The 114818-nt window shown below is 50.6% G+C and overlaps 5 protein-coding genes and 1 pseudogene across 7 annotated transcripts; 3 read left to right on the top strand and 3 right to left on the bottom strand.

Moving 5' to 3' along the window:
- Positions 1 to 2544: 2544 nt before the first annotated feature.
- On the top strand, positions 2545 to 25135 carry LOC308530698 (immunoglobulin superfamily member 1-like; the record flags this gene model as incomplete). The annotated part of the gene is made up of 13 exons (XM_081107386.1): positions 2545 to 2601; positions 2859 to 2866; positions 3442 to 3533; positions 5590 to 5886; positions 7395 to 7533; positions 7914 to 8065; positions 16146 to 16445; positions 16763 to 17059; positions 21915 to 22202; positions 22493 to 22789; positions 24035 to 24173; positions 24355 to 24395; positions 24532 to 25135. The coding sequence occupies 12 exons, from the start codon at positions 2545 to 2547 to the stop codon at positions 24359 to 24361; spliced, it is 2073 nt and encodes a 690-aa protein (XP_080963512.1). The 3' UTR covers positions 24362 to 24395; positions 24532 to 25135.
- A 1389-nt stretch (positions 25136 to 26524) lies between these two features.
- LOC308531318 (T-cell-interacting, activating receptor on myeloid cells protein 1-like) lies at positions 26525 to 32845 on the top strand (the record flags this gene model as incomplete). The annotated part of the gene is made up of 7 exons (XM_081108277.1): positions 26525 to 26558; positions 29219 to 29254; positions 29387 to 29689; positions 30008 to 30304; positions 32281 to 32419; positions 32620 to 32656; positions 32810 to 32845. The coding sequence occupies 7 exons, from the start codon at positions 26525 to 26527 to the stop codon at positions 32843 to 32845; spliced, it is 882 nt and encodes a 293-aa protein (XP_080964403.1).
- Positions 32846 to 45945: 13100 nt separating this feature from the next.
- LOC308531544 (T-cell-interacting, activating receptor on myeloid cells protein 1-like) lies at positions 45946 to 63435 on the top strand. Its single transcript, XM_081108504.1, has 11 exons — positions 45946 to 46210; positions 48115 to 48153; positions 50112 to 50402; positions 52034 to 52318; positions 53908 to 54198; positions 56086 to 56124; positions 60644 to 60736; positions 60855 to 60882; positions 61368 to 61405; positions 61516 to 61553; positions 63158 to 63435. The coding sequence occupies exons 1-11, from the start codon at positions 46177 to 46179 to the stop codon at positions 63281 to 63283; spliced, it is 1302 nt and encodes a 433-aa protein (XP_080964630.1). The 5' UTR covers positions 45946 to 46176; the 3' UTR covers positions 63284 to 63435.
- Positions 48373 to 49053, bottom strand: LOC308531366 (large ribosomal subunit protein uL6-like; annotated as a pseudogene). Its single transcript has 2 exons — positions 49040 to 49053; positions 48373 to 48873 (listed from the first exon to the last, which is right to left on the bottom strand). The product of its transcript is annotated as a large ribosomal subunit protein uL6-like (transcript).
- Positions 63436 to 73039: 9604 nt separating the features above from the next.
- CACNG6 (calcium voltage-gated channel auxiliary subunit gamma 6) lies at positions 73040 to 86691 on the bottom strand. The gene is made up of 4 exons (XM_081108631.1): positions 86221 to 86691; positions 81050 to 81124; positions 78990 to 79127; positions 73040 to 74238 (listed from the first exon to the last, which is right to left on the bottom strand). The coding sequence occupies exons 1-4, from the start codon at positions 86546 to 86548 to the stop codon at positions 74000 to 74002; spliced, it is 780 nt and encodes a 259-aa protein (XP_080964757.1). The 5' UTR covers positions 86549 to 86691; the 3' UTR covers positions 73040 to 73999.
- A 2587-nt stretch (positions 86692 to 89278) lies between these two features.
- CACNG8 (calcium voltage-gated channel auxiliary subunit gamma 8) lies at positions 89279 to 114573 on the bottom strand. 2 transcript variants are annotated; one of them, XM_081107699.1, is made up of 5 exons: positions 113859 to 114573; positions 110481 to 110949; positions 99187 to 99270; positions 98034 to 98174; positions 89279 to 95997 (listed from the first exon to the last, which is right to left on the bottom strand). In XM_081107699.1, the coding sequence occupies exons 2-5, from the start codon at positions 110650 to 110652 to the stop codon at positions 95228 to 95230; spliced, it is 1167 nt and encodes a 388-aa protein (XP_080963825.1). In that variant the 5' UTR covers positions 110653 to 110949; positions 113859 to 114573; the 3' UTR covers positions 89279 to 95227. The 2 variants fall into 2 exon arrangements, with proteins under 2 accessions (XP_080963825.1, XP_080963824.1); XM_081107698.1 differs by having other exon boundaries at positions 113887 to 114573.
- Positions 114574 to 114818: the final 245 nt, after the last annotated feature.

Genomic DNA, 114818 nt, shown 5'->3' with positions numbered 1-114818 from the left:
TAGAGTTGAAGAGAGAGGGAGAGAGATATAGAAACATCAATGATGAGAGAGAATCATTGATCACCTGCCTCCTCACACCCCCCACGGGGGATCAAGCCCGCAACTTGGGTATGAACCCTTGGCTAGAATTGAACCCGGGACCCTTCAGTCCGCAGGCTGATGCTCTATCCACTGAGCCAAATCAGCTAGGGCTGAGAGAGAGAAAGGGAAAAGGAGAGGGCGAAATATCAACTTGAAAGAGAAACATTAACATATATATATGTTTCAGGGATATATATATCCTATATAATAAAAGCCCAGTGACGGAATGGCAGAACGACCAGAATGTCCAGTTGACCAGTCGCTATGACATGCACTGACCACCAGGGGGCAGATGCTCAATGCAGAAGAGCTGCTCCCTTGGTGGTCAATGTGCTACCACAGTGGGAGCACCGCTTGGCTGACCGGGATGAGCAGTTGTTCCCACTGTGAAACCCCAGGGCTGACAGGAAGGAACCCGGGCTGCAATTGTCACCTCCTCATTCCCTGCCACCTCCTCCAGATGCCTGCAGGCTGCGCAGAAGCGCGGCAGCCGGGCTCACAGAGCTGACCCCGGAGGCTGGGAGGTGGGTTCGTGGCTGCTGCGGGACTGAGGCCTACTCTGCCGCCTCGCAGTGTTGTTGTCCCTGGGCCTGGCCCTGACTGGGTCCCCTGGAGAGGTGAGTGCTCCAGCTCCACGGAAGATGCCGGACCAGGGACCAGCCACTCAGAGGGCGGGTCCACAGCCACTTGGCTGACCAGGATGAGAGGTGCTCCCACAACAGGCCATGCCCCCGACCAGTGCACGAATCCTGTGCACTTGGCCTCTAGTATATATATTTAATCCTCACCCAAGGGTATTTTTCCCATTGATTTTTAGAGAGAGTGGAAGGGAGGGAGGGAAGGAAAGCGGGAGAAACATAGATTGGTTGCCTCCCACACATGTCCTGACCAGCACTGGGGATTGAACCTGCAACCGAGGTATGTGCCCTTGACTGAAAATTGCACCAGCGACCCTTCCGTGCCTGGGCCGAAGCTCTAACCACTGCTCATGCTAAAATTGGCTCCTGCAATTTTATCACGAAGGCCTGGCAACTTCTCCCTTTTCACTACTAAGACACAAAACCGTTTGGCCCACACAGGGTAAAAAGAGGAAATCTCTTAGAAACACAGGCCTAACCAACATCCGTTGACTTAAATCAATCTTTCTTATAACAATGTTCATAAACAGGCTTGATGTTCATTTGAAAGGTATTTTAGCATCAGGAAAACCTGTGCCCACCACACTGAGCAGGAAGGCTGTGGCTGGTCAGAGATGTCCATAATCACCTTCATTAGGAAGTTTCTTTCTAAGCCGATGGACTGTGAATGTCAGTGTCAATGTTCTCGTCTTAATAAATGTTTTTCTGGGTCCAGTGAAAGCAGTGGTTCTCCATCTCAGCTCAGTATCTGCATCATCTGGGGGATTCTGAAAGTTTGGTGCCCGAGTCCTATTCCAAGCAATTCTGATGCAATGCTTTTGTGATCTGGTCTGCCCGCTGCGATTTCCTTTTTTTAAAAATTGAATTTAATGGGGTTGACGTTGGTTGACAAAGCTATATAGGTTTCAGGGACCCAATTCTACAACACATCGTCTGTATATAGTATTGTGAGTTTACTCCTGCGTTCATCATTCATCCTCCCTCTAGCTTGTCCTGCTGCCTCCCACCCCCTTCCCTCTGGCAATCACCACACTATTACCTGTCTATGAGGTGCGCTTTCTTATTTTTCCTTAACCCTTTCACCTTTTTTATCCCCCTCCCTTCTGACAGTTGTCAGTCTGTCCTCTGTATCCATGAGCCTGTTTCTATTTTGTTCATTCGTTTCTTTTGGTTATTAGATTCCACATATAAGTGAAATCATATGGTATTTGTCTTTCTCTGACTGGCTTATTTCACTTAGCATAATACTCTCCAGGTCCCTCCTTGCTGTCACAAAAGGTAAGGTTCCGTTCTCTTTTATTCACTTTTTAAAATATATATATTTTTTATTGAAGGGAGAGAGCTAGAGAGTAAGAAACATCGATGAGAGAGAAACATCAATCACCTGCCTCCTGCACACCTCCCACTGGGGATGTGCCCGCAACCAAGGCACTGGCCCCCGACCAGAATCGAACCTGGGACCCTTCAATCCGCAGGCCGACGCTCCATCCACTGAGCCAAACCAGCTACGGCTTAAAATATATTTTTATTTATTTCAGAGAGGCAGGGAGAGGGAGAGATAGAAGCATCAATGGTGAATCGTTGATTGGCTACCTCCTGCACACCCCCAATGAGGATCCAGCCTGCAACCTGAGCATGTGCCCTGACCAGGAATTGAACTGTGACCTCTTGGTTCACAGGTTGATGCTCAATCATTGAGCCAAGGCTGCATCTTTTCACACCCTTGTAAAATATCTATAACGTCTTTAAACCGCGGCATCTCATCAGCAGTCAGTGTGCATTTGTTGGGCCCTACTGTGCGCCAGGCGCTGTGGAACACGGGGCCATGTGGCCAACAGCGCTGAGTGCCTGCCTTACGCTGCTCACAGTGACGTCCTGTCTGGTATGAAGTACATAATCTTCCATAAACTCTCTTAAAAATTACCAGCACCCCGGCTTATATATTTAAAATACATTTTTTTAAAAAGATGCAGGCTCACCAGAAGATGACGGGGGCTCAATGCAGGAGCTTCTCTCTCACGGACGATTCCTTTGCAGGGCTGTGTGCTGGCCAAAACCTAAGAAGAGACGGTGAGTGTTTCTAAAGGGAAGCCTTCCTTCTCCTTCACTCCAAATTCCCCTCCCCTTCTCTTTCTTCAGAACAGCAGGTGAGTAAACCAAGTCCAGCCTGGACTCCGCTTCCTTCCAGGGTCACTTCCCAGGCCCTCCCTCCTGCCCTGCCCAGCTCCGTGCTTCCTGCCAACAGTCATGCGACACTGCGATGCTCCACTCCTACTGGGAGGTCAAGTTTGCGCACTCATTTATGGATCATAAAGAACATTATAACCTAATGAACAGAAATAGATGCAGAGGCAGGGAAGCATTAAACAGACTGTCACAGCACAGCAGGAAGGCTGGAGAGTGTTGTGTGTGTGTGTGGGGGGGGAGGGGGCGGTAAGAGATCAATCGAAGGACTTATATGCATGCATATAAGCACAACCAATGGACACAAGACCCTGGGGGGGGGGGGTAAGGGCATGTGCGGGGGGGGGGGGCGGGTAGGGGAGGCCGGGCGAAGGTCAATGGGGAATAAAAAGGAGACATATGTACTACTATTTGTAATACTTTCAACAAGAAAATATAATTAGAGAGAAAAAAAAAGAACAATGCTCCTTTGGAGTCCTCGTCATCTCGATTCCCCAGAGGGCCTGGCGGAATGTCACCTCCCTCACCTACACACCAGGAGCGCTGGGGAGCACGCCTGTGAATCTTATAGGACAGGGAGCCCCACCGTAAGGGCACTGCCCAGTGACGTCCTTCTCCTGCTGGTGACAGGTGAGGACGGGTGCTCAGAATGACACACCATCTCCCTAGGACAGGGATGAGGGGGGATCCAGAGAATGAGAGCGGAGCAGGGGTCTCACCTCCAGTGTACTACGTGTACCAGTTAATAATGCGGATTTCTTCAATAGATGGAGTTACACATATGTTGATATATATGCGATTTGATATGTATGCTATTTTGTTGTATTGACAGCAAGCTTCAAAACTTGATGTGAAGTTTTCTGAAGGTGTTAACATCATAGATATTTTTATGCTTAAAAATGTCGAATTTCGTGCCAAAAAAAGAGCATTTGGGGAAGTTTTAAGTCATTACTTTATTTTGAAGAAAAAGTTATCGTATGCTTCGGGAAGCTTATGGTGAACATGCTCCATCTCAAGATACTTGTGAACGCTGGTCTAAACGCTTTAAAAGTGATGATTTCGATGTGAAAGACAAAGAACGTCAAGGTCAACCGAAAAAGTTTGAAGACCAACAATGACAAGCATTATTGGATGAAGATGCGTGTCAAACTAAAAATCAACTTGCAGAAGGATTAAACATTGCTCAGCAAACAATTTCTGATCGTTTATAAGCAATGGGAAAGATTTTATTTATTTTTTTCTAAATACATTTTATTGATTTTTTGCAGAGAGGAAGGGAGAGGGATAGAGAGTTAGAAACATCGATGAGAGAGAAACATCGATCAGCTGCCTCCTGCACACTCCCCACTGGGGATGTGCCCGCAACCAAGGTACATGCCCTTGACTGGAATCGAACCTGGAACCCTTGAGTCCGCAGGCTGACGCTCTATCCACTGAGCCAAACCGGTTAGGGCAGCAATGGAAAAGATTTTAAAGGAAGGAAAATGGGTGCGACATCAACTGAACGAAAGACAAATGGAAAACCAAAAAGTCATCAGTAAAACGTTGCTTCAACGGCACGAAAGAAAGTCTTTTTTGCATTGAATTGTGACTGGCGATGAAAAGTGGATTTATTGTGAGAATCCCAAATGCACAAAATCATGGGTTGACCCAGGTCAACCATCAACATCGACTGCAAGGCAAAATCGCTTCGGAAAGAAAATGCTCTGCGTTTGGTGGGATCAGGAAGGTGTGGTGTATTATGAGCTTCTAAAACCAGGTGAAACCGTTAATACTGATCACTACCAACAACAAATAATCAATTTGAACCATGCTTTGATCTCAAAAAGACCAGAATGTGCCAGAAGACATGGCAAAGTAATTTTGCTTCATGATAACGCACGATCACACACTTCAAAAACAGTTAAAGACACGTTAAAAGATCTTGCCTGGGAAGTATTAACCCACCCGCGGTATTCACCAGACCTTGCTCCTTCAGAGACCACTTATTCTGATCGATGCCACACGCACTTTCTAAGCAGCACTTCAAAGGGTACGAGGAAGTGGAAAATTGGGTCTCTGAATGGTTTGCCTCAAAACAAGAAAAGTTCTATTGGGACGATATCCACAAATTACCTGAAAGATGGGGGAAATGTGTAACTAGCGATGGACATGACTTTGAATAAAGGACTTTTGATGTTTCTCTTGAAATTATTGTGTTTTCTTTGATTACAAAATCCGCCATTATTAACCGGTACATCTAGTACAGTGGTCGGCAAACTCATTAGTCAACAGAGCCAAATATCAACAGTACTTCTTCAAAATAGACTCGCCCAGGCCGAAAACCGACTTCTGCGCATGGGCCACGAAGTTTCAATTGCACTGTACGTGTGCGCCCGCACATGGTATTTTGTAGAAGAGCCACACTCAAGGGGCCAAAGAGCCGCATGTGGCTCGAGAGCCGCAGTTTGTCGATCACGAACCTAGTAGGTGGGGAGGTGAGATGGAGAAGGACAGGAACAGAGCTGGGGACCTGCCCTCATCCAGGGCTTGTAGGAGGCACATCTCCTTCCTGGAGTCAGAGCAGAAATAGGGTGAGGCCAGGTGTCTGTCACTTCCCATACTCCCTGGGAACCTGCTAGGACAACAAGCCTGAGCGGGGACCCAAGGCTTCTGCCCATGACTTCTGAGCTTCCTTCTCTTACAGGAGAATTACCTAAACCTTCCCTCCACGCCCGCCCAGGGCGCAAGGTGACTGCAGGAGAAAACGTGATTCTGCAGTGCCAGCTACCCAGGCCTGTGATAGAACCTCACACGTTTGCTCTACTGAAGAAAGGAACCTCAACACCCATACAGCTCCAGAGGGCAGTAGGAATTCAGACAGACTTCTCCCTGCCAAGTGTGACCGTCAGTGACACTGGGGCCTACAGCTGTGTGTACTACCAACCAAGGGCTCCTTTCTCGGCCTCAAGGCCCAGTGATGAACTCACGATCTTGGTGACAGGTAAGGTTTCTGCAAGATTTTGTGAACTTCAATTCCCAGTCCGGCCAAATGCCTAGGTTGTGGGCTCAATCCCTACTGGGGGTGTGCGGGAGTTGGCTGAGTGATGATTCTCTCTCATCATTGATGTTGCTACCTCTCTCTCCCTCTCTCTTCCACACTGAAATCAATAAAAAATATGTTTTTAAAAAAGAGAACTTTTTTCTCTTTTAAGCTGATTTGGCTCACTGGATAGAACGTCCGCCTGCGATTGAAGGGTCCCGGGTTCGATTCCAGTCAGGGGCACAAGCCCAAGGCTGTGAGCTCAATTCCCAGTGGGAGGCGTATAGGAGGCAGCCAATCAATGATTCTCTCTCACCACTGATGTTTCTGTCTCTCTCCCTCCCTCCCTCTCTCTCTCTTTCTCTGAAATAAAAATGTTTTAAAAAGAGAACTTATAAAAACATATAAATAGCCCATTTGATCTGTCATCTTCTGCTTCTCACCTCCTAATTTTCACTCCTTTGCCCTTCTTTATTCTGAATTCTTAATTTCTCATGCTGTTCTTCAACTTTATCAGTCCTGCATCACCACCATTCCTTCTACCGTTCTCTGCATCTCTTAACATTTTGGTTGGTTTTAGCGAGAGTATTACCAAGGCTCTCTTTTGTTCTCAGAATGTGGCATTCCACAGCCTCCTGCTTGATGGTGATGGAGGCAATGTCTTTCTTTCTTTTGTTTAATCTCATGATACTTTTGGCAGAATTATCTCTGGTTACCTTCTTTCCTGCTATGGCACACTGTGTGCTAGCTCTGTATGTTGTATTTTCTGCTGATGAATCTTCTAAAGTGGTCGGTGAATGTCTTATAATTAGATCGAGGTCTGTAGGGCCAGCCCTGAGAGGTGCCCAGAGCTCCCCGGTTCCTGGGAAGCAGGGTCGTTACCCATTTCACCCCATGGATCCTGCCTCAGGGAACATTGTCGGTGATGGGTTTAGAGATGAACTTTGCACGAGTTGGGATGAGTGCGATGGGGGATATAAATGCAGACTTCTCTTCAGGAAGGAGGACCAATGACAAGATTGAGCCACTCGTGACTGCAGCTGAACACATGATGTCATGGTGCTTAGCTACTAAGTTCACTGAGCTCGCTGCTGGTGTAAGTTTTGTGCTGTGAGGACTGGTGCTGACGCAGCTGCTGAATTTCAGTGCTGACAGGCAACTCTGATTCTCTGTGCTGCTTGCACACAAATTCTTAACAAAAGGAGGGAGGAGGGGAAAGGAAATGCAGGGAGGTGGAAATGAGATGAAAGCAAATAAATGATGGAAGAGAGGGAAGGCAGAGAAAATATAAAAGAGATGAAGCACTACTCCAGCTCTCCTAACACTCCCCATTTGGTTCCCAGTGACTGGAACTATAATGCAGTACAGCTGAGCACTGCCCAGGACACACATGCGGGCCCGTGAAGGTCACCTCTGCTGGAACCATTGAGAAGCAGGGACATCAGTGGGGATCCTCTTCTCCCTTTCAGATTCCCCTGGTGCCACATCAACAGATTACACCACGGGTAACCTCATCCGACTGGGACTGTCTGCCCTAATTACGGTTCTTATGGTGGCTTTCCTGGTGGAAGCCTGGTGGAGTGAGAGGAGGTCTCCAAGTGGGTCCAGGTAAAACACTGAACACTTCTCTCTGTCATGGGCTGTTGGAGTGATAGGAGGCTCCCCTCCAAACCCACCCATTGCGATTTATGTTGTGCATTACGGCGCAGATGGAATTTTCCTCATCCCGTGTGACCGTTCTGTTCATTGTAAGCACATTTAATATCTCTTTTCCTTTCCTTTCAAACAGCAATTAAAGTGCCAATCATTGTGGAAGAAGCAGAGCAGCAGGTACTACCCACAATTCCTACTGAAACCTCCCTGTACGGAGAGGCTGGGAGAAGGGGTGGTTCTTCCTGGCTGAGAACCTGTGTTTGGAGGCTGTGAGAATCCATATTCTTCCTTCTGGTTCCTCCCTGGGTCCCCGGCCCCACCTCCTCTACCCACAGGCCCTCCAGCTGCCCCGGAGTGGGACGGGGACATGATGAGTGCCTGGTCCAGCAGGACCTGCTGAGTCTTAACAGCTGGAAACCTACATTCCCAGCCAGCCCAGGACAAGACGCTGGCTTCCTGCTTCCTGTGCGCTTCACCGGGCCCGACGGTAGGACTGAGCGGACTCACCTAACACATGTTGGAGGACTTGACAAATATTTAAAACGTCAGCATCTGACCGGGTAGCAAGTAGTTCACGTGTGGGAACTGTTCTTCCTTGAAAACGGGGGAAAGATGGGTTCCTATACAGTATTTATTAGTGTTTCCCTTCCACTCTATCTTCTGTTCTGACCAGCAGTTGGTCAAATGTTGAAACTACTGTATTTATCAAGTCTTTTAAATTTTATTTCATATATTCTCATAATTTTACCTAATTTGGGAGAATTCCAGTCTATATTATAGTGTCAATTTGCTCTTGAGTTGTCCCCAGTATTCCTGGTGCTGGTGTAAAAAGTCATTGAGTATATTTTCATTTTCAAGATCTGTTGTTTCTTGTTTGTTGTCTTGTTCTTTTTCATAAATGCTCATTCTTATTTTAGAACTATTATCTCCTCTCTCATAACTCTGGAGATAGGCTATGAAAATCACATTCTGATGATAATAAAAGTGATTCTCTGAGACAGAAGTTATGTGCTTCCCCTGCTCCCTTCACTGTGTTGGGCCCATCAGATCATGGAGGAGTCAGCTCCTCTCTCACCCTCATTACAGCTGAGTCCCTCTTCTCCTGCTGCTGCACTGTGTGTATGATGAGGTGTGTGTGTGTGGAGGTGGGGGGGGTTCTGCCCTCTGCACTTCTCAGGGTTCTGGGGATGACTGGGACTCCTGGGCTGTGTACCTGTTGCTGGACTTCTCACTGAGGGGCTCTCGGTAACCTCAGGCAGCAGGAGTAGTTTTCTGTTTCTCCCACTCAATTAGTAAAACTCATGCCTCCTGCTGAGAATAAACCCTCTGGCTGCTGTCTGGTCAAGTGCAGTAAAATAAACAGGAGTCAACTTACAGGCAGGAGGGGTGGGGTCTATCCAAGAGACAGCGGTTGCTCAGTCTACAAGCACCTCTTGCTCAGTCTCCACCATGGCCTCTCCTGGAACAGCTTTAGCAAACCCCCCCGCCCCCCCAATGGGTGACTGTGCGTGTTCATTTAGGTTGTGTTTTTCCTCTTCACACATATCCAATTTAAATGTGTCTATTTGGAAATAATTCTAGATTTACAGGAAGTTCTGGAAATAGCACAGATTTCTTCACTCGGTTTCTCCCAATGGTTCCATTACTCACCCATTATAATAAAAAAGGAAGAAGCTGACATGAATACAATATGTGTGCACACTTCTATCATTTTTTTGTCATATGCCCACCAACACAGTCCACAGACTGATCTAGTCCATCACCATGAAGATGTCCCTCATGCTATCTCTTTACAATCACACCCGCCTCTCTTCCTAACACCATTCTTCAACCTTGGCAACCAATGATTTCTTCTCTATCTCCAAAATATTGTCATTTTCAGAATGTTCAATGTGACAATGCCTGGTTTCATTTTAAGTATGTGGTTTCAGCCCTATCTGGTTTGGCTCAGTGGATAGAGCATTAGCCTGTGGACTGAAGGGTCCTGGGTTCAATTCAGGTCAAGGACACATGCCCAAGATGTGTGCTCGATCCTCAGTAGAGGGCATGCAGGGGCACCCAATCAATGATTCTCCCTTATTATTGATGTTTCTCTCTCTCTCCCCCTTTCTCTTCCTGTCTGAAATCAATAAAAAAATATATATTTTTTAAAAAGAATGTGATTTCATTTCAGTAATAAAGGCATCAGTCTATACACCGAAGGCTCACAGGTTTGATTCCCGGTCAAGGGCAGGTACCTGGCTTGCAGGTTTGATCCATGGCCTCGGTCAGAGCCTGTGCAGGAGGCAAACAATCAACGTGTCTCTCGCACACTGATGTTTCTCTCTCTTCTCTCTTCCCCTCCCCTTTCCTTCCACTCTCTCTAAAAACCAAGGCAAAAATATTCTTCAGCGAGGATTAACAATAAAAAGTAATGAATGTGGTTGTGACATCAAACTTGTAGGGTCACATGAAGGGAAGGAAGAAATGGGCTGGAACAAAGATGCCACCACCCCCATCAAGCTGTCCTTCCTCCTGTGGTTGTAAAGCTGAAACAGTCCTTGAATCCAGCGGCAGGCTCAGTATGGTGGCTGAATTCATTTCTCTCCTCTTATTTGGTAAGTTTCTTAGGATTGATATATTGGGATTTAAGATAAGGGTGGATTGACTGATTGAGAGATGTGACGAATACAACAGAGATAACACTGCCTTCTATTCACTGATTGCTTCACACATCAGGACCCATGCTGCAGGCTTTATGGCCACTAACGTATCAAGTGTTTCTCAGTATGGGAATATGTGTATTCCACAGTTATGATGGTGCTCTATGCCTGCAACACCGTCATGTAATGAATAATTTATTGGCCCTGTGTCAATTCTTTTTCTTCAAATCAAATGAATGTATTTATTTGAAATAATGTAGCAAGACTGTAACTACTAAAAAAAAAAGTTACTGTAGTCACTAACCAAAAAAAAAAAGAAAGAAAGGTTACTATAAAAAACAATATAATGGAGAGGTGCAAAATGTTAAGAATTCTAGTCTTTGCTGTTCATTGTCAAGTTTGATCCCATGGAGGAACACTCTCTTTTTTAGGCAGTGTCAGATGTGTGATTCCATACATTAACTTTTCTCCTTGATTTGAACAAAGGGGTTTAGCCCTAGTGGGTGTTGGTCAGTGGTTAGAGCATCGGCCTGAGCACCAAAGAGTTGCAGTTCGGTTCTGTGTCAAAGGCAGGTACCTGGGTTGCGGGTTAGCTTCCGGCCCTCCAGTTCGGGTGCATGTAGGAGACCACCAGCGATGTGCCTCTCACATAGATGTTTCTCTGTCTCACTCTCTCCCTCCCTTCCTCCCACTGTCTCTGAAAAGCAATGGAAAAAATATTCTCATGTGAGGATTAACAACAAAAAAATGGCTTAGTGCAGTGGTTCTCAACCTGTGGGTCGCACCTCCTTTGGCGGTCAAACGACCCTTTCACAGGGGTCACCTAAGACCATCCTGCATATCAGATATTTACATTATGATTCACAACAGTAGCAGCATTACAGTTATGAAGTAGCAACGAAAATAATTTTATGGTTGGGTCACAACATGAGGAACTGTATTTAAAGGGCCAGAAGGTTGAGAACCACTGGCTTAGTGTGATCTGAACGGGAGCCAAGTGTGTGAGGCCGTGACCAGGGCTGTGGATACTGTCACTGGCTCCGCTGACAGCATCCCACAGAGCGCCTGTGCTCCGCAGTCCACACTGCGGGAAACACCTCAGAGCCTTTCAGACAGTCCTGTGTGATGGGAACTGTCCACAGGGGTAAGTGAGGACCCGGAGACAGAGGGGGGTGTCCTGCAGAGAGAGCAGAAAACTCAAATGCAAGTCCAGGCCTGTCTTCCTCCTAAGCTTTACTGTTTCTCTCGGTTTTCCCAAAATGTAAAGGGAAGCAGGTATGGGGTCTTCAGAACTGCCATGGCCTTGGGCTGAGTGAACAGGTGCTGGGCTGGGGGAGTTCTAAGGGCACGACAGGAGCCTGGGTCACCCTGCTAAGTGAACAGCCAATCACAAAGATCACCCCGTGTGATTTCCGTCCAGAAATCTATGGAGACAGAAGGTGCATTAGTGGTTGTTTGGGGCAGGGGTGGGGGAGGCAGGAGAAGAGGGGAGCGATGGCCTGAGGGCATGGGATGTCATCATGAGGCCCTGAACATGTTTTAAAGTTGATGTGAAGTTTGCACACATCGGGGAATACAGGCAAGCCACTGAAACATGCACTGTCAATGGAGATTATATGGTGTGTGAACTGTATCTCAATAACGCTCTTTATTAACGTCCCCGGGTGTGGAGCTGGGTGCATCTCAGGGTGTCTCTGTGACAGGAAACCCAGGTTTGCTCACACAGGGACAGTGTGCGGTTCCTGGCTTGGATGTGGTCACTGTGACCTGATTCTGACATTTGATCACTAGACTCTAGGAGAGCACTTAGGGCTTTCTTTATGTGAGAACCTCATCTGAAGAAAGTGCAGGGTTCCATCCTGAGGCCTTCTGGTTGTTTCCAGGAGGTGAGAGAACCCAGCTCATGTTTGGAGCCTCCCTCCTGCACACAGTGGCTGAGCTGCATTTCACATACAGGATGCGGGGCTGAGCTGACACCCTTATCTGCACAGAGGAGAATTACTACATCTGCAGCGCTATCTTCATGATCAGAATAAGTCTCCTTATTTCCACAGGAATGAGCCCTTTTATCCTCCCATTTCCTCTCCTTGGCTCAGGTGCTATTTCTACTGAAAATTCCCCGCCCCCCAGAGAACTCCCCGTCATCTACAAGTGAGAAAGTATGTCCCTCCCTTCTTTTGTCCCTCAGAGAACTATGTCCCTTTATCAGGTTGTCTGAGAAGGGTCTCCTCTTATCTCTGTGCAGGTGATGTGCAAAGCTGAGATGAGAGGAGACGGTCTGTGGCTGGGCAAGTTTAAGAAAGGCTGGCTCAAAGTCTGTATTTCAACAGCCATGTTCCTCCAACCATGCTGGGCAAAGCCTCAGGCATCAGAGGGACACCCCACTCCCAACACCTCTAATTACCGGCTCCCCGTTCCCCATCAGCAGTGACTTTGGGAGGGTGAGAGGGGCTGATGTTGAAGAGGCAGGAATTGAGGAGCGTCTCAATGTTTTGGAATCTTGCTTGATACTCAGCCAGAGGATGTCACACCAAGAGGATTGGGCTCTGCACTTAAAATTGCTTCATGAGGCTTTATGATCATATCTCTTATCATCTCAGTTTAATTTACAGGTTAACTGGACACACCCCAGTCCTTTTCTCTGCCCTGATCTCCCATCAGCTACAAACTTCAGGAGCCTTCACAGTCGGACTCGCTGACACCAACTCGCTCCCATAGAGATCTCAATCTCACATCCACAGTTGCTCAGTTTGCCGTGTGCGTTCACAAGGGTGGTGTTTGGCACTGGTCTCCCCAGCTGTGCAGCTGTGCTAACATCTGAGGTGGTGCTATACTGCCCGCCCAGCACAGGCCGATCCCTGGGAGAGGCTCTGTTCTGTGGGCCCCACCCCCTCTGCAGAGCTGGGCAGGGGACAAGGTCCAGGCTCCCAGGACTGTGATGCTCGGGACACAGGCTCTCTCTCCAGATGCAGCGTCTGAGCACGTTCAGGTGTCCACAGGCGTCTGCTCTCTCTGCGCTTTTCCTTCATCCATTTTCTGTGGTCACCTTGACGGGACCTTTCCTTCCAGTGTTTGGCACAGTCACTAACTTGCCTTTTTCATACCATAGATTTAATTTTCTTGCTGTATCCATGTGCTTGTGGAGAAAGCCTGGTGCCTTCTCATTTCCCCTCCCCTGAAACACTAAACTGATGCTTCATATGGAACAAAGAGAGAAAATTCCCTTTATTAGCAATACATGCTTAACTAAACTCCTTGTTCAGTTAATATGTTAATTACAATGCTATGACTGCATAGGAATGATATTTTCAGGTAAATTTAACACTCAGAAAAAAGTGTACTACCCTCCATTGCACTTAAGGAAGGATAGCTATGAATGGTCTGAGATGAACACAATCACTTTCGCTTGGAAGTATCTTTTTTTATATATATATATATATTCCATTGATTTTTCTACAGAGAGGAAGGGAGAGAGATAGAGTCAGAAACATCAATGAGAGAGAAACATCGATCAGCTGCCTCCTACACATCTCCCACTGGGGATGTGCCCGCAACCCAGGTACATGCCCTTGACCGGAATCAAACCCGGGACCCTTCAGTCCGCAGGCCGACGCTCTATCCACTGAGCCAAACTGGTTTCGGGGGAAGTGTCTTTTTTTAATACTCAACCAAGGATATTTTTCCCATTGATTGTTAGAGGAAGAGTGGAAGAGAGAAGGGAGGGCAGAGAGAGGGAGGGAAGAAGGGAGGGACAGACAGGCAGACAGACATAGATGTGGGACACATCACTGGTTGCCTCCTGCACATGATCTGACAGGGGCAGGGGATTGAACCTGCAACTGAGGCATGTTCCTTTATCAGGAATCAAATCTGTGACCCTTTGGTCTGCGGGCTGATGCTCTAACCAGTGAGCCAAACCAGCCATGGTTCACTTGGAAGTCTCTTTATCCACCAGTTGCTTTTCAGTATGCTTCACATGCCTGAGCGATGTTTGCCTTGGTTCAGTTACAGCAGTGGTTCCCCTTCTTGGCTACATACTTGTATCACTCAAGGAACAGATGTAAAAAAATACAGATGTCTGAGCCCCATTTGAAAACTTTTTGACTTATTCTACTGTGCTTCGGTCTGACCCTGGGCTTTTTACTAGTCACCAGGGGAGCCCAATGTGCGGGCAAAGTTAAAAACCATTGAGTGAAATATCCTACAAATACAGCTGTATGGGAGACAGGAAAGAAGGTATGCTTTCTTTTTCTGGAATATCCATTTGGATTTTTCAAGGTTTGTTTTAGGACACTAAGCAGTAAACTTTGTCCCATTTAGACATCATGTGATGAAACACACAATGGCAAAGATTGGGTCAGAAACATTATATATATATATATATATATATATATATATATATATATATATATGTTATATAATAATATATATATATTATTGATTTACAGAGAGAAAGGGAGAGGGATAGAGAGTTAGAAACACTGATGAGAGAGACACATCAATCAGTTGCTTCCTGCAAACCCCCCTACTGGGGATGTGCCCACAACCAAGGTACATGCCCTTGACTGGAATCAAACCTGGGACCCTTCAGGCCACAGGCCGATGCTCTATCCACTGAGCCAAACTGGTTAGGGCTGGGTCAGGAACCTTTAAAGAAGGCTGAGGTTGTCACAACTATCACTATCCTAATATAGGGCTTCCTCTGCCTCTCAGCCAATTCCTTGCCCCACTAAATGAATGTGAGTCTCTATGTGTGAGGTTGGGATGGAGTTAAGCTGATGGAAGATAGGAATAGACTATAAGGTCGCCAACTTTCTACATACTGGTAAGATCTCTCAATCATTCTTAACCTGGTGCATCTCATCAGTCAGTCAATGTGCTTTCATAGAGCTCCTACTATGGGCCAGGACCTGTGGAACATTGGGAATAATGTGGTGAACAGCATGAAGTCCCTGCCTTCCACCTGCTCTTGGTGACATCTTGTGTCTCCCATGGTATGAAGTACATAGTCTTCCTTGAACTCTTAAAAATTTCAAGCAGCCCAACTGTGGTGGCTCAGTGGATTGAGTGTCATCCCAAGGACCAAGAGGTCCCAGGTTCATTCCCAGTCTGGGTACAAGCCCAAGTTGTGGGCTCCATCCCCAGTAAAGGGTGTGCAGGAGACAGCCGATCAGTAATTCACTCTCCTCATTGATGTTTCTCTCTCTCCGTCTCTCTTCCTTCCTCTCTGAAATCAATAAAAACTTATTTTTTAAAAACTGGAAGCAAATGTTATGACTTAATTTATATCACCCAAGGCCGCTAGACTTTACTATGGGGGATCTTCTATCACAGATGAAACTGTTGGAAGACACAGGCCTATGTGGGGCCTCAGGTAACAACAAGAGTGAAGACAGGGTTACAGCCAGTCAGCAAGCTTCCCTGATCTTTTTCATGATTACAGTCTCCCACACAAGACTGAGAGATCTAGAAAACATAACACAGACCCTAATAGAAATGGTAACACAAAGAGTGGTTCAGGACAGAAGACTGTGGAATTTTGTGGAATCAGGAAAGATCTTGGAGCCTTGGGGGGCAAGGGCAGCTTGGAGAACCTCTGGGAGGTCGGATGGAGGACCTTGGAGCAGAGCAGAGTCCAGTGTGAGAAAAAGGAGAAATCCCAAATGCATGACTGCCATCATGAACCCCTGAGATGGTCCCTCGGGGACCAGGGCAGAGTGATGGTGTGAGCTCCAGGCAGGAGCTTCTGTCTCACGGACGATTCCTTTGCAGGGCTGTGTGCTGGCCAATTCCTAAGAAGCGATGGTGAGTATTTCTAAAGGAAAGGCTTCCTTCTCCTTCACTCCAAATTCCCCTCACCCCTTCTCTTTCTTCAGAACAGCAGGTGAGTAAATCAAGTCCAGCCTGGACTCTGCTTCCTTCCAGGGTCACTTCCCAGGCCCTCCATCCATGCCTGGCCCAGCTCGGTGATTCCTGCCAACAGTGATGTGACACTGGGATGCTCCACTCCTACTGGGGAGGTCGACTTCAGGGACATAAAGTTTGTTCTCAGAAAGAGCAATGTTCTTTTGAAGGTCTCTCCTGATTCCCCAGAGGGCCTGGTGGAATTTCACCTCACTGACATAATAACTAGTAACGCTGGAGAGTACACCTGTGAATATTACAGGACAGGGAGGCCCAACAGAAGGTCACCGCCCAGTGACGTCCTTCTACTACTGGTGACAGGTGAGGACGGGTGCTCAGAATGACACACCATCTCCCTAGGACAGGGATGAGGGAGGATCCAGAGAATGAGAGAGGAGCAGGGGGTCCCACCTCCAGTGTAGATGGGGAGGTGGATGGAGAAGGACAGGAACAGAGCTGGGGACCCTGCCCTCATCCAGGGCTTGTAGGAGGGACATCTCCTTCCTGGAGTCAGAGCAGAAAGAGGGTGGGGTCAGGTGTCTGTCACTTCCCACATTCCCTGGAACCTGCCAGGACAACAAGCCTGAGCGGGGACCCAAGGCTTCTGCCCATGACTCCCGAGCTTCCTTCTCTTACAGGAAATTTTCCTAAACCTTCCCTTAAAGCCCATCAAAGGGGTGAGGTGACTGCAGGAGAAAATGTGATTCTGCAGTGCCAGCTACCCAGTCACGTGATAGAACCTCACATGTTTGCTCTACTGAAGAAAGAAACCTCAACACCCATAAAGCTCCAGGGTCCAGTAAAAACGGTGACAGACTTCTCCCTTCCAAGTGTGACCATCAATGACACTGGGCACTACAGCTGTGTGTACTACCAACCAAGGACTCCTTTCTACACCTCAGAGCCCAGTGATGAGCTCACAATCTTGGTGACAGGTAAGGTTTTTGCAAGATTTTGAGAACTTGGATTCCCAGTTGGGCCACATGCCGGGTTGGGTCCTGATCCCCAGTGTAGGGAGTGAGGAAGGTGGCTGAGCAATGGTTCTCTCTTTCCCTCTCCCTTCCTCTCTCTGAAATCAATAAAAAAAATTTTTTTTTTAAGAAATCAACTAATGAATGCATAAATAGAATAGATATATATTTTTCTTTCTCCCTTCCTCTCTCTCACTACAAACCAATCAATAAATAAAATTTAAGTCAAAACCGGTTTGGCTCGGTGGATAGAGCGTCGGCCTGCGGACTGAAGGGTCCCAGGTTCGATTCTGGTCAAGGGCATGTGCCTGGGTCGCGGGCACTTCCCCAGTGGGAGATGTGCAGGAGGCAGCTGAACGATGTTTCTCTCTCATCGATGTTTCTAACTCTCTATCTCTCTCCCTTCCTCTCTGTAAAAAAATCAATAAAATATATATTTTTTAAAAATTTAAATAAATAAATAAAATTTAAATATATAAGTACATTCAGAATGTTCTGCAACCATCATCACCCAAAATGTTCTCATTGTACCAAACATCAACTCGATACCCATTATCCAATAACCCATTTTCTCTTTGCCCCCAACCTCTGGTAACCTCTGTTCTACTTCCTGTCTCTATGAATTTGCCTCTCCTAGGTACCTTGAATAAGTGTAATCACACAGTATTTGTCTTTTTGTGTCTGGTTAATTTTATGTGCATAATGTTTTTCCCCCCAAATACGGTTTTATTAATTTTAGAGGAAGGGAAAGGGAGAGAGAAATATCAATGTGAGAGAGAAACAATGATCCGCTGCCTCCTGCATGCCCCCTACTGGGGACTGAGCCTGAAACCTGGGCATGTGCCCTGACTGGAAATCATACCAATGAACTTTCGGTGCATGGGGCAGTGCTCAACCAACTGAGCCACACCGGCCAGGGCCATATGCATGTTTTCAAGGTCCATCTATGTTATAGCATGTGTCACACTTTCATTCCTTCTTATGGCTGAAGAGTATTCTGTGGACTGTGCATTTTATTTATACATTTATTCTTTGATGGACACTTCGAGTCTTTTCACCTTGTGTCTATTTATGACTTTTCCTCAAAAAGCATGAAATGTATTTATCTTCCTAATCCTCACCCAAGGATATTTTTTCCATTGATTTTTAGAGACAGAAGAAGGGAGGGAGGGTAGGAACGGAGGGAGAAACATCGATTGGTTGCCTTCCACACGCGCCCTGGCCAGGACCAGGGAATGAAACTGCAACCAAGGTATGTGCCCTTGACTGGAAATTGAATCAGCGACCCTTCAGTGCGCAGGCTGATGTGCTAACCACTTAGGCACACCAGCCAGGGCTGAAATATACTATTGTTTATTGTCCCATGCAGTTTTAGCATGAAGGCCTGGCAACTTCCCCCTTTTTGCTAAGACACAAAACTGGCCCACCCAGGGTTAAAGAGGAAATCTCTTAGAAACACAGGCCTAACCAACACCCGTTGACTTAAATCAATCTTTCTTATAACAATGTTCATAAACAGGCTTGATGTTAATTTGAAAGGTATTTTAGCATCAGGAAAACCTGTGCCGACCACACTGAGCAGGAAGGCTGTGGCTGGTCAGAGATGTCCATAATCACCTTCATTAGGAAGTTTCTTTCTAAGCCGACTGACTGTGAATGTCAGTGTCAATGTTCTCCGTCTTAATAAACGTTTTTTGGGTTCAGTGAAAGCAGTGGTTCTCCATCGCAGCTCAGTATTTGCATCATCTGGGGGATTCTGAAAGTTTGGTGCCCGAGTCTTATTTGAAGCAATTCTGATTCAAATGTTTTTGCGGTCTGGCCTGCCCGCTGCGATTTTCCTTTCTTCTTTTAAAATTGAATTTAAACGGCTTGACATTGGTTAACAAAATTATATAGGTTTCAGGGATATAATTCTATAATAATCTGTATACTGTATTGTGTGTTTATCACCACAAGTCAAGTCTCATTCCATCACCATTTATCCTTCCTTTTCCTTCTCCTACTTCCCCCCTATCCTCTCCCCTCTGGTAATCGCCATACAATTGTCTAAGAGATGTGTCTTTTTTCCTTAAACCTTTCACATTTTTTACCGCCATCTCTTCCTCCCCCTCCCTTCTGACAGCTGTCAGTCTGTTCTCTGTATCTATGAGTCTGTTTCTATTTTGTTCACTAGTTTCTTTTGTTCATTAGATTCCACATATAAGTGAAATCATATGGTATTTGTCTTTCTCTGACTGGCTTATTTCACATAATCTCTCCAGGTCCATCTTTACTGTCACAAAAGATAAGATTTCTTTCTCGTTTTTTCTTTCTTTCAAAGCAGAGCAGTTTTCCATTGTGTATGTACAACAGCTTTTTTTTTTTTTAAAGAGCTACTTATTTATTTATTAATACATTTTTATTGATTTCAGAGAGGAAGGGAGAGGGAGACAGAAACATCAATGATGACAATCATTGATTGGCTGCCTCTTGCATGCCCCTTAGTGGGGATGGAGCCTGCAACCTGGGCACATGCCCTTGACCATAATTGAACCTGGGACTCTTCAGTCCGCAGGCCAACGCTCTATCCACTGAGCCAAACTGACTAGGGCAAGTACCACAACTTTTTAATCTACTCATCTACTGATGGGCACATGAGCTGCTTTCAAATTTTGGCTATCCTATATAATAAAAGGGTAACATGCAAATAGTCCTCTAAACTATGAGTTTGACTGGAGTTCCACCAGGGGGCAGGGCCGGCCCACCAAGTGCCCAGGGCCCCTCCCCCCCAACCCCTATTGGGGTTGGGCCAGCTGGCTAACCTCCTGCCTTCTTCACATCCCCCCCACCCCCACCCGTTGGCCCGGCCGGATGGCCCGCCCAAATAGGGGTGGGCCGGCTGGACCCTATCCGTGCACGAATTTGTGCCCTGGGCCTCCAGTTGTAAATAATGCTGCAATGAACATAGGGGTGCATATATTTTTGAATAACTGTTTCAAGTTTCTTCGGATATATTCCCAGAAGTGGAATAGCTGGGTCATAAGGCAGTTTCACTTTTAATTTTTTGAGGAAACTCCATACTGCTTTCCACAGTGGCTGCACCCATCTCTCTCCATTGTAATTTTTAAGAGCGCCCTCAGGGAGCCCAGTGTGCAGCCAAAATGAAGAACAGCTGGGCTACAGTGTCTTACAAATGCAGCTGTGTGCCACAGGGGAGGGATGCAAGCTCTCCCCTTCCTGGAGTACCCACTGGGATTCTTTGAGGCTTGTTTTAGGGTACCAAGCAGCAACCTTCGTCATGTTTGGAGAATCAAGAGATGAAAAGAAATAATGGGAAAGATTGGATCAGAAACTTTTCAGATGTAAGGCTGAGACTGACTTAACTAGCCCTCTCCAACAGTAGGGCTCACTCCATCTTTGAGCCAACCCTTACTCACCGGAGAGAACAGGGGTGGGACCCTTTTTCTGCCAAGGGCCATTTGGATATTTATAACATCATTCATGGGCCATACACAATTATCCACTTAAACATTAGTCCGCTATTGGTCAAACATTTAATTAACTCAGCTCTAATGTCTCCGTGGGGCCAGACCACACAATTTCGTGGGCCTTATACGGCCCACAGGCAGAACATTCTCTCCCTTGAGATAGATACTGGTGAGAATTGTGAGGCTTAGAAGTGGACTTATGGTGAGCCTGCATCAATTTTTTAAAATATATTTTTACTGATTTTGGAGAGAAAGGTAGAGGGAGAGAGAGAGAAACATCAATGATGAGAGAGAATCACTGATTGGCTGTCTCTTGCATACCCCCAATGAGGATCGAGCCCATGACCTAGGCATGTGCCCTAACCGGGATCCAACTGTGACCTCCTGGTTCATAGGTTGACACTCAACCACTGAGGCACATGGGTCAGGCGAGCTGGCATTTTTTCACATCCTTGTAAAATCTCTACACCATGTACTTAAACTGGAGGATCTCATCAGTTAGTCCATGTACATTTGTGTAGGCCCTTCTAGGGGCCCGGACCTGTGGAACTCTGGGAATGATGCGGTCAACAGCATGGAGTCCCTGCCTTCCAGCTGCTCACAGACAGTGACACCTTGTGTCCCCTGTGGTATGAAGTCCATAGTCTCCCATGAACTCTCTTAAAAACTGCAAGCAAATGGCTATGATTTAATTTATGTCACCCAAAGCCCCTGGTAGACTTTACTATGGGGGATCTTCTATCGCAGATGAAACTGTTGGAAGACTCAAACCTACTTGGGGCTTCAGGTAATATCAACAGTGAAGACAGGGTTACACCCAGTCACCAAGCTTCCCTAATCTTTCTCATGATTACTGCCTCCCACACAAGACTGAGAGATCTAGAAAACAACACAGACCCTAATAGAAATGATAACACAAAGGGTGGTTCAGGACAGAAGATTTGTGGAATTTTGTGGAACCAGGAAAGATCTTGGAGCCCTGGGAGGTGAGGACAGCTTGGAGAACCTCTGGGAGGTCTGACAGAGGACCCTGGAGCAGAGCAGAGTCCAGCGTGGGAAAAAGGAGAAATCCCAAATGCATGGCTGCCAGGGCTGCCAGGGCTGCAACTCCATCCTGAGCCCCTGAGATGGTCCCTCGGGGATCAGGGCAGAGTGATGATGTGAGCTCCATGCTTCTCTCTCATGGACGATTCCTTTGCAGGGCTTCGTGTTGGCCAAAGAGACAGCAGACGAGATGGTGTTTCTAAAGTAAAGCCTTCCTCCTCCTTCACTCCAAATTCCTCACCCCTTGTCTTTCTTTAGAAGAGCAGGTGAGTACATCTAACCCAGCTCTGGACTCCGCTTCCTTCCAGGGTCACTTCCCAGGCCCTCCATCCGTGCCTGGCCCAGCTGGATGGTTCCTGCCAATAGTCATGTGACACTGCGATGCTCCACTCCTACCCGTGAGGTCAAGTTTACTCTCAGAAAGAATAATGCTCCTTTGGAGTCCTCGCCATCTCCTGATTCCCCAGAGGGCCTTGTGGAATTTCACCTCACTGACCTAGAAACCAGCGACTCTGGAGAGTACACCTGTGAATATTATGGAAGTAGCACAGCCAGAAAGTCACCGCCCAGTGACGTCCTTCTACTACTGGTGACAGGTGAGGATGGGTGCTCAGAATGACACACGACCTTCCTCAGACAGGGATGAGGGAGGATCCAGAGAATGAGAGAGGAGCAGGGGTCTCACCTCCAGTGTAGATGGGGAGGTGGATGGAGAAGGACAGGAACAGAGCTCATCCAGGGCTTGTAGGAGGGACATCTCCTTCCTGGAGTCAGAGCAGAAAGAGGGTGGGGTCAGGTGTCTGTCACTTCCCACATTCCCTGGGAACCTGCCAGGACAACAAGCCTGAGCGGGGACCCAAGGCTTCTGAGCTTCCTTCTCTTACAGGAGCATTACCTAAACCTTCCCTCCAAGCCCATCAAAAAGGTGAGGTGACTGCAGGAGAAAATGTGACTCTGCAGTGCCAGCAGCCCAGTCATGTGACAGAACCTCACATGTTTGCTCTACTGAAGAAAGGAACTTCAACACCCATACAGCTCCAGGGTCCAGTAGGAATGGAGACAGACTTCTACCTTCCAAGTGTGACAAGCAGTGACACTGGAGACTACAGCTGTGTGTACTTCCAACCAAGGGCTCCTGTCCTGGCCTCAGAGCCCAGTGATGAGCTCAGGATCTTGGTGACAGGTAAGGTTTCTGCAAGATTTTGAGAACTTGGATTCCCAGTTGGGCCACATGCCTGGGTTGTGGTCCGATCCCCAGTAGAGGGCTTGTGGAAGGCAGCTGAGCGATGGTTGTCTCTTATCATTCATGTGTCTACCTCTCTCTCTTTCCCTTTCTTACTGAAATCAATAAAAAAATTTATATTAAAAAAAGAACTTTAAGAAGGGATGTCATCTTCTGCTTCTCACTTCCTAATTTCCACTGCTTTGCCCTTCTTTGTTCTGAATTCTTAATTTCTCATGCTGTTCTTCAGAATTACCAGCCCTGCCATTATCACCATTCCTCCCACCATTCTCTGCATCTCATAAAGATTTGGTTGCTTTTAACAAGAGTATTACCCAGAATCCTCTTTTGTTCTCAGAATTGGGCATTCCACAGTCTCCTGCTTGATGGTAATGGATAAAAAGTCTTTCTTTTAAAAAAAAAAAATCTCATATGCTTATGGCAGAATCTGTGGTTACCTTGTTTCCTGCTATGGCACACTGTGTGTTAGCTCTGTATGCTGCGTTTTCTGCTGATGAATCTTCTAAAGTGGTCTGTGAATGTCTTATAATTAGATCAAGGTCTATATGGCCAGCCATGAGAGGTGCCCAGAGCTCTGATTCCTGGGAAGCAGGGTCATTACCCACTTAGCCCCATGGATTCTGCCTTCAGGGAACATTGTTGGTGATGGGTTTAGAGATGAACTTTGCACGAGTTGGGATGAGTGCGATGGGGGGATATAAATGCAGACTTCTCTTCAGGAATGAGGACCAATGACAAGATTGAGCCACTCGTGACTGCAGCTGAACACATGACGTCATGATGCTTAGCTACTAAGTTCACTGAGCTCGCTGCTGGTGTAAGTTTTGTGCTGTGAGGACTGGTGCTGACGCAGCTGCTGAATTTCAGTGCTGACAGGCAACTCTGATTCTCTGTGCTGCTTGCACACAAATTCCTAACAAAAGGAGGGAGGAGGGGAAAGGAAATGCAGGGAGGTGGAAATGAGATGAAAGCAAATAAATGAAGAGAAGGAAGGCAGAGAAAATATAAAAGAGATGACGCACTGCTACAGCTCTCCTAACACTCCCCATTTGGTTCCCAGTGACTGGAACTATAATGCAGTACAGCTGAGCACTGCCCAGGACACACATGCGGGCCCGTGAAGGTCACCTCTGCTAGAACCTTGAGAAGCAGGGACATCAGTGAGGATCCTCTTCTCCCTTTCAGATTCCCCTGGTGCCACATCAACAGATTACACCACGGGTAACCTCATCCGACTGGGACTGTCTGCCCTAATTACGGTTCTTATGGTGGCTTTCCTGGTGGAAGCCTGGTGGAGTGAGAGGAGGTCTCCAAGTGGGTCCAGGTAAAACACTGAGCACTTCTCTCTGTCATGGGCTGTTGGAGTGATAGGAGGCTCCCCTCCAAACCCACCCATTGCGATTTATGTTGTGCATTACGGCGCAGATGGAATTTTCCTCATCCCGTGTGACCGTTCTGTTCACTGTAAGCACATTTAATATCTCTTTTCCTTTCCTTTCAAACAGCAATTAAAGTGCCAATCATTGTGGAAGAAGCAGAGCAGCAGGTACTACCCACAATTCCTACTGAAACCTCCCTGTATGGAGAGGCTGGGGAGAGGGGTGGTTCTTCCTGGCTGAGAACCTGTGTTTGGAGGCTGTGAGGATCCATATTCTTCCTTCTGGTTCCTCCCTGGGTCCCAGGCCCCACCTCCTCTACCCACAGGCCCCCCAGCTGCCCCGGAGTGGGACGGGGAGAAGATGAGTACCTGGTCCAGCAGGACTTGCTGAGTCTTTACAGCTGGAAACCCACATTCCCAGCCAGCCCAGGACAAGACGCTGGCTTCCTGCTTCCTGTGCGCTTCACCGGGCCCGACGGCAGGACTGAGCAGACTCACCTAACACATGTTGGAGGACTTGACACATACTTAAAACGTCAGCATCTGACCGGGTAGCAAGTAGTTCACGTGTGGGAACTGTTCTTCCTTGAAAACGGGGGAAAGATGGGTTCCTATACAGTATTTATTAGTGTTTCCCTTCCACTCTATCTTCTGTTCTGACCAGCAGTTGGTCAAATGTTGAAACTACTGTATTTATCAAGTCTTTTAAATTTTATTTCATATATTCTCATAATTTTACCTAATTTGGGAGAATTCCAGTCTATATTATAGTGTCAATTTGCTCTTGAGTTGTCCCCAGTATTCCTGGTGCTGGTGTAAAAAGTCATTGAGTATATTTTCATTTTCAAGATCTGTTGTTTCTTGTTTGATATCTTGTTCTTTTTCATAAATGCTCATTCTTACTTTAGAACTATTATCTCCTCTCTCATAACTCCGGAGATAGGCTATGAAAATCACATTCTGATGATCATAAAAGTGATTCTCTGAGACAGAAGTTATGTGCTTCCCCTGCTCCCTTCACTGTGTCGGGTCCATCAGATCATGGAGGAGTCAGCTCCTCTCTCACCCTCATTACAGCCGAGTCCCTCCTCTCATGGCAACTGCACTGTGTGTATGATGAGGTGTGTGTGGGGGTGGGGTGGGGAGGGAGTTCTGCCCTCTGCACTTCTCAGGGTGCTGGGGATGACTAGGACAACTTCTGGGCTGTGTACCTGTTGCTGAACTTCTCACTGTGGGGCACTCGATAACTTCAGGCATCAGGAGAAGTTTTCTGTTTCTCCCACTCAATTTCTAAAACTCATGCCTCGTGCTGAGAATAAACCCTTTGGCTACTATCTGGTCAAGTGCCATAAAATAAACAGAAGTCGATTTACAGACAGGACAGGTGGGGTCCATCGAAGAGACAGCGGTTGCTCAGTCTACAAACACCTCTTGCTCAGTCTACACCTTGTTCTCACCTGGAACAGCTTTAGCGATGCTCCCCTCCCCAATGGGTGACTGTGCGTGTTCATTTAGGTTGTGTTTTTCCTCTTCACACATATCCAATTTAAATGTGTCTATTTGGAAATAATTCTAAATTCAGAGGAAGTTACAAAAATAACCCAGATTTCTTCACTTGGTTTCCTTCAATGGTTCCATTACTCACCCATTACAATATCAAACGGAAGAAGTTGACATGAATAGTTCTCTCTCTTTTTATCTTATGTTCAGATTCATGTGACCACCAACACAGTCCACAGACCGATCTAGTCCACCACCATGAAGATGTCCCTCATGCTTTCTCTTTACAATCACACCCACCTCTCATCTTAACACCCTTCTTCAACCCTGGCAACCAATGATTTCTTCTCTATCTCAAACATATTGTCATTTTCAGAATGTTCCATGTGACAATGCCTGGTTTCATTTCAATAATGTGGTTTCATTTTAGAAGTTAGAGCTTCAGCCCATACACCAAAGGGTCATGATTTGATTCCTGGTCAAGGGAAGGTACCATGGCCCCCTCAGGGCTTGTGGCGGAGGCAACTAATCAATGTGTCTCTCTCACATTGATGTTTCTTTCTCTCTCTCTCTTCCCCTCCCACTCCCTTCCACTCTAAAAATCAATGGAAAAATAATCTTGGGTGAGGATTAACAATTTTTAAAAAATGAAAGTGCTTGCGACATCAAACCTGTGGGTTACGAGAAGGGAAGGAAGAAATGGGCTGGAACAAAGGTGCCACCAACCACATCAAGCTGTCCTTCCTCCTGTGGTTTTAAACTGAGAACGGATCCTTGAATCTAGCAGCAGGCTCAGTATGGTGGCTGAATTCCTTTCTCTTCTTTTATTTGGTAAGTTTCTTAGGATTGATATATTGGGATTTGAGACAAGGGTGGATTGACTGATTGAGAGATGTGAAGAGTACAACAGAAATAACATTGCGTTCTATTCATTGATTGCTTCACACATCAGGACCCATGCTGCAGGCTTTATGGCCACTTACATATCAAGTGTTTCTCGGTATGGGAATATGTGTATTCCACAGTCATGATGGTGCTCTATGCCTGCACCACCTTCGTGTAATTAATAATTTATTGGCCCTGTGTCAACTCTTTTCTTCATATCAAATGAATGTATTTATTTGAAATAATGTAGCAAGACTATAATAATGTAGTCACCAAAAAAAAGAATGAAGAGGTGGAAAATGTTAAAAATTCTAGTCTTTGCTGTTCATTGTCAAGTTTGAGCCCATGGAGGAACACTCTCTTTTTCAGTCAGTTACAGAGGTGTGATTCCATACACTAACCTTTTCTCCTCGATTTGAACAAAGGGACTTAGCCCTGGTGGGTGTTTGCTCAGTGGTTAGAGCATCGGCCTGAGCACCAAAGAGTTGCAGTTCGGTTCTCTGTCAAAGGCAGGTACCTGGGTTGCGGGTTAGCTTCCGGCCCTCCAGTCGGGGTGCACGTGGGAGGCAACCCGTCGATGTGCCTCTCACATAGATGTTTGTTTGTCTCCCTCTCTCTTTCCCTCCCATCGTCTCTGAAAAGCAATTATTGTTCATTGTAAGAACATTTAGTATCTCTTTTCTTTTTTGTTGATTTCAGAGATAAAGGGAAGGAGAGAAATAGACACATCAATGATGAGAGAATTATTGATGAGCTACCTCCTGCATTCCCCACACTGGGGATTGAGTCTGCAACGCAGGTATATGCCCTGACTGGATTGAATCCAACCGTGACCTCCTGGTTCATAGGGTGACGCTCAACCACTGAGCCACTCCAGCCAGGTGGAAGTCTCTTTATCAACCCTGGCACCTGACCTCACGCTCTTTCTGCTCTGACTCCAGAAAGGAGATGTCTCTCCTACAAGCCCTGGATGAGGGCAGGGTCCCCAGCCCTTTGATCCTTCGCCCTCAAAGCCCCCACTTTTCCCTGGTTCAGTATCAACCAGTTATACTGAATATGTTTCACATGCCTTGAGCAATGTTTGCCCTGGTTCAGTTATAGCAGCGGTTCCCCTTCCTGGCTACATAGTTGTATCACTGAAGGAACAGATGTTAAAAAGTACAGATGCCTGAGCCCCATTTGAAGACTTTTTGACTTATTCTACTGTGGTTCGGTCTGACCCTGGACTTTTTACTAGCTACCAGGGGAGCCCAATATGCAGGCAAAGTTAAGAACCATTGAGTGAAATATCCTACAAATACAGCTGTATGGGAGACAGGAAAGAAGGTATGCTTTCTCTTTTCTGGAATATCCATTTGGATTTTTCAAGGTTGGTTTTAGGACACTAAGCAGTAAACTTTGTCCCATTTAGACATCATGTGATGAAACACACAATGGCAAAGATAGGGTCAGAAACTTTTAAAGAAGGCTAAGGTTGTCACAACTGGCACTATCCTACCATAGGGCTTCTCTGCCTCTCAGCCAATTCCTTGCCCCACCAAATGAATGTGAGTCTCTATGGTGTGAGGTTGGGATGGAGTGACGCTGATGGAAGACAGGAATAGACTGTAAGGTTGCCAACTTTCTACATCCTGGTAAGATCTCTCAATCATTCTTAACTTCGGGCACCTCACCAGTCAGTCAATGTGCTTTCATAGAGTTCCTACTATGGGCCAGGACCTGTGGAACATTGGGATAATGTGGTGAACAGCATGGACTCCCTGCCTTCCAGCTGGTCACAGACAGTGACATCTTGTGTCTCCCATGGTATGAAGTACATAGTCTTCTATGAAGTCTCTTAAAAATTTCAAGCAGCCCAGCTGTGGTGGCTCAGTGGATTGAGTGTCATCCCATGAACCAAGAGGTCCCAGGTTCGAATCTCAGTCAGGGCACATGCCCTGATTGTGGGCTCAATCCCCAGTAAAGAGTGTGCAGGAGGAAGCCAATCAATGATTCTCCTCATTGATGTTTCTCTCTCTCTCTTCCTCTTCCTTCCTCTCTGAAATCAATAAAAACATATTTTTTTAAAAAATTGCAAGCAAATGTTATGACTTAATTTATATCATCCAAGGACTCTGGTAGACTTTACTATAGGGGTTCTTCTATCACAGATGAAACTGTCAGAAGACTCAGGCCTATGTGGGGTCTCAGGTAACATTAAGAGTAGACAGGGTTACATCCAGTCACCAAGCTTCCCTGATCTTTCTCATGATTACAGTCTCCCACACAAGACTGAGAGATCTAGAAAACATAACACAGACCCTAAACGAAATGTTAAGATAAAAAGTGGTTCAGGACAGAAGATGAGAACAGGCAGATTTGTGGAATTTTGTGGAACCAGGAAAGATCTTGGAGCCCTGGGAAGTGAGGGAAGCTTGGAGAACCTCTGGGAGGTCTGATGGAGGACCTTGGAACAGAGCAGAGCTCAGTGTAGAAAATCCCAAATGCATGTCTGCCAGAGCTACAACTCCATCCTGAGCCCCTGAGATGGTCCCTCAGGGATCAGCGCAGAATGATGATGTGAGTTCCAGGCAGGCACTTAAGTCTCCTGGATGATTACTTTGCAGGGCTGTGTGTTGGCCAAAGAGACATAAGAAGAGATGGTGAGTGTTTCTAAACTTAAACTTTCTTTGATCCTTCACCCTCAAAGCCCCCACTTTTCCCTTTCCCTTCTTTAAATGGGCTTCCAGCAGGTGAGCAAATCAAATCCAGCCCTGGACTCTGCTTCCTTCCAGAGTCATTTCCCAGACCCTCCATCCATGCCTGGCCCAGCTCAATGGTTCCTGCCAATAGTAATGTGACAGTGCGATGCTCCACTACTACCCGGGAGGTCAACTTCAGGGACATCAAGTTTGCTCTCAAAGGGGGAAGAAATGTCATGGAGTCTTTGCCATCTTCTGATTCCCCAGAGGGCCTGGTGGAATTTTACCTCAGTGGTGTAAAAACCAGTGACTCTGGAGAGTACACCTGTGAATACTACAGGACAGGGAGCCGCAACAGGTCACCGCCCAGTGACGTCCTTCTACTACTGGTGACAGGTGAGGACGGGGTGCTCAGGATGACACACCATCTCCCTAGGACAGGGATGGGGGAGGATCCAGAGAATGAGAGAGGAGCAGGGGTCTCACCTCTAGTGTAGATGGGGAGGTGGATGGAGAAGGACAGGAACAGAGCTGGGGACCCTGCCCTCATCCAGGGCTTGTAGGAGGCACATCTCCTTCCTGGAGTCAGAGCAGAAAGAGGGTGAGGTCAGGTGTCTGTCACTTCCCATGTTCCTTGGGAACCTGCCAGGACAACAAGCCTGAGCGGGGACCCAAGGCTTCTGCCCATGACTTCTGAGCTTCCTTCTCTTACAGGAAATTTCCCTAAACCTTCCCTTAAAGCCCATCAAAAAGGTGAGGTGACTGCAGGAGAAAATGTGATTCTGCAGTGCCAGAAGCCCAGGCATGTGATACAACCTCACATGTTTGCTCTACTGAAGAAAGGAACTTCAACACCCATAAAGCTCCAGAGGGCAGTAGGAATGGAGACAGACTTCTCCCTGCCAAGTGTGACAGGCAGTGACACTGGGGCCTACAGCTGTGTGTACTACCAACCAAGGGCTCCTTTCTGGGCCTCAGAGCCCAGTGATCACCTCATGATCTCGGTGACAGGTAAGGTTTTGGGGCAATCGTGGAGCCCCCCCCCCCCGATCACGCCACCAGCTGGTGGCCTGGGCCTCCCTCTTTGGGGTGATCAATAGCAGAGCCCCTCCATTGATTGTCCCACAGAGAGTGGCCTGGGCCTCCTTCTGCAGGGTGATTGTGGGGCGATGGTGGGTCCCCCCTACCAATCGCATTGCACCTGCCTTAGCTGGCCTGGTGTCAGTGCGTGTCATAGCGTGGTCATCCGGAAAGTCGTCCGGACAGTCGTTCTGCTGTTCAGTCTATTTGCACATTACGCTTTTAGTATTATAGATAATATTGTAATAACTATGTATTGTGGAAGGTGGGTACTGGAAATATCAGGAGGAACACTTTGTAAAACTATATGGTTGTCTAACCTGTATGCTGTACACCTAAAACTAATACAGAGTAATAATAAATGTAAACTGTAATTTAAAAATAAATTTTAAAAATATAATTTGCTCATTTGATCTATCATCATCTGATTCTCACTTCCTAATTCCCAACCTTTGCCTTTCTCTGTTCTGCATTTTTGGATAATTATTCTTTTTATATATATATATATTTTATTAATTTTTTTACAGCGAGGAAGGGAGAGGGATAGAGAGTTAGAAACATCGATGAGAGAGAAGCATCGATCAGCTGCCTCCTGCACACTCCCTACTGGGGATATGCCCGCAACCAAGGTACATGCCCTTGACCGGAATCGAACCTGGGACCCTTCAGTCCCCAGGCCGACGCTCTATCCAGTGAGCCAAACCAGCTAGGGCTGGATAATTATTCTTGCTGTTCTTCAAAATTACCTACCCTGCCGTCACCACCATTCCTTCCACCATTCTCTGCATCTCTTAAAGTTTTGGTTGATTTTGACAATAGTGATTTCTTCCCCACAACTATCTTTTGTTCTCAGAATGTGGTGTTCCACAGCCTCTTGTTTCAGGGAAGTGGATGCAATGCCTTTTTAAATTTTAATTTCACAAAACTTACTAGTAAAGTTTGTCTGAGATTATATTTCATTTCCTGCTGTGACACATGCTATGTTACAGCTCTGTACTCTTTTCTGCTGTGCAGTCTTCCCATATGGTCGGTGAATGTCTTATAATTAGATCGAGGTCTGTATGGCCAGCCCTGAGAGGTGCCCAGAGCTCCCTGATTCCTGGGGAAGAAAGGTCATTACCTATATCTCCCCATGGATTCTGCCTTCAGGGAACATTGTCGGTGATGGATTTAGAGATGAACTTTGCACGAGTTGGGATGAGTGAGATGGGGGGATATATATTCAGGCTTCTCTACAAGAATGAGGACCAATGCCAAGATTGAGCCATTTGTGACTGAAGCTGAACACATAACGGTCAAAGTGCTTAGCTACCAAACTCACCCTAGCTACGTTTTGTGCTATGGAGACGTATGCTGATGCAGCTGCTGAATTTCAGTGCTCTGAGGGGGCATTTCTGGCTCTTTGTGTTGCCTGGAAACAGACTCCTAACACATGAGAGAGGGGGAAAGAAAATGCAGGACAGTGGAAATGAGATAAAGAGCAAATGAATGGAGAAAGACAGAATACAAAGAAGATGGAAGAACCACTACTTTCATAAAACTCCACATTTTATATATATATATTTTATTGATTTCAGAGAGGAAGTGAGAGGGAAAGAAAGAAACATCCATGATTAGAGAGACTTATTGGTCAGCTGTCTCCTACACACTCCACACTCGGGATCCAGCCCGCAATCTGGGCATGTACCTTGACCAGGAATCAAACCATGACCTCCTGGTTCATAGGCTGATGCTCAATCACTCAGCCACGCTGGCCTAGAAAAACTCCACATTTTTATTCCAGTGATCACAACTTTAATGAAGGTACATCTGACCTCTGCCCAGGAAACACAGGTGGGCATGTGAGGGTCATCTTTACTAGATCCATTGAGAAGCAGGGACATTAGTGATTCTCTTCTCTCTTTCAGATTCCCCAGGTGCCACATCAACAGATTACACCACGGGTAACCTCATCCGACTTTGTCTGTCAGCCATGATTATGGTTCTAATGGTGGCTTTCCTGGTGGAAGCCTGTTGGAGCCAGAAATGGTCTCCGTGTGGATCCAGGTAAAACACTGAGCACTTCTCTCTCTCATGGGCTGTTGTAGTGATACGGAGTTTCTTTAAACACAAAACTCTGCCACGGGGAATTATATTTTGCAATATGGACACAGATGGAATTTTAGATGGAATTTTAGTTCACCAGGTGTGACGCTTCTGTTCATTGTAAGAACATTTAGTATCTCTTTTCTTTCCCTATTCAACAGCAATGAAGACCCAATTATTGTGGAAGAATTAAAGCAGGTACTGTCCATAATACCATTTCAAACACCCCTATATGGGGAGGATGTGGAGAAGGTGTGAGTCTTCCTGGTTGACACGCTGTGAGAGATTATGAGAAAAAATATCCTTCCTTTGCCTCCCTACCTTGATCTCAGGTCTGTCCTTTATCCACAGGTCCCACAACTGCCTGTGGAAACAATGGGTACTTGATCCGGCTTGATCTGCTGAGTCTTAACAGCTCTGTGAAACCTACATTCTCAGCCAGCCCAGGACAAGATGATGACTTTCTCCTCCCTGTGTTCTTCACCTGGGCCAGATGGCAGGACTGACCACAAAGACTCACCTAACACATTTTGGACGACTTTGAAAAAATACTTAAAGTTCAGCATTGGACAGAGTAGTAGGTACAGTCCCATGAGCAGGAAGTGTTCTTCCATCGGAAACTGGGGGAGCCAGCCAGTGTGGCTCAGTGGTTGAGCATTGACCAATGAACCAGGAGGTTGTGGTTCGATTCCCAGTCAGCGCATGTGCCGAAGTTGTGGGCTCCCATCCCCAGTGTGAGGCATGCAGAGGGCAACCAATCAATGATTTTATCATTGATGCTTCCTTCTCCCTTCCTCCCTCTCTCCCCCCCACCTTTCCTCTCTGAAATCCATAAAAATATATATATTTTTAAAAACTGGGGGAAAGATGGGTTCCTATATAGTATTTATTAGTGATTCCCCTCCACTATTTTCTGCTCTCGACCAATAATTGGTCACATGTTGGAATTTCTGTATTTATCACATATCTTTTACATTTCATTTCATAATTCCAAACATTTTACCTCATTTGGGAGAAGTCTACTCTACATCATATTAACAATTTGCTCTTGAGTTGTCCCCAGTATTTCTGGTGCAGGTATATTATCCATCATATTTTTGTTTTCAAGATCTACTGTTTCTTGTTCAATAAATAATAGTTCTTAACTTAGAACTATTATCTCTCCTCAGTCCAAAGATATGCTTATAGAGAAATCAGGTTCTGAACATTATAGAAATAATTTTGCGACTTAAGTTCATGTCATCTGCTCCTTTCACTGTGTTGGGCCCATCAGATCATGGATGCATCTTGTTGCCTCTCATCATTACAGCCGAGTCCCTCTTCTCATTGCTGCTGTACTGTGTATATGATGAGGTAGAGGAAGGTGTTTCTGCCCACTGCACTTCTCAGGGCACTGGGGGATGACTGGGACTCCTGGGCTGTGTATCTGTTGAACTTCTCAGTGTGGGGGTACCTGTAATCTCAGGCACCAGGAGTTTTCTGTCCCTTCCACTCAATCACTAAAACTCCTGGCTCCTGCTGAGAATAGACACCGTTGTCTGCTATCTGCCAAGAATCGTCAGAATGAAGAGAAGTCTGTATTTATAGTCTGTGGTACATCAAAGAGACACGAGTTGTTTAGTGATGCTCCCACTCCCCAATGTGTGACTGTCCATGTCTATTTTAGATTGTGTTTTTCCTCTTCAATTAGATTCCACTTTTAAATATATATATATATATATATATATATATATATATATATATATTACTGATTTCAGAGAGAAAGGGAGAGGGAGGCAGAAACATCAATGATGACAGAGAATTATTGATTGGCCGCCTCCTGCATGCCTCTCACTGGGGATCGAACCCACAACTGGAGCATGTATCCTGACCGGGAATTGAACCATGACTTCCTGGTTCACAGGTCTATGCTCAACTACTGAGCACACCGGCCAGGCTAGATCCCACTTTTAATATGTTTATTTTTTTTTATTTTAAAAATATATTTATTGACTGATTTCAGAGGAAAGGAGAAGGAGAGGGAGATAGAAATGATGAGAGAGAATCATTGATCGGCTGCCTCCTGCACACCGCTTACTGGGGATCAAGCCCGCAACCCAGGCATGTGCCCTTGGCCGGAATCAAACCTGGGACCCTTCAGTTCGCAGGCTGACGCTCTATCCACTGAGCCAAGCCGGCTAGGGCTTAATATGTTTATTTTCAAATCATTATAGATTCACAGGAAGTTGTAAAAATAATACAGATACTTGTCCCTTCCTTCACCCAGTTTCTCACAATGGTTCCATTACTCACTCATCCATTACAATATTAAAAGGAAGAAGTTGACGTGAATACTAGTACAATGTGCACAGTTCTATGTCATTTGATCACGTTTAGATTTGAGTAGCCATCGACACAGTCCACATACTAATCTAGTCCATCATCATGAAGATGTCCCTCATGTTGCCCTTTTAGAGTAACAGCCACCTCCACCATTGTTCTACAGAAGACTCTATTAAAAGGATGAAACACCAGTCTTCAACCCTGGTAACCAATGATCTCCTTTTTTTTAACCTATGATTTCTTATCCATCTCTATAATTTTGTCACCTTCAGAATGTTATGTTAATGGGATCAGATAGCATGTGAGTTTTTTCTCTTTGTTTAATGTAAAGAGCCAAAGCATGTAAGATTTTGAGAATGGATGTGTGTTTTTCCCACTAAGCCAAATGTCCTTGAGAGCCATTCAAGTTATTTTGTGTGCCAACAGTCTGTTACTTTTTATTCCTGAATAGAATGTATCATAGTTTAACTACTCAGCTGTTGATCTACATTTTGGATGTTTCCAGCATTTGGCTATTGAGAAAAAGGCTGACATGAACATTTATGCACAGAATTTTGTGTGGATAAATGACCAAGATGGAGATTTCTGGGTCATAAGGAAAGTGTGTTTAATTTTATTTAAAAAAAATAAACTACCAAACTATTTTTCAGAATGATTATCATTTTTTTAAAATTTTTTTTATTGATTTCAGAGAGGAAGGGAGAGCGAGAGACAAAAACATCAATGATGAGAGAGAATCATTGATTGACTGCCTCCTGTACACCCCCTACTGGGGATCGAGCCCGCAACCCAGGCCTGGGAATCGAACTGGTGACCTCTTGGTTCCTCGATTGATGCTCAACCGCTGAGCCACACCAGACCTGGTGAATGGCTGTATAATTTAAATTTCCAGAAGCCATGTCTGAGAGACCCACTTTCTCTGCATCTTTGCCACCATCTGATAGTATGATTATTCTTTTTTTAAAAAACACACACATATTTCCATTGATTTCAGAGCAGAAGGGAGAGGGAGGTTTCATAATTTTACATTTAAATATTAATCCATTTGGATTTCATTTTTAAAAGGTATGATGCTCTTTGAGCCCAGGAATAGAAGCACACGTTCTCAAAATGATACAGGATATCTATGAAAACCTCTAAGTCATATCAAATTTAATAGCAAAAGACTAAGTGCTTTCACCATAAGGTCAGGTAGAGGGCAGGGATATTCATTCTCCCTAGTTTCTTAAATAACATTGTGGAGATTCTAGCTACAGCAATGAGGCAATAGAAAGGGAATACAGATTAGAAACAGAAGAGGTAAAACTGTCTTTACTCACAGAAAATATGAAAAATGATGTAAAAATAAAGTATCAGTGGTTGCCAGAGTTGAACAATGGTGTTGGGAATAGAGGAGGATGTGACTGTAAAATCTCACATGCTGTCTCATCCCTAAGGAATCTACAAAAGGTTACAATAAACAATGTCTGAACCTGGCAAGATAGCAGGATATAATGACAAAATTAAAAATTAATCGCGTTTCTATGTGTCCTCACAGTGAACCACTGAAAACGATACTTCAGAAAGCAATACCCTTTACAGAACATCAATGACCATAAAAAAAATAAGGGTCAAATGTAGTAGACATGTGCCAGACCTATACAGTGAAAACAGGAAAAAACTGATGAGAGAAATTAGAGATGATCTAGATAGATAGATGATGATGATAGATAGATAGATAGATAGACAGACAGACAGACTGACTGCTCCTAGGTCAGAACACTCAATATTATTAAGATGTACGTCTTCTCTGAATTGATCTATAGACTCAACACAAGTCTAACCAATATCCCAGGAGCCTTCTGGTAGAAATTGACAAGTTGATTCCAGAGTGTACATGGAATCTAGCATGGCCGGAATAACCTAACAATCTGATAAACCAAAACCTTCTGTCTTCAAGACTTACTTAAAAGTAGAGTAATCAATATAGTTGGTACAGGCAAAAAGACAGACACATAGATCAATGGACCAGCACAGGGAATTCAGAAATCAACCCATTCCTCTATGGTAGGTTGATTTAAAAAGCCAAGGTAGCCTGCGCTGGATGGTGTGATTCAGCTGGTTGGAGCGTCATGCTATACACAAAAGGTCGTGAGTTCAGCCCTGGTTGGGGCATGTACAAGAAGCAACCAATCCACGTGTATCAGAGGCTCAGTATCATACACAGATCAGGGATTCACTCATGTGCAGACAGCAGGGGCTTGGTCTTACACAGGGAGCAGGACTTGGTCTGTACAGAGATGAGGAACTCGTCTGTATAGATATCAGGAGTTTGGTCATTTAGAGATAGGGGACTCATATTATACAGAGATCAGGACTTGGTTTATACAGGGGTGAGAGACCCAGTCTTACAGATATAAGGAAATCACTCTTGTACAAAGATCAGGGACTTGGTCTGTATAGAATTAGAAACCTGGCCTTGCACAAAAATTAGGGATTTAGCTTTGTGCAGATATCAGGGACTTGGTCCCTATAATCCCGGTACAGAGACCAGAAACTTGGTCCACACAGAATAAGAAACTGGGCCTTGTACAAGGATCAGGGACCTGGTCTGTATAGAATCAGGGACTGGGACTTATACAGATAACTGGAGCTTGGTCCATATAGGATGAGGGGCTGGACCTTGTACAAAGCAAGGACCTTGGTTCATACAGAACAAGGGATTGGACTCTGTACAGCAAGCATGTCAAACCCAAAGGCTAACACGGGCTAAATAAACAAGGTTTAAGTTTATGAGGGCCATAAAACAAAAGCTTCAATTTTCATAGAAACATAGGTTTATTTCGATAGAGACATGCTAAATCAAAGGGTTGCAGTAAATGAGTAATTATTAATGAGTATTTACTGTGGGCCACAAGTTTGACATGCTTGCAGTGTACAGAGACTAGGAACTTGGTCCATATAGAATAAGAGATGGGACCTTGTACAGAGATTGGCCACTTGGTCCATACTGATGCAGGGACTGGGCCTTTTTGAGACCAGGGACATGGTCCATATAGAATCAGGAACTGGGCATTGTACAGAGACCGAGGAGTTGGTCTGTACAGAATAAGGAACTGGGCCTTGTACACATATTTGGGACTTGGTCTGTATAGAATCAGGAACCTCACTAGTACAGAGACCAGGACCTATAGAGACTGTGACATAGATCCATTTAGCATAAGGGACTGAACCCTGTATAGAGACTGGGGACTTGGTCCATATAGAATAAGGGACTGGGCCTCATACAGATATTGGGGACTTGGTCTGTATAGAATCAGGAACAGGGCCTTGTACAGAGAGCAGGGGCTTGGTCCATATAGGATCAAGGACTGGGTCCATATGGAAACAGGAGGTGGGCTTGTGGAGATTTGGGATTTGGTCTGCATAGAATCAGGAACTGGGCCTTGTACAGAGCAAGGACTTGGCCCATACAGATTCATGGACTTGGCCTTGTATGGGTATTGGAGTCTTGGATTGTAGAGAATCAGGGACTGGACTTTCTACAGAGACTGGGACCTTGGTCCATAGAGAACTAGGTACTAGGACCTGTATAGAGACCAGGGACTTGGTCTGTATAGAATCAGGGACTGAGCTGTGTACAGAGACTGGGGACTTGGCCCACATAAGATCAGGGACTCAGCCTTGTACAGAGGTCAGGGAACTGGGCTATATAGATTAGGGACTTGGCACTATACAGAGATCAGGCACTTGGTCCCTATAGAAGCAGGGATTGGACATAGTTCAAAGAACATGGACTCAGTCTGCATAAAATCAGGGACTGGGCTTGTACAGAGTCCTGAGACTTAGTCTGTGTAGATTCAGGGTCTGGGCCTTGTACAAAGACCTGAGACTTAGTCTTATAGAATTAGAGAACGGGCCTTGTACAGAGATTGGGGACTTGGCTGATATAAAAGTAGAGTTTGGACCTCATTCCAAGACCAGGGATTTGGTCTGTACAGAATCAGTGACCCGGGCTTGTATATCCCAAAAAACCAGAAACACCAATCAGAAAGGATATATGCACCCCTATGTTCATAGCAGCACAATTTACAATAGTTTAGATTTGGAAACAGCCCAAGTGCCCATCAGCAGATGAGTGGATTAAAAAACGGTGGTACATCTATACAATGGAATACTATGCTGCTGTAAAAAAGAAGGCACTCTTACCATTTGCAACAGCATGGATGGACCTGGAGAGCATTATGCTAAGCGAAATAAGCCAGTTGGAGAAAGATAAATATCACGTGATCTCATTCATACGTGGAATATAATGAACAACATAAACTGATGAACTAAAATAGAGCCAGAGACATAGAAGCATCAAACAGACCATCCAACCTCAGGGGGAGGGCGGGCCGGAGGGGTGTGAGAGATCAACCAAAGGATTTGTATGCATACATACAGGCATAACCCATAGACACAGTCGGGGGAGGCGGGGGGAGACGAATGGGGAGAGGTCAATGGGGGAAAGAGGATTCATATGTAACATTTTAAACAATAAAGAATTTTTAAAAAGAAAAAAACACAAATATTCCAAGAATAACTAACACCTATCCTCCTCAAATTATTCAAAAAAATCAAAGAGGAAGGAACACTTCCAAGTTCTTTTCATGAGAACAGCATTATCCTAAACCCAAAACCAGATAAAGACACTACAAAGAAAGAATTACATAGATGAACAAAGATGCCAAAATCCTCAACAAAATACTAGCAAATCAGATCCAGCAACATATTAAAAAGATCATACACCATGACCAAGTGTAATTTACTCCAGGGATGTAAGGCTGGTACAATGTTCACAAATCAATAAACATGATACATCCCATAAACAAATTGAAAGACAAAAACCACATGATCATATCTATAGATGCAGAAAAAGCATTCAACAAATCCAACACCCATTTTTTAAAAAAATATATTTTATTGATTTTTTACAGAGAGGAAGGGAGAGAGATAGAGAGCTAGAAACATCGATGAGAGAGAAACATCAATCAGCCGCCTCCCGCACACCTCCCTCTGGGGATGTGCCTGCAACCAAGGCACACGCCCCCGACCGGAATCGAACCCGGGACCCCTCAGTCCACAGGCCGACACTCCATCCACCGAGCCAAACCCGTCAGGGAGAACACCCATTTTTTATTAAAAACTCAGCAAAGTGGGAAATTAGGATATCATACCTCTACATAGTAAAGGCCATATATGACAAACCTAGAGCTAACATCATACTCCATGGGAAAAAATTAAAACCATTTCCCCTAAGAAGAGAAACAAGATAGGTTTGTTCAGTTTCATTTTTAATTCAACATAGAACTAGAAGTCCTAGCCACAGTGATCAGACAAGAAGAAAAAAAAGATATCCAAATTAGAAAGGATGAATATAACTGTTATTATCTGCAAATTACACGATATTGTACATAGAAAACCCTAAAGACTCCACCAACTAAAAAACAAACTACTAGGTTTCATAAATGAATTCAGCATTATAGCAGGATACAAAATCAACACCTAGAACCAAAGGCTTTTTAATATACCAATAATGAACTTTCAGAAAGAGAAACTAAAAAGACAATCCCATTTATCACTGCAACAAAAAATTAAGATACTTAGGAATCAACCAAAAGGTTGCAGGTTTGATTCCCAGTCAGAGCACATAACCACATTGTGGGTTCAATTCCCGGCCGGGGCATGTATGGGAGGCAACCTACCGATATTTCTCTCTCTCCCTTCCTCTCTCTCAAGTCAATTAAAAAAACACACACCACAAACAGTTGGTGGTTAAGCCACCAGTCTACAGCATCCTGCTGTAGAGCCCAAGATGACAAGGACACCTACATATGTAGTATAGGCGGAAGGAAATACTTTCTGCAATAAATGTATTTCCATTTCCAGGTTTGTTTTTGGGTACCAAGCAGTGAATTTTGTCCTGTTGGGAGCATCATGGAATAAGACAATGGAAAAGACTGGTACAGAAACCTTTCAAGACCAAAGCTAAGGTTGCTGCACGTAGTTCTTTTCCATGATGGGGCTTTTTCCATCTTTGAGCCAATGCTTACCCCATCAAATGGATGTGGGTGACTATGGTGTGGTGTTGGAAGTGAAGTTTACTTGGTGGGAGAAAGATGGAAGTTATTGTGAGGTTACAACTTCTCCACCTTTGAAAAATATTTGTGAGTCATGCTCAAAGTGGGGCATGTCATCAGTCAGTCAACGTGCATTTGTTGAGGTCCTACTATGGGCCATGACCTGTGTGGACACAGGGGATACTGAGGTGAATGGCAGAGCCCTGCTTTCCACACCAGTGACATGTGTGTCTCCCATGGATAAATGTACACATACTTACATAATCTCTCCTAAGATTTTACAACCAGAGTGATGTCAGCAGCATAGCGACATAAATGTCCCTTTTTTCTCTCCCCTTCATGAATTGATTTACAATGAATCAAACATCCATAACCAAACAGAAACCCCTCTGCAGATCAGACTTAAGACACCCAAGACATCCGCCCATCTGTGCATCCAGAGGTGGGTGAATGGGACCTTGAAGGAGGCTGTGCAGTCAAGGCTGTTGCCACACCGGAGGTATGGATCAAAGGCTTAAACATAAAACCTAATACCATAACTCCTAGAAGGAAATGTATGGAAGAAGCTCATTGATATGGTCTTGTCCATGATTTTTTAAAATTATATATTTTTTTATTGATTTCAGAGAGGAAGGGAGAGGGAGAGTGATAAAAACATCGATGATGAGAGAGAATCATTGATCGACTGCTTCCTGCACGCCCCCCACTGGGGACCGAGCCTGCAACCCTGGGCATGTGCCCTTGTCTGGAATTGAACCCAGAACCCTCCAATCCGCAGGCCAACGCTCTATCCACTGAGCCAATCCAGCTAGGGCTGTCAATGATTTTTTTTACATGATATCCATGGCACAAACAACAAAAGCAAAAACCAACAAATGGGACTATATCAAACTCAAAAGCTTCTGCATGACAAAAGAAATGATTAACAAAATGAAAAGGCAATCTACAGAACAGGAAATTTTTGAAAACCATATATCATATCAGTTATTATAAATATGTGAAGAACTCATACAACTTAACAACAACAACAATAAAAGCCACAAACAATTTGATTAAAATGTGTACAGAACTTAAAAAGACTTTTTTTTCCCCAAAGAGGACATCACAACGGCCAATAGCACATACATATTCAACATCAGGGAAATGCAAATCAAAACCATAGTTGGAATGGCTACTATCAAAATAAGAGGTAGCAAGTGTTGGAAAGGATGTGAACAACAGGAAACCCTTGTACACTGTTGGTGGGAATGTAAACTGATGTGGCCACTTTGGAAAACCATATAGGGGTTCTCAAAAAACTAAAAATAGAATTACCATACCATCCAGCAATCCCACTTATGGGTAAAATAAAAAAAGGATTTTAATGAGCTATATATTCTCTGTATTTATCACAGCATCATTCACAAATAGCCAAATGCCCATCAACAGATGAATGGTTAAAAAGCTATCACACATTTGCGCACGTGCGCGCGTGCACACACACACACACACACACACACACGGAACATTATTTAGTCACGAGAAAGGAGGCTATCCTGCCATAAGTGACAATACGGGTGGACCTTGAGGACTTTATGCTAAGGGAGACACACGAGAGAAAGATAAAAACTGCCTGGTCTCACTTACACATGGAAGCTAAAAAAGTCAAAGCTGTAAAAGACAGAGTAAAATGGTGGTCACCAGGGGATGGAGGTGGGAGATTACACTGATGTCTTTTAAGGGTACAAACTTACAAGGAGTCATAAGCCACAGAGACCTAATGCACAGTATAATATAGACAATAATATTGTACAGCAAATCCTCATTTAACGTCACAAATAGATTTTGTGGCTTTACGAGGCACCACATAAGGAAACCAATTTTACCACAGGCTAACTGATATAAACAAGAGTTAAGTTCCTAGGCATCTTACCACCTTTACAAACAAACTACATTGAACAAAATATCGTTTGAGACGTCATTTGCTATTATGTAATGTGACAAATACCCCTATGACTTGGCAACTCTGTCACAAGATGTGACTGTATGAAAGTAACACCCTGTACACCTTAAACTTACACAGTTGCATGTCAAATGTATTCAATTACAGAAAAAAAGATGAAAGGCCATGAGTGAGCATGCTTTGATGCCCTATTTTAAGCCTTTAAAACTATTAAATGGGACCAACAAAACAGGTCCAGAGACATGGATACATGCGACAGACTGACACATCTAAGAGGTAAGAGATTAACCACAGAACATTTATGCATAGTCCATGGACACAGATAATAGTGAGGGGGTGAAATGGAGGGGGGCAAAGGAGGACATTTGTAATACTGCCAATAACAGTATACGAGGTGGGGCAAAAGTTTACAGTCGTGAGTATGAGAAACAGCCTATTCTTGTATTACTACTTATTATTTACTAGAGGCCCAGTGCACGAAATTCCTGCACAGATAGGGTCCCTAGGCCTGGCCGGTGATCAGGGTTGATCTGTGGGGCGATGGGACCAGGGGGCGGGGGGGGCGGCCCTGCTGGCACCCGTGTTGGCTGGCCTGGGGCCTGCAGGCTGGCGGCAGCTCCTGCATTGAGCGTCTTCCCCCTGGTGGTCAATGTGTGTTATAGCCACTAGTCGTTTCACCAGTTGTTCCATCGTTCAGTCGATTTGCATGCTGGGCTTTTGTTATATAGGATTGTATTATTTTCCATGCAAACAACTGTAAACCTACTTTTGCCCCACCCTGTGTATATTAAATTGGTTACACTAATAGCCAGTTCTAGAAAAAAAAAAAAAAGAACCTGTGGTATATCTAGGGTGCTCTTTAGGGGGGGGCACAGCTGGTAAGGACCAACAATCAAAGGGAGGGTCTATGGGAGGAGCTAAGGCTTACGGAAGTTCTCCCACTCTAGGCAAAAACTCTGTTAATAATAATACTAAAGCTCTACGTTCCACGTTCACCTTCCCTTAACTTCCTCTCCCTTCTATATATAAACACCCCTGGACCCTGCCACGCGGGAAACTATGCACTGAGATGCAACTCTTTCTTCCTTTGTTACTCCTCACCTGAGGATATTTTTCCATTGATTTTTAAGGAGAGAGGGAAAGCCTAAGAGAAATATCCATGTGAGGGTAACACATGGATTGGTTGCCTCCTGCACAATCCCCCACCAGGGCCTGGGCCAGGGAGAAGCCTGCAACCGAGGTACGTGCTCTTGACCACAATCGAACCCGGGACCCTTCCTTCTGCAGTCCGATGCTCTACCCACTGAACCAAACTGGCCAGGGCAACATGCACCTCTTTCTTCTTGCAGAATAAGTCCTCTTTTCTTGTTATTAATCCTCACCGGAAGCTACTTTTTCCATTGATTTTTAGAGAAAATGGAGGGGGGGGAGGGGAGAAAGTTGGACAGAAACATGCATGTGTCCCTCCCTGGCTGGGGCCGGGATCAGATCCTGCATCGCAGGTACATGCCCTTGACCAGAACCGAACCCACGACCCTTCAGCCATGGGCTGGCGCTCTCACCACCGAGAAAATCCGGCCAGAACAGCGGTTCTCAACCTGTGGGTCGCGACCCCTTTGGGGATCGAACAACCCTTTCACAGGGGCTGCCTAAGACCATCAGAAAACACATATATAATTACATATTGTTCTTGTGATTCATCACTATGCTTTCATTATGTTCAATTTGTAACAATGCAAATACATCCCGCATATCAGATGTATTCATCACAGTAGCAAAATTACAGTGATGAAGTAGCAACGAAAATAATTTTATGGTTGGGGGTTCCCACAACATGAGGAACTGTATTAAAGGGCATTAGGAAGGTTGAGAACCACTGGGCTAGAACCAGAATAAACCCTTCTTGGTGCCGAAACACCTACTCGATGCTACTTTCCAGCCGACATACCCAAAGCACCTGAAATCACGGAACCCGTGACTCCCCGCCAGGCGGAGGCGGTGACAGAGCGGAAGCAGGTCCCCGGGGTGCGCCTGCGCCACACGCCTCGCCGCTCGCCCCACCCTCACGCCCACCGGAAGCTACCGGCACTATGATGGCTGGGACGACGGTCTTCCCCAGGGATACCCGCTCAGTTGACGACAGAGGTGAGGGCGGCGGTACTCGGTACTCACGGTTGTAGCTGCTGTGCTTCCTCACCAGGACACGAGCGAGCCCTGTGGGGTGAGCGGGGAGGGGTCCCCGGCCCAGGGACCGCATTCCCAGGCCTCTCCCAGAAGCGATGCTGGCGCGGCAGGTGCGCAGACGGAGCGCATAGAAGATTCCAGAAGGTGGACGCAGCACGCACGCTGCGGACCAACGTATCGCACGCTCCCAGAACGCGAGCCCACTGGCCAGCCAGGCGAGCGCTTGGGGGACGGCGTGCGTGCGTGGGGGACGGCGTGCGTGGGGGACGGCGTGCGTGGGGGACGGCGTGCGTGGGGGACGGCGTGCGTGGGGGACGGCGTGCGTGGGGATGGCTTGCGTGAGGAGCGTGCATGAGAAGGGTACGTGGGAGCAGCGTGTGTTGGGATTGGTGTGTAGAAGGCCTTGTGCGTGAGGAGCGTGCGTGGGAACTGCGTGCGTGCCTGCGGGACGTCGTGCGTGAGGGGCGTGCATGGGAGCACGTGCCTGCAGAGCAAGCATTGCGGAGCTGCGTGCCTGGGAGGGGGCGGGCTTGTGGAACGTGTGTTGGAGGCTGCGTGCGTGCGTGCGGCTATATGCGTGCGAAGCGTAGTGCGTTGGGGTTGGGGTGCGCGCAGAGCAAGCGGAAGTGTGTGGGGGGGTGCAGACAGAGGGCACAGGTTCCAAGGGGCGCACGCTGCACGCACGCTCTGGACTCCCCAGCGCGCATGCGTGGGGGGCGGCTTGTGTTAGCGCATGCGCGCGCAGAGCGGGCAGGAGACCGTGCGTCCGGCTTTTGCTGCCCAGGCTTGGCCCAGGTGCACCGTGGGAACTCTGCATGCAATTTTCTATTGTGTGTGACTCTCAGAGTATTTCCAAAAAATGAAAGTGCCTTGCGCAGGACTTCGAACAAGAAGAGACGGATCTCGGGGTGGGCGGAGCCGTCGCCACACACCCCGGATCTATGGGGAAGATGTTGTCATCGCGGGCATCTGGCTTCCTGAGTGGGTTGCGAGGAGGAAACTGTGCACCAGGTGGTGTGGAGAACCAGAGGGTCAGAGCGGTACGGCTCCCCTCCCATCCTGGGGGCACGGCGGGCAGTGGGAGAGCTTGGGTCAGCCCAGGCGCCCCCCCCTTCTTTCTTTAACTGTAAACCGGAAGCCGGGACCCGGGTCTGGGCGAAAGGGACGCTATGATCACAGGATTCCTGTCCCTGCTTTGCCTCGGTGAGTCTCCAGGACCGGGAGGGATGGGGTTGGAGCTGTGAGAAAATTCCTGGTGGAGGGGAGGGTATCGTGGGGAACATGGCAAACACAGCAATGATGGCTGACGTCTGCGTATGGGGTCCAGGCCACCTGTCGGAGTTTGGTGGGCTGTACACAGGCCTGCGTTCTGATATTAGCACCAGCCGATGAGGAACCCCAGGTTCAGAGGCGGTGGTGACCACACCCTCTGTATACTCAGCTGAGAAATTCCAAGCTCGGATAGGATCTCTCAATACGCACCCTCCAAACACCACAGTCTTGCCATGAATGCTGCATTGGCGGATAGGAGGGGCAGGGTCCACAGGGTGTGAGAAGCTGTGGGTTTGGGTGCAAAACAGGAGTACAGGGAAGAACAATGCCTGGGGATGGTGCTTAACAGGAAAATTTCTGCCCTAGCTGGTTTGGCTCAGTGGATAGAGCGTCGGCCTGCGGACTCAAGGGTCCCAGGTTCGATTCCGGTCAAGGGCATGTACCTTGGTTGCGGGCACATCCCCAGTGGGAGGTGTGCAGGAGGCAGCTGATCAATGTTTCTAACTCTATTCCTCTCCCTTCCTCTCTGTAAAAAATCAATAAAATATATTTTTTTAAAAAAGAAAGAAAATTTCTGCCCTAGCTGGTTTGGCTCAGTGGATAGAGCATCGGGCCTGGGGACTGAAGGGTCCCGGGTTCGACTCAGGTCAAGGGCAGGTACCTTGGTTGCAGGCTCCTCCCTGGCCTGGGCGCTGGTCGGCGCTCATGGAGGAGGCAACCAATCCATGTGTTTCTCTCACATGGATATTTCTCTCTGTCTTTCCCTCTCTCTCCTACTCTCAATCAATGAAAAAAATATCCTTGGGTGAGGATTAACAAAAAATGAAGAAAATTTCCTGTTCTCAGCCTGATTTTAATCGTCTTCAACTTGAACATAATGCAAACAGACCACAGCCTGCAAAAAGGAAGACCTGGATGATAACCTTGGGCTGGGCCCAGAGGAGCTCCCAACTTTGAACCAACAGCTCCAGCTCCCTGAGCCCCAGCTCCTCTTCGGTGAGGAGAGGATACCAGGACTTATCTGCCCCAGTTCCTTCCTCCTTCTGGGTACAGCCCTTCCCTGTGGGGTAATACTTCTCCCCCACACACTTGAACTTCAGAGGTGTCTGTAGACATCATTCCCCGGATCTCCAGCTGCAGGGCAGAATCGCTGGGCAGTCAGAGACTGACCTCATCCTCCCCATATTCAGTTCCTGTACCACAAACTCCCTCCGTGTGATTGAGGGAGAAAACCCTCTCTGACACACCATGGTAAAATAACCATTGCAGCTTGTAAGTGGTAAGGATAAACATTGCAATCCCAGAAAATATGAGAGAAAAATGTAGGTCAGTGTTCAAGGATTTAAGAAGGATTTTTAGATGGCGAAAGAAGTCCTAATCGTAAAAGCTTTGTTACAATTCCCAATCCAAAAGGGTTCCTGGAAGGCTCTCCATAAACATAACTTCTGATGAAGGACAAAGAATGGGATGAGAATAAAAGGTAAAACACACACACGGAAATACTTGCAAGGGACACGGCAGATCCTTAACAAATTAGTCAAACCTGGCTGGTGTGGCTCAGTGGTTGAACCAAGAGAGGTCATGGTTCAATTCCTGGCCAGGGCACATGCCCGGGTTGCAGGCTCAATCCCCAGTGGGGGGCTTGCAGGAGGCAGCTGATCAGTGATTTTATCTCATCATTGATGTTTCTATCTCTCCCTCCCTCCCTCTCCCTTCCTTTCTGAAATCAATAAATATACATATATATACATTTTTTTAAATTAGTCAAGCATTCTCTGCCTCGTTTGTAATCCAAGACAAGCACATCATTTGTCTCATGAGGTTTTCTCTTCCAGGGCTCTGTCTGGGTTATGGTGATGATGAGCACAAGAATGGTGAGTTGTCTTTCACACAAACTCCGTTTTTATATCCCGAGTCTCATGACTTTTTTTTTTTATTGTACATCTGTATAGTTGCACAAACAAGCGTGACAAATCATTCGGCATCTCGGTGTTTCCGTAGCTGGACAACTTAGGTCTTATTCATCAGCCCACTGAACTGTTCCTTTTTCAGAAACATAGATACCATCCAAAACCTGTCTGATACCCTTGTTTTTAAACTGTCGTGGCTTGCTGAATCAAAGCAGCTGAATTCGACACAAGTTCAATGTCATTTCCTTCAAGAATCAACTCACCTTTCTGGGCTCGAGATACAGGACAAGCAAAGCCTGACCTCATCGGACCTCTTCGGATGTATTTTTCACCCAAGAAATTTCTAATTTCAACAAGAGGACCATTCTCCTGAATAAGGACGCTGATGGGGAAGTGAGCGTACACAGACCCCATCTTGTAACGGAAGCCCGGTGTAACACCCTTGATCCTGTTCTGTGCATGACGGCAGATAGTGCGAACTGTGGCCAGTTCCTTTCTGTTCCCCCGCCATTTGTCAACCCCGAGCCTCTTTTCTTCCCAGGGAGACTGAGCTCTAGATGGATGTGGTTGAAGTCCCACCGCAGGGTGCCTCTGGGGCCCTTCACAATAACTGTGCGTCCCTCCAGAGTGATGGCCACATTTTCTGGGATGTCCACAGTCTGATTGCTGAGAACGGTCTTCACCCTTGCAGTAGATGCGGCAAAGAGCTCATGATTTTTTTTTAAATATTTTTTTTCAGTTACAGTTGACATATAATATTACATTAGTTGCAGGTGTACAGCATAGTGATTAGACATTTATATACCTTATGAAGTGACCCCTCCTACCCCCCGATAAGTCTAGTCCCCACCTGGTGCCATCCATAGTTATTACAATACTAGAGGCCTGGTGCATGAAATTCGTGCATGGGGCGAGAGGGTGGGGGGTGTCCCTCAGCCTGGCCTGCACCCTCTCCAATCCAGGATCCCTTGGGGGACATCCCTCTTGCAATCCAGGACCACTGGCTTCTAACAATTCATTTGCCTGCCTGCCTGCCTGATCACCCCTAACCACTCTGCCTGCCTGCCTGATCACCCCTAACCGCTTGCTGGGTGGCAGGGCCAGCCTGGCGAGGGGCCGTGGTGGTTCTGGTCTAACAGTCGTTATGGTTGTGATGCCATTACAGTCTCTGGCCTTTTATTATATAGGATTACTGACTATATTCCTGTGCTGTACTCTGCATCCCGGTGACTGTTTTGTGACTGCCAGTTTGTACTTCTTAATCCCTTCATCTTTTTCACCCAGTCCCCCAACACCCTCCCCTCTGACAGCTATCAAGTCTGTTCTCTGAATCTATGAGTTTGTTTCTCTTCTGTTAGTTCATTTATTTTGTCTTTAGAGTCTACATATAAGTGAAATCCTATGGTATTTGTCTTTCTCTGTCTGCTTACTTCACTTAGCATATACGCTCCAGGTCCACCCATGATGTTGAAAATGGCAAGTTCTCATTCTTTTTTTTTTTTTTATGGTTGAGTCATATGACCTTTTCCCTTTAATCCTCTGAATTCCAAGAGAGTGTTCATGGTCATCAAGATAAAGAGCCAAGCCCTGGTGTGGCTCTGTTGGTTGTATGTCATCCCTGCACCAAAGGGTTGCAGGTTGGACTCCCAGTCAGGACACCTGCCCAGATTGTGGGCTCAATCCCCGGTGTGGGGTGTGCAGGAGGCAGCCGATCCATGTTGTGCTCTCACATCGATGTTTCTCTTCTTCTCTCTCTAAGAATCAATGAGCTATTCTTAAAAAAAAAAATAGTCAAGTAAAATATATGATTGTCTTGCCACATGCTGTACACCTGAAACTAATCTAAAATATTGAATGTAAACTGTAATTGAAAAATAAAGTTAAAAAGATAAACAGTCTCACGAATGCTGAATTCTTTCCAGACACCCTCCCCAGGCCGAGGCCCTCCCTCCACGCCTCGCCGGGCTCCGTGGTTGAACGCGGTGGTAACGTGACCCTGAAGTGCCAGGGTCACTTGCAGAACCTGACCTTCATGCTGGGGAAGTGGCAGGACCCTGGGTACAGGCGGGAGCAGAGCTCAGCGGGACTCGATGCTGAATTCCTCCTCACGCACCTACAGCCTGAACATGCCGGGATGTACTTCTGTGCCTACAAGACCCCAGGCTCCCACGGGTGGTCGGAGAAGAGTGAGCACCTGCACCTGCAGGTCACAGGTGAGCAGGCGGCCTCGGCCTTTCTCCTGGGAGCACAGGCTCCTTGTCCTGTGATGGGACCCGGCAGGGAAGAAAGAATCCAGGAAGCAGACAGACAGGTGACCCCCTCGAGAGCAGGGAAATGGGAACTGGGTGTGGGGACAAGACTGTCATCAGGGCTCTGAGTGGGTCTCAACAATGTGGATGTGGGACAGTGTTTTATTTTATTTTATTTTTTAAATATATTTTTACTAGAGGCCCAATGCACGAATTCGTGCTAGAGTAGGCTTTCCTTCCCCCGGTTGCCAGCACCAGCTTCCCTCTGGCACCTGGGACCTGGGCTCCCCTTGTAGCCCGGGCTTCGTCCGGAAGGTCATCTGGAAGGACGTCCGGTATAATTAGCATATTTCTCTCTGATTTCAGAGAGAAAGAGAGGGAGGGTGGGAGGGAGGGAGGGAGAGACAGAGGCGTCAATGATGAGGTAGAATCATTGATTGGCTGCCTCCTGCACACCCACACGGGATGAGCCCACAATCTGGGCATATGCCCGGACTGGGAATCAAACCATGACCTCTTAGTTCAGTGATGGCGAACCTTTTGAGCTCGGCGTGTTAGCATTTTGAAATACCCTAACTTAACTTTGGTACCGTGTCACATATAGAAATTTTTTGATCTTTGCAACCATAGTAAAACAAAGACTTATATCTTTTATATTTACTTTATATATTTAGATGCTGTTTAACAAAGAAAAATCAACCAAAAAAATGAGTTCGCATGTCACCTCTGATGCGCGTGTTCATAGGTTCGCCATCACTCTCCTACTTTGTAGGCTGACGCTCAACCACTGAGCCACGCTGGCCGGGCCAGGGTCTGCCTTCTTTCATGTCCTTGCAAAGATTAGCCCCAAACGCTGACCTTCAAATAGGTCCTGTCCTTGATCTGGGCTCTGGGCTGCCTTATCTCCAGGTCCTGTCCTCCTTCAGTTTCCAAAGGTCGGTGAGAAAATATCTTCTTTATAGTGAGGAGCTATCAAGCAACTGTATTTCTATTTCTCTTACGTGCCCCTCCCCTTTCAGGATCACTCCTACACTCTCCCTTCTTCAACATAAAGCCTGCGAAGACTCCATGTCACCGTATGGCACTCTGATCCCATTCGACAGAACTGAATGTATGATTTTTGCTCTGATGAAAATGGGAATCTCAGAACCATTATAAATTGAAAAATAAATTTAAAAAAATCAAACTGAGCATCATGGCAGCAAAAGACATCCCTTATTTTTGTCCCTCCTTTCAACAACAAATATTCAGCATCCATCTACAAATAGAAGTATTTCCCGTGCACCAAAGGGTTGCCAGTTCAATTCCTGGTCAGGGCACCTGCCCGGGTTGTGGGCTCGATCCCCGGTGGGGGGTGTGCAGGAGGCAGCCGATCCATGTTGTGCTCTCACATCAATGTTTCTCTCCTTCTCCCTCTAAGAATCAATGAGCTATTCTTTGAAAAAAAAAAAAAATGAGAGTCAAGTAAGATATGATTGTCTTGCCACATGCTGTACACCTGAAACTAATCTAAAATATTGAATGTAAACTGTAATTGAAAAATAAAATTAAAATTAAAAAGATAAACAGTCTAACGAATGCTGAATTCTCTCCAGACACCCTCCCCAGGCCCTCCCTCCACGCCTCGCCGGGCTCCGTGGTTGGACGTGGTGGTAACGTGACCCTGAAGTGCCAGGGTCACTTGCAGAACCTGACCTTCATGCTGGGGAAGTGGCAGGACCCTGGGTACAGGCGGGAGCAGAGTTCAGCGGGACTCGATGCTGAATTCCTCCTCACGCACCTACAGCCTGAACATGCCGGGATGTACTTTTGTGCCTACAAGACCCCGGGCTCCCACGGGTGGTCGGAGAAGAGCGCGCACCTGCACCTGCAGGTCACAGGTGAGCAGGCAGCCTCGGGCCTTTCTCCTGGGAGCACAGGCTCCTTGTCCTGTGATGGGACCCGGCAGGGAAGAAGGAATCCAGGAAGCAGACAGACAGGTGACCCCCTCAAGTGCAGGGAAATGGGAACTGGGTGTGGGGACAAGACTGTCATCAGGGCTCTGAGTGGGTGTCAACAATGTGGATGTGGGACAGTGTTTTATTTATTTTTTATTATTTTTTAAATATATTTTTACTAGAGGCCCAATGCACAAATTCATGCAAGAGTAGGCCTTCCTTCCCCCGGCTGCCAGCACCGGATTCTCTCTGGCACCCGGGACCCGGGCTCCCCTTGTAGCCCGGGCTTTGTCCGGGAGGTCGTCCAGAAGGATGTCCGGTCTAATTAGCATATTTGTCTCTGATTTCAGAGAGAGAGAGAGAGGAGTGTCAATAATGAGGTAGAATCATTGATTGGCTTCCTCCTGCACACCCACACTGGGGATGAGCCCACAATCTGGGCATATGCCCTGACTGAGAATGAAACCATGACCTCCTAGTTCATAGGCTGACATTCAACCACTGAGCCACACTGGCAGGGCCAGGATCTGCCTTATTTCATGTCCTTGCAAAGATTAGCCCTAAACGCTGATCTTCAAATAGGTCCTGTCCTTGATCTGGGCTCTGGGCTGCCTTATCTCCAGGTCCTGTCCTCCCTCAGTTTCCATGGGTCTGTGAGAAAAATCTCTTCTTTATAGTGAGTGGCTATTAAACAACTGTGATTCTATTTCTCTTACGTGCCCCTCCCCTATCAGGATCACTCCTACACTCTCCCTTCTTCTACATAAAGCCTGCAGTGACTCCAGGTCACTGTATGGCACTCTGATCCCATTCGACAGAACTGAATGTATTATTTTTTTTAAATATATTTTATTGATTTTCCACAGAGAGGAAGGGAGAGGGATAGAGAGCTAGAAACATCGATGAGAAAGAAACGTCGATCAGCTGCCTCCTGCACACCCCCTACTGGGGATGTGCCCGTAACCAAGGCACACGCCCTTGACTGGAATCGAACCTGGGACCCTTCAGTCCACAGGCCAACGCTCCATCCACTGAGCCAAGCCGGCCAGGGCTGAATGTATTATTTTTGCTCTGATGAAAATGGGAATCCCAGAACCATTATAAATTGAAAAATAAATTTAGAAAAATCAAACTGAGCATCATGGCGGCAAAAGACATCCCTTATTTTTGTCCCTCCCTTCAACAACAAATATTCAGCATCCATCTACAAATAGAAGTATTTCCCGTGCACCAAAGGGTTGCCAGTTGGATTCCCGGTCAGGGCATTTGCCCGGGTTGTGGGCTCGATCCCCGGTGGGGGGTGTGCAGGAGGCAGCCGATCCATGTTGTGCTCTCACATTGATGTTTCTCTCCTTCTCCCTCTAAGAATCAATGAGCTATTCTTAAAAAAATAAGATAGAGTCAAGTAAAATATATGATTGTCTCACCACGTGCTATACACCTGAAACTAATCTAAAATATTGAATGTAAACTGTAATTGAAAAATAAAGTTAAAAAGATAAACAGTCTAACGAATGCTGAATTCTCTCCAGACACCCTCCCCAGGCCGAGGCCCTCCCTCCACGCCTCGCCGGGCTCCGTGGTTGGACGTGGTGGTAACGTGACCCTGAAGTGCCAGGGTCACTTGCAGAACCTGACCTTTATGCTGGGGAAGTGGCAGGACCCTGGGTACAGGCGGGAGCAAAGCTCAGCGGGACTCGATGCCGAATTCCTCCTCACGCACCTGCAGCCTGAACATGCCGGGATGTACTTTTGTGCCTACAAGACCCCGGGCTCCCACGGGTGGTCGGAGAAGAGTGAGCACCTGCACCTGCAGGTCACAGGTGAGCAGGCAGCCTCGGGCCTTTCTCCTGGGAGCACAGGCTCCTTGTCCTGTGATGGGACCCGGCAGGGAAGAAGGAATCCAGGAAGCAGACAGATGCCACCCCTCGAGTGCAGGGAAATGGGAACTGAGTGTGGGGACAAGACTGTCATCAGGGCTCTGAGTGGGTCTCAACGATGTGGATGTGGGGCCGTGTTTTATTTTTTTAATGTTTAGTTATTTATTTGAGAGAGAGACGGGAGAAATGTTGATTTGTTGTTCCACTTATTTATGCATTCATTGGTTGATTATTTTTTAGTTACTCTCTATTTTTATTTTTTATTTTTTAAAATATATTTTATTGATTTATTACAGAGAGGAAAGGAGAAGGATAGAGAGTTAGAAACGTCAATGAGAGAGAAATATCGATCAGCTGCCTCCTGCGCACCCCCCACTGGGGATGTGCCCGCAACCAAGGTACATGCCCTTGACCGGAATCGAACCTGGGACCTTTCAGTCCGCAGGCCGACGCTCTATCCACTGAGCCAAACCGGTTACAGCTACTCTCTATTTTAAAAGAATAGTTTATTCTTTAAAATATTAGAGAGAAAGGAAGAGGGAGAGGGAGAGAGCGAGAGAGAGAAACATTAATGTGAGAGCTGCCTCCTGCATGCCCCCTACAAGAGATCAAGTCTACAACCCAGGCATGTGCCTTTGACCAGGAATTGAACCAGCAACCTCCGGGTACATGGAACAAGGTCCAACCAATGGAGCCACACTGGCCAGGGCCATTGGCTGATTCTTGCACGTGCCCTGACTGGGGATCGAACATGCAACCTTGGTGTACCCAGACAACGCTCTGATCAACTGAGCTAGCTGGCCAGGGCAGTGGGACAGTGTTTTAGAATAGAGGTATTAATAGAAAACTTAAGGTGCCGCAAGGCCAAGGGATCAAGAGACGATTGTCGTTGAAGAGATAATTTGGTGCAGTTCCCAAGAGGCCATGCAGAGGGCCACGTGGGGAAGCACTAGTCAGCCAAAAATTGTGAGACCTAATCGTTAAATTAAGTAAAGTTGCAAGATATAAAATCAACATATAGAAATCAGTTTCATTTCTATATACTAACAACAAAATATCTGAAAAAGAATTAAAGAAAGCAATCACATTCACAATAGCATAAAAAACAATAAAATACTTAGAAATAAATTTAACCAAGAAGTGAAATATACTTAGAAATAAATTTAACCAAGAAGTGAAATATCTGTACAGTGAAAACAACAAAACTCTAATGAAATTAAGACACAAAGGAATGGAAAGATATACCATATTCATGAATAAAAATAATTAATATTGGTAAAATACCCATATTACCCAAAGCCATCTATAGATTTGATGCCATCTCTATTAAAATACCAATAACATTTCTCACAGAAGTAGAACCATCCTAAAATTGGCATGAAACAGACAGCAGACCCTAAATAGCCAAAGCATCCTGAGAAAGAACAAAGTTGGAGGTATCACACTCCCTAATTTTATTTTTTTCATTTTTTAAAATATATTTTTATTGATTTCAGAGGGGAAAGGAGAGGGAGAGAGAGATTGAAACATCAATGATGAGTTTCAGTTGGTTACAGCATCATCCCAATACGCCGAGGTTGTGGGTTTGATCCCCAGTCAGGGCACCAATGAACGCATAAATGGGTGAACAACCAATCGATGTTTCTCTCTCTTTCTCTCTAAAAATCAAAAAATAAAAACTAGTAATCATATCAAACTTCAGCAGTATTAAGAGTAATACTGACCCAGTAAGATTCTCTTCTCTACTTCTGGGTTTATAGAACATGAGCACTTACACCCCTGAGATCACCATGTCATCATTATGACTGCATTTTGCATCCTGTTTTCTAGATAACCATGACAGGCTTGGAGCTTCCTCATCAAAAACAGGTAAGATAATTAGAGATTTTTTTTTTACTGATGATATCCACCTCACGAGGCAGGGGATCCCTTTTGATTGAAAGGCACAAGGGGAATCTTAATGCCCACTTTCTCATGTTTTGGGAGGAACTACTGCATTTGAGGGAGATGGCTTCTGAGCCGCTCCTGAAAATCCTGGTGACTAAAAACATCTCGAGGTGCATGGTCTGCCATCCTATATAATAAAAGGCTAATATGCAAATTGTCCCTCAACCGGGAGTTCGACCAGGGGGTGGGGCCGGCCAACTACTCAAGGCCCCTCCCCCAACACCGGCGCCACCCCTGATCAGACCCCAGCCAGCCAGACCCCACCTGTGCATGAATTCGTGCTCTGGGCCTCTAGTCTTTCATAATAAAAACTCTGGTGGAGTTTTGTGAAGCCTGGGGGTGAGTTTGTGTGACTGGCTTGGAGCCCGGGATCAAGACCCAAAGAGCTCAGGTACTTTGGCGATATGTATGATCAGGTCTCAATACGACTTTAAAGTTCTCAACAAATAGGTGAATATTAAATTCTTTTTCTCTGATGTTGCTTTTCCATGAAGAATTGCCTAAGGTTATGTCCTCAGAGATGCTTATAAAAATTAGGGCTTTGGGTCGTTTTATTGATGGATTGATTTTTAAAAAGGAAGGAATAGAAATGTCAGTTTGGTGTTCCATTGATGTATTCATTGGTTGATTCTTTTTTTTAAATATATTTTTATTGATTTCAAAGAGAAAGAGAGAGGGAGAGAAAGAAACATCAATGATGAGAGAGAATCATGGATTGGCTGCCTCCTGCACACCCCCTACTGGGGACTGAGCCCACAACCCGGGCATGTGCCCTTGACCAGAATTAAACCTGGGACCCTTCAGTCCATAGGCCGGTGCTCTAGCCACTGAGCCAAACAGGCTAGGGCACATTGGTTGATTCTTGTATGTGCCCTGACCAGGGATTGAACTTGCAACCTTGGTGTATGGGGACAATGCTCTCACCAGCTGAGCTATCTGGCCAAGTCTTGGGCTTTCCTGTGCAAGCATCCCAGTTCCTGCTTCATCTAAGTTCTACCCACGAGTAGGCTTGCTGGGACGTGTGGTAACTCTGTGTTTAACTGTTGGAGGACCGCCAGGCTGTTTGCCAAAGTGGCTGCACCATTTTACCTTCCTGCCATATACGTGGCTCCTTCTAGCTCCACAACCTTGCCAATCCTCGTTCATTTCCTTTCCTTGTATTATAGCCATCCACGTGGGTGTGCAAGTCATTTCTTAAAATGTACTTCCTGAATTCATACTTAAACCACCACAGTTCTTTTTATTCCTTTTTTTTCTATCCATAATAATGGAAAGTTAGAATTTTATTTATTTACTTATTTATCCTCACCCGAGGATATTTTTCCATTGATTTTTATTTATTTATTTTAATATATTTTTATTGATATAGAGCAGTGATGGTGAACCTATGAACTCCTTTTTTTGGTTGATTTTTCTTTGTTAAATGGTATTTAAATATATAAAATAAATATAAAAAATATGTCTGTTTTACTATGGTTGCAAATATCAAAAAATTTCTATATGTGACACGGCACCAGAGTTAAGTTAGGGTTTTTCAAAATGCTGACATGCCGAGCTCAAAAGGTTCGCCATCACTGATATAGAGGAAGGGAGAGGAAGAGAGAGAAACATCAATGATGAGAGAGAATCATTGATCGGCTGCCTCCTGCATGACCCCCGCTGGGGATTGAGACTGCAACCCAGGCATGTGCCCTTGACCTGAATCGAACCCAGGACCTTTCAGTCCGCAGGCCGATGCTCTATCCACTGAGCCAAACCGGCCAGGGCTCCATTGATTTTTAGAGAGAGTGGAAGAGAGAGAGGAAAAGACAGAGAGAAACATTGATATGAGAGACACACATTGATTGGTTGCCTCGTGCACGTGCCCTGACCAGGGCCCGGGCCAGGGAGGAGCCTGCAACCCAGGTACATACATTCCCTTGACCGGAATTGAACCTGGAACTCTTCAGTCTCCAGGCTGATGCTCTATCCAGTGAGCCACACTGGCTAGGGCTGAACCACCACAATTCTAAACAGAATGACAGATCTTTAAGCACAGATATGTTGCCCACAGCCGGGATATGCATGCCTGGAAGCTGCCGGAAGGGGCCCGAGCTCCCATTCCGTGCAGACTGGTAAGGAATCTCACCACGTAACTGGGGCACAAGGCCAGGCTTTCTCTCTGGGACCTGTCCCTTCCTTCGGGTGCCTGTGCCAGACTGTAGCCCACTGCTCCATCACTTCCTCCAGGCCGGCAGCGTAGACTCTGTCACTTACTTTGGCTGTTAGTAAACAGACATGTGAAACTTGACCAGGATGTGTGGACATCTCAGGGCAAACCCGGTTCATCGGGTTGTGGGGCCCTAGGGAGGGGACAATTTTGCAAGAACCTGCTTCTCATTTCTAGCACGTTGCTAAGGGAGAGAAACTGCAGGCTGCACGGGGGGAGAAGTAAAAGGTGGAGCAGGGCTGATGTTTCTCTGCTTCCACCCAGGGCCCGGGAACAGCTGTCCCTGCCCGTGTGCGTAAGGCCACGCAGATGCCCTGGTAGAATCGTCGCTTTTGAGGGTCTCTCGGATTCGGTGCCACCCGAAGCCAACTCTTAATTGTTACGGCAAAAGTGATACTGGAGAGGAGTGGGGAAGGGGGGTTTGGGGGGAAAGAGACTCAACAACGGTGGGATGTTCCAGTCCCTCTGCTCTGTCTTGCAAGAAAGCACAGGAGAGTGCCCTGGCTGGTGTGGCTCAGTGGATAGAGCGTCAGCCTGCGGACCGAAGGGTCCCAGGTTCGATTCCAGTCTAAGGGCACATGCTTGGGTTGCAGGCTCGATCCCCAGTTGGGGGCGTGCAGGAGGCAGCCAACCCATGATTCTCTCTCATCATTGATGTTTCTAGCTCTCTCTTCCTCTCCCTTCCTCTCTGAAATCAATAAAAATATATTATTTATATATATATTAGAAGCCCGTTGCACGAAGATTCGCGCAGTAGGCCTTCCTTCCCCTGGCTGCCGGCACCGGTTTTCCTCCGGCACCCGGGACCCAGGCCTTTGGTCCGGCTGCAGCGGAGAAGCCAAGCCTCTTCAGTCTTCACTCCACGCCTGTGTATGCAAATTAACCGCCATCTTTGTTGGGTTAATTTGCATAGTCGCTCTGATTGGGTGGTGGGCGTAGCAGAGTGACACCGATTTGCATGTTTCTCTTTTATTAGTGTGTGTGTGTGTGTATATATATATATACACATACGCACACACACACACACACACATACACACACACTGAGTGGCCAGATTATTATGACCGACCAGATTATTATGACCATCCCATCAGTACAATGAAGTGAATTAATTATGCAAATAATAATAATAAAACCTTGAGCGTATTTGCTTAGGAAGTTTTCAGTATTCAGTATTTTTGGAAGTGTCAATGAAGTACTGATGGGGTGGTCATAATAATCTGGCCAGTCATAGATATTTATATATTTAAATATATGTACATATATTTTAAAATACTTAAAGCACGGGGACATTCCTACTCTGAAGTGGCAGCTCCACGTGTTTTTCTAAAAAGATTAAAAAAAATTTATTTCAGTTGACACATGTTAGTTTCAGGTGTGCAGTATAGTGTGGTTAGACATTTATATACCTTACAAAGTGATCATCCTGATAAGTCCAGTGCCCACCTGGCACCATCCAGTTATCACAATATTATTCACTATATTCCCTATGCTGTACCCCCATGACTATTCTGTAACTGCCCATCTACTTTTTAAAAAAATATCTTTCTACTGATTTCAAAGAGGAAGGGAGAGAGAGAGAGAAACATCCGTGATGAGAGAGAATCATGGATCGGCTGCCTCCTGCACACCCCCTACTGGGGATCAAGCCTGCAACCCAGGCATGTGCCCTTAGACTGGAATCGAACCCAGGACCTTTCAGTCCGCAGGCCGATGCTCTATCCACGGAGCCAAACTGGCTAGGACCCATCTACTTCTAAACCCCTTCACCTCTCTCATTTAGTCCCTCTGGCAGCCATCGCTTGTTCTCTGTATCTATGAGCCGGTTTCTGTTGTGCTTGTTAACCTATTTTGTTCTTTAGATTCCACACAATTAGTGAGATCATATGGTTTTTTGTCTTTCTCTGTATAACCCGGCAATTCTACTTCTGGGTATTTATCTGAAGAAATTCCAAAGCGCTCCTTTGAGACGTTACACGCACCCCTACGTTCGTTACCGCGACCTTTACAATAGCCAACACGCGGAAGCAGCCTTAGTGCCCATGGTTAGACGAGTGGGTAAAAAGCCCGTGGGACACGCACACCACGGCCTATGGCTCTGCCAGGAACAAGAAGGAAATGACGCCCGTGGCGACAGCATGGCGGGCCCAGAGGGCACTGCGCTGAGTGAAATAAGGCGGCTCCTCTTACCTGTTCTGCTAAACCCGCTCTGACGTGCTCCTGTCCCCCCAGACAGCAGGGTCATCTTCTTCACCGCCTTCAGCTGCCTCGCCATCTTCCTCCTCTTCCCCTCGGTCATCCTCATCTACAGGCGCAGTCAGCCCGGTGAGTGAGTTCGCAGAAATGCCCGTTGAAACCGCTGGGGAAGGGGAGCGAAGAGGGGGAGTTGCTCATCAGATAAATTCCTCCCCTCCCCGCCCCCCCGCCGTGTGTTTTTTTGCAGGCTCATCCCATGAAGAGTCCGCCAAGAGGTAGGTACTTGGAAGTCTCAGACTCCATCCTTCAGAGACCCCATTGCTCATGCCCAGCCCCACCACGTTCCCCCCTGGCAACTCCCTCTCCACGTCTGTGCTGTGACCTTCCTCCTCGCCTCTCCAAAACCCTTATCATCCCTCCAAAAATCTCCATATCCCGTGTTTTTTTTTATTTACTTATTTTTTGTTAATCCTCACCCAAGGATATTTTTCCATTGATTTTTTTTTTTAGGGAGAGTGGAAAGAGAGGGAAAGACAGAGAGAAAATATCGATGCGAGAGAAACACATGGATTGGTTGCCTCCTGCATGAGCCCGACCAGGGTCCTGGTTGGGGAGGAGCCTGCAACCAAGTGCGTGTGCCCTTGACCTGAATCAGACCCAGGACCCTTTGGTCCGCAGGCCGAGGCTCTATCCACTGAGCCACACCGGCTAGGGCCATATCCCATATTTTAATGTGTGTTTCTCTCTCTCTCTCTCTCAGAACTAGACATTCCTTTTTTCCCGAGCAGGAGGACTCAGGTAAGTGATAAGAGAAAAACCCAGGAGAGAGTCGCTGGATAGAAAGATGACAATCGGACTCCTGCCGGCTGAGAACTGAGTCTTTGTGTGTTTTTCTTCCTTGATTGCAGATCTGCCCAAGCAGGAAAGGGCATCGCTCTCGCTCTCGGTGAGTTCTCCCCATCGGATTCCCCAGCAGCTCCCTCAGCCCCAGGCTGCCCTGCCTGCTTCCGGGCTCAGCCCTTACTCTGGCTACAAGGATGCCCCAGCTCACACTGTTAGGAGGCCAGTGAACACCGTGTTTAAAAACATGTGTTATTTCCTGGCCGGGTGGCTTCGTCAGTGGGAGTGTCGTCCTGTACATCAAAAGGTTGTGGGTTCGATTCCCGATCAGGGCACATACCTGGGTTGCAGAGTTTTTCTTTCTTTTTTAAGTCCTCATCGGTTTGGCTCAGTGGATAGAGCTTCGGCCTTCGGACTCAAGGGTCCCAGGTTCGATTCCTGTCAAGGGCATGTACCTTGGTTGTGGGCACATCCCCATTGGGGAGTGTGCAGGAGGCAGCTGATCGATGTTTCTGACTCTCTCTATCCCTCTCCCTTCCTCTCTGTAAAAAATCAATAAAATACATTAAATATTTTTCTTTATTTTCATATATGTATATTTTTATTGATTTCAGAGAGGAAGGGAGAGGAAGAGAAAGATAGAAACATCAATGATGAGAGAGAATCATTGATTGGCTGCCTCCTGCACACCCCCTACTAGGGATTGAGCCTGCAACCCGGGCATGTGCCCTTGACTGGGAATCAAACCTTCAGTCCACAGGCTAACACTCTATCCACTTAGCCACACCAGCTAGGGTGGTTTTTCTTTTTTATTTAATATATTTTTATTGATTTCAGAGAGGAAGGGAGAAGAAGAGAAACATAGAAAGATAGAAACATCAATGATGAGAAAGAATCATTGATCGGCTGCCTCCTGCACACCCCCTACTAGGGATCTAGCCTGCAACCCGGGCATGTGCCCTTGACTGGGAATCAAAGCCAGGACCCTTCAGTCCGCAAGCCAACGCTCTATCCACTGAGCAACACCAGCCAGGGCGGTTTTTCTTTTTTTAATCTTTATCGATGAAAGTATTACATATATCCCCTTGGGTGGCAGGTTTGATCCCCGGTTGGGGCCTGTATGGGAGGCAACCGATCCATGTTTTTCTCTCCCCCTCTCTCTCTTCCTCTCTCCCTCCCTCCTTCCCTCCCTCCTTTCCACTCTCTCTAAAAAACTCAGTGGAGAAAAAAGACAAAAGTAAAGCGCTGCCTGCTGGGACTCTCTGCCAGTACAGGAACGGCCTGGAGCTGCGCTGTCCGGAACACAGCCTCCGCCGCCTGTGCCATCACACATTTGAAAAACACCTCCTCTGGCATGTGTCCAAATTTAATGTAATTTTAATTCATTTACATTGAAGCAGCCCTACATGGCTCAAGGCTACCATACTGGACAGCTCGCTCTCAATGCCCATGTGGCCAGCCAGTGTGGCTCCGTGGTTGAGCGTTGACCTATGAACCAGGAGGTCACGGTTCAGTTCCCCGCCAGGGCACATGCCTGGGTTGGGGGCTCAGTCCCCAGTGTGGGGTGTGCAGGAGGCAGCCGATCGGTGATTCTCTCTCATCATCGATGTTTGTGTCTCTCTCTTTTCCAGCATTTCTGAAATCAATAAAAATATATATATTTTTAAAAAGCAATAAATGCCCATGTCTACCCATCTCTTTCCCCCAAAGACTGAAGACCCCCAGGAAGGGACCGGTGCTGATGGAAACAGCAAGACTCCGTCCGAGGCAGCGGCAGCGTCTGTCCCGGCCGAGGAGCCCCCAGGACCTGGTGACTGTGCCACGCTGAACGTGTAGGAGGCTGGCCAGAGCCTGGAGGAAGGACTTCTCCCCCAGGGAGGAGGGGCTTTGGGTTCAGGTGGCTGAGACGACTGGACATAAATCCACACCACTCTGCCCTCGGCGCATAATCCGTACTAATAAAATTAAGTTTTTGGTGTTTTTTTTTCAAATATGCTTCTATTTATTTTATTTTATTTTATTATTTTTTTAATCCTCACCTGAAGATATTTTTCCATTGATTTTCAGAGAGAGTGGAAGAGAGAGGGAAAGACAGAGAGAAACATGGATGTGAGAGAAACACATTGATTGGTTGCCTCCTGCAGGTGCCCTGATGCCCTTGACCCGAATCGAACCCTGGACCCTTTGGTCCCCAGGCCAACGCTCTAGCCCAGGGGTGGGCAAACTTTTTGACTCGAGGGCCACAATGGGTTCTTAAACTGGACCGGAGGCCGGAACAAAAGCATGGATGGAGTGTTTGTGTGAACTAATATAAATTCAAAGTAAACATCATTACATAAAAGGGTACGGTCTTTTTTTTTTTTTAGTTTTATTCATTTCAAACGGGCCAGATCCAGCCCTCGGGCCGTAGTTTGCCCATGGCTGCTCTAGCCACTGAACCAAACCGGGTAAGGCTATTGATTTTATTTTATTTTATTAATTTAATTTTATTGTTTAAAGCAGGGGTCCTCAAACTACAGCCCACGGGCCACATGCAAATACAAATATTGTATTTGTTCCCGTTTTTATTACTTCAAAATAAGATATGTGCAGTGTGCATAGGAATTTGTTCATAGTTTTTTTTTAAACTATAGTCCGGCCCTCCAATGGTCTGAGGGACAGTGAACTGGCCCCCTGTTTAAAAAGTTTGAGGACCCCTGGTTTAAAGTATTACAAATAGTAGTACATATTGGGCTATTGAGTTTAGAGAGAGAGGAAGGGAGAGGAATGGAAAAGGAGAGAAACATCGATGAGAGAGAAACATCCATTGGCTGCCTTTGCACGCCCCCTACTGGGGATCCAGCCCACAACCAGGGCATGAGCCTGGAACAGAACCTGTGACCTCACCAGCCAGGCAAAATGTAAGTTTTTATCTTATTGTTGCCCCTCCTCCCAGAAGTTACCGGCCCTGGCCGGGTGTCTCAGTTCGTTGGGGCATCTTCCCATACAACAATCCTCCCGTACACCAAAAGGCTGCAGGTTCATCCCCAATCAGAGTACATGCAGGAGGCAACCGATTGGTATTTCTCTCTCACATTAATGTCTCTCTCTCTCTCTCGCCCCCCCCCCCCACACCTCTCTCTACAAACATATCCTCAGGTGAAAATTAAAAAAAAAATTACTGGATGAGTTTTCCTAAAATCTGGAGTGACTTTAGCATGGTTTGACTTAAAACATAGGCTAAGAATAAATTCTATGTAAACGGGCTGATGGTACTCATAATATTCATTTAGGGAGTTGTGGGCCACACCCCACAACTAGGAAATGGTCCCCCAGAGGAGCCTGCGTGGCTGCGGCCAGGCGATACGATCCCTGGACACAGGGATTTTAAGGAGGAGCACAGAACATAAGCCACGAAGGCGGGCACTCGGTGATGAGCTGACAGCATCCCTTATGTAATAGATCCATGTTTCTACCCCACCCCCCACCCCCTGTCTTCTCTCTCTAAAATCAGTAAAAGCATGTCCTTGGGTGCGGATTAAAAAAAAACAAGCCCTAACCGGTTTGGCTCAGTGGATAGAGCATCCGCCTGCGGACTGAAGGGTCCCAGGTTCGATTCCGGTCAAGGGCATGTACCTTGGTTGTGGGCACATCCCCAGTGGGGGGTGTGCAGGAGGCAGCCAATCAATGATTCTCTCTCATCATTGATGTTTCTCTCTCTCTCCTTCTCTTTCCCTCTCTGAAATCAATAAAGAAATAAAGTTTTTTTCAAAGCCTAAAAAATATAAAATAATAACACCCCCCCCCCAAAAAAAAAATAAAGGAATTGAATCACGTAACCAAACTCCGGAAAAAACCGAGCTAGAGACAGCCTCCGACAACTGCCTCCTGCACGCAAACACCATTTCGCGTTTCCTCCGGTCTCCTGTCTCCATGTATTTGTGTTATCAGTGTTATTCAAACCAGCTGTGCCTCCGAGCCTGCCTGCGGCGGGTCCTGACAATTCCCGGCTCAGCGTCTCCCAGTTTTTACTTCCTGGATCCACTTAGAAAGAGATATTAGCGGCTGCCTTTGGAAGATGCTCGAAAGCCAACTCACAAGAGGTTGAAAAACACACACACACACACACGCCCCAAAATACCCAGTGTCTCTCCTGCCTTTCATTTATAACCTGTGCGGCAGGACACCCAGATGGTGGAGGAGACTGTCTGCTTGTACAATTACTACAACAAATACCCAAGAACAGCCCCCAGGTCTTGTCTTAGCTAAAGCCTACCCACCTGGTCAGGAATAATGACAGAGGAGTTGGCTTGGCATCTGTCCTCGCAGAAATGACTAATCCATGACAGATAAAACACCCGGAGAAATCGGAGAAGGGACATCAGATGCTGTGAATCACAGGAAATTATTATCATTTTTAGTCTTACCGGTAACAGAGGCCGAATGCAGCTGAAACCCGGGCCTGCTGGCTCCTGGCGCGGAGCTCGGCAAACTTTTCCTGCAAAGGAGCAGAGAGGAATGTTCCCGCGTCTGTCGGCCCCAGGATCTGCTCGCCTCTGCGGCTGCAGCAGCGTGAACACAGCTGCGGCTGCGTTCTAATAAAACTTTATTTACAGACACAAGTGGTGGGCCGTATGGGCCAACCCCTGCCCTAGAACAGCGCTTCTTTGAAATTGGCACGAATTGCCAGAATATGGTAAGGATTGAATTAGCCCTGGCCGGTTTGGCTCAGTGGATAGGGCGTCGGCCTGTGGACTGAAGGGTCCCAGGTTCGATTCCGGTCAAGGGCACATGCCCAGGTTGTGGGCTTGATTCCCCGTGTGGGGAGTGCAAGAGGCAGCTGATCAATGATTCTCTCTCATCATTAATGTTTCTATCTCTCTCTCCCTCTCCCTTCCCCTCTGAAATCAATAATATATATATTTAAAAAAAAAAAAAAAGAATTGCCCTGGCCAGTTTGGCTCAGTGGATAGAGCGTCGGCCTGCGGACTGAGGGGTCCCAGGTTCAATTCCCGTTAAAGGCATGTGCCTTAGTTGCGGGCACATCCCTAGTGGGGTGTGTGCAGGAGGCAGCTGATCGATGGATGTTTCTCTCTCATTGATGTTTCTAACTCTCTATCCCTCTCCCTTCCTCTCTGTAAAAAATCAATAAAATATATATTATAAAAAATTTTTTAAAAAGAATTGAATTAGCCCTGGCTGCCGGGTGGCTCAGTAACTTAGAACATCATCCAGTTACACCAATGCTGCAGGTTCTAATCCTGGTCAGGGCACATACAAGAATCGACCAATGGCCCTGGCCAGTGTGGCTCAGTGTGTTGTCCGGGACACCAAAAGTTTGCCATATTGACTCCTGGTCAGGGCACATACCCTGGTTTCAGGCTCAATCCCCAGTCAGGGGCGTGCAGGAGGCATCCGATCGATGTTTCTCTCTCTCTCCCTCTCCTTTCCTCTCTCTGTCTAAAAACCAATTTAAAAAAAAATCTTTAAATACCTAAAACACAGATGCAAAGATGACTGATGAAGAACTTCAAAAGGGTGACCTTGGGAGCCCGCAGCCCCAAACACAGGGTCCCCTTCTGAGCGGGAGGCCCCGTTTGCATGGGGTGGGGGTGGGGTGTCCATGGACCCGGGGTGCGGGCACCCACTTCGCCCAGAAACTTCCCAGGAATGGCACCTCTGGGGGAGCCTCCGCTCGCACCAGCCCCGGGTTGGCAAGGTCACATGGGGGAGCAGCACAGTGGGGGTGGAGTATCTCTCTGTTCCTCCTGCCACGGAAGTCATTCTCTCTAAAACGTGGGCGCTCTCGGGACCATCTGTCTCCGCATGTGGAGGAAGCCGGTCTTTCCTGAGGAAGGCGGAGATGACTCAGGCAGCATCCGGGAAGGGGGACCAGGGACAGCGCTGACAGGTTTTTTTGGATTTATTTTTTTTTTTCTTCTTGCTTCTATTGCTTCCAAAACTCAGCCTTGCTTCCCTCCTTGCAGCGTCCTTGATCAATCGTTCCTGGCACTAGCTAGTCCGAGAAGGGACTTTGGTTCTTATCACGCTGTCTTGACAGATATTTGATGACTAAAATGGATGGCTCTAGTCCGGCCGGCGTGGCTCAGTGGTGGAGCATCGACCCATGAACCAGGAAGTCACCATTCGATTCCCGATCAGGGCACATGCCCGGGTTGCGGGCTCGATCTCCAGTGTGGGGCGTGCAGGAGGCAGCCCATCCATGATTCTCTCTCATCATTGATGTTTCTCTCTTTCCCTCTCCTTTCCTCTTGAAATTAATAAAAGTATATTAAAAAATAAAATAAAATAGCCGAAACCGGTTTGGCTCAGTGGATAGAGCGTTGGCCTGCGGACTGAGGGGTCCCAGGTTCGATTCCGGTCAGGGGCATGTGCCTGGGTTGTGGGCACTTCCCCAGTGGGAGATGTGCAGGAGGCAGCTGATCGATGTTTCTCTCTCATTGATGTTTCTGGCTCTCTATCTCTCTTCCTTCCTCTCTGTAAAAAATCAATAAAAAATATATAAAAAATAAAATAAAATAGATGACTCTAATAGAAATCATTTATGGACATCCAGCCCCATGTTCATCCTCCTTAAATTAGGATACTAAGTCTTTTAAAAAAAAACACTACACAAAACCTCATCCAAGGATATTTTCCCATTGATTTTTAGAGAGAGTAAAAGAGAGGGAAAGACAGAGAAATATCGATGTGAAAGAAACGCATTGATTGGTTATCTCCTGCATGTGACCTGTCCAGGGCCCAGGTTGGGGAAGGTACATGCCCTTGACAGAATCGAACCTGGGACCCTTCGATCCGCAGGTCAACACTCTATGATATGCTAAGGCCGCTCAAACGCTTGCTATGATGTGCACTGACCACCAGGGGGCAGACACTCCGACCGGTAGGTTAGCTTGCTGCTGGGGTCCAGCCGATCGATCAGGACTGATCAAGATGGGCCAGACATGCCCTGGAGCCCTCCCATGGTCCCTCCCCAGCTGGCCAACCTCCCACATCCCCCCACCCCAGCCCCAATCGTGCACCGGTGGGGTCCCTCAGCCTGGCCTGCGCCCTCTCGCAATCCAGGAGCCCTCTGGTGATGTTGGAGAGCCAGTTTCAGCCTGATCCCACAGGCCAGGCCAAGGGCACCACTGGTGCACGAATTTATGCACCGGGCCTCTAGTAAATGTATAATTCTTTACCACCTTCGGCCTCTTTACCTCCTTCGGTGACCCTAACAGGTGGGACCTCACCCCCAGGGTGACCTTCCCTCCCCCTCCCCTAGCATATTGCTGCCCCTGTGGTTTGGACCCCTGACCTTTCCTCCCTAGAGATAACATTTAGACTGGAAAAGCAGCAAAACCAGACAAGCAACACCACGGCTGACCTCAGGACCAGCCGCATTGGATAATCACCCCCCATCCCTGGCGCCAACCAATCAGAGGAGAGCCCGACCCTGCAAGGACACACCTGGAAAGCTGCGGAACATTCTATTGAGATCTTCCCCTGGGACCTCCCCTAGAATCTCCACCCTTAAGAGGACCCATCGCACACCCTCTCCCCTTCCCCACCCCCCTGGGCACCTCACCTTTACCTTCCTCACTCCTAAGCTCCCAGGGCCCTTCCTTTGCCTCTGGAACTTGTTTCCTCAGCCCGTTTCTTCTACGAATTACTTCTTCTGCCTCTGCGATTCTCCAAAGCCACGTTCTCTTATCCTTTGAGTCTCGGCTCTGAGTTCTTTCCCAGCCAGAACTCAAGCCCCGAGTTGAGTTGCTGAACCCAGGCCTGGTCTGACCCCATCCCAGGCTCAGAGTCTCCATTGGTTGATTGGCCGGCAGCAGGGCAGGAGGTCATTATCCGGCGTTGCAGCTGGTCCCCAGGGCAGCCGTGGCATCATCACCTGTCTGGTTTGGCTGCTTTTCCGTGCCTGGAGCCGGCCACACCTGGTGCCCTTCCCACCACCGCCAACAATAGGGTTGCTGTGAGCAGCCTGCCCAATTGTCCCGGGATTCCCGGCATCTGGGAACGAGGAATTTCCCCGGACGTGGAAATTACAGGGCTAAACCTGAGACGGTTTCAGGCGCCTGGGAATGAGCTGGTCACCCTGGTTGTAAGCATTTCCATTGTAAAGGTGCAGATAGGATCGTGATGGGCGACTCAGAAAACCAGTTTCCTCTTCCCCCACCCCATCAGACCCGCCCCACAGGTGTCATTCTTGACCTGTGCCCCTGGGGGACTCCTAAGGCCAGTCCCGAGTCGTCTTAGGTATAATGACTTCCCAGCACTGTTGTTTTTCTTCAGTCACGTGGCCAGGAGAAACAGCGGCAGCCCAGTCATTGAACTGCTTTTGGCAGCGGCCGGCTGGGTCAGCTTTGTCTTTATCTCCCCGCTTCCTCCCCTTCTCTCTCAAGGCTGCAGTTTTCTCCCCCGCGATCAGTTCTCCAGCCTGTACAATTTCCGTGGCTCTCAGCCTTCTGGCCCTTTAAATACAGCTCCTCATGTGGTGACCCAACCATAGAATTATTTTCGTTGCTGCTTCATCACTGTCATGCTGCTACTGTGATGAATCGTCATGTAAATATCTGAGATGCAGGAGGGTCTTAGGCGACCCCCGTGGAAGGGTCGTTCGACCGCCAAAGGGGTCGCGACCCACAGGTTGAGAACCGCTGCAAATGCATGTCCTCCCCCCCTGGTCACTCAGGACCAACGTGCTTCATTGGGCATCTTGCAGGTGCAGTTCCAGCGTCTCCCTGCAGGGCTCCCCTGCCGCCTCCAGGTGGCGCTCGTTGAAAAGCTACCAGCATAACACCTGATTCATTCAACCACAGTGTCTCTCTCTCCCCTTCCCTCTCCTCGCCCCCCACCCCTATTCCTCTCTCTCCAAACTGCTCCTGAACGTCTTCAGACCCATTAGCCACAATATTGTGTTTCCTTCCCCACAATACTGAATGTTTTTATTAAATCTATTGGGACACAATTTTTTTTAAATATATATTTTTTATTGATTTCAGAGAGGAAGCGAGAGAGAGAAAGAAACATCCATGATGAGAGAGAATCATTGATCGGCTGCCTCCTCACGCCCCCTCCTGGGGATCAAGCCTGCAACCCAGGCCTGTGGCCTGGACCGGAATAGAACCAGGCACCTTTCATTCTATAGACCAGTGCTCTATCCACTGAGCCAAACCGGCCAGGGCTTGTTAAACTATTTTTCCATGTTTAAGAGACGCTGGCCTTCGGGAGGTAAGAGAGGAGCTTCGGCGCTTTCTATCTCGTGCAAAAATTCCGGCTGTGATTTCTGAGTTGAAATCCCTTTACTGGTCGTCAGGGGGCGAGGCTGACATTTGGCCAGAGGGGCTCCAACCCCTGACCTGGCTCTTCACTGGGGGGACTGCGGCTCTTCACTGGGGGGACTGCGGCTCTTCACTGGGGGGACTGCTGGTGCTGGGCTCTTCCCGCTTCTGCCACATTCTGTTCTCACCCAGTGTGTTCCCTGAGGCGACAGACCTCCCCACCGCCCTCCTCCCTTCCTTCCGAGTCCTCCCAGCTTTGCTGGCTCATCCGACTTCCCACCAACAGTCTCCTCAAGGCACCTGGGCTTTCTCCATCCTGCGCCTCAGAACTCCTGCAGCCCCCACCTTCTCCCCAATCCTAAAGCCACGTCCACATTTTTTGAAAATCCTCACCTGAGGATATGTTTCCCATTGATTTTTAGAGAGAAGGCAGCAAGGGAGAGAGAGAGAGAGAGAGAAGCACGGATGTGAGAGATACACATCCATGGGTTGCCTCCTGCACAGGGATCGAACCTGCAACCCAGGTATGTGTCCTTGACCAGGAATCGAACCCATGACCCTTTGGTTGCGGGCCGACACTCTAACCACTGAGCAACACCACCCAGGGCGTGTCCACATGCTTAGCTACTTGTTACGGCAGCACCCCGTTTCCAGGAACTACAATCTGTACGGTCTAGAGCAGCCGTGGGCAAACTACAGCCCGTTTGAAATAAAACAAAACAAAAAAAAGACCGTACCCTTTTATGTAATGATGTTTACTTTGAATTTATATTAGTTCACACAAACACTCCGTCCATGCTTTTGTTCTGGCCCTCCGGTCCAGTTTAAGAACCCATTGTGGCCCTCGAGTCAAAAAGTTTGCCCACCCCTGCTCTAGAGCCACCATAACAGAATATGACAGACGGGGTGACTCAAACCACAGAAATGGATTGTCTCATGGTTCTGGGGGCTGGAAGTTCGAGCTCAAGGTGTCTGAGGGTTGGTCTGTTCTGCGGCCGCGAGGGCGGAGCCGTTCAGGCTCATGAATGCCACCTTCTCTCCGACTGGCCTCACCTCACCCTCGTCTGGACGTGTCTATGACCTCATCTCCTTGGCGTGCAGGGACACGAGGTACCCTGGTGACCTCATTTTAATGTGATGACTTCTGTAAAAACCCCCATCTCCAAGAAAGGTCACATTCCATCCTGGCTGCGTAGCGCAGTTGGTTAGAGCTGTGGTCGGCAAACTGCGGCTTGCGAGCCACATGCGGCTCTTTGGCCCCTTGAGTGTGGCTCTTCCTAAGCCTTAGGAGGACCCTAATTAAGTTAATAACAATGTACCTACCTATATAGTTTAAGTTTAAAAAATTTGGCTCTCAAAAGAAATTTCAATCGTTGTACTGTTGCTATTTGGTTCTGTTGAGTTGGCCCACCCCTGGGTTAGAGCATCGTCCACATACACAAAGGTTGAGGGTTCAATCCCTGGTCAGGGCACACACAAGAATCAACCAATGCCCTGGCTGGTGTGGCTCAGTGGATAGAGCGTCGGCCTGGGGACTGAAGGGTCCTGGGTTCGATTCCATTCAAGGGCACATGCCCGAGTTGCGGGCTCAGTCCCCAGGAGGGGGCGTGCAGGAGGCAGCTGATCAATGATTCTCTCTCATCATTGATGTTTAATCTTTCTCTCCCTCTTCCTTCCTCTCTGAAATCAATAAAAATAAAAAAATAAATCAACCAATGAATGCATAAATAAGTGGGACAGCAAATCTCTCTCTTTCTCTTTCTCTCCCTTCCTCTCTCTAAAGTCAATAAATAAATAAAAATTTAAAAACAAACAGCCCAGCTGGTCTGGCTCAGTGGTTGAGTGTCGACCTATGAACCAGGAGGTCACGATTCGATTCCCGGTCAGGGCACATGCCCAGGTTTTGCGCTCGATCCCCAGTGTGGGGCGTGCAGGAGGCAGCCGATCGATGATTCTCTCTCATCATTGATGTTTCAATCTCTCTCTCTCCCTCTCCCTTCCTCTCTGAAATCAATACATATTTAAAAAACAAACAAATAAGGTCACATTCCGAGGTCCAGGGGGTGAGGACCCCAACACATACAACTGGAAAGGACACATTCCACCCCCAGCAGCGTTTGTGCTCTCGGTTTAGAATGTCCCATCACTCCCTGTGGGCCCATGGACACCTGGCTTCGGGGCGGACAAGTAGCGTGTAGCGCAGCGATGGCGAACCTTTTGAGCTCGGTGTGTCAGCATTTTGAAAAACCCTAACTTAACTCTGTGTCACGTATAGAAATTTTTTGATATTTGCAACCATAGTCAAACGAAGATCTATATTTTTGATATTTAGTTTATATATTTAAATGCCATTGAACAAAGAAAAATCAACCAAGAAAATGAGGTGACACGTGTGTCATAGGTTCGCCATCGCTGGTATCGCGTGTTTCTGGGAGGACAGAAGCATGACTTTTCTCTGCCCCAGATGCGCCCATCCCACCACAAACGGACTCCCATTCAGAGCTGTTACAGTTCCAAACCTTTAATCCCAAATCAGACCACAGTGAGGTCAGACCCAGACATTCTCCGACCCCGCCCCCCGCCCCCCGGCAACTCCCCCCTACCCTACCCCACGTCTCCAAAGGTTGGATTAGTCAGAAGAAGGCTCTTCCACAAGTGGATGCATCCAGATCGCAGACATGAACAGGGCCCGCTCCCTCCCCACACCCCCTGACCTCATCTCCCCCCCCACCCCATCCCCAGTTACCCCATCAGGTCCCCACCAACCGCCCCTGGGGACCCTCGTTTGCAAAAAGCCTCTCCCCACCCCACCCCCAAGCGGCCCAGAATTCAGCCACCGAGGAACACATATGTACAGAGGAAAAGGCGAGGGCGCGAGAGACGGGTCTGTGCAAACAGCCTGGAACCCCGGAGCAAGGAGGACAGTGTCTCCGGGATGTGGGGCGAAAGATGCTGAGGGGCCCTGGCCGGTGTGGCTCAGCGGATAGCGCATCAGCCCGAGGACCGCAGGGTCCGGGGTTCGATTCAGGTTGAGGGCATGTCCCTCGGTTGCAGGCTCCTCCCCGGCCCGGGGCCCTGGCCGGGGTGCATGCAGGAGGCAACCCATCAACGTGCATCTCTCTCACATCGATGTTTCTCTCTGCCTCTCCCTCTCCCTTCCGCTCTCTCTAGGGGTCAGTGGAGAAGTGTCCTCGGGTGAGGATTAACAACAACAATAAGATTCTGAGGGGACAGAGGACCAAGGAGGGGTTGCAAGGAGCTTCGGGAAAGCGCAGGGGTGCCTCTAGGGGGCCCTGGGCCCCTGCTTGGGACAGAGTGAGCCCCAGGGCCAGGGCGGCAGGGTGAGCAGGAGGAAGCAGCTGCCCCCCAGCAGCAGGACCAGGCTGGCCCCCACGGCGCAGCCCAGAGACCAGGAGTACTCGTAGGTCAGGGCCGGGGCCGGGGGCGGCTCGGGGCTGACCCTCTGAACCAGGGCTCGCACGGAATGCCGGAACACCTCCAGGCTGACCAGGAGCAGCAGGCCTGCGGGGAGAGGAGAGAGGAGGGAGGTGCTCAGGCGCTGGGGAACCCCCAACTTCGGTCTCAATAGCTCCTCAATGCACCCCATCCCAGGCTCCTCAAACAAGAAACCTGAGAGACCCCCCCCCCAATCACCCTCTCATTCATTCATTCATTCATTCAACAACCACTGACTAAGCACCTGTTACATAGCAGATGCAATTTTGGAAGCTGGAGAGAAAGAAGGAAGGGTAAGTGTGAGAGGCACAAAGTGGAGCAAGCAGCGGGCGCCGGGGGCCGGGGAGGGGAGTGGGAGTCGGTTTTTAAGGGGACAGGGCTTCAGCTGGGGAAGATTGAAAGGTTCTGGAGTGACCCAGGCTGGGTGGCTCAGTGGGCTACAGCGTCATCCTGATACACCGTTTCGGGTTCGATCCCCAGTCAGGGCACATACAAGAATCAACCAATGGCCTTGGCTGGTTTGCTCAGTGGCTAGTGTCGGCCTACGGATTGAAGGGTCCCAGGTTCGATTCCAGTCAAGGGCACATGTCTGAGTTGCAGGCTCAATCCCCTGTAGGGGGCGTGCTCGAGGCAGCTGACCACTGATTCTCTCTCATCATTGATGTTTCTATCTCTCTCTCCCTCTCCTTCCTTCTCTGAAATCAATAAAAATATATTTTAAAAAAAGAATCAGCTGATGAATGCATAAATACACGGAACAACAAATCTCAATCTCTCCCTCTCTCTCTCTCTCTCTCCTCATCAGTCACACCCCAGTAAAGTTGAAAAAAACAGCGATGGTCACCCTAGCTGGTTTGGCTCAGTGGCTAGAGCGTCAGCTTGCTGACCGAAGGGTCCAGGGTTCGATTCCGGTCAAGGGCACATACCTGGGTTGCAGGCTCCTCCCTGGCCCGGGGCCCTGGTTGGGGCTCATGCAGGAGGCAACCAATCGATGTGTTTCTCTCCCATCCATGTTTCTCTCTGCCTTTCCCTCTCGCTCCCACTCTCTCTAAAAATCAGTGGGAAAATACCTAGGTTGAGGATAAAAAAAAAAAAAAAGAAACAGTGATGGTGAAATGAAAAGAAAAGAAATGAAATGAAAATGAAAAGAAAGGCAGCCAAGTTGTAATGCAATTTGATTTTAAAAAGAAGTGGGGGGAGGGGGTGCCTGACCGGTGTGGCTCAGTGGATAGAGCGTCGGCCTGCAGACTGAAGGGTCCCAGGTTCGATCCCGGTCAAGGGCATGTACCTTGGTTGCGGGCACATCCCCAGTAGGGGGCGTGGAGGAGGCAGCTGATCGATGTTTCTCTCTCATCAATGTTTCTGACTCTCTATCCTTCTCCCTTCCTCTCTGTGAAAAATCAATAAAATATATTTTTTTTAAAAAAAGAAGTGGGGCGGGGGGGCGAGGAACAAGACAGACAAAGACCCTGACCTCATGGGGCTTAGATTCTATGGGAGGAGACGGGTAGTAAACAACGCTTGCAGGAGACAATGAGGAAGTCAGTACATAATGCAGCAGGCAGGTGTGATGGGCACAGTGACAGGGTGACGGAAACCCAGCTCCCGCCAACGGCAGCCCTCCATCTACCAGCTGCCCCCTGCACGCTCAGCCCTCCATCTACCAGCTGCCCCCTGCACGCTCCTGCAACCGGGGGATCCGGCCTGCAACCCAGGCATGTGCCCTGACCAGGGATCGAACCACCAACCTCCCAGTGCACGGGCCAACAGCCACCCAACCGAGCCACGCCAGCCAGGGCGAGAGACAGAATGTTTAACTGATGATGGCTTTGATGGGAGTTCATCCGACCTTTAAATACCGGCCCAGAGAAATCTCTACGTACTGCCCGCCGGGCAGAGCACGTCGCGGGCCCTCCATGGCCTGCCGGCGGCCGGGTTACAACCTCCAAAGTACACACGTGAGAAGACAAGATAATTTCAGACGGCGAGGCATGCTGGGAAGGAGTTAAAAACAGGGTGATGGGAAGGGGAGTGACACCCCGGGGTGGAGCAGGGACTTGAAATAGTGTCGTCGGGAAAAGGCATGGCAGCTGAGACGCGGATGAAGGATGCCTGGAAGCCGGCCACGGACGGAATGAAGCCACGGCTATTCCAAGCAGGAGGGGTGGCTGGGGCGAAGGCCGTGGTGGGATGGAGTAGAATGAGGAGTTTGAGGAAAAGAGAGAAGGTCAGTGAGACCAGAACAAAGAGAGTGGGGAGGAGGCGAGTGGTGGGCAATGGGCGTGCCGAGGCGGGCAGGGGTCAGATCCCTTAGGACCATCTTTTTTAAAAAAATATATTTGTATTGATTTCAGAGAGGAAGGGAGAGGGAGAGAGAGAGAGATAAACATCAATGATGCGAGAGAATCACTGATTGGCTGCCTCGTGCATGCCCCCTACTGGGGATCGAGCCCACAACCTGGGCATGTGCCCTTGACTGGAATCGAACCCGGGATCCTTCAGTCTGCAGGCTGACGCTCTATCCACTGAGCCAACCCGGCCAGGGCCACTCAGGACCATCAGATGGTCATCCATGGTCATGGGTCCCAGCCGCCTCCCCTCTCAGATCCTGGAGCCTGGCCCAACCTCAGTCCCTGGCCCTCCGTCCTCTTTATCCTCTGCTTCTTCCAGTTTCCCCCATGTTTTCGGGTTTTTTTAAAATATATTTTTACTGATTTCAGAGAGGAAGGGAGAGGGAGAGAGAGAGAGAAACATCAATGATGAGAGAGAATCACTGACCGGCTGCCTCCTGCACACCCCCCACTGGGGATCAAGCCCACAACCTGGGCATGTGCCCTTGACCGGAATTGAACCTGGGACCCTTCAGTCCGCAGGCCGATGCTCTATCCACTGAGCCAAACCAGCCAGGGTTCCCCCATGGTTTTTAATCAGGGGCCTGGAGCATGCATCCTGGAGTCAGTACACCATGGTTCAGTGACCCCCTGAGCCTTTCCCGGCCCCACGCAGCTCAGCATGAGGGCATTGAAGGTGGCAAAGCATCTGGACAAAGAGGAGACACTGTCCAGTCCCCTTCACGCCTTTGCAAGTTCCTGCATCGTTCATTCATTCGACAGATCTCCACTGAGCTCCCGTTGTGAAATATATATACAGGGGACTAACAGAGGCTTCCACCCGGAAGGAGAGATGGACAATAACCCGGTGAATGTATTGTGGTGGGCTGAGCCGCATCCTATATTGGGTGGGTGGGTTGGGGGGGCCTTTAAAGAAATGAGTTAAAATGAGGTCATTCGAGTGGGCTCCAATCCAGTGCGGCTGCTGCCTTCACAAGGAGAGAGTAGGACACAGACAGGCACAGAGGGACGACCACGTGAGGACACGGGGAGGAAAGGGCCATCTGCAGGCTGAGGAAAGAGAGGCCTCAGGAGAGCCCAGCCCTGCTGACCCCGGGAACCTGGACTTCCAGCCCCCAGGACGGAGAGAAATACATTCCTGTGGTCAAGCCACCGGTCCGTGGTGCGCTGCCCTGGCAGCCCTCACAAGCAAATGCCGAACTCGTGGCCTTTCTATCCACATTCGCAAACGCTTGCCCAGTGAGGACTACATTTCACAAGGTGCAGCATTTTTTCGGACCCTCAACTCCAAGAAGGCAACAGTCCTTGCAGACCCCAAGGTCCGAATCTCTTTTCTTTAATTATTAAATGTATTGGGGTGACATCGGTTAATAGGATCATATAGGTTTCAGGTGTGGGTTTCTATGCTACAAGACTTGTATATTGCTCTGTGTGCCACCACCCAAAGTCAAATCATCTTTCCTCGCCATATATTAGGCCCCCTTCACAGCCCCATGCACAAGAGAGCTTGGAGACCCTCCAATTCCCAGCCAACAACGGGGCTTAGAGCTCTCATATCTGAGCCTACCACTAGCCCTTGTGCCTCCCAGCATGCAACAGTGCTTGGAGACCTCTCAGCCTCCCAGCATGCAACAGTGTTTGGAGACCTCTCAGCCTCCCAGCATGCAACAGTGTTTGGAGACCTCTCAGCCTCCCAGCATGCAACAGTGCTTGGAGTTCTCAGCCTCCCAGAATGCAAAGGTGCTTGAGGACCCTGCCTCCCAGCGTTCAACAGTTCTTGGAGCTCTTACCTCCCATTGTGCAAACCAGCATGCAACTGTCCTTAGAGATCCCACCTCCCATCGTGCAACAGTGCTTGGAGATCCTAACCTGCCAGCATGCACAGTTCTTGAAGACCATACCTCCCAGCATGCAATGGGGTTTAGAGATCCCACCGCCCAGCATGTAATGGGGTTTAGAGATACCACCTCCCAGCATGCAATGGAGTTTAGAGATTCCCACCTCCCAGCATGCAATGGGGTTTAGAGATACCACCTCCCAGCATGCAATGGGGCTTAGAGATCCCACCTCCCAGCAGGCAACAGTGCTTGGGGATCCCACCTGCCAGCATGCACAGTTCTTGTAGACCATACCGCCCAGCATGCAATGGGGTTTAGAGATCCCACCTCCCAGCATGCAATGGGGTTTAGAGATCCCACCTCCCAGCAGGCAATGGGTTTAGAGATTCAACCTCCCAGTATGCAATGGGGTTTAGAGATTCACACCTCCCAGCATGCAGTGGGGTTTAGATATTCAACCTCCCAGTATGCAATGGGGTTTAGAGATCCCACCTCCCAGCATGCAACGGGATTTAGAGATTCCCACCTCCCAGCATGCAATGGGACTTAGAGATCCCACCTCCCAGCAGGCAACAGTGCTTGGGGATCCCACCCCACAGCCTGCCATGTCCTCGCGCGCGGCCCTCACCTGAGAGGCCAAAGCAGATGGCTCCCACGCGGACCAGGAACTCGGCGCCTTTGCTGAGCACCATGATGATGCAGAGGCACCCCAGGGCCATGACCGTCAAGCCGAGAACCGCTATCACCGCGGCCGCCAGGTTCATCTCTGTGCAGGGGGGAGGGGCAGAAGGGAAGAACATGGGGTGCAGGGAGTGGGCGAGCCCCCCGACAGGGAGCCAGAGCCAGGGAAGTGGGAGATTCGGGGCCAGAGGAGCATGTCCCAGGAGAAGCCCATCCAATGGTTGACTTCCTTTGTTGAGGGATCTAAGACCCAGGCAGGACCTCAAGTCACACAGCAGAGAGGGGTCAGAGCCGGACGTGAAGGAAGGGAACGACCAGTGATGACTTGGGGTCTGGTCGCCGCCTGTTTACAGGTGAGGAGACTGAGGCAGTGGGCGCGTGGGTGGCCATGGGGGGGTATGATACAGTGGCCACTTCCTGGATGGACGGTGCTGGTGACGTCACGGAACCTCTCAGCCTCAATTTTCTCCTCTAGAAAAGCAGGATCCAATTCCTTATTGGGCCCGGCCTGCGTAGCTCAGTGGTTGAGCGTCCATCTATGAACCAGGAGGTCACGGTTCAATTCCCGGTCAGGGCACATGCCCAAGCTGGGGGCTCCATCCCCAGTGGGGGGGGGCGTGCAGGAGGCAGCCAATCAGTGATTCTCTCTCATCATCGATCTCTCTCTCTCTCTCTCCCTTCCTCTCTGAAATATAATAAAAATATATTTTAAAAAAACAAAAAACAGCCCTAGCCAGTTTGGCTCAGTGGGTAGAGCATTGGCCTGCAGACCAAAGGGTCCCGGGTTTGATTCTGATTAAGGGCACCTGCCTGGGTTGTGGGCTTGATCCCCAGTGGGGGGCGTGCAAGAGGCAGCCAATCTATGATTCTCTCTCATCATTGATGTTCTATCTCCCTCTCCCTCTCCCTTCCTCTCTGACATCAATAAAAATACATATTTTTAAAAAACGGAAAAAATATCCTGGGGTGAGGATTAACAACAACAATGTGAATTTCCCAATCACACCTGCCACCCTCAGGTGCTCAGCAGCCACCAGGGGCCGGAGGCTGCCACACTTGGCAGCACAGACACAGGACACTTCCATTCGCACAAAATATTCTGGGGGAGAAGCTGCCGTAGAGCTTGAATCCTGCCTTTGCCTCTTGGCTTCCGGGGAAAATAAATTTAACCACTCACGCACATCCGTTTCCTCAGCTGGGAGACTGAGATAAAGCCCCCGCCTGCCGAGCAGGCCAGGATGGAGCGCCCAGCACCATGTCTAGCACATGGTAGATGCACATTTGTAAGATGTTAAAGTGCCAGGCACAGCCCTAGCTGGTTTGGCTCAGTGGATAGATAGAGCATCAGCCTGTGGACTGAAGGGTCCCGGGTTCGATTCTGGTCAAGGGCACATGGCTGGGTTGCAGGCTCGATCCCCAGTCGGGGGCGTGCAGGAGGCAGCCAATCCATGATTCTCATCATTGATGTTTCTCTCTCTCTCTCCCTCTCCCTTCCTCTCTGAAATCAATAAAAATATATTGGGGGGGCCCTGCCCAGTTTGGCTCAGTGGATAGAGCGTCGGCCTGTGGACTGAAGAGTCCCAGGTTCGATTCCGGTCAAGGGCATGTACCTTGGTTGTGGGCACACTCCCGGTAGGGGGTGCGCAGGAGGCAGCTGATCAATGTTTCTAACTCTCTATCCCTCTCCCTTCCTCTCTGTAAAAAAATCAATAAAAATATATTTTTTAAAAAAAATTAAAAAATATATATTGGGGTGAAAAATAAAGTACCATGCACAGAGAGGGAATGTGACTTGCCTAAAGTTGCACAGCATGTGGCAAAGGCAGAGCCGGGGTAGGAGTGTCGGGAACAGGGCCCTGCAGAACCATGACCCTCCTGCCGCCACTCCCCCCAAAGTGGGACCTCCCCGGGACATAGGAGCTGAGCCCCAGCCTGCCAAGAACCCCTCCAACACGGCCAGCATATCCCCCACCCCCTAACCCCCACCGCGGGGTGACAGGCTCTCACCTTTCTTTGTGGTTCTCTGGAAGATGTGTGCGTTCTCCCCCGTGGTGAAGAATTTAAAGTAGGTGCAGTTGGTTTCTGTGGGAGCAAGGGAGAGAGAAAAATAAGGGAGGTGATGCCAGGGGGGACCCTGGTGTAAGTTCAGGACTGGATAGTAAACCTAGCTCACAGTAGCCTAAGAATATGACCTGAGCATCCCCGATAAAAATATGACAGAAGAGCCCTAGCCGGTGTGGCTCAGTGGATAGAGCGTCCACCTGTGGATTGAAGGGTCCTGGGTTCGATTTCGGTCAAGGGCACATGCCTGGGTTGCAGGCTCAATCCCCAGTGGGGGTGGTTGTGTGCAGGAGGCAGCCAATCAGTGATTCTCTCTCATCATTGATGTTTCTATCTCTCTCTCCCACTCCCTTCCTTTCTGAAATCAATAAAAAATATATATTTTTTAAAATGACAGAAGAGTTCTAGCTGGTATGGCTCAGTGGATAGAGCGTCGACCTGCGGACTGAAGGGTCCCGGGTTCAATTTCGGTCAAGGGCAGGTGCCCGGGTTGTGGGCTCCATCCCCAGGAAGGGGCGTGCACGAGGCAGCCAATCAATGATTCTCATCACTGATGTTTCTATCTCCCTCTCCCTTTCCTTTCCTCTCTGAAATGAATAAAAATATATATTAAAAAAATATGACAGAAGAGAAAAATGATGCTCAGTAAAAGCCACCTGTTGTCACAGCTTATCCGGAGCTGGGATTCCAATGAGGAGCTTTTTAAAAATTGATTTGAGGGAGGGAGAGGGAGAGAGAGAGAGAGAGAGAAACATCGATATGTTGTTCCACTTATTTATACATTCATTGGTTGATTCTTGTATGTGTCCTGACTGGGGATCGAACCCACACCCTTGGTGTATTGGGACAATGCTCTAACCAACTGAGCCACCCGGCCAGCATAGCTTTTTTTTTTTTAATTGATTTTTTACAGAGAGGAAGGGGGAGGGATAGCGAATTAGAAATATCGATGAGAGAGAAACATCCATCAGCTGCCTCCTGCACACCCGGTACTGGGAATGTGCCCGCAACCAAGGTACATGCCCTTCACTGGAATCGAACCTGGGACCCTTCAGTCCGCAGGCCGCCGCTCTATCCACTGAGCCACACCGGTCAGGGCTCGGCCAGCATAGCTTTTATGTGTATGGAAAACCAGCACAGTGCGTGACTGACTCTACTGCGGTGTTCGGGCACCGAACCTACGCTCTCTTCGAGGTGTGCCTGTGCCAGTCTTTCTGGAAGGCAGACTCTGACAGACTTCATGGAATGAAGGACAGTTATGCCCTATCACCACCTGTTTTACTTCTGGGGATACATACAGACAAAAACCATATGCAGGGACGTATATGTTTACAATCACAGGGCGTCCGAAGACTAACAGAAAGCAGCCTATAGCCCTGACCGGTGTGGCTCAGTGGATAGAGCGTCGGCCTGCGGACTGAAGGGTCCCAGGTTCGATTCCGGTCAAGGGCATGTACCTTGGTTGTGGGCAGGTACCCAGTGGGGTGTGCAGGAGGCAGCTGATCGATGTTTCTTTCTCATTGATGTTTCTGACTCTCTATCCCTATCCCTTCCTCTCTGTAAAAAATCAATAAAATATATAAAAAATATTTTTTTAAAAAAAAAAAAAAAGAAGAAGAAGAAGAAGAAAAAGGAAAGCAACCTACAGAGATCTGAGAAATAAAAAACAGGACCCTGGCCAGCTAGCTCAGTTGGTCAGAGCATCGTCCTGATTCACCATGGTTGCAGGTTTGATTCTAGGTCAAGGGACACACACGAATCAACCAATGAATGCATCAATATGTGGAACAACCAATCTCTCTCTTTCCTCTCTCTCTCTCTCTCTCTCTCAAAATCAATCAATATATATTTTTTAAGAAAACACATTAAGAGCTGAGTCAGGAAGGAATGAAATAAAAGAATAATAATGTTAAGTAGAGCACAAGAAGGCTCTTGCAAAGGCTGATAATGGCTTCGTGACAAACCCCGGAGCGCATGAGTCATCCAACTCTGCGGACTGGAGGTCCCAAACCCTCAACTTCAAAAGCAAACAAAAACCCGCTTTCCGAACCGCGCTTTAAAGCCAGAACTTCCTGCAGAATTCATTATTTCAGCTTCCTTAGTCTACAGGCGGGGAAACTGAGGCACGGGAAGGGAGGGGAGAGGTAGAGACTGGGGGGGCGGGGCAGAGTCAGGAGAGGGGCCTGGCAGACGGGGGGGGGGAATGGGAAGAAGGAACTTTCCAGACCAAAGGGGGGGTGTGGAGGTGATACCAGCAGGAGATGCTTACGTAGCACGGGGCTCTGTTCTAGGTTCTCCACATGCACTAACTCCTTAGTCCACAGAGCAACCCCGGGAGTAGTTATCATCGCCCCCATTCTACAGAAGAGAAAAGCGAGGAGGAGAGGTAAACTGAGTCAGGTGAGGTGGGACGCTCCACCTGGTGGCCTGAGGGAAGGAGGGGGCTTGAGACGTCCCATTGGGAGCAGTGATGGCGAACCTTTTGAGCTCGGCGTGTCAGCATTTTGAAAAACCCTAACTTAACTCTGGTGCCGTGTCACATATAGAAATGTTTTTATATTTGCAGCCATAGTAAAACAAAGACTTATATTTTTTATATTTATTTCATATATTTAAATGCCATTTAACAAAGAAAAATCAACCAAAAAAATGAGTTCGCATGTCATAGGTTCGCCATCACTGATTTAGACCCTATTGTCGCAGTCAATGGGGGGACTGGCCCACACCCATGAGGGGACTGGGCCGTCCCATCTAGCTGGCATGGTACATTGTTCCAGGACAGTGTCAGGTGTCTGGCATCCCATTCATTAACAGTCTAGGACAGCGGTTCTCAACCTGTGGGTCGCGACCCCTTTGGGGGGTTGAACGACCCTTTCACAGGGGTCGCCTAAGACCATCGGAAAACACATCTATAATTCCATATTGTTTTTTTGATTCATCACTATGCTCTCATTATGTTCCATTTGTAACAATGAAAAGACATCCTGCATATCAGATATTTACATGACGATTCATAACAGTAGCAAAATTACAGTGATGAGGTAGCAAGGAAAATAATTTTATGGTTGGGGGGTCCCCACAACATGAGGAACTGTATTAAAGGGTCACGGCATTAGGAAGGTTGAGAACCACTGTTCTAGGACATCTTGTCTCTGACCCCAAAGATTATGGCACATCCCATTTGGAAAATAAAATCAATAAATTTTTTTTAAAAAATTGTTTTGGAGAAAGAGAGCTGTGCCTGGCCGGTGTGGCTCAGTGGTTGAATCAGGAAGTCACGGCTTGATTCCTGGCCAGGGCACAGGCCTGGGTTGCAGGCTCAATCCCCAGTAGGGGGGTTGCAGGAGGCAGCCGATCAATGATGCTCTCTCATCATTGATGTTTCTCTCTCTGTCCCTCTCCCTTCCTCAGTGGATAGAGCGTTGGCCTGCGGGCTGTACCCCCATGTACCTCCATTTTATAATAAAATATGTATATGTATTTTTGAAAGATAAGCATTGCTATAAAAATCAACACAGAGGAACCCCATGATATGCAGTAGGGGGGGAGGACATCTCCTCAGGGCAGTGAAGGTAACATTTCCTGGGAAGCGGGGGGGTGGTGTGACAGGGGGGGTCTGGGGGGCAGGGAGATGTGAGGTGAGAGGTTCATTTGGTGGAATCAGTAGTGGGAACAGGCATGATGCTACTTGGGTCAAGGCTGTCCGCCTCCCAGGGCCCGCGGGTTGGGGTGCAGCTGCCTGGGAGTGGGACGAGCAAGCTGACACCAGGAACCCAGTCTCTCTCGGGGCACAGGCTGTGTGTGGGCACGTGCACAGGGCACAGGCTGTCCCCGGGTGTGGGTGTTTCTGGGGAACGCAGGCTGCTGAGGGCGCCAGCTGTGTGTGGAGTCACGGGCTGGGTGTCGGGCCCAGGCCACGTGTGGAGGCACAGGTGCCCGAGGCTCCCTGGGGGGACACAGGTGTCTGGGATCACAGTCTGTACGGGCGGGGCCTTGGAAGTCACAGCATGTTCTGGGGCACAGGGGGGGATCTGGGGGTACAGGCTGGTCTGGGGGTACAGGCTGGTCTGAAGGAACAGGTGGGTCTGGGGGTACAGGCTGATCTGGGGTACAGGCTGGTCTGGGGGTACAGGCTGGTCTAGGGGTGGGGTACAGACTGGTCTAGGGGTACAGGCTGGTCTGGGGGTATAGGGTGGCCTGAAGGAACAGGTGGGTCTGGGGGTACAGGCTGGTCTGGAGGTACAGGCTGATCTAGGGGTACATGGTGGTCTAGGGGTACAGACTGGTCTGGAGGTACATGGTGGTCTAGGGGTACAGGCTGGTCTGGGGGTACAGGCTGGTCTGGGGGTACAGGCTGGTCTGAAGGAACAGGTGGGTCTGGGGGTACAGGCTGATCTGGGGTAGAGGCTGGTCTGGGGGTACAGGCTGGTTTAGGGGTGGGGTACAGACTGGTCTAGGGGTACAGGCTGGTCTGGGGGTACAGGGTGGCCTGAAGAAACAGGTGGGTCTGGGGGTACAGGCTGATCTGGAGGTACAGGCTGGTCTAGGGGTACATGGTGGTCTAGGGGTACAGACTGGTCTGGAGGTACATGGTGGTCTAGGGGTACAGGCTGGTCTGGAGGTACATGGTGGTCTAGGGGTACAGGCTGGTCTGGGGGTACAGGCTGGTCTAGGGGTGCATGGTGGTCTAGGGGTACAGGCTGGTCTTGGGGTACAGACTGGCCTGAGGGTACAGGCTGGTCTTGAGGTTCAGACTGGCCTGAGGGTACAGGCTGGCCTGAGGGAACAGGTGGGTCTAGGGGTACAGGTGGTCTAGGTCTGGGCCTAGACTCTAGGGGAACAGGATGATTTAGGGCTACAGGCTGGCCTGGGGCACAAGCTAGTCTAGGGGTGCAGACTGTTATGGGGGTGCAGGCTGGCCTGGGGCACAAGCTACCTGGGGTACAGACTTTCCCTCTCTACAAGGTTTGCGCGGGGAGCCAAGGCCCTGGGGGAGCGCGGGGCGGTGCAGGCTCCCTCCCCGGGGCTCCGCTCTCTCTGGGGCACCGTTTCCTCCCGCCCCCTCCCCCCCGCCGTCTGGGGGGCCCCCTCCCGCCCCCGCGCCCTGGGCGCCTCACCTCCGGGCAGCTGGGCGGGGCCGCAGGTCCGCCGGCCCGCGGGCACGTCCTCCTGCCACAGGCGCTTGACGCACACCTTCCAGAGCCCCAGGTAGGCGGCGTCGCACACGGCGCTGTCGTTGGCCCTGACGGTGTTGAGCTCCACCCAGAACTCGGTGCCCACGGCCAGCACGGCCAGCGTGGCGCCCACGGCGGCGAGCAGCAGCGCCAGCTTGACCTTGCCCTCGCGCTCCGGCGACAGCCCCGGCGGCTGCCCCGCGCCCCGCCTGGCGGCCGCGCCCCGCCGCCGGTCCTCCTCTTGCATCAGGAAGTTGGACCACATCATCATCCCGGCGGCGGGCCGGGCCGGGCCGGGCCGGGCCGGGTTCACGGGGAAAGGCTGGGCCGGGCGGGCTGGGCCGGGCCGGGGCTGGGGCGGGGCTGGGGCTGGGGCTCGGGGTGGGGATGGGGGTGGGGGGGCGCCCTGGGGTCTCGCAGGCGCTGGGGGGGCTGTTACCACGGGACGATAAAACAAGGAATCGCTGAGTCTCCCCGGAACCTCACATGGGGGTGCCTTTGCGTCTCAGAAGAGAGAAAAACAAGACAGCCCCCCCACCCCACCCCCTACACACACACACACACACACACCCTGGGGAGCCCTCCGAGAGCAGGGAAGGGCCTGCGTTGCCACAGAAACTCAGCAGAGACGTGGACCCGGAGCAAAATCGAGGCGCCCAGGAGGGGGCCCGGGGGCTCTGGGGGCAGGAGGACTCCGAGGGGCTGCTCCGCGCGCCCCCTCCCTCGGCTCAGATTTCGGGGTGCGCAGGAGGGGACGCTGAGCTCTCCGTGCGCATGCAAGGAGGCGCCTGTTGGCTTCTTTTCGGCTCGGAGTCTGGGGAGGGAGGAGTCGGGTCGCCTCTGGAGGGTTTAGGGGGGCAGGTCAGCCCCGATTCTGCGTCTCGGGGAGGCCGTGGGACCCCCCCCCCAACATTCACACAAGGGGAATCCACAGAGTCCTGGCTGGGGTTCAGAAAAGAGGGGGGACCTGCTGGAATCAGAGGACAGACTCCATCCGAGGTCTGCACGGGGGCGGAGGGCTCCCCAAAAGGCTCAGAGTAGGGGGGGCCTGGGGTCCTCACGGAGGGGCTCAGATCGAGGGGTGGCGCCCCGCGCTGCAGCTCAGCAAACGGGGACAGACGCTCCCCGCGGTGGAAGGAAGGACAGCGGGGCCCGGAAGGCACTCGGCGTCCCCTCCGGCTCGCCGGGCTCCCCTCCCCCGGGCTCCCAGGGCCTGCCGGGCCGGGAAGGCTCCAGGCTCCGCTCCAGGCCGGGCGCCTCCCGCAGGCCGCCCTCCCCCGGCTCCCGGGCAGGGACCCCGCTCGCCCTCCTGCCTGGGCGCCGCCCCAGCTCCGCGATCCTCCGCACCGCGCGCTCCGCACCGCCGCCCGCCCGGCCGCCGCACCCGCGCCGCTCGCCGCGGCCTCGCCCCCGGCCGCCCACCCCCACCCTCCCCGGCTATTTCGGGCTCGACCCGTAAATAACACCCGCACCTGTCGCCGGGCGCCTGTTGCCATGGGGATCCCGGGTATTTTAAGGAGACCGGGGGCGGGGAGGGGCGGGGGCCGGGTCCTGACCCGGCTGGAGCGCGAAGGGACATCCATTCCCTGAAGGGTCGAGCGCGCGGGAGCCCAGGGTCCGGTCTCCCCGGGGGCGGAAGAGGGAGCAGGGCAGGGAGCCGGGATTTTCGATTTGTGGTCTGAACGGGCGCAGCTGGGAACCTGAACAGCTGGATCCCAGGGAGGAGGGGCTGGGGCCTGGACTCCTGGGTCTGAGGGAGGAGGGGCTGGGGGCCTGGACTCCTGGGTCTGAGGGAGGAGGGGCTGGGGGCCTGGATTCCTGGGTCTGAGGGAGGAGGGGCTGGGGGCCTGGACTCCTGGGTCTGAGGGAGGAGGCTGGGGGCCTGGGCTCCTGGGTCTGAGGGAGGAGGGGCTGGGGGCCTGGGCTCCTGGGTCTGAGGGAGGAGGGGCTGGGGGCCAGATCTCCTGGGTCAGAGGGAGGAGGAGCTGGGGGCCTGGACTCCTGGGTCTGAGGGAGGAGGGGCTGGGGGCCAGATCTCCTGGGTCTGAGGGAGGAGGGGCTGGGGGCCTGGACTCCTGGGTCTGAGGGAGGAGGGGCTGGGGGCCTGGATTCCTGGGTCTGAGGGAGGAGGGGCTGGGGGCCTGGACTCCTGGGTCTGAGGGAGGAGGGGCTGGGGGCCTGGATTCCTGGGTCTGAGGGAGGAGGGGCTGGGGGCCTGGACTCCTGGGTCTGAGGGAGGAGGCTGGGGGCCTGGGCTCCTGGGTCTGAGGGAGGAGGGGCTGGGGGCCTGGGCTCCTGGGTCTGAGGGAGGAGGGACTGGGGGCCAGATCTCCTGGGTCAGAGGGAGGAGGGGCTGGGGGCCTGGACTCCTGGGTCTGAGGGAGGAGGGGCTGGGGGCCAGATCTCCTGGGTCAGAGGGAGGAGGGGCTGGGGGCCAGATCTCCTGGGTCAGAGGGAGGAGGGGCTGGGGGCCTGGACTCCTGGGTCTGAGGGAGGAGGGGCTGGGGGCCAGATCTCCTGGGTCAGAGGGAGGAGGGGCTGGGGGCCTGGACTCCTGGGTCTGAGGGAGGAGGGGCTGGGGGCCTGGACTCCTGGGTCTGAGGGAGGAGGGGCTGGGGGCCTGGGCTCCTGGGTCTGAGGGAGGAGGGGCTGGGGGCCTGGACTCCTGGGTCTGAGGGAGGAGGAGCTGGGGCCTGGACTCCTGGGTCTGAGGGAGGAGGGGCTGGGGGCCTGGACTCCTGGGTCTGAGGGAGGAGGGGCTGGGGGCCAGATCTCCTGGGTCTGAGGGAGGAGGGGCTGGGGGCCTGGACTCCTGGGTCTGAGGGAGGAGGGATGGGGGCCTGGGCTCCTGGGTCTGAGGGAGGAGGGGCTGGGGGCCTGGACCCCTGGGTCTTGAAGGCAGAAGGACAGAGGCCCACGCTGGGGTCCTCAGCTCCCTTGGCGGTAGAAAGGTCAGTCCGGGGGAGAGCTGGTTGCTGGGAGCACAGAATCACAGCCGCAGTCCTCTTCATGGAGTTTATTAGAGGGGCACCCCAGGACTTTCCATGCAGCTTTGCTCCCCAGGAGCAGGGACAGGGCATCCCGTGGAATGGCCGCAGGGCCTGGTCTTGACCCTTTCACCTCCGCCCTCTGTGACCCACCTTCACGGGCAGCGCTGCCCACAATTGGCTGCTCCAGCAGCAGGTGGGCCGGGCCTTCTCCATGCACCTGCTCTGGATGCCAAGGGCGTCCTGTATGGCTTCCACGGGAGCACAGATCGCCTGGGGTGTGACCCTGTGCGTCTGCGGGCTCCCCCAGCCTGTGGCAGGGCCTGGGTGCACAGGGAACTCACCCCCTGGCCCTCAGCACAGCCCAGCCCAGGACCACACAGGGGGCCTTAGCAGCTGTGCATTAGGCCACGTGAATGAATGAATGAATGAATGAGCGAGTGGATGAATGAACGAAGTGAGATGGGGACACACAGACATCCCAGACATCCCCTCCCAGGCCTGGGAAAGTGCCCCGGTCAGAGCACAGCCCCCTCTGCTCTGAGATGCAGGCCGGGGTGGGGGTCCCCGGAGGCCTCAGGACATTGCTTAGATGGATGAGTGAAAGCTGTTTCTTCCCTCGGGTCGCGGGGCCTTCTGAGGCCTCCACGGGTGTGCTTGGTGCTGGCAGCAGCCGGGATTGTGCAGGGCAGGGCAGGGCAGCCCTGGGGTAGTTCATCTGCCCTCTGAGTCCATGTCCCCTCCGGCCCTGGGCCTCCCACCTGTCTCATCCATCTGCTGCAACAGCTGCCTCATTTCGGGGTGCACGCTGTCCCTCATCTCCCTGTCTCTCCTTTCACAGAAAGGGCACCCACTTTCTTTGGTATAGAAGTCCTGATCACCTTCACACCTGGTCTCCTTGCCTCCTTCCTCCCTCCCTCCCTCCCTCGCTCTCTTGCAGCAGTTCTCAACCTTCCTAACGCCGAGACCCTTTAATACAGTTCCTCATGTTGTGGTGACCCCCAATTTCATTGTTACAAATTGAACATAATGAAAGCACAGTGATTCATCACAAAAACAATATGGAATTATAGATGTGTTTTCCGATGGTCTTAGGCGACCCCTGTGAAAGGGTCATTGGACCCCCCAAAGGGGTCGCGACCCACAGGTTGAGAACCGCTGCCTTGTGTGGCGATGACCTCTTATCAGACCAAACGGTTGCTTTGGGGGGTTTCCCTTGTTCTAGGCAGCTTGGCGGGGTTCCTCCTGGTCTCTGCCTACTTCGTGGTCCCCCCTCTCTCCCCTTCTGACCGGGACGTGGATGCCCCACCCCCACCCCGGCTCTGGCGCATGCACCTCCTTCGTCACCTAATCCAGCCTCATGACCTGCAGTGTCCCCTCGATGCTGACTTCTCCAAAATCTGTATTTCTGGCCACGTCCTGCCCCCCCCCGCTCCTCCCGTCTCACATTTCCCACCGGTGACCCGATAGGCCGACTTGGGTTTCGCACAGGCATCTCCACCCCACTCCTGACTCCCGCCCCGGGGCCCCCTGGTGTGCGCCCGGGGAAGGGTTCCGTCTCCCCTCACTGGCCTCTCACCCTCTCTGTGGCACCCAGTTCATTTACTATCGGTTCTGCCTCCAGGATCCCATGTCCCTCTCCATCCTCGCCGACCCCACAGGGGTCCCGGCCGCCAGCAGCCTCCGCTGGACACGGACAGCCGCCCCCTGAGGCCTCAGGGCCCCTTTCACGCCTGCATCCACTCTCGGCACGACCACGTGGTTCTCTTCTTTTGTTGTTGTTTGGTTTGTGTTTTAATGTTGTTGTTGTTTTTTTAATTGATTTCAGAGAGGAAAAGATAGAAACATTAATGATGAGAGAGAATCATGGATCGGCCGCCTCCGGCACGCCCCAGACTGGGGATCGAGCCCGCAACCCGGGCCTGTGTCCCGCCTGGGAATCGAACCGTGACCTCCTGGTTCATCGGTTGACACTCAAACCATTGAGCCACACGGGCCGGCCTGTCATTTCTTCTTATTTATTTATTTTTTTTTAATATAATCATGTTGTGCCTGTTATCAGCCCGTGGAAGCCAGACATCAGGTTCGTCCCCAGGGCTAAAAGGCCCCACGGGAAGGGCTCCCAGCCTGTTCTGACCTCACCCTCCTTAACCTGCCCTCCTCCCTCAGAGCATCCCGGCCATCCTGGAGTCCTCCAGGGTTTTGTGCCGCCTTTGTCCCTGTCCCTCTCCTTCTCCCAACCCCAGAATCTGTTCCAAGGGGACCTCTGCAGGGGGTTCTCCTCGAGGGCCTGCTCCGCCATTGACACCACGTCCTACTTGGCTCTTCAAGCAGTTCCCTGTGACTGACATTCCCATGTGCCCCTCCTGTGAGTCCCAGGAGAGCAGGGCCTTGACAGACCGCCCAGCGCCTGCCTTGGGCCTCGACAGAGTCTAGAACAGGACGGGGCTCGGCGAATACTTCCTGAACACGGGGAACGCGCCAGCCGAAGAAACCATCTCACTTGTGATTTGTGCATTTTTTAAAAATTTTTACATTTTTTAAATTGATTTCAGAGAGGAAGGGGGAGAGAGAGATAGAAACATCAACGATGAGAATCATCGATCGGCTGCCTCCTACACGCCCCACACTGGGGATCGAGCCTGCAACCCAGGCCTGTGCCCTGACCGGGAATCGAACCCTGACCTCCTGGTTCATAGGTGGATGCGCGGCCACTGAGCCACACCGGCCGGGCTGATTTGTGCATCTCTGTGTCCGTCTCGCCTCCCCCTTTCTCTGCCCTCCCTGGATCGCTTTCCTTTTTCTCTGTGTCTCAGTGACTCACGGAGTTTGGGTCTCTCATCCTCATCCTTCCTCCCCCCCATCTCCGCCCTCCCTACCCATCCCCTACCTCTTTCTTGCTCTCTGGCCTTTGGACCCTAGAGTCCACTACCCGCAACCCGTTCTGCCCCCTCCTGCACCAGAGCCCCCTCTCCCACCAAACTCGTCTCAAAACCCACCTCCCCCTGTCCCTCTTGGACCGGTCCCTTTACAGTCCACGGCTGGGGAACCTTTTTCCTGCCAAGGGCCATTTGGGTATTTATAACATCATCCACTTAATCTAATTCACTTAATACATTTATCTTGCTATGGACAAAGCTCTTAGATTTATTGAATTTCAAACCCCGCCTGTGGTTGCCTTGGCAGGGCCAGAACAAATGATTCCTCGGGCCTCATACCGCCCGCAGGCCGACGTCCCCCACCCCTGCCCTACACCACGTCCTCCTGTGGCACTAGAGTGTATTCCTTCCCCCACAGCTCACCTGCCTGGGTCCCCACACCCCCTCCAGTCTCTCTCCCCCTTTCCAGTCCTTCCACACAGGCCCCTGAGGGAAGTCCCCGCACCCAGCCCTGGTCTGTCCTCCTCTGTCCCACCCTTTTCTTCTTTTTTAAAAAAAATATATATATTTTATTGATTTTAGAGAGGAAGGGAGAGGGAGAGAGAGATGGAAACATCAATGATGAGAGAGAATCATTGATCGGCTGCCTCCTGCATGCCCCCTACTGGGGATCGAGCCTGCAACCCAGGCGCGTGCCCTTGGCTGGAATCGAACCCAGGACCCTTCAGTCCGCAGGCCGACGCTCTATCCATTGAGCCAAACCAGCCAGGGCCACCCTTTTCTTTTTTTAAATAATATTTTTATTGATTTCAGAGAGGAAGGGAGAGAGAGAATCATGGATTGGCTGCCTCCTACACGCCCCCTACTGGGGATTGAGCCGGCAACACAGGCGTATGCCCTAATTTGAATCGAACGGTGACCTCCTGGTTCACAGGTCGGCCCTCAACCACTGAGCCACACTGGCTGGGCTCTCCCACCCTTTTCTGCTGCTCCGTGTTATCAGGACAGGGGACCAGTATCTCGGGCCTCCCAGCATCTCAGAGCAGCAGGCCTGGCACCTGGGAGACCTCGGGAAATCTTTGCTGAGCCAGTGAGGGGAGGCCACCATCCCTTCTGCGACCTCAGTGACCGTCAAACCCCCTTCACCTCCCCCCCACAGTGCTTGCCCAGCTCATCTGCCCTCCTGCCTCGCGCTCCCACAGCACCTGCAACACCCCAGGGTCCTCTCCTAGCACCCACACCGATCCGGCCTTCTGCCTGCTCTAAACTCTCCCAGGTTTCCCCCAGCTACCCTTAGAACAACACCCCAACCCCGGAGCCCGGAACTCCCGCTCCCTGGGCTCTGCCTTCTAGCTGCTTCTCTGGGCTCACCCCCCACCCCCACCTTGCCCTTCAGCGTCCCCACATTAGGAGCCCTGTCCCCATGCAGCACACTGCTGCTTCACTCCTCCAGGGCTCTGCCCCAGAGCCTTCCTCCCGGGCAGACTCCTACTCAGGGCAGACTCCTACTCACCCGGTTTGAGACCCTGGCGGGGCGGGACCTTCCCCAGGAAGTTTCCCTAAGTGCTGCCCACTCCTGGCAGCCGGTGGCTGGTGGCTCCATTCTCTTTCGAGGTGCCCAACAGGGTCCCTGCACCAACCGCCCTGCCTGGATTGTGGTTTCTGACAGCCTCACGTTTTCACCCCCAGGGACCCTGCTTCTAGCACTCTGTCTAGCAGCGGCGCAGCGACAAGGAGTGAATGGCTGAATGAATGAATGAATGAATGAATGAGTGAGTGACACGGATTCCCAAGTCCCAGCGCCTCTCCCGCACATCAGACACGGTGCCTGTGCGTCAGGATGTGTGTCATTAACTGCTCTGCTCCCACGAGTGCGAGTTTCCAGAGCCAGCACAGGTGTTTGATGCCGACTTCCAGCATGTCTCTGCCTCTCATCTCCGAGTTCCTGCCTCCCCTTTGTACACCGTTTACGTTGCTCTCCCGCCGAGTGCCATTCACTCCTCGGCTCCCCACGGCCCTCAGAAGAAAATCTAAACTCCCGTGGCCTGACCTACGAGTCCCTGGGAAGTCTGGCCCTGCCGATGCCTCCCTCCAGCTGCATCTTGTTCCATCTGCTCACACGCTAGCCTTCCAAGGAAGCACCTGCTGCCCCAGGGCCTTTGCACATGCTGTTCTCTGGCTGAAACACTTCCCCTCCCCAGCGCCACCTGACTGCTTGTCATCTTCTCCGTGGGTGCAACAATGTCCTTTCCTTTTAAACTGGCTTCAGCCCCCCTGATGGAGCCTTCTGTAGCATTTTGGACTTTTCCTAGGTCCTCATTGTAATTTGCTGTTTATGGACACCGTTGCTCGATCAACGCACAAGTTGTTAACCCTATGAGGACGGAGGGGACCCTGTTGGTTTTCCTCCCTTCTGTAGGCTCAGCACGATGCCTCGCGCTTCAGTGCAAGAATAAACTGCTGGCAATGACTGAACAAGTCGCTTTCCAGGCCTGTTTATATCCTTCAGAGCGCCGCCCCCGTACACAGTAGGTGCTTCATGAACCCTTGCAGGATCATGCACGGCAAAGTCCACGTCCAGGCCTCGTCCCTCCGCCTTCCCGCGTCCCTTCTCTTTCCCTGTCTCCTTATAGAGAGCATATATATATATATAGTTTGTCGGTAGAACTATATATTTGTGTGTTATGGGCCCCTCTCCAGGAGTTGGGCTGGGCTGGGAGTCCCCCCTCCCCCCGCCCCCACATGCACACAGCAAAAACATGAAAAAGAAAAACATCTCAAAACTGCAAAAAACACCACGGCCCTCCCTCCCCCACCCAATCCCACAACAAAAATAAAACACGACGCTCCCTCGCGCGGCCCCTTCCCTTCCTTCCCTTCCCGTCCTCCTCCCTTAGGGTCCCTGATCCGAGGGTGGGGGGGGCGATCCCCCACACCTGGGGGGAGGGGGCGCGGGGGGAAGGCCCAGCAGTCTCCAGCGCGCCCCCCGGGGAAGCAGGGGGCGCCCCGACCTCCCCAGCAGCCTCGTTGCACGCGCGCCCGCGCACGCGCCCGGCGGCCCCCCCCCCCCCCCCGCGCGCGCCCCTACACCGGCGTGGTTTTCCTGTTGAGCGTGTTGGTGTTGGAGGCGGCCGCCTCCTTGGCCAGGGTCCCGGGGGCGGGCGCCGAGGGCGCGGGCGGGGCGGGCGCGGGCGCGGCGGGCGGCCCGGTGACCGTGACCGTGACGCCGCCGCCGGCCTCCTTGGGGAAGGCGTTGTGCAGCGTGAGGAAGCCCGACGTCCCCCCGCGGTCCCGCTCGGCGCCCGCCCCGCCGCCGCCGCCGCCGCCGCCGCCGCCGCCGCCGCCGCCCGCGCCCCCGGCCGCGCCGCCGAACGCGCCTCCGCCGCCGGCGCCCGCCAGCCCCGCGGCCATGCTGCCCTTGGACGGGTCGCGGCTGAGCGTGTACATGGAGATGTCCGTGGAGGGGAAGCCGGGGGCCCCCGCGCCGCCCGGAGACACGTCCCGCGACGGCGACGGCTCGCTGGAGCGGGAGCTAGAGCGGGAGCGGCGGCGGTAGCGGAAGCGGTAACTGGGCAGACGGAGGATGGCCGAGGGGCCGCTCCCGCCACTGCCGCCCGCGCCCCCGCCGGCCTTGAGCAGGTCCGAGCGGGACTGGCAGTGCGCCTCGCGGCTGCGCTCGATGTAGATGTTGACGGCCAGCACGCCGATCACCTCGGCCAGGATGAAGGACAGGCCGCCGAAGTAGAAGGACCAGCCGTACGAGTAGTGGTTCTTCTTCTCGTCGTCCCGCTTCGGGCCCGGCTCGCCCGCGTTGGCCGAGATGTACACGATGACCCCGATGATGTTGCTCAGGCCTGGGCGGGGGACGGTCAGACGGGAGCCTGGAGGCCACCCCGGCCCCACCCTAGGTCCCGCCCCGCCCCGCCCCTAGGTCCCGCCCCCGCAGGCCTAAACTCCTCCCCAGCTGGTCAGGCCCCGCCCCCAGGTAGCCTAGGACTCGCCCCAATTGGTCCAGACCTCAACGCGGCAGGTCTAACCCCACCCCCTAGATAGCCTAAGTCCCACCCCCAGAGAGCCAGGCCCCGCCCCGGCTGGTCTAAACCCCACCCCCTAGATAGCCTAAGTCCCACCCCCAGAGAGCCAGGCCCCGCCCCGGCTGGTCTAAACTCCACCCCCTAGATAGCCTAAGTCCCACCCCCAGAGAGCCAGGCCCCGCCCCAGCTGGTCTAAACTCCACCCCCTAGATAGCCTAAGTCCCACCCCCAGAGAGCCAGGCCCCGCCCCGGCTGGTCTAAACTCCACCCCCCAGGTGGTTTAAGGCCACGCCCTTAATGATTCAGGACACCCCCCCCCCCACCCCCGCCAACGGTTCAACTTCCATCCTAAACTCCGCCCCAGCTGGTCCCGGTTCCCTCCCTAAGATGGCCTAGGCCCCTCCTCCCGGTAGCCTAGGCCACGCCTCCCATGGTCCCCCCTGGGTGGTCCAGGCCCTCCTCCGATGGGTATATCTCCATCACTTTATACACCTGGGTTTCCCCTAAACCCCACCCTCTGCTGCTTTAAACTCTTCATGAAATAATCCCACTGAATCTAGGCCCTGAACTTGGCTGATCTAAAAACTCTACCTCGCCCTAACCGGTTTTGCTCAGTGGATAGAGCGCCGGGTCTGTGGACTGAAGGGTACCAGGTTCGATTCCGGTCAAGGGCATGTACCTGGGTTGCAGGCACATCCCCAGTGGGGGGGGGGGGGGTGTGCAGGAGGCAGCTGATCGATGTTTCTCTCTCATCCATGTTTCTAACTCTATCCCTCGCCCTTCCTCTCTGTAAAAAATCAATAAAATATATTTTAAATATATAAGTAAATAAAAATACAAACTCTTCCTTTCAGGATTACCATCCCAGTCTGGGCATCTCTTCTAGGCCCGCCCCTTGCTGGTCTAAAAGTCCTCCTTCTTAGAGCAGGTCCTTTTTCTACACCAGCCTCGGGATTGCCCGACACTGCGCCTCCTGGGTCTAGGCTGGGCTCCTCCCCAGTCCCAGGTCAAGCAAGCCCCCCCCCCCCCGCCCCATCTCTATCCATCCCCGAAGCACCTGCTGTTCTTTATGCTAAATCCTGCCCATTCTCTGGGTGCCACCAGTTCAAAAAAGCTTTCCAGCACCTCGCAGCACTACTCATTTCGGGTAGAAAGGGAGTCTTGCCCTAGCCGGTTTGGCTCAGTGGATAGAGCGTCGGCCTGCGGACTGAAGGGTCCCAGGTTTGATTCCTGTCAAGGGCACATGCCCGGGGGTGCGGGCTCCATCCCCAGTAGGGGCCATGCAGGAGGCAGCCGATCCATGATTCTCTCTCATCATGGATGTTTCTCTATCTCTCTCTCCCTCTCCCTTCCTCTCTGAAATCAATTAAAATATAATATTAATTACTCCTTAATGCGATGCCTCACTCGGAGCTGCCTGGAGGGTTTCCCAGGACCAGCCCCTTTCTGGGTCCGCCGGAGTCCACAGGCTCTATCCCTTACAGCAGGCTCCTCCCCATCTACAGCCAAATCACTTTCTCCCTCTGCGGCTGGACCTGCCACCGCCCAGCCCTGGCCCCCTATCTTCAAGACCCCAGTGATGTCTCGCGGCCCCAGCGCCTCCCTGCCGTGACCTGAACCCCCGGGCTTCGGGAACCTAAGCTCCCCGCACCCCTATTAGGCGCCAGACACCACGAAGGCGACACCCACCTTGGCGACACCCAGCGGGTGGCGATGGAGTTTGGAGAGAGCCTAGGCAGGCTCCGGGCCCCAGGGGGCGCTCGGGGGCAGGGTGCACACACACACACACACACACACACACACACACACACACACGTGGCGACGTGGGTGGGCCGCCCGCTCTCCCTGCCTCTCACCTGCTGCCACGAACAGGATTCCTGCCCCCAGAACGATGTTCCTCTTGGACCGGTAGACGCGGGAGGCCGCCACGCACACGCCCCCCAGCAGCAGCAGGATGGCGCTGAGGATGGGGAAGATGCTGGAGGCCCGCACCACGCCTGCGAGGGAGAAAGGGGAGGAGGGGGAGGGGGAGGAGGGAGTGAGCGCCGGGGGGTGGGATGCGGCCGCCTGCGGGCACCCTCCCCCCCCCCCCCTGCACCCCGCGCGCTGCGCCTCCTGCTGCCCGTGTTTGACTCCACCTGTCCCCTCCCTGGTTCTCCAGGTTTCCCTCTACCCGTGTTCTGGTTATTTCATTCATTCTCCTTTTTTTTCTTTTTTTTTTTTTTAACATTTCTCTACTTCTCGGTCTGATTTCCTCTTTTTCTTCCTTCCTCGTCCTATTTCTCTCTCGCCTGGCCTTTTTTTTTTTTTTTTTATTCTCGTTCACTCTCCATCTCTTTCTCTGAACTTCTCTCGTTCTCTGTGGGCCCCTCCCTGTGCCCTTGCCCTTCTCGCACGCTCCTTCCCTTTCTGCGATTTCTTTCCTTTCTCCAGATCCCTCCTCTACCAAACCTGTTCCTATCGCCCTGCCTCCTCTCCCTGCTGCCTGGCTCCATCTCTCTGGGCTTCTAGTTTTTCTTTCTCTTTCCTTCCTCTCTCCCGCTCCCTTCCTTCCTCCCCCGCCCCCTACACCGGGCTTCATTCATTCTCATTCTCTCTCTCTCTCTCTCTCTCTCTCTCTCTCTCTCTCTCTCTCTCTCTCTCTCTCTCTCTCTCCTCCCCCCCCCACCCCCTTTCTGTCTGGCTTCACTCATAGCTCTGGGGTTCCCTTCTCTCCCTCTCCCTCTCCCTCTCTGAAGTCTCTCTCCCCCTCTCTCTGCACCCCTTTCCCCACACCCCAAACCCTAGGCAAACAAATTTTATGATTTCTGAGCGCTAAGCCACAGCCAATCACAACTCAGGATTTGCCGCGTTCTCGGGGAGCAGCAGCCAATCCCAGCCCAGAGAGCCACAACGCTGCGGCCAATCACCTCCCGGAATCTCTTCTCAGCCCGCCCCCAGGTCCCGCCTCCCCCCTCCCTTCTCTCACCGCCCCGTTGTCCCCCAAATCTGTCCCGGACCCCAACGTACGGAGCAGATACTCCGCGCTGTCATGGTCGTAGTCAGTGTCCTCCGGGAAGTGGTTGATCTTCACGCAGACACCTCTTTTCAGCCCTAGAGGGGGACAGAGGTGGTGATGCGGGGGGACTTAAGAGTTGGGGGACCCCCCTGTGAGAGAAGACTCGCCGCTTCCTTCCTCTTCCTCTCTCTCTCTCTCTCTCTCTCTCTCTCTCTCTCTCTCTCTCTCTCTCTCTCTCTCTCTCCCCTCCTGGTTCCTGAACCTTTCCCAGGCCTCTGGGACAACCTGTCAATCTCTTTGGCCTCATTATCCACTCCAGTATTTTTATTTAATAAAGAAAAACAACAACATCCAAAACTCACTGAAAAGCCACAGGACTCCCCCCCCCCCCCGCACACACACACACATACACACCCCAGCCCTGAATCCTGGGCTGGGACCCCAGTCCCCCCGGCCTTCCGTTTCCCTCTAACAGTGGTTCTCAACCTTCCTAATGCCGCGACCCTTTCATACAGTTATTCATGCTGTGGTGACCCCCAATTTCATTGTTACAAATTGAACATAATTAGAGCGTAGTGATTCATCACAAAAACAATATGGAATTATAGATGTGTTTTCCGATGGTCTTAGGCGACCCCTGTGAAGGGGTCGCGACCCACAGGTTGAGAACCGCTGCAAGGCGCTGAGTTCAGCAATGTCAAGGCGCCCTTCTAACGCTGAACCCGAGGCGTCTGCAAGAGTGTGGGAAAACGAAGGAGGCTGCGGAGGGCAAAGGAGACTACATTTCCCATAAGGCCCTACGAGGTCCCGAGGCCACTTCTGGGGAGAGTAGCCCCGGTGATTCATGAGAGTTGTAGTCTCTTCAATCCTGCGCTTACGGAGAGGGATTTGCCAGCCTCTGACCTGGAATCTCAGAGGCCCGTGAAGGGGTTATGCCTCTAGGGGTCACTCAGCCTCACCCGCTTCGTCCACCCCAGAATGCTATCCTCAGGTCCTGGACCTCACACCCTTCAGGAACCTAACACCCCATATTTGAGAACAGTTCCTGTTCTAACACATAGTTGGAGACTGGTGTATAAATTAGCATAAATTAGCATAAATATAAGTACATTTTGTTTCCTTGATGCCCCAGGCTCCTCACGAACTCCAGGCTGTGGAACAGTCCGTCCACTCACATCTTCACTGATGAAAACTTACCCTGCAAGTGGGCAGCTCACGGGCGCCTCCTTGAGGAAGCGTGTCATTGGGCTCGCACATGCGCACATGCATTCACTCCTCTCGCTAAAGTTGGGTCCAGTTTCCCCCTCTGGGGTGCAGCGGCCCCCTGTGCTACCCCGCTTTCTGGCAAGCATTGGGATGATTTATGAATTTCTTCATAAATTCCTGTGTGTGTCTCTATCATTGCCTGGTACAAGGGAGGCCTCAAGAATGGGCATCGAATGAATGAATGAAGAATGAATGAATGAATGAATGAATGAATGATAGCAGAAGGCGAGATTCGAGGCAGAAGATGAAAGGAAGGAATGGGGATAAAGACAAGGATGGGAGGGAGGGATATAAGGCAGTGAGTAATTCCGCTAAGAGCTAACGTTGTTAAGTGGTGGATGGACTCATCGGAGCTCCCCGGAGTCCCATGAAATAGAGAATGTGATTGGTATCGTGCAGTGGCCAGTCATTGGGAATCAGAGTCCCACTGCTTGAGGATAAAGCCCGACTCTGTCATGTCCTTAGTCGGTGACCTTGTTGGCATAACTTAGGTCAATTTGCTGCAGCTCCTTCGCCGATAAAAAGGGAGGAATAAGACCTACCTCACGGGGTGGTTGTGAGGATTTAGTCCAGGTAGAGATTTAGCACTTTGCCTGAGTCACCATGAAGTGCTCAGTCATGATCAGTCGACGTACCCATTGTCCGGATGAGGAAACAGAGGCACAGAAAGGGTTCGTCAACTCACAGCTGATGGGTGGTGGAAGCAGCCGCAAACCCACAGCAGTGTGCCTTACTGGGATGTAAGCATATGGCCTGTTCACCACTCTATCCCCAGCACCTACCTCGTATATAGTAAGTGCCTGATAAATATTTTCATGAAAGAATGATTGAATGGGCCAACAAGCACATGAAAAGGTACTTAACATCACCAATCATTAGGAAAATTCGGATCAAAACCACAACGAGATACCACCTCCTACCCATTAGAACAGCTACTGGGGAACACACACACACACACACACACACACACAAAATAACAAGAGAGTTGGCAAGGCTGTGGAGAAAGTGGGACCCCTGTTGGCGGGAATGTAAAATGGTAGAGTTGCTAAGAAAAATAGTACCGAGTTTCCTCAAAAAATCAAAGACACAATGACTATGTGATCTAACAACTCTCCTTTGGGGGTATATACTCAAAATAATTGAAAGCTGGGTCCCTAAGAAATGGCACACCCATTTTCCTAACAGCATTATTCACAAGCCGAAAGCAACCTGAGTGTCCAGCAATGGATAAATGGATAGAATGTGGTATATACATTATCACGGAATGTATTATTCCAGTAGACATTCAATGGAATATTATTCAGCTGTAAAAAGGAAGGGGCTTCTGACCTATGCTCTAGCAAGGAGGAACCCTGAGGATATTATGCCAAGTAAAATATGCCAAGCACAGAAAGACAAATACTGCGTGACTCCACTTCTATGACGTCCCTAGAGGAGACACATTCAGAGACAGTGGCTGGGGGAGCGGAAGTGGGGAGTTACTGTTTAACGGGGGCAGAGTTCCAGTTTTACAAGATGGTAAGAGTTCTGTGGATGGATGGTGGTGATGGCTGCACAACAACGTGAATGCACTTACCACTAAACTGTGTACTCGAAAATGGTTAAAATGGCCCTGCTGGTGTGCTCAGTGGTTAGAGCGTCAGCCCATGTATGAAAGGGTCATGGGTTCAATTCCCGGTCAAGGGTATGTACCTGGGTTGCAGGTTCGATCCCCAGCCCTGGTTGGGATGCATGGAGGCAACCAATCAATGTGCCTCACATCAATGTTTCTCTCTCTCCCCTCCTTTCCACTTTCTAAAAAAAAAAAAAAAAAAAATCAAAGGAAAAGATACCCTCAGGTGAGGATTAACAACAACCAAAAAATGGTTTAAATGATCAGTTGTATGTTCTGTGTATTTTACAATTTTTAAAAAAATGATTGACTAGACCAGCGGTTCTCAACCTCTTTGGCGGTCGAACGACCCTTTCACAGGGGTCGCCTAAGACCATCCTGCATCTCAGATATTTACATGATGATTCATAACAGTAGCAACATTACAGTTATGAAGTAGCAATGAAAATAATTTTTTTAAGAATATATTTTATTGATTTTTTACAGAGAGGAAGGGAGAGGGATAGAGAGTTAGAAACATCGATGAGAGAGAAACATCAATCAGCTGCCTCCTGCACAACCCCCACTGGGTATGTGCCCGCAACCAAGGTACATGCCCCTGACCGGAATCGAACCTGGGACCCTTAAGTCCACAGGCCAATGCTCCATCCACTGAGCCAAACCAGCCAGGGCAGCAAAAAAAATAATTTTATGGTTGGGTCACAACATGAGGAACGGTATTTAAAGGGCCATAAGGTTGAGAACCACTGGACTAGACGAATGAATACACACTCTCAAGAGCAGACGTTAACCCGTCCGCCCGTCCGTGAGGTGTGGTAGGTAAGGTTGGGGGTTCGAGTCCCCCCTTTCCTGAATGGCATCACTGTGCTTCTCTCACAGCATGAACGGCCATGCAGTGAGGCTGAGCGCGGAGAGCCCGGGGTGGGGACTCTCAGCAGGACAGTGGTGACAGCGTCAGGACGGCTGCCCTTCCCGGGGGGCTAACCTCACGCCAGGCCCTGCTCCCGGCGTGGACAGGCAGTACCGTATTCAGTGCTCATGACGAACCCCAGGGTGCGAGGCAATAGCAGTCCCCCTGCTCTGCAGATGGGGAAACTGAGGCACGGGGCCGAGGTCCCGCCTGGATGGTAAGTCACAGGGGGGAGATGCGGGGGCAGCTGGGCCTCAGAGGCCAGCATATCGGGGGCAGAGGAGCCCAGGCTCAGAACTCACATGCCAGGGATGCCACTTCCCAGCTGTGTGGCTTAGGGACTTGAACACCAGAGCCTCCGTTTCCTCATTTCAAAAGTGAGGATGTGGCCCTGGCTGGTGTGGCTCAGTGGATAGAGTATCAGCCTGCAGACTGAAGGGTCCTGGGTTCGATTTCAGTCAAGGGTACGTGCCTAGGTTGCAGGCTTGATCCCCAGTCGGGGGCATGCAGGAGGCAGCCAATCAATGATACTTTCTCATCATTGATGGTTCTATCTCTCCCTCTCCCTTCCTCGCTGAAATCAATAAAGAAGTATATTAAAAAAAAACATATTTGTAAAACAAAAACAAAACAAAAGTGAGGACAATGGTACGGCTTTCTAGGGGTTGGTAAGAACGCAATGGAACACACAGTTAAGCGCAGGACACGGGGGGCGGGGGGTTACTGGACTATAAGGGTGTTACAGGACCCCATGGGGCTGGGAGCTTTTCCTGTGCAGCGATGGTGGGACGTGGCCCTGAGTCTCCCCCAGGACCTGCCCAGGCCGGGTGAAGGGGGAACAGGGAGGTGAGAAGGCTGGAGAAGTGGGTTCCACAGGCCCTGCCCCTGGCGTGTGGGGTGGCCATGTGGCGGATCACCCCTCTTTCTGGCCACCGCTTCCTGCCTGACAAGCACAAGCATAGCAACTCCTCCCCCTGGCACCGGGGGAGGACGCCCCGAGATAAAAGGGGCTGTGCACAATGGCCAGGATGAACGGTCTGAGGTCCAGGTCATTATGTCCTAACAGGGGGCCCGAGACTGTAGCTGCGACTCCCGGGAGGGGCTGCACCCCCACGGATGCCACGGCCACGGTGGCTCCCGGGCGCTCGGGACGTGGCGACTGGGATGAGCTGTGAGGGCAAAACACTCACTGGTTTGAAAACTCACACGAAAAAGAAATGCATAATATTTCATTAATGTTTTATATTGGTTACATGTTCAAGTGGTATTTTGGCTCTGATTCCAGACCTAATATTCAAAATGCGGAAGAGCCCCGGCCGGGTGGCTCGGTTGGTTAGAGCGCCGGCCTGATATGCCAAGGTTGTGGGTTCGATCCCCGGTCAGGGCACATACAAGAATCAGTCAACCAATGGGTGCACGGATGAGTGGAATGACACATCAATGTCTCTCTCTGTCTCCTCTCTCCCTTCCTCTCTCTCTATAAAATCAATCAATAAATTTAAAAAAAAAATTTGCCCTAGCTGATTTGGCTCAGTGGATAGAACATTGGCCTGCGGACTGAAGGGTCCCAGGTTCAATTCCGGCCAAGGGCACATGCCTGGGTTGCAGGCTCGATCCCCAGTAGGGGAGATGCAGGATGCAGCTGATGAATGATTCTCTCTCATCATTGATGTTTCTCTCTCTCTCTCTCCCTTTCCCTTCCTCTCTGAAATCAATAAAGAAATATATATATTTTTTAAAATGTTAAGTGACAATGATGGTTACAATAAAGCCAGGCTGCATGTACCCCCCCACCCCCACCCAAAAACACTTAAGTTCTTCCTTTGGCTTCCAGGACACCGACTTACCTCATTTCCCCCAAACCTCTGTGCGCACTCCTTTCTCATCTCCTTTCCTGGCTTCCTGGTGTCTCTCTGATTAATTTTTTTTTTAATATGTTTTTATCGATTTGAGAGAAAGAGAGAAACATCAGTTGGCTGCCTCCTGCATGCCCCCTACTGGGGATCAAGCCTGCAACCCAGGCCACACCCACCAGGGCTCTGATTGCCTTTTTAAAAAAATATATATTTTATTGATTTTTTTACACAGAGGAAGGGAGAGGGATAGAGAGTTAGAAACATCGATGAGAGGGAAGCATCGATCAGCTGCCTCCTGCACATCTCCCACTGGGGATGTGCCCGCAACCCAGGTACATGCCCTTGACCGGAATCGAACCTGGGACCTTTCAGTCCGCAGGCCGATGCTCTATCCACTGAGCCAAACCAGTTAGGGCACTTTTTTTTTTTTTTTTTAATATATTTTTAGTGATTTCAGAGAAGAAGGGAGAAGGAGAGAGAGAGACAGTAACATCAATGATCAGAGAAAATTATTGATCGGCTGCCTCCCGCTTGCCCCACACTGGGGATGGAGCCCGAAACCCAGGCATGTGCCCTGACCAGGAATCGAACTGTGACCACCTGGTTCATGGGCTGACGCTCAACCACTGAGCCACACTGGCCAGGGCTCTGGACGAGCTCAGGTGGCAGCCGTCCAACTAACGTTTTGGTCTCGATCTCTCTAGGTGACCATTTATCTGTTCATAAGCCATGACCCCCAGTTTGTGTCTCCGGCCCCGACTCTCCACTGAGCCCCGGCCTCATCGTGTTGCTGACAGCCTAGGTCAGACTGGGCCAAAGCCGGCAGCGAGTGGGTTTTACATTTTCTAAATGACCGAGAGAAGATCGAAGGAGATGCCTGTGTGGCACATGGGAAGGCTCTGGGGTTCAGAGGTCAGTGTCCGAAGTGGCTCGATTAGATCGCAGCTCCGGGCCATTCGCTCACGTGTCGTCTCTGGTTGTTTCCAGGGGTGGTTGAGACAGAGTCGACGCACCACGAAGCCTGAGATGCTGACTGTATGGAACGCTACAGGGTTTTTCAAATGCTGACCCCTGTCCTAGAGGAGAGCTCTGATAGGCAGGTTACGTGTAACCTGTTCTAGCCCTGGCCGGGCTGCTCAGGCTAAGGTTGCAGGTTCGATCCCCGGTCAGGGCACATACAAGGAGCAGCCATGAGTGCCTCAATACGTGGAACAACAAATCAATGTCTCTCTCTCTCTCTCTCTCTAAAATAATACATTAAATTAAGTTTAACATGTTCAAAACTGAGATCGTGATAACCCTCCTTAGGGACCTGGAGAGTATCGCGCTAAGTGAAATAAGCCAGGCAGAGAAAGACAAGCATCACATGCTCGCACTCAGATGCGGAATCGAAGTCACAAAATAAGCCGATGAACGGAGTGGACCCAGAGGCATGGAAGCAGGGAACAGGGGCGGAATCTCAGAGGGAAGGCAGACAAGGGTGGGTGGGTGGGAGGTAATTAACTAAAGACCTTGTGTGCATCTATGCATGGTCCATGGACACGGACAGGGGGGTGGTGAAGGCCTGGGGTAAGGGAGGGTTGGGGGGGGGGGCTGGAGGAGTGTCAATGGGGGGAAAAGGGACATATGTAATACTTTCAACAATAAAGATTTGAAAAAATGATAACCCTCCTTATAACAAATTAGATGACAGGAACAAAAAGAAATAAAATAAGCCATAACCGGTTTGGCTCAGTGGATAGAGCGTCGGCCTGCGGACTGAAAGGTCCCAGGTTCGATTCCGGTCAAGGGCATGTACCTTGGTTGCGGGCACATCCCCAGTAGGGGGTGTGCAGGAGGCAGCTGATCGATGTTTCTCTCTCATCGATGTTTCTAGCTCTCTATCTCTCTCCCTTCCTCTCTGTAAAAAATCAATAAAATATATTTTTTTAAAAAAGAAATGAAATAGAATACCTGCTGCTTCACCTTATGCACACTTCGCCCTCCCCACCCCCATTCTCGGGTGCTCAGGCCACGGCCTCAGAGCGGTGACGCTCACCCAGGGTCACTGTTCTCCTAGTCCAGAGACAGCTGACAATGTGGGTGTCACAGCTGGGAGGTGCTCCTGGCATTTGGAAGGCGGAGGCCAGGCTGCTGGTAACCAGGCCACCACATGCAGGACGGCCTCCAAGGCACAGAATTATTTCTCCCCACATGTCACCAGCTCCGAGGCTGAGAAACGCAGCCTCAGAGACACCCTGACTCTCCTCTCTCAGCTCCCACAACCGCCCCCACCAGGAACTCCTGCCCCTTGTAGCATCGGACTCCGATCTGAATTAAACCACTGCCCACGCTCCAACGCTCCACCCAGACACACCACCTCTTGCTGTCCCTCCTGCCTTCCGTGTAGTAACCAATGCAGCAACAAGAGCCCTCAGGCTGCCCTGACCTGTTTGGCTCAGTAGATAGAGCGTCGGCCTGTGGACTCAAGAGTCCCAGGTTCGATTCCAGCCAAGGGCATGTACCTTGGTTGCGGGCACATCCCCAGTGGGGAGTGTGCAGGAGGCAGCTGATCAATGTTTGTCTCTCATCGATGTTTCTAACTCTCTATCCCTCTCCCTTCCTCTCTGTAAAAAATCAATAACATATATCGTTTTTAAAAAGAGCCCTCCTGTTAAAACGGAAGTCAGGCCCAGCCAGTGTGGCTCAGTGGTTGAGCGTCAACCTATGAACCAGGAGGTTTTTGTTCGATTCACAGTCAGGGCCCACGCCCAGGTTGCAGGCTCGATCCCCAGTTGGGGGCCGTGCAGGAGGCAGCGGAACAATGACTCTTATCATTGATGTTTTTATCTCCCTCTCCCTTCCTCTCTGAAATCAATAACAATATATTTTAAAAAAATAGTTTCCGGTGTCCCTGACTGGGTAGCTCAGTTGGTTAGAGTGCCTTCCCAATATGAGAAGGTTATGGGTTCGATCCCCGGCCAGGACACATACAGGAATCAACCAATGAATACATACATAAGTGGGACAACAAATGGATGTTTCTCTCTCCCCCTTCCTCTCTCTAAAATAAATACGTAAGTAAGTAAATACTACTTTTCATTAAAAAAAAGAATAGTTCCTGGCATATAGTATAAACTCAAGAAATACCAGTTGTTGAATGAATGAATGAATGAATGGCATTCTTTTTTTTTTAAATATATTTTATTGATTTCTCACAGAGAGGAAGCGAGAGAGATAGAGAGTTAGAAACATCGATGAGAGAGAAACATCGATCAGCCGCCTCCCGCACATCCCCCACTGGGGATGTGCCCACAACCCAGGTACATGCCCCTGACCGGAATCGAACCTGGGACCTTTCAGTCCGCAGGCCGACGCTCTATCCACCGAGCCAAACCGGTTTCAGCTGAATGGCATTCTTATACCCTACGCTGTCCCAGGGGTTTCAGGATGCAAGACCATCCGCTTGGCTCTGTGCCTGCTGCTCAGTCAGACCCCTGAGCGAGTGAACCTGAGGTCAAATGCCCACAAGAGGGAGAAAGTTACTGATGAGAGAACCTGACAGGATGTGAGGCAATAGGGAATGGAGGTGACTGTGGCGAAGCAGACACACACACAGAACACACACACACACACACACACACACACAGCCCTGCCCAGTTCTCAGCCAAAGAAACACCTGCTACTCAGACCCTGCCCACCATGACCAGGGCAGACCCCTGTGTCGCCAGTCTTCGGCGAGTTCAAAAGAAGCCGGAAATTGGCTTTTTGATGTGAAATCTCCCTGTTTTTAAATGTTGGCGACGGGTACACAGATTCAGACTTTGGTTTCCGTTTTGAACACCCCACATGCCAAACCACGCATATCTGCAACCACCTCCCCCCGCATCCGGCCTGAGTTCTCTTGGCTCTGTCCCACCTATGGCTGGGTGACCTTGGCCAAGTGACTTAACCTCTCTGAGCCTCAGTTTCCGCATTCCCGACAGGAGGGTGGCGCCCAGCTCATCGGACAAAACCAGATGACAACATTCCCTGCTCACCCCGAGTGCTCAGCCAGAGGAGGAAGGGATGGAGAAGAGAAAGGGACGGAAAAGAGAAGGGGAGGAATCTCACAGGGACCCCACGGCTGCAACAAGCCGGGCTGTGAGGCCCCGAGGTGAGCCCCGAGGTGGACAGATAGTCACACGGGGGGGGGGGGGGCTGTGTGGCGAGGACAGGTGCAGAGGGACCTCTAGGAGGGCAGCCTGGAGAGGGAGGGAGAGCAGGACCGAGGGGGAGACAGAGATGGAGAGATGGAGGTAAGAGGGGGTGCATGGGCTGGGAGAGAAATGAGGTCTGGAAGGAGGAAGAGGAGAAGCTAGGCTTGAAGTGGGGAGGGGGGGGGTACAATGAAACAGAGCCATGCAGGGGGTGGGGGGGACAGGGAGGACCAGGACCAGGTGGGAGGCTGTAAGAAACCCCGGTGGGGAGAGGCAGGCCAGGAGAGGAGGAGCCCGCCGGCATGGCTCAGTGGTCGAGCATTGACCTATGAGCCAGGAGGTCATGCTAAGGTTCGATTCCCGGTCAGGACACATGCCTGGGTTGTGGGTGGTGGGCTTGATCCCCAGTGTGGGGCGTGCCGGAGGCAGCTGATCAATCATGGATGTTTCTAGCTCCCTCTCCCTTCCTCTCTCTGAAATCAAAATTTTAAAAAATAATAAAATTAAAAGAGCCCTAGCCGGTGTGGCTCAGTGGATAGAGCATCAGCCTGGGGGCTGAAGGGCCCTAGGTTCGATTCCTGGTCAGGGCGCATGCCCGGGTTGTGGGCTCCATCCCCAGTGGGGGGCGTGCAGGAAGCCGCCCATCAATGATTATCTCTCATCATTGATGTTTCTATCTCTCTCTCCCTTCCTCTCTAAAATCAATAAAAATCTATATTTTTCGCCCTAACCGGGTTGGCTCAGTGGATAGAGCGTCTGCTTGCGGACTAAGGGGTCCCGGGTTCGATTTCGGTCAAGGGCATGCACCTTGGTTGCGGGCACATCCCCAGTGGGAGATGTGCAGGAGGCAGCTGATCCATGTTTCTCTCTCATTGATGTTTCTAACTCTCTATCCCTCTCCCTTCCTCTCTGTAAAAAAATCAATAAAATATATATATTTTCAAAATTAGTGACTTTACATATATAAATAAACAACTTTTTTAAAAAAGGTAGTGACTTTAAATATATATATTTTTTAAAAAAGTAAAAGAGAATTTAAAAAAAGAGAGAGAGAGGGAAAGAGGAAAAGTGACAGGCGAGATCAGAGGGGCGGGCGGTGCGCACAGGGCGGGGTGCTGAAGGGGAAAGGGATGGAGGAGATGAGCAGGGGCTGTGGGGGGGCGGGGGCAGGAGAGGGGCGATCAGAGGACGCGGGGCAGGATGTGGGAGAGAGAATACGATGAGGGTGCACCCCGGTGGGTGGGGGTTCCCAGGGGTGCAGAGGGGTGGGAAGGCCGGATGGGAAGGGGTAGCAGGGCCGGCAGACTGCGGACCAGACGCCGCCGCGGCGGCAGGACCACCCACGAAGACGACAGACCACCCACGAAGACAGACCACCCACGAAGACAGACCACCCACGAAGACAGACCACCCACGAAGACCACCTGGGTGGTCCGGGAGCCGAGGGGCGGGGCTCGGGGAGGGGCGCGGCGGCCCCGCCTACCTTCCAGGCAGCAGATCCGCCAGAGGCCCGAGTGCGTGAGGCCCCCCGGGTCCTTCTTCTCGGCGGGGGCGCCGCGGTGGGGCGGCCCGTCGTCGCCCGCCGTGAGGTTGGTGGTGTTGCAGATGAAGGCGCGCGTGTACAGCCAGTAGTCGGTGCTGATGGCGATGGTCATGAGGCCGAAGGCGGCGAAGGCGCCCACCGTGGTCACCAGCACCTGCACCCCCTTCTCGCACCAGAGCCCCCGCTCCTCGTTCCAGCGCTTCAGCGACTCCAGCTTGACCGAGGGCAGCCGGGGGGCCGCGGGCCACCACCGGGGCAGCGGGGGCGGGGCCGTGCCGGCGGCTGGCGGGGCTCACGGCGCGGGCAGAAGAGGGGGGGCCTGGGCCCCGCGCGGGGTTGGTGGGGGGCGGGGGGAGCGGCGAGGACGAGGCTGGGCCGGGCGGGGTCAGAGGGCGGCCATGGTCAGCAGCTGGGGGAGAGCAGGGAGCGAGAGGAAAGGTTAGGGGGGGGTCCCCTGGCCCTCCACCCCCAAAACCACCCCATCAGGTCCCCACCAGGTTCCCGTGGCCTCCCTGGCTGTGAGGACATGGGCTCTGCCAGGGAAAGCCTTCCCCGCCGTCCTGGCCGGTGTGGCCCAGTGGATAGAGCCTCCGCCTGCAGACGGAAGGGTCCCCGGTTCGATTCCCGTCAAGGGCGCGTGCCTCGCTTGCAGGGCCTGGTCAGGGCGCCTGCAGGAGGCAACCAGTCCATGGGTGTCTCTCACATCAGTGTTTCTCTGTCTTTCTCTCTCTCTTCCACTCTCTCTGAAGTCAATGGGGGAAATATCCTCGGGTGAGGATTAAAAAAGGGGGGGGGGGAAAAAAGCAAGTCTTCCCACCATCCTGACACCAGGACCCCCGTCCTGCCCCTCCCCTCCGCTCCCTGTCCTCCTGGGTCAAAGCATCCCTCACCCCAGCCCGGGGGGCCTCCTCAGCCCAAGGAACCCCGTCCTCCTCCTCCCTCCGTCCCTCCTAGACCCCAGCACCCTCCTCCGTCTCACACAGCGACGTCCGCTCTTCCCCGCAGTCCCCCCTCTGCACCTCCCGCGTCCTCTCCTCACGAAACATAAACCTCTCAGTCTGTTCTCGGCTTCAGACAAGTCTTCCCCGTGAACTCTCGCCGTGTGTGCAACTCAGAAGAATCATGCAGTTACCACCGACACCTGCCCCCTGAACGCAGGCCCCTCCACCTGGGAACCCCCTTTCCCACACAGACCTCCCCCCCTCTCTCTGGATCAAGGTTTCCAACCTGTAACGACGCACCCCGGACAGGCCAGCAGAGCACCCCTGAGAGCTGACGCCTGAGTCCCACCGGGGAAACTGGGATTGGATTGGTCTGGAGTAGGCGGGGGCATGTCAGCTCTCCAAGGGGATTCTGATGGGCAGTCAACACCACCTCAGCCCCACGGATTGACGGGGACACCCGCATCCCCACCACATCCCGTCTAGCAGCTCCTACTGTGTCCCTGGGACCACCTCCACCCCCTTAGTATGTTTTCCTCGGCTTAAGGAAGTCTTCCTAGCCCGGCCTGGCTCAGTGGTTGAGCGTTGACCTTTGTGTGAACCAGGAGGCCACGGTTCGATTCCCGGTCAGAGCACAGGCCCGGGTCGTGGGCTCGATCCCCAGCGTGGGGCCTGCAGGAGGCAGCCGGTCCCTGATTCTCTCCCATCACTGATGTTTCTGTCTCTCCCTTCCTCTCTGAAATAAAGGTTTAAAATATCTTTTTAGGAAGTCGTCGCCATCCGGCCCCCACCACCTCGACAACTCAGACAAACTCCTCACGACCATCGCGCCCTCCTTCTCCGTTAAGAAAAATTTCCTCCGTGAGCTCCGCGGCGGCGTCCACTCACTGGACTCCCTTCCTCCGGACCCCAGACTCCTCTCCACTCAGAACTCCCAAGCTCCGACCTGCACGCCCGCTGCTGTCCAAGGAGGGCCCCCCCCCCACACACACACACACACACACTCCATTCCCGGCCCTTCCACCCCCTCCCAGCACCTCCAACCCCCACCCCAGGGTAGCCCTTGTTATCACATCGCACGAGATGAACCCCCAACTCTAGATCGCCCCAACTCCCCTGGACCTCCCACTCTCTCAAGTTCCCAGAACTGCCCTCCCCACACCCCCTGCCCTCCTCTGACATCATGAAAAGAGTCTCTCTCCTTCCCTCTGGCCTTCCTCTCCCACCCACTCTACTCCCAGCACCTCCTCTATCAGGGAAACCCCTCCGTGTCCCTTCAGACTTCCCTTCGTGGGGACCCCCAGACCCCTCCCACACCCGTCACCTGTGAGGACCATACACTGCACACGCATTTTCTTCCAAACCTAAGCAGAGCCCCTCCGTGGACAGTGCCCCTGGGAAGAATTTGATGTCCAGGACCCCAACTCTCCCTCAGCTAGGAATGATGTCCCCCTCCCGCCCCCCACCCCCAGGGTCCCCTCCACCACGCCCCCAGCCCTGCCTCCTCCACCTCGCCCCGGCCTCCCTCTCGCTGGGCCAGCGTCCCTTACCTGCCTCCACCACTCCTTCCTCCCTGGACTCCCTCCCCAAGCCCCTCCTGGAGTTGACAGCCTGGAGGCCACAGAGGAGGGGAAAGCCACCCCCGGTCCCGTGCCCCGTGACCTTGGCCTCCAACGCCCCCAGCGGCCGGCCCCCACCGGGTCTGCTCCCAGGGGTTGCCGAGAAAGCTTGTCTATGGGGGGTGTCTCCATGGCAACCGGGCCCAGTGACCCCCACACACACGTGTTCCCTCCCCCACCCCGGCTCTGCCTGCCCACACGCAGCCCCTGGCCTGCCCGTTCACGGGGCACTGGGCTGGGACACCCCCCCGGCCCCCTGGCCCAGGTGCTGCCTCCTTCTCTCCCTCTCCAGGCAGATGCCCGGTCCCTCTCCTCCGGTCCCTGGGCCTCATCTCCCCCATCCGGGCCCGGCATGGCCGGCCGGCCGGCCGGCACCGCCACCTCCACTGTCCAGGCACATTTCTGCTCCCACCTGGGGGAGCCCGTGCCCCCAGGATGTACCCCTCCTCCTGCTGGGCCCCCTACGACCCGGGACCAGGAGGAGAGGGGAACGGGGTACATGAGGGACATCCTCCATCCAAAAAAGAGCTGAAGACATTTCCTTGTATCGATTCAGGGGGGCGATCTGTTTGGCTTGAGGGACTGTTCCTTCAGTCCATCTGCCGGCGGGCGGCAGCCGAGGAGGAGGGAGCAGGGGACCCCCATTCTAAAGCTTCCGGATACGACAGGGGGGCCACCTCCTCTCTCCCTCTGAAGGGGGCCAGCTCCTTCCTCCAGGATAAGGGGGTTTGGGGGACCTTCCTGCCACATCCACCCACCTCCGATGAAGAGACGGATCCGGCTCACCTCGGTTGGCGACAGGTCCACTCGCTGGAGCACTGAGGAGGGGACACTGAGCCCCGTCCTGTGGGCACCCCCCCAGAGACACCCCCGTGGCTCCCAGTTCTCACGGCTCGCCCTCCCCCAGCAGCCAGGGACCCAGGCGTCCGACCTGGCCGGGGGTGGCGATGAGGGGGTGTAGGGCAAAGGGGGTGTTGAGGTGGGTGGGGGGAGGCCGAGGGGCAGCTCTGAGCTCGGACCCCAGGCAGCGAGGCGGGGGGGGGGGGGGGTCGAGCGCTCGAGATGAGGGCGGGGGGGAAAGGTGAGGAGACAATTTGGTTCTCGTGTGTCGCTGGGTAAAGTGCGGAGCTGGAGGACGAGAGAGGGAGGGAGGCGGGAGGAGAGGGAGGGGGGCCGCTGAGGATGGGGAGCCTCGGAGAGGAGGTGGGGGAGGGAACGATTGGGGGGCAGGGTCTGGGTGGCAGAAGGAAGCTGGGGGGAAAGAGAGAGAGACCTGGAGAGAGAGAGAGAGAGAGAGGGAGGGAGCGAGAAGAGAAGCGGCAAAGAGAGAGACGTGGAGCCGGGGAAACAGGGATGGGGGAGGGAGGGATTTGGGGGAGGCAGTGGCTGGTGGCAGAAGGAAGTTGGAGAGAGAGAGACACACACACACACACACAGAGAAATATCCAGAGAAAGAAGGGGACAGAGATAGAGACCCAAAGAGGGAACCCAAGAGATGGGGGAAGGTGCGGGAGGGAGGGGGGGTTGGGGTGAAGGAGAGCATGGGGGGGGGCAGGGTCTGGGGAACAGAAGGGAAGAAGAGACAGAGAGAGAGTCATCCAGAGAGGGGGAGGAGAGACAGATGGGAGAGACAGGGAGAGACAGAGGGGATGGGGGAGAGAGAAATGCAGGAGGGGCGCGGGGGGGGGGGGAGATTGGGGCGAGGGCAAGGTCTTAAC

The sequence above is a fragment of the Myotis nattereri genome, assembly GCF_964212035.1.
Source record: "Myotis nattereri genome assembly, chromosome: 15".
Classification (NCBI taxonomy): domain Eukaryota; kingdom Metazoa; phylum Chordata; class Mammalia; order Chiroptera; family Vespertilionidae; genus Myotis; species Myotis nattereri.
Note: the sequence above shows the minus strand (reverse complement) of the source record. Positions and strands in the feature narration are given on the sequence as shown.

Bases quoted from the DNA above. Each gene is read 5' to 3' on its own strand.
- LOC308531544 (XM_081108504.1), top strand. From the start codon at position 46,177: ATGATCACAGGATTCCTGTCCCTGCTTTGCCTCG. The intron at 52,319-53,907 runs GTGAGCAGGCAG...AATTCTCTCCAG, and splicing joins CCTGCACCTGCAGGTCACAG to ACACCCTCCCCAGGCCGAGG. The intron at 61,554-63,157 runs GTGAGTTCTCCC...TTTCCCCCAAAG, and splicing joins GGGCATCGCTCTCGCTCTCG to ACTGAAGACCCCCAGGAAGG.
- CACNG6 (XM_081108631.1), bottom strand. From the start codon at position 86,548: ATGATGATGTGGTCCAACTTCCTGATGCAAGAGGAGGACCGGCGGCGG. The intron at 81,125-86,220 runs GTGAGGCGCCCA...TTGCTCCCACAG, and splicing joins CCCCGCCCAGCTGCCCGGAG to AAACCAACTGCACCTACTTT. The intron at 79,128-81,049 runs GTGAGAGCCTGT...CCCCCTGCACAG, and splicing joins CCAGAGAACCACAAAGAAAG to AGATGAACCTGGCGGCCGCG.
- CACNG8 (XM_081107699.1), bottom strand. From the start codon at position 110,652: ATGACCATCGCCATCAGCACCGACTACTGGCTGTACACGCGCGCCTTC. The intron at 98,175-99,186 runs GTACGTTGGGGT...TCTCCCTCGCAG, and splicing joins CAGCGCGGAGTATCTGCTCC to GCGTGGTGCGGGCCTCCAGC. The intron at 95,998-98,033 runs GTGAGAGGCAGG...TCCCCCGCCCAG, and splicing joins AATCCTGTTCGTGGCAGCAG to GCCTGAGCAACATCATCGGG.